Source organism: Notechis scutatus, chromosome 3 (genome assembly GCF_049901735.1).
Source record: "Notechis scutatus isolate UNSWTSFEM ecotype Mainland chromosome 3, rNotScu1.2, whole genome shotgun sequence".
Lineage (NCBI taxonomy): Eukaryota > Metazoa > Chordata > Lepidosauria > Squamata > Elapidae > Notechis > Notechis scutatus.
Window position 1 is genome coordinate 26,667,015 of NC_142011.1, and position 144,179 is coordinate 26,811,193.

The following is a 144,179-nucleotide window of genomic DNA, read 5'->3' on the forward strand; positions in this document are numbered from 1 at the left end:
AAAGAATTGTTCCATCTTTTACCAAATACGCCCATGCAACCCCAGAACATACAACATGAAGACACGAATGCTAACAAAATGCTCTACTTTTTTTTAACCACAGTTTATACACGAGGAAATGGAACAAAGATTTTATGAAGTTAATTTTGGGGCCAGATCATCCGGCTCCCACTTTTTCAGACTGTAGGTAGGAGTTGCTAGAAATAACTGACTTCCCAATCAATCCTAAATGTAGAGGACTACAGTAGACACCAGAGAAGGTTTTAACCAAACCGCCTCGTAATACATAACTAGTGTTTTAGATCGAACAATTTTGTTTTAACAAAGGAAAATGGTAATTAGTATGTATGTCAGCACATTGCAATTTTGAAAAAAAATGGCTAAAGTCAGAAAGTCATTCTGGTCCCAACGATGGAAGGAGATGTGGAAAGCAAGATGTGTTCTGTTTGGAAGGAGGAAAGAAATTGGAAAAGTTTAGAGATGTGGAAAGGCACAGTCTCCATTCCTGATTAAACTGCTTTCTCATTTGATGAGAGATTGTACAAGAACGCCCCATCAATCAATCAGAGATTTCAAAAAGGAGCAGGGAAAAAAATTAAATTGAATTTTGCAAGTACAAGTAGAGAAAAACAGGCAAGGCATATTTACAAACAAAGGCAAGAAAAAGTTTTGATAGTTTGACACAGCATCATACCCTGGTTATATTAATGAAAGGAAATTGTACCCTGTTCTCAACACAATGCAAATAGTTTCGTTCTGCAGGAGAGAGGCATTTTGGCATGTAACTAAGAGAACAGTCATGGGCCCCTCCCATTGTTCTACCGATGAGAAGCCATTGCTAAAGTTTATACCTATTGCTGCAGTCGTTGACTATTTTGAGGTCCTGAGGTACGCACACACCTTGGCATAAGAAACAGATTTGGCTCAATTGTCTAGAAAGGATATTGACATCCTCAGTGTCAGAAAAAACAAACAAACTTGAATTTGAACTATCTGGGGAAAGAGCTTGTGCAAACTATAGGAACTATACCTTGTCTCAGATCCCTTTTTCTAAAAAGAGCAGTTTGAAACTGAGTTAACCTGGTCACCAATTCAAATCATTTTTGGTGCTTTCTCAGCTATGCTCTCTAGTTCTCTGATGAAAACAATCTCTTGGAAAACGAAAGAAGCTTTGGAATATTAACAGAAGCACTGATAGAGGTTCTATGTTCTAAATACATAATTGTGAGAATGACACACTTTTCTGCATAAGGCAGAGGTGTGAGATCTCAACTTTGGACCTTTCTAAGCAAACACTATCAACAACAACCCCCACCCTCCCCCGGCAACACACCATATCATTCTAACATACAAGATGACATCAACAAGAATGGAAGAAGAAACAAGCCAGGTATCTACTAGACTAGAGCAAACAACATATAAACTTTTGGAAGTAATTTCTTCGTTCTGACATAAATTGGTCATGAAGGATAGTTGAAATGGAATAAAAAAGTTTTTGCTGTTGGAGGGTTGTTGTTGTTTGTTTTTGGCACATTAGAGAACATCAAAAACTTAGACATGGAAAAATAAGATCAACTGATGGCAGGCTGACAATATTTTCCAGCTAAATACAATTGCAACAAACATTCTTATTTTGGAAAAAACAACAACCCATGCACTTAAGCTGACATCCAAAGTCACCAAGCAACACTAGCTTGGCTGACTCAAGGATTATATACAAAACAGGGCTATCTTACAGCTAGTAAGAAATTCTCCCAGTAAGACAAAGCTGGTGCACTGCAAGAGTTTTTTTATACCACACTGGCAACAAAATTGTTGCAACGAAAGGCAGATATGTTTACATATGGCTTGGATTGCTATTAGTCCTTGGATTTAATTCTTTGCAGAGATCTTCACTGGACTTAGCTAGACATATCAGTAAAGATTGCTGGACTGGCTTTCTTTGCATTTTTTCTCACTTAAAGTTGTATGCATTGCCAGTTAGGTTTCCAAAGACTGCCCCAAAGCCACCTCCAATTTCTGTTCTCCATAGGGAAGGAGCTGTTTCTTGGACTGTAGGATTGGGATCTCAGCTGTCAAAATGCTTATTCTAGAGAATGAGATCAGCAGTATAAAATATGACTCACACGTTTCATGAAGGACAAAACTGTCCAGTCTAGTCTAGTGATAATCAATATAAATATTGTTTACACAAAGTTGATACTCATCTGGTACTGCCAGTGTGGACAGCTAAGTGTGAGTCTTGCTATGTCTGCTTCAAAAGAAACTAGAGGGACTTTAAGTCTCTTCCATCAATATTTTTTTTCTATAAATCTAGGTTTGCTGTTACAGCATAAGATCATTTTTGAGGAAAAAGATGGAGGTCCACATTTCACTGATGAAATTTTTCCTGTTTAAGATAGAACTGGTTTATTTTAAAACATTTCTTTGGCCTATGCTTGAGGCCTAACCTACAGAAAAGTCATGTGATATGAATCTAGAATGCACAGTTCTGTTTGCCCGAGTGTTACTGGGTCTGAACATACCTGCCAGGTCCCAGACAGTGTCTCAGGCTAGTCCTACCAGCTGCTGTTCTTACATCTGTTCCAAGATGCAGATTTCTTAGCAAATACGATGTAACAGGCATGGTGTAGCAAGCTAAGTGGAGCTCCGTTCATTTTTCTCTTCTTGGTAAATGCCATTGAGCAAAATCACTATGACACTTGGTTTAGAAATATTGACCATGTTCAGTTTGCTACCTATGCTTTTTTTTTTTTAATAGGATGGAATAGTCCTATAACAAAGATGTAAGTCAATTTCTACTGTGTATGTACAAATCTAAATGCAAGCTACATCTTGTTACTCAGATGCAAACTGCTGTGAAAATATGTTTGAACATGAAAGTCTTTTAGGGATCATGGAAAGTAAGCAAAAAAAAGAGGCGAGTAAAGTGTGAGTATCCACAAATAAAAAGTCTTATGGCCACACTGTACATGCAGTTATGTGTATGTGTACTGTAATGTTTCTAACAAGCAGAGGAACATCCCAGTGTGTGTGTGTGTGTGTGTGTGTGTGTGTGTGTGTGTGTGTAAGAGTGTATAGAGATGTAGGTGTTTAAAACCTTCCTGGCTATTTTCACAGTAAATATAAGATTATTTTTCTTCATTTTTTTTCTTTAAAAAATTGCTTGGGAAGGCGTACTGGTCCAGACAATTAACTTGGGCCAGTATGCCAGTATTCCTGTATATATACAGGGCCTTCTTGGTACATTTCCTACATTATCAAATTGTGGAGCTACCTACCAAATGACTTTTACCAAACACCATCATTACATCTTTATACAGAGGCCAAAGATTTGTTAAAGCATTTGGCATTTAATGGCATATTCTAATTGGAATAGGATTTGCATTACTGTATTGCCCTATTTTTATGCTTTAAATTTTATTTAAATTGTTGTAGGTTTTCCCTAAAAGAATGTTTAAAAATTAAAGAATTACTTTACTCTCCAAAAGTAAAAGATTAAGTAATCATTTCTTCACAATCCCTTTGCCAAACTTTACATAGTACATTAGTTTTTAATGTTATTAATTTTCATTGAAAATAACATAAGAGAACAGGGTTTTAAATTTCTTATAGCAGCCTCCCTCAAAGACAATACTCTTCAAATGTTTTGACCAGTTATCACCATCCACCTCCTGGCAGATGGGTTTTTTAATCCAAAGTAGATGAAATGCATTGGGTTGGAGAAGGAAGACTAAGAATCATTCTGAAAGGGACCCACATGGATCTTGCAGTGTGTTTTTTGGATCAGGAGACTGGATTTAAATTCCTGAAATTATATTCCTTAAACTGGGAAGACAGTTAAAATGACTGAACAGGGAAAGTTGGGTAGGGATACCAGATTTTGCAGAATTATATGGGCTTTCCTAAATTTTATTTGAGTATTTTTATTTCCGTTCTTCCAGTGTATGTTGTTCAATCATATATCATGGCAAAGAAAATGGGTGGCCATTGAAGCAGTGATTAGACCATGATTATAATACTAGATAGTAAACACAACAGGCCACTTCCTGCTGCAGTATTATGCTTCCAAGGCACCGAGGAATCCCAGACTGGGTTAAAATTAAAAGGCAGTGATGTGAGCTGAGTGTGTGCTTAAAGAATTTATAGAATGCTATGTGGAAGACTAATATTTCCTAGGCAGGAGACTGGTATTAACAGCTTAGCACTTCAGTACAGGTAGAGAAAAGAATGAGTTATGATTCTGCTACCTTACCCCTTTTTACAGGCTGAAGAAACCGATAATCTTCAGCTGTCTATTGAATTAAAGCGCTAGATGGGAAGACAAGCCTCCAGTCCAAGATCTAGCTCACTGTCCTGAACAATTTGGGGATTGTTGTTTGCTTTATGACATTATATGTTCTATCTTACGCTAATGCCAGGTACGGTTTCCCCAAGAATGTCCTTTACTTCATTTACAGGCAGAAGGCAAAGAACACCACCTTTTCTAAACAAGCCCAATACATCCAGTTCAACCTATTATATGGCTAAGATTGGCAAGGGCACCTCCACGAACAGGACAAGACTGGATAGACAGTGGCACAGAAGAAAATGGTATCAAAAATAAAAAAGGAGAGGATTACAAACACACGAAATGTGCAGTGTCCACAATAGAAGTGAGCTACTTTTTTTCTTCTTCTCTTGGATTCAGTCAGCCTGGATCCAGATATTGGAATACAAGTAGGGAAATTGTGCTGGTTTTGTCCATAAAGAAGAACAAAAGCCATGAGAATCTGAAAGGCATTCTTGCTTAGCATCCACATTCAATCAGAAATGACTCAAGTGCTTTGATGCAGGATGGTCCTGCATCAAATGCAGGATTGTCCTGATTGCGATTCCTTCTAATCATAGTCAAGAATGGTTTTGATGGAGGACACGGTCCTGAAAATAAAGTGACCTTCAGGAGTAGGATCCTTGCTCTTGATTTTTTATTTATTTATTTATTTATTTTTGCAGAAAGTTTTGGTGTTCCTGAAACGCCTCTGCTGTACTACAACCAACTTCATATTGAAATGAGACTTTGTTCACTCACAATCCATCAAGGCTTTTGTTAACCATAAACAAAGTAGATTGGTGCAATCCTTAAAAAGAAGGGCAAATTGCCAGAATGATAAAAACACCCTGGCTAATACTCCAGCAGGGATCCTAATATGACTCAAAAGTTCCTCTCTAGAGGACATTTGCCATTGGAGCAGCATAAAATCTTCTGGCAACTGGTCCGGTCCTCAGACCTATAGATTTTCTCCTGGTTGATACTGGGGCTCTGTTGATGTGAAGTAATCCTCCAGGAAAGCTTGGAGGTATTCAAAGGTTGGCCTTTCCTCAGGATCCTTTCTCCAGCACTGGCACATCAGATCGTGTAGAGATTCTGGGCACTCTGGTGGACAGGGCATCCGATAGCCTCGTTCCACTTGATCTAGGACTTCCCGATTCACCATGCCTATGACACACAAGAAAAGGGGAAAGAAAGAGACAAAAGAAGAAGAAAGAGAGAGAAATATGTTTAATGTAATTGGTACGACAGTGAAAATACTTGCAAATTGTTCCTGGTTTCACATTTTTGTTCTCCTTTATTTTGTTGGGATCAAATAGTATACTCTCCAATCAAAACATACAGAGGCATTCCCAATTAGTCATATTGGCACTCTATGTCTGTTGCATGCTATCTGATAAGTATTTTAGCCTGATCATAACCCATCCAAAGTTGAGAGGGTGAAGAGCTGGAGATATGAGGTTTAGTTGCCACTGCCTGTATTTACATAGTGTTCTGACCAAGGCTTATTAAGACATGAACAAACACGTTAGTCCCAAAACTCTTTTTTTATTTCAACAGCTGTGAATTTTATTCATTCACAGCCCGTAATGAGTCTCAAACAATTTGGAAGTCTGCCAAAGTCCTTCAGGATAAGTCTGATAAGCATGCACCTTTATCATCCTTGAAATGCTCCCAACAACTAAATTTCCAATTAGTTATACAAGGCCAAATGGAGCACAAATTCAACACAGAGCTTCAGGTTTAAACTGACCAGTACAAACAAAGATGCTTCCTACAAAGGTTCCTGTCCCTTTGCTCCTCCTTTATGTTTTATGGGAGGGCCAATCACCTCCAAGCCTTACTCCTTTTGTCTTAACTAAACTTGTCTTCTGGCAGCTCTGCGCATGCGTGCATGGGGAACAGGCTCCCCTTGTTCCTCTGCCTCACTGCTGTCATATTCTGGAGGCTCCGGAGTTAGCACATAACTCCCAGATGGCCCTGGCTCCATCTCCGTATCAAATGCAGGACCCTCGTATGAGTCCTTCCCAGACTCCTGGACTGGCCCATGTTCCTTCCCACTGTCAGACTCTGCTGCCATCTCCGCAGGCTGCCGGTGGACCACAACACATGGATTGGTCTTCATCACTTATGGCTTGTAGGGCCCCCACTTTCAAGGGGAAAGAAATGTAGTCTGAGCCAATAGCTAAGTATGGCCAGCCATAGTCTAGCCTCCTCTTTCATGAATTATCTGGTTTTATTCAGATTGTATTCCTTCATTAGATTTTTATCCCATAGGAACTCATGGCAGATGGAAATAGTTCCCTACAGATGTTTTTGAAGCTCTTGGCACCTATACCAAAAGTGAACACACACTTACCGGGATATGGTACTCGACCTTTGGTAGCAAGTTCTGTCAAGAGTATTCCAAAGGACCAAACATCTGACTTGATAGTGAACCGACCATACAGAGCAGCTTCTGGGGCAGTCCATTTGATGGGAAATTTAGCACCTAAGCACGGAAACAGAAATGTAAATTAAAAGGTTGAAAACTCTCATTCAGGTTTTCTTGTCTAGGGACCACAAAAAGAAGGGACAAATGGAGGTGAATTACATTCATATGTGCTGCCATGTCTACCAACTACTTTTTATCATTCATCCACTGTAAGCAATGCCATAGTAATTTGAAACATACCTAATTATGCATTTTGTTGGCAAATGAGCCTCTTACTAGTATCTGCTGAGCGAGAGGATGCCTACATTCTACTGATACTACCTTCTTCCCCCCTGAAGCAGATGGCATTTTTTTACCTGAACAGGTTAAAGAGTCATCATACCTTGTCTTGCTGTGTATTCATTGTCCTCAATCAGTCGTGCCAGTCCAAAGTCAGCTACTTTGCATACCAGGTTCTCCCCCACAAGGATGTTGGCAGCTCGGAGATCTCTGTGAACGTAGTTCATCCTTTCCACGTAGGCCATGCCAGAGGCAATCTAACATTATTCCAAAGGCAAATTAAAGTCTGAGGTAACTTAAAAAAAATTTTTTTTTTTGTTCCGCAGATTTTACTCCTTAAAGCATTCGTCAAATCAACTAAGGCTTATTTACTTCATATCAAGGGAAAGTCTGGGTTATAGTCATTTGTATAGTAAAGTCTTGTATGATGGTGATCTTAAAATATCAGACTACATAATAGTTAATGATGAGGCTGACTGCTGCAGACTAAACAGCTTACTTGGAAGCACTCAGAATTTCATGAGTGTTTGCAGAAGATACTTATCTAAGTCAATTACGATTATGTAACTATATCTGCACAACATATAAAGCTTAATTAATGTTAATGCTTCTTTGTGATTTGGCCTGATGCACAAGCTATTTGGTTAATTTATAATTTAATATATCTTGCATTTTTTTTTAAAAAATGGATTACTTCAATAAGCAGGTTATGTTATGCAGCCAACATATATTTTCCCCTGGCCTGACTCACTTCAAATTACAAGAAGAAGAATCTTCTGATGTGAATGTATTTATTAAAATGGCTATATTTCATTTTATATAAATAAATCTTAAGATAAGATGCAATCAAGTAAAACTAGACAAAACAACAACATAGCTCCAACAAATCCAGTGTATTAAAACTCCTATCACTGAGACCCAAAAGTTTGAGGAAACAATAATTTTTCCTTGATACACTTTTTGGTGCCATTCTAACTGGGCGTAGTGGTGGTGATCTTTGAACATAAAAATTTCAGTCTCTCTCTCCCTCTCTCTCCCCATAATCCATTGCAATGAGATGGCAGCAAACCAATTTAATAAATAAATAAAACTAATGTATTACTTCTCATGGTGGGAGACAAATAAAAACTCTTCCTAATGGTAGAGCTTAATGTTTGCGCAGCTGTCACAAGAGGTGCCCCAAATATGGTGATTCCAAACAGAGTGCTCTATATTTTTATTCACATATTTATGGATAAGCTCCTCATGTCCATATTCAAATAGAAAGAGCACAGGAAACAGTGGATTGCTTTCTATATCAGTTCAGAACCTACCTTCCAAATGCTGAGTCATGATATAGGCGTGGAAAAGATGCACTAAGTTATCTGCAGCCTATGCAAAGCTTTTTACACTCACCTGTGCAGCCATGTCCACCAGCTGGGGCAGTCTCAGATACTTGCCCATCTCTCCCTTCAAAAAATCCAGGAGACTTCCTACAAGAGAACATACAGTTGTCAAGAAATTCACATAGTGGGAAATCACAAAGTCATTAAGCTTTCTAAAACCCTTCACTATTTTCACTTGTAAATTGGGGTGTCATTTTCTACTCCTTGAGTTTTGTTATGACACCTTAAGCAAGAACTGAGTTGTGCACTGCCTATGTGCCAAGCAATCACACTTCAGTGCTTGCTAAACAGCATATGAATTCATTCAACTCCAACTTACAACATTACATCTTTAGTTGTGTAAATGCATTTTTAGCAGTCAGCTTCATGTTTCACATGCTATTGTATTCAGTAACACAGAAATTATAAATATAGCTAGGAGAAGTTATGTTTTCCTTCCAGTTTCACATTTCTCCTCTCTCTCTTTGTCTCTCTCTGTCTGTCTCTGTCTCTGTCTCTCTCTCTCTCCTTCCCTCCCTCTGTTTTGCCTATTTCAGTTTGAAGGAGAAGAAAGCATATAGAGCAGGGGTGTCAAACTGGTGGCTCACAGGCCAAATGAGTCACACACAGGCCACGCCCATCCCACCTCCACGAATGGGAAAAACATTGTGAAACATCACGTAACAGCAACGTGACACCACAAGTTTGACACCTGTGATATAGAGAAATAGAAAGAACAAATAATAGCAGATGCAAGCACCTTTGCACATATACTCTGTTACAATGTAAATTGGCTCTTCTGAAACCACAGCATACAACTGCACCAACTTTTCATGGCGCAATTTCTTCATGACCTGAGCCTCCTGTAGAAATGCTTCCGGAGACATTGTCCCGGGCTTTAGAGTCTTGATTGCCACCCTGGTGGTACCATTCCAGGTCCCTGGAGAAGAAACAGAATTAGTTTTCTCAACAAGAAGCATGACTTGTACAAGCCTAGTTTGTCAGGTACCAATCTCTTCAGATATTAAAACATGTAAACTACCATATTTGGGGTATGCTCATACTACAGTCACCGTTATATACAGTTATATAGAAAAGAGCCATAAACCATGGTTTCTAAGTGCCAGAGTTTAGACTCAAACTATATTAAGCCACAATCATGAGGAGCCATGGTGGCGCAGTGGTTAGAATGCAGTACTGCAGGCTAACTCACTGCTCACTCCAGGAGTTCGATTCTGAGTGGCTCAGGGTTGACTCACTCTTCCATCCTTCTGAGGATGGTAAAATGAGGACCCAGATTGTTGGGAGCAATATGCTGACTCTGTAAATCACTTAGAGAGAGCTATAAAGCACTATGAAGCAGTATATAAGTCTAAGTGCTATTGCACATCCAAGTACAGATAAAGAATTGATGCAGAATACAATTACTGTCAAAAGCAATAATCTTGTGAATTTGATGATAAATGTTTCACTTCCAAAACTTCCACGCTGTTCTCTTATAAATCCACAATTTCAGAAAGAAGTAGAGTCAAAATGTAACAGAAATGAATGTCAGGGTAATTTTAAATTTTGTATCCCTCTCCTAGCAAGTTGGAACTGCAGGCAGAGTTCTGATTCCACATGCAGTTCTGTGATATAAATGGAAAAGCAAAAACAGTCCTCCAGTCTGGTATCAAACAGGATCAACCCTCTTAATTAAAATGATTAAGAGATCCTCTTGGATCTGTTTCCTCAGAAATCTTACACTACGGCTCTCAAGATAGCAGAATGCTCAGCTCATCCATACTGAACCAACTTGTAACTAGACTTTCTGTATCTTGCCTGAGAATATTCATAATATTAATACTCTATGCAAATTGAAAGGTAATAGTATTTAGTAGATGGACAATATCTGTTTGAGATGTGGAGTTTGGTCCCACTATCCTTGTCATTATCTTCATTTCCACGGATTTCAATGAGTCTGCTCAAAGGATTACATTTGGAAACAATCTTTCATATTTGATAATTGTGTGTTCGAATACTCTTGTTTTTGTTCGTTTTTTATTGATTTGCATGTCACCTCAGTCACTGAAGTAACTCTAAGCACCTTACATGTTTGGATTAATATAGCCATTGAGTAATGAAATAGTAAGCAGCAGTTAATGCATGGTTAGTACAAGAGCCCACATTCGTTTGTTGCAAATCCACCAGCTGATATCATACTACAGTACTAAAACAGCTGTTATAACTGACCTTACACCTTTTGCTATAGCAAGTCATAAAACAATGCAGCTGATTCCTTAGAAACTCAACGAACACCTCCAAAGTCATAGGACAGTCAAAAGTGAAAAGTTTGCTCTAAGTGCTTTTCCATGCCTGAAAATACGTTTTCAGAAATGCACCGTTCATCAGATAAAATGATTATGTTTCTTCTTGGAAATTCTTACCCATCCAGACTTCTCCAAAGCAGCCTTGTCCAAGTTTGACCTCTAGCCGCAAAGATTCCCGGGGGATTTCCCAAGCATCTTTTGCCAAGCCCTGTGTCTGAGGCTTGCTGGTTGGACAAACATTAGTAAGACGGTGGCACAGACCATCAGCATGTTCTATGAAAGAATAAAATCAGAATGTAAGAACACCTATAAGGACCCATGGGGAGCAATATACTAACATTGTAAACTGCTTAGAGAGAGCTGTAAAGGGATATATAAGTCTATGAAGAGGTATATAAGTCTAAGTGCTATTGCTATTTATTTATTTTAAACCAGCCTTATCTCTATTTTAAGTTTCCATTACTTGACTGGAATTATTATATTTACTCTAATTCATGTTTCAATATAGGATCCTTGGCAAACAAATGAGCCCCAATTCAGAGCAGCTTAGGCACCTCTGATTGAATATCTCCTACAGGTTGTCCTCTTTTAGTAACCACAGTTGGAACCAACAGCTTGGCCATTAAATGAAGCAGTTGTGAAACATCAAAATTTTATGATCTTTCTTCAATTTTCCTTTGCTTTACTAACTGCAGATTGGTTACTTTTTCATCACTGTTGTAACTGTAAATAGTCTCTAAATAAGTCACTAAATGAGAACTATTAATACGTTGGTTTAGACATTACTCTACTTGCAAACGTTTGAGTTATGAACTCATGCAAATAAATCCCTCTGTAACTCTTGGAAGTTGGGCAAAGGTACACTATAACTAAAGGGACGCGGTGGCTCAGTGGCTAAGATGCTGAGCTTGTCGATCAGAAAGGTCAGCAGTTTGGCAGTTTGAATCCCTAGCGCCACGTAATGGAGTAAGCTCCCGTTACTTGTCCCAGCTTCTGCCAACCTAGCAATTTGAAAGCATGTAAAAATGCAAGTAGAAAAATAGGGACCACTTTGGTGGGAAGGTAACAGCATTCCGTGCACCTTCAGCATTTAGTCATGCCAACCACATGACCATGGAGACATCTTCGGACAGTGCTGGCTCTTCGGATTTGTAACGGAGATGAACACTGCCCCCTAGAGCCAGAAACAACTAGCACATATGTGCAAGGGGAACCTTTACCTTTACCTTTACACTATAACTAACTCTTCCCATCTTCTCCTGATTTCTGCTCACATATTGGTTGCTGATCTTCATGCATGCTGTTTGTTGTTTAGTTGTGTAGTGACTGTGTGTGGGATCTATTGTAGTGATTGTGAATGTTTGGAATTAAGTGCAAGAGTGATTTTTATGCTTGTTTGGATTTATGAATAAAGCAGGCTTATGAATAGCATTTTGGAACATAGCCTGTTTGCCAGTAGAGGAATGTCTATACATTGAATATATATTATTCAGTGTATCACTATATCAATCACAAAATGCATACTTTATTTTCTTTTCAAGAGCAATGAACAGAAATCTTATATTGCTTGCAGTGACAGTTCAAAGTAGAAAAGCCATGCACTGTCAAGCATTAGAACAATTAAATTTGGATCCAACGATGCAATCTTTTATTGTTCATTTCATATTTAATACTTGGTTACTTGATGGAATGTCTTTCAAATATAGCCACTCTTTTCCTTATTCTGAGGTATTTTGGACAGAGATCCTTGCAGAAAATAGAGCCCTCATTAGAAGCTGAAATGACACTTACTGGAATAATAAGCCACTAATTGCTGAAGGCTGCTGAACTGTGTACGGGATGTGATATAAAAGCCACCATTGTCCAGTTTGCGAATTTTGTAGTGCTTCACATTGAGGCCCTTGGCATTGTCAAAATCTGAGACAGAGAGGCAGTAGGCACCTGTTAAAAAAAGTGAGATCTATTTCAGTCTATAATCTTAAAGATAATTTGCAATCAATATTTATTAAGACTGATTAACCCAAGATGACAAGGCTATATTTTGTATCTAAGTATGTGTGCATTTTCCTTCCTTCCTTCCTTCCTTCCTTCCTTCCTTCCTTCCTTCCTTCCTTCCTTCCTTCCTTCCTTCCTTCCTTCCTTCCTTCCTTCCTAAAAAAATTATCAATCCTGGAGAAAAAAACACTAATCTCCAAATAACTCAAGGCTTCACATCAAAGCATACATGCAATTAGGTCATATGTTTTATATATATTACATGTCTGTATACAATGCAAGCTGCTGATTCCATGTCACAATGCCATTTTAGAATAGGGAAAATACTGAATGCATACATAAGCAAATCTGTCAAAGCAGAATGTCTTGATCCCAGTTATATAAAAGCAGATATTAATACTACAGTCACCAGGATAGCAGCTTCACAGCAGGATTAAGATCTGGGGAAGGGGAATGCAGAAGAGACATTGTTGAAGAAAGCAACCTAGAAACCCCATCCGATCTAATTATGGCCTGCAGTCTTCATTCAGATCCTATCAAACTTCACCAGCTAATTTGTATGGGGTTGACAGTGAAGGCCTTGATGGCAGGTCTTTGCTACAACTCTTAAGCGGAAGATATCTATAGGGAAAACCACTTTCTCCTTTGCTGTTAGTTCAGTGCTCCAATTAAATGGAAAAAGTGCTGCTCTATTAATATGACTGTGGTATCAGTTTTAGCGTATTACACAAAATTCAGAATTCTAAAAGGTTTGTAAAACCTATACAATTCTGAATTAGATCCTTGTTGCCTCAATGATTTGTATTGTCATCTCAAAATCTAGCCATGAGCAACACCTTGACCACAATTAATAATATGATCTAAATTATTAACATCGAAATGCATAGAAACACTTGTAAAGGTCTCAGAAATAATTAGGAAAACAGATTTCTAATACTGCTGTTTAGCATTTATAAATAATTTTTTAATGGGCAAAATCTTTTTATTCATATCATACCAACACTCGTATTCTGTGACCTCTTTTGTAAAAGGATATTTAATATCCATTTTGAATAATTTTCATTGGGAATTTGGATTAAATACAGAGTTAGGCATATTTTATTTTTTTATCTATAAGACAAAACACTCATGGATAACTTTGAGTCCTATAACTAGCTTGTCTGGATCCAACTCACTGTAAATGAATAATTTCAGGCAAATGAATGGTTTGAAGATTCTATGTTGAATGTCGTATGATCTCTTGTGCCAAATCAACATCAGCTACAAACAATACTTGATTTTAAAAAACACTCAGACCAAAAGCTGAGATTCCCAGCAGTCTGAAATTTGTGCCACTGTTATTATTTTTCTCTAAAAATGCATATGTGAGACCATGATATACATGCACACTTTACAATTCTAGGTGTGTTTCACTATTAGAAAAATGCAATATATGGATAATGCTGTCAACTCTGTGCTTGTGCAGATTTTGTGGCTAGTACATGCACATTTTTGTTGCTGTTTTTTTTTACTCACAAACACAATCTCTATAACCTGTTTCATAAATGTAACAAACACTCCTTGACAGGGTAGAAAGAGAAACCAGAGTTTCCTGTTGCTATTAGTTACCCAGCTATTTCCCCATACAATGACCTAGTTTCTACAGTATTTTTTTTTACAAAAAAGAGAAGTACAGGATTGAAGTCTCTGTTTACTTTTAAATCCCATCCAGTTCTCCACCCTTCACACCAGTATACAAGAGGGAGATAGAGAGGATGTAGTCCCCTTGACAGAACCAACTGCATGTATCTAGATAGAATGGACAAGTAGGGACAATAAGTATGCTATTAACATAAGAAATGGCACACCTCTGGTGATTACTGCCTGCCATTATATTGTATATCAGGCACGAAAAAAGACCCTTGGAGAGACAATACATGCTCCAAGACCCCAAGTCTGAAATCTTCCTCTACTCTACTTCTGTCTACATTTAAAAACAAGTTTAACTATTATTTACATAGCTGCAATAGTTTATCATTCTTAAACTAAGATAACCCATATTAGCTGCTGCAGATAATTGCTTTTCATTGTCTCAGGCACATGACATAATTAGAAAGAGAGAAGAGAGATCCATGGGGTTCCTTTGCCTCATACTTCAGAGCTAACAATTCTAGTTACTGCAGTCTGAAAATATTACATTTTCTGCTTTAAAATGACAGGAAGCTCTGGGAGCTGCAAAATGTGTAATGTAAACACAGGCATTAATACAAGTTTTAAAAGACAAAGAATCCAAATGCTTCCTCATCTTTAGAAAACAACAGGAAACTGCGAGCTCCCCCAGTGTGTATGATGTGGACACATCCATGCTTAGTTCCTGCATAATTAAATATTTTTAAAATGTTAATTACAACCCATGACCTCTAAGAAATCGCCAATTTTTATGAGAAATAATGAGAGATAATCCCCAGTTTGAATATAGTGGAGGGTAGGTGAAGAGTGTGGTTTAGCCCTTAGAAGTTTGGGAAACATCCTTCTACAGGCAGAGAGAGAATCCTATTTGTCTCCATTGAAGTGGAAGACTGAGTTTCTAATACATTCTCCTGTAAGTATCCTTTTCTTTCCCAATGATTATTACCTTTTGTGGTCTCACTCTCTCTTGCCAGAAAAGTCCCTCGGGGATTCTCTGGATTGAGCAGTAATCGTTCAGATTCTCGACGGGTTATCTTGCCAAAATACCACCTGCAGTAGTAGAATACAGATAAATGTAGTGAGATCCCATTTAAATCACTGCAAACATTTCTGCAGATATGTCTGCAATATTTTCTCCTATAAATATGTAGCCTCCAAAGATAATTTTAGTCAACAGGAAAGAATGCTAGTATTTTCCAGCTACATTCTAAGTAGCAAAAGTCTAGATTGGCAATGATTAAAAAATCTCATTAGATTTAAGCCCCTTCAAAATATTGCATCATCTGAAAGCAAGATTAATAACAATGTCAGGTTTTGAGAATTTACACATTTTAAATTATTTTAATTTAATGTGGAAGAATATTAAATGCTATTTTGGGATGGGTTTTGGGATGGATTAACATCACAGCATTTCTATGAGCTCATATTGCCAAAGTTTATAAGATTCTAAGATCTCTGAATTCTGATGCATTAGAGTTCCTTTTTTATATGTATATTAGGAATCCTTTTCTTTGATAGGTTCATGTTCCAGCTTCAGTTTTTCCAATATATTTTAATCTGATCTAATCACTTTATACTGTGCACTTCAATGTTTACATTAAGCTCTAAACCTTCCAGTTGGTGTCAGAAGCATTAAATGAGAAAGCAGTAAACACCAAAGTGCTATAAAATATAATAACCTAGTAGAAGAAGCCATTCTGCTGCTCTGAAATTAACCATTCATAAATACAGCCAGATGAAAGGCAATAATAATGCAAAATCAAGACCGTCTATCTCACTGGTACAAGATGCTATGATGATGGCCATTGATTTAGATGACTACAAAAAGAAACTAAATCAATTTATTATGTGTATCAGCAGGTAGTCTCTCTTCAGGCAGCATGTCATTAAATGCGGAGGCAACACCATTCCTTTGAAAAAAGGAAGCACATATGAAGATCTCAAAGAAGCATATATGAAGATCTCTCTTCCAATCATTAAAGCAACTACATCTTCTTTCAGACTCATATATCTGCATTGGAAGCTACCCCCAGTTGCCAAGTGTCTAGGATTCCTCCAGTTCAGCATTCAAGATTCTCCCTATACAAAACGTTAGTAATGAAATAAAAAACAAAGCACAATTTTCCAGAATCTCTTCAATCTTAGACCTGAAGGGAGAGACCAATAATATATATCAGTTTCCTATAGCTTGTAAAAGTTCCCTAGATTAATATGCCTGCTAATTTGCTATTGAGGACCCAGATTTTTGGAGGCAATATGCTGACTCTGTAAAATGCTTAGAGGGGGCTGTAAAGCACTGTGAAGTGGTATATAAGTCTAAGTGCTATTGCTATTTATTTGCAAAGCTGACCTAACAAAATCAGCTTGGAACTCTCCTTCTATGGAGTGCCTTCCCATCACAAATAAGATTAACAATCTCATTTCTGATATTGAGAAGGTTATATGGTTTTTTATAGTTTTTAACAAATGAGTAGAGAATATACCTGAGATGAAGGATGGCTTAAGCTGTCTGATAAATTTGCACCTTAGTAAATGCCAGAAAAATGCTAAAGTTCTTGATTATTGCTATTTTCTTTTATATCTGAAGTAAATCTAAATGTGGGAACTCATCCACTTGAAACACAATGTGTTTTCTGCAACTAAATATTCTTTCTACCATCCGTAAACATACCATTTGACACTGAACGTTATCTAGAGAATATACATATTTGTGAACTAGCCGAAAGTCACATACTCGGGAACTCTGTTTAAGAGAATTACGAGATGATTTGACGGTTGCCCCCAAAAGGTTATAACTAGAACAATTTTGCCAATAATATCTGGCAAAAGACTTAGCATAATTCTTTTCAATCTATTTATAATATTTTAATTACTCTTCTGCTTGGATGGAATCTGAAGGTGCGACGTAGTTACTGGGGATGTAGCCTTTCAGGCCAGTTGTGAGGGAGTGAGCCAGCCACCAATCACCTTCCCTGGAAAACACAAAGCAAAATAAAACATCAATGAGATTACATTTGATCAAATTACCTTCTCTATCCATCATTATTACTAGTTTTCCAAAAATATTTTGCTTCCGTTCCTTCTACCCATTGGCTTAGGCCAAATCTCTATTTGGGGGCACGTTCTGTGTTAGATGTTGGCCAGAAAACTTCATGAAAGCTCAGACCTCCAGCAGTATTTCCAATCCTGGTGTCCTCTAGTGAGGAGCCTAATTCTAGCATTTTCAACCCAGCATGACCTTTGGCTAGGGTTCTGGGAATTGCAATCCCAAGATATCTCAAAAGTAGCACATTGTTAAGAGAAGAAAGAAAAGTTCCCTAACAGTCTTGGTTCTTTTCTCCCAATAGTTACACTGTGCTCCTTTGAATTTCTAGAAAATACAAGAAAAGATGATACAACAAAATTTGGCAGAATTATTTATGGAGATTGCCAAAGCAAAATGATTTTTTTACATTCACTGTGATTCAGATTTGCTGGGAGGCAATTCAGATTTCCAACATGGATCCTTGAGGCCAAACACATTCCTATAAATGAAACAGGACTTTATTTTTCAAAATTATTTTTGGAACAAGGCACAAAGCTATCCATTCAGTTTCGTACATCTTCAAACAATACCACACAGTTTTCCATGCCATAAATGGATTATTATAACCTTTTTCATTTATGCTTTGGGACATATTCATATTTAAATATGCATTGCATACATATGAAAATTAATTTGGATGGAATGAGGGGTAAGAATATGCAGAACTGACACAGAATAGAAACAGAAACACCCACAGCCTATTTTGCAGGATACCTATTGTCCATCAAACACTATTTTTCAGAAAGCGTCAATGAATGCCTGCTCTAAGTAACAAAGCTCATGGAAGAAATGCACCACCACTTTATTATTATTATTATTATTATTATGGTTGGTCACACAGTCAGCCAGATGTTTAGACTGGAATTGGTAATTGATTAGTCTGGTTAAGTGACAAACCAACACAATGTCCTTTTAAATAAGGTGTTTCCTTACTTAAAAGGGAAGGGTCGATCCCCTGTTGAAAATACCTTTGCAGCCCTTTGAATTTGAACCAGATCTGGTTGCTGAAGGAAGCATTGGAAGTCCGTGAAAGCAGAGGTAGGATCAGGAAGGAAATAGGCATACAAACATAAGAAGAAACATTGTGATAATAAAAAGGGCAGGCACAGCCAAAGCAAAGTTTAAATGTGCAACATCTTAAAGCAGCTGCCAATGATTTAGGCCGCTTGCACAGCTTGGGAATTACGGTAATCCCAGTGGAGAGAGAGGCTGCCATGGAATAGCATTAAGAACCTAATATTATCACTCATTCCAGAGGTGGTATTCAGCAGGTTCTGACCAGTTCCTGGAGATCTGCTAGCAGAAATTTTGAGTAGTTCAGAGAACCGGCAAATACCACCACTGACTGGCCCTGCCCCCATCTATTCTCTGCCTCTTGAGTCCCAGCTGATTGGCTGGGTCTTCTTTTGTTGTCCTGTACAGGAGAACGGAGCTAGAAAGCAGGTTAGTGGGGGGGGGGAGAGAATGGGGATTTTGCAGTATCCTTCCCCTGCCATGCCCACCAAGCCACGCCCTACCAAGCCATGCCCACAGAACCAGTAGTAAAAAAATTTTTGAATCCCACCACTGACTCATTCGTGCCGTTCAAAAAAGAGGAGAGAGAAGCTGGGGAGAAACTTAGAGATAGTCTTTGACCACAATTGAGCCCAAAATTTATGTTGCTGAGCGAGACAGTTGTTCAGTGGGTTCTGCCCCGTCTTACGACTTTTTTGCCACAGTATCACCGCAATTGTTAAGTTGGTAACATGGTTGTTTAGGAAATCTGGCTCTCCCATTGACTTTGCTTGTCAGAAAGCCGCAAAAGGTGACCCCTCCCTCCTCCCCCAGAGCACTGCAACCACCCTAAACATGAACCGGTTGCCAAGCGTCCCAATTTTGATCATGTGACCACGAGGAAGCTGCAATGGTTGTAAGTGTGAAAAATGGTCATAAGCGGCACTTTTTTTCAGTGCCACTGTAACTTCAGATGGTCTCTGAACGAACTGTTGTAAGTTGAGGACTACCATTATGCTGGAGAAGAGGAAACAAGCTTGCTTACTCAGAAACCATACAAACAAACGCCTCTAAATGGATACACTTTAAAAAAATCAGCCTTCCTCAGTCTGGGCCCCTCCTAATGTGCTGACTAAAGAATTCAAGGAGTTTAAAGTTCACACATCCGAAGAGCCACAAAGGCTGGGAAGAAGAAAATAGGGAAGGCAATCTGCTTCACAGAACCAACTTGTGTTTGTAGCTGAGTTAACACAATGATGCCGTCATCCACAATGCTATTCGTTAGGCAGGGTACAAAAGAAAAGAAATACGAAATCAATTCATTTTACGTATTTCAAGGGTGATATCATAAGGCATTCACTTAAGACCATTTAGAGATGGGGAGCTAGTTGTGAGGTGGTGTACAGGGAGTCCTCGACTTATGACCATGATTGAGCCCAAAATTTCTGTTGCTAAACAAGATAGTTGTTAAGTGAGTTGTGCTCCATTTTACGACATTTCTGGCCATAGTTGTTAAGTGATTCACTGCTGTTGTTAAGTGAATCTGATTTCCCCCATTTACTTTGCTTGTCGGAAGCCAGCTGGGACGGTTACAAATGGTGACCACCACCCCCATGACCCCGGAACTTTCCAACTGTTGTAAATAAGCCCAAATTTTAATCACATGATCATGGGGATCAGAGGTGGTATTCAGCAGGTTCTGACCAGTTCTGGAGAACCGGTAGCGGAAATTTTGAGTAGTTTGGAGAACTGGTAAATACCACCTCTAGTTGGCCCCATCCCATCTATTCGCTGCCTCCTGAGTCTCAGCCGATTGGAGTCCCAGCTGACTGGCTGGGTCTTCTTTTGTTGCCCTGCACAGGAGAACGGAGCTGGAAAGCAGGTTTGTGGGATGGGGAGGGAAGGGGGATTTCACAGTATCCTTCCCCTGCCATGCCTACCAAGCCACGCCACACCCACAGAACCCGTAGTAAAAAAAATTGAAGCCCACCACTGATGGGGATGCTGCAATAGTTGTGAGTGTGAAAAACAGTCATAATTCATTTTTTTCAGTGCCGTTGTAACTTCAAAGTAATTCAAGAACTACCTGTATTCCTTTCCTCTAGGGAGGAATTTTCTTCCTACAAAGATATTTTACAAGTATTGGTATGGATTATTATTATTTACGGTTTATATTTTTCAACTTTGTCTGCTGATTACTGTGTTTTGTTGGGCTTTATTTTGATTTCTCCTGGGTTATCTAACCTCTGAAAAATAGTGATTTCTTAGTAGACTAAATGCAGAAGTTATCAATATCTGTATTATTAACAGCTCATACCATCCCTTAAGGCGTAACATTGTTTTCACACATGGAAATCCAGTAGCTGTAATATCCAGTCCTTACAGAAACAGGTTAACAAATTTAGAATGGGAAAGACCTTAAAGGCCACTTCTTCTCTCTGCTAGTGGAAAGTATCGCATTAAATAAAATTTGCAATGCATCTTAGAAAGCATTAGTGTAAAAAAAAAAAAGACTGCAAATTTCTTGGCCTTGAGATGAGCACAACAAAATCCCAATAAAAGAATTCAGTATCTGATTTGCACTTCAGACCCAGTAAAAGCGAAGCAAAATGAGAAAACTTTAAATATCTAGAAGAGCTTCAGCAATGACTTGCTATGCTTCCAAAAGTGAACTAGGTCAAAGGCGAGGAACCAGGCCAGGATCCCCTCCAGGGCTTCATTCTGCTCCTAGCTCTTCCTCACCCAGCCAACAAGCCTTCACAGAAGGTCCAGGTGTCTGTGAATAGCCTTATCATGCAGAATTGCTCCAAGACAGCCACTAGCATAAAGGCACTGGTGCAAATATTCAGTCTAATCCTCCACAGATCTCTGGGAACCACAATATTGGCTTCTAAATTCAAATTTCGCTGAGGTTTCCAAAGTCTTGGGAGGTTTACTGACTGTATCGGTGTCAATCCACCCAGTTTTGCTCTTAAAATGTGTTCTAGGAAGAATTGCAGAACGTTTTAGAGACTTTCCCCCCCATGTTTTCCCCTAGTGTTCTTCTGGTGCAAACCAAATAGCAGCTGGAAAGTATGTACTATGTTACTTAACACTGATTGCAGAATTATATGCAGCTGCTGTATAGTTATTGTGATATTTTAAACCAGGCCTGTCAAACTCGCAGCCCGTGGGCCAGATGCATCACATGCAGGCCACGCCCACCCTGGCTCCACAAAGGCAAAAAACATTGCAATACCTCACGATACGTCACATGGTGCAACTGAGTTTGACACCCGTGTTTTAAATCAAACTTAACAAACTTAATCCTGGTCGATACCAGGGTCAACATAACAATTAAAAGAAATGTATGGGTCCTTTTCTTCTACAGATGGCGTATTAGCCTTTATTACTTTGGCAGTGAGCTATCATTGTTTTGCTTTATTTTTGTTTGTTTCATGTTTTATTAATTCTTCCAGGAAGGGGAGGAGGTAACTGACTGGGGAAAGCCTATTAATAAGACAGCAAAAAATTGCTATTATGCATTACATACTAACATGCTGTGACTGAAGTAGGGAGATTTTAAAAAGGAAGAGGCAAATTTGAAGGGGAATGTCAGCTACCTTGCAGAGATGTTCTGCTATTTGAGATGTCAGCATTTAGAAGGATCCCCATGCAAAGAATCTAAAAGAGGGTTCTGGATGCCAATTAGGATGGGTCCTTGCTTGATGTAGGAAGCGCAACGTTAAAGCATTCCTGAGAACTACCGTATTTGCCGGCGTATAAGACGACTGGGCGTATAAGACGAGCCCCCAACATTTCCACTCAAAATATAGAGTTTGTTATATACTGCGCCGTATAAGACGACCCCCCACTTGGAGGCATGTTTTTCAGGGCAAAAAAGTCATACGCCGGCAAATACGGTAAGTTGTAACACTTGGGGTATTCTGGATATAATTCTTGATTGACACCCCGCCCCTTTCCCCCAAACTTACAAAGCCACCAAAATGCTTTAGAGAGGCAGCTTCGCCTTTCTCAGGCTGGCACTCAATTCCTCTCCCTTTCTTTGTGACACCGTTGAGCGATCTGCTTTTTTCAGGGGAAAATAAATAAATAAAAATAAAACTGGACGAAAAACAGTCGAGTTGTTTAATATCTTTCCACCTCCCCAACCAATTTGTCTCCAAGGGTGCACCACACTGATTGCGACATTAATTATTTCAGAGAGAGAGGGTGGGGGGGGGAGAAATCTTTACTTCCTACTGTGGCTTTTTCCTGCGCATCGTTTTTTCCCTTGGCTTTGTGGTTGTTACTTCTTACAGGGAGGGATAATGAAATACCCACGCTGGGAGAAAGCGGAAAGGATGTCTATTTTCCTGCTCACTAACTTTCCAGAAAGCGTCGAGTTCCTACCCCAAGACTTGCCAAAAGTCCAGTTCATTCATTTGCTACCTTTCTCCAATGAGATCCAGATCTGTTTCCACAACGCGCTTAGGATCTTATCTTATTATCTTATTAGCCTTGCTCGGTCCGTCCAAGAGAGAAGAAGGCAGACGGTTTTGCACTCAGGGAGAAAGGAAAGGAGCCTCTCGCTCATGCTGCACACTGCCCCCCCCTCCACCCCAGCAATGCTTAGGAAAAGAGTTACATAAGCATCCTTTCCAGAAGTGAATCGGGGGAATTCGGAGCAAAGGCTGAAACCGGGAAGAGAAAAATTCCCAAAGAAAATTGCACGAGCAGCATCCCATTCCTGGGAGAAAAACAAAAAAAACAAAAAACACGAACTCTTCCCGAAGCACAAAAGCAAGGATGGTGCTTTCTCAGCTTTGAGCGGCGTCGCTGCTCTCCCACCCCCTCCACTCGTCCCCACGTGCGGCGAAGTTTCTGCCACTGGGGGGGGGGGTGGAGGGGGATGGAAGGAGGTGAGGGATGGGGGCAAAGCCTGGAGCCTGCCTGTCCGCTCGCACGAGCGGAGTGGGTGGGTGGGTGGGTGGGGGAGGAGGAGGAAGAGAGACTCCGGCTGGGCTTGAAGGGGCTTCGCAAGTTGCGGAGCTCCGCCCCCGTCGCTCTTGCACCGAGTGACAACAACGTATTTGCCGGCGTATAAGACGACCTTTGTTATATACTCGCCGTATAAGACGACCCCCCCACTTGGAGGCATGTTTTTCAGGGCAAAAAAGTCGTCTTATACGCCGGCAAATACGGTACTCCATTCTGCTCAGTCCTGTCCTCTCTGTGTTGATCCTTTATTTAAGAAGTCTTTTATCTGGAAATGTCAGGAAGAGGAAAACAACAGGTAGGAAAGCTACAGTTCTGTTAGTGGCCATTCAAAGTTACTACATCACTGAAAAAAATGAGTTATGACAGTTTTGCTATTCTGACCCAAACCTTGTTCCAAGAAAACAAACACGAAACAGAGGTAACAGCAAAACCTTTTAATGATTCTTTATGAATTCCGTTCCTTCACGGTTAAAAGGCTGTTTCAAACTGATTGTCTCTGATAAGAATGAGTCTTGCCAAGATTGTGCAAGGCTGCCAAGAATACTAGATAAAGTTACTAAGAAATATTTCAAACACAAAGAGTCTTCAAACACCAACCAAGATATTCCGAACATCCACAAGGCTTGAATGCAAAAACTTTTTTGCTTCCTGCAAAGAACTCTGGTTTCTCAGCTGGCTTTTATCTCTTAAGGGAGGGTCCATTACCTTGCAGTCTTACTCCCGAGTCGCCCATGCTACTGCAGCTGCTCTTTCCTTCGAGCAGCCCTGCGCGCACTGGGCACAGGCTCCTCGGGGGTCTCTTCATCACTGCTGCCAGCCCCCACAATCTCCCAAGGCAGCATTCCACTCCCTGATGGTTCTGGCCCCATCCCTGTATCACACGCAGGCTCTCAGCCGTTCACATCTGCTGCTGGCGAACCACAATATTTTCACACTTATAACCATTGCAGCATCCCCACGATCAGAACCCAGATGCTTGGCAACTGGTTCATATTTATGACCGTTACAGTGTCCTGGGGTCATGTGATCCCTTATATGACCGCCTCATAAGCAAAGTCAATGGGGAAGCCAGATTCACTTAACAACTGTGTTACTAATTTAAGAACTGCAGTGATTCACTTAACAAGAAACATCATAAAATGCGGCTAAATTCACTTAGCAAATGTCTCACTTAGCAATAGAAATTTGAGGCTCAATTGTGGTCATAATTTGAGGACTACCTATATCATGCACAATGGAGTTCTGTTCCTCTCCTTTACTCCTCTCTCCCTACTTTTGATATATTTTGGAATACTGATTAGCTGAACACACACACAAGAACACAATAGTCATTCAAATATGATAACATTGAAAAATATCCCAAGAGGAGACAGAAGAAGCTTAGGGTTTTTTTTTAAAGAAGTAATTCTGGATGAAACAACAGATTTCTCTGAATTATTATAACTATTGCGAGGTGATGGCCACAATGGGAACAAAGGCTTTTCATCATAATCAGTAGCGTAACATTGCTTTAAAAACTTTTATTTTCATATTGGGAGAAATACATGAACTTATCTTTTTTTCCTACAAACTAAATTAAAAAAAAAACATAGCATTGCCCCAATTATCAGAGGACTAACCATCATGATGCTGAAATGACAAAGTTTGGGCTGTGATGCCAAATGCAAGTGCTGCCCTTTTGTACTTGTATTATGATGATTGATGGAAAGATTTAAGGGGTAGAGTTTGTGTCACAATGTCACAACAGATTTGGTCACTTGATCTCTCACTCTGACATCTATGCTTATTATAGAAAATTAACCCTAAGAACTATTTCTCCCTGAAAGGCCGGAGGAAAAAAGGATGATCTTAATGTGCAATTAAAAAGCAACAGCAGCAAAAAAAAAAAAAAAAAAAAACCCACTTGTTATGACATACTATATAACACCATTTTGAATTTTCCAATTAAGGCAGGAAAATATTTTAAACTACTTTTGGCAAAATACTGAAAACACAGTGCTAAAAGCAGATGTTCAGGCTCCAAGAACCCTGGACATCAATGCAACAGCTGCTAACAAAGACTATTTTAAGTTATTTCCGTAGAATAACTAGAACGTCCAGTTGATGGCAGCATCTAACGGATCTTGATGTTACATTGGCCACCAGGATGCATTACATTTCTACTTTTATTCTTATTGGGAATCGTCAGACATAGCCAGATATTATACTGTGGGTTCAAACTTTCTACTGGAAATTGAACTTACAGACTATCACACTTTTAGATAACTATATCTAGTGCTTTAGATTTAGGACATATCCAGATTCTGGTGCTCAATAGTTGTAGAAGGAATATCTACAAGTCTTCAGAACAGCTTTTGTTAAACTGTCAGAACAGCATAGGATTTTGAAAAAAACCAAGTTTGGACTGGTTGGTTTTGGATTCAGAACCTACCAGAATTCAGACCACTAAGTCTATAATCTAGATTGGGAAATTGGGCAGCCATCCTAAAAGAAGACAAAGGCAAGTACCTTTGTACTGTTGCCAAGAAAATACCACATAGGTGTTCACACAGTCTCTTTTGAGACGTTTTGATTCATGGTCATCATTTTTTACACAGAGGCTTGGTAAAAATTCAGCTAGCCATTGAAAGGTGCGGTTTCAGATTACAGAATGGATGGGAGGTGGGAGTTGCATATTTGCAATATCCTTCAAGTGCAAAGTCATAGGGCCATGATGACAAAGTGGATGTGCTCATGTGATAAAACAGAGAGCTCTCAAGTCTGCAAAATCGTACATAAGCTGCATGCTCAGAGTACCAATAGTCAAGAGAATGTACCAATTGAACTTTCATCCTCAAATGACATGGTGCTTAGACAATAAATGTTAGCTACATCCTCACAACCATGTGCTGATCAGTTTCCTCTAATCTAGTGTCCTCCAGATATGCTGGTTGAACATCTATGGCAGGCCTTTCAAACTGGCAGCCTACAGGCCGGATGCATCACTTGCAGGTCATGCCAACAAAGGCAAAAAAAAACCACGTCATGATACATCATATGTCACATGACACAATCGAGTGACAACCATGATATATGGGAATTAAAGTCCAACATTGCAATGCCAACAAAAGAAGAAGAATCTTTGTTTTTAATAATCACATATTGCTATTTCCTACATTTTCTTATAATAGAAATTTAACTTAAGGAAAGACCTACTCAGCTATTATGAATATTTCAAATATAATTGACTTTCGCCACCTTATTGAAAGCAGCATCTGTGGAGACCTTTAAGCTGATGTCGTTTACATCTCCACTTAAACATTTAATTTACTGTTAAGCAGATTGCCTTATTAATCATGCCAAAATTCAATTTATGCCTTTAGCTCCATTGTATAGCTCAATACCTGCTCCTATGGGAAAAAAGACTTGTTGGGAAGGTATAGCAAAACAGTCCAGTATGCCCAGAGAAACTCATCTATTAAAGGAAGTTGTCAATTTTTTTTTCTCTTTCCATACACAGGCTTTCAAAGCTGAAGCCCACGAAAATTCTTAAAATTGGGGCAGAAGTAGAAGGAACTGAATCAGAGATTCAGAATAGTATTCACTTGAGAAGAAAAGCTGAAGATGATTCCCCGCATATTAGAAACGGAGATGTCCTCCCTCTGGTTGTGGCATATCAGTGTCTGTCTGATTTTCCCACAGGGAGAAACTAATTTTTATACTTTTTATAAAAAGAAGGGTTTTCTTCTAACATAACATTTAGGGAATATATCAAAAGATCGGAAACTTCTAAGAACAAGTGTGCAAGATAACATCACTTAGGAGAAGGAGATATGGAAAAGATAAATTTACCTAAATGAACCGGCAAGGCCTAGATTCAAAGCTCTTTTCAGATGTAATAGAGGTTAGATGCCTGTGAGTCAGTTACATCCTTTCTGAGCATAACCCACTTTGCGGGGTTTCCCTGGGGATAAAATTGGTAGAATGAAAAGAAAAACATTCAACTTGTCTTGAGCTCTCAAAGGAAGGATGGAGACACAAATGGGATAAATAAAATAAGTTTTGCAGAAGGTATCATCAAACCCATCTCAGGAAACAGTATAGGAACAAAGATTCAATAAAATATTGGGGATATAATCAGATAATGCCTTCAAACACAGGAAACGTTACAGCAAAGATTATAGTCTTTGCAAATACAGTAGTCCCTTGGTACTCAACCGCTTTGAAACTCATTGTATTTTGTACTCAACATATTTTGATGTGAACATTTTATCCTAGTGTAGGAAGTTAGCATTCACCTAGAAAAATGAAATATCCTAAAAAATATTAAAAAGGCAGAATATTTCCCCTAAAAGAGAAGTAGAAACTCAGAAGCAGAAACTCCTCTCAGAAGCAGAAGCTCACCCCGCACCTTTGTTAATGGGTGGGCCATTAAGGCCTGGCACAGAGTATTCTACATAACAAAGGCCTCTACCAACCTCACCACCTGGCCTGGGAAGATTGCATCAGCCAGCACTCAGTGTTGTCAGTGTTGGCTACCTTGTGACTCACTACATTATTCCTTGTGGGAAAATATTGTTTGATATTCATTTTTGGTACTCATCACACCTCACGGAACCAATTAATGATGAGTACCAAGGTAACACTGTACTTCAAGCATTCTCACATAAAATACAGTAAACTTTTACTTTCTGGTTCTTCACATAGCCCCATTAGAGTTATTGAGTTTCAAATATAGAAATATGGTTTCAGAAGAATAGAAGCCTCTTGCTATTTAAAGCAATTTGATCCTGAAAACAGCTTATCTTTTTGAGATGATATCCTTTTGGACTTCTTCAATTCAGCAGAGGATGGACTTTGTCTTTCCCAAATTTTACTAGACAATCTGAACTACACTTTCCAGAATTTTCTACCAGCACTGGAATCTTACGGAATCACAGAACTTAATAAAATGCAGGGCTGAACTCAGGCACATATGCAGCTCTCACTACACTTACATGTCAGCTCAGAAAGATATTTGTAGCAGGCAAAGTAGAATCACTGAGGCATGAAATAATATATGTTATATACTGTAGATATGGTATGATCGCAGAAAAACTGCCTAGCTACCAAACATTTGCCATAATATGGCAATATTTTCAGATAAAAGTCTCAATGTATAGATAGCAGCACTGACAAAAACATTTGAGATGATGTTTTGTCATAATACTGTATATCAGCTACCACTTATAGATGGTGCTTTTCTAAGATCTCCCCCTAGTTCCCTTAATTTAAGCTAAATAACATGGAAGTAGAAAAAAGAGCTGAAAAACAAATGAGGCAATGGTAAGCAAAGGAAAATTCTAAGCATCAGGAAACTCCGCAAATTTCAGCCGCTCTAACATGATAGGAAAATATTTCTCGGAAGACATTGTGACATGGAATAAAGGTAAGGTAAATGAGGAAGAGGAGAGGATGATAGAACTATCTTCAGCTTGTTTTGAACTCATAATCTGTTTCCAATCTGGTAACTACCATATGTAGAATATGGAAAATTTGCTGCCAATAACTACTTTTCCTTCCATTTCAGTGGAATGACTTAATAAGACGACATATGAATCTCTATTTTGAAACTTAATTGGATAATTTACATGGACAGCTGGCTGTGGTTCGGCTTAACCTTTATTCTACTTTCTTAAGAATGAGGGAGCTAATGGGATGCCATTTCTTTTGAAATATGGATGTTCCTATAGAAGACAATATATCTAGTTTAGGGTGGAACTGTGATGTTGTTGGTGCTCTTCGAGCTTGGTTGCTTGCTTCAGGCGCTTTATTACCCCCCCCCCCCAAAAAAAACCATAATCAGTTTGAGTAAGTGGCTCTTTGCTTCCCTCTTTACACAGAGTACCTTGCCCTGAGCATGTTAGTGGAGCTGTGGTTTGCTCCTTGGTGGACTTTGATTGGGGAATTATTTTCTGCTTGATTGTTTATCGGGTATTAATCCCTGCTTATCTGGATGTTGGCTGCTAGAGAGGATGTGATGTGATCTTTTTGTTTCCTTCTTAGCTTTTTTATTGTATTTTTAATTGTGTGCAAATATGGTTTATCTGTCTGTTGGTGGCTGATTTGTCTAAATGCCAAACTTCCATGAATTCCCTACTGTTTTTGCATTTAGCTTAGTCTAGGATGTTCACAGTTTTTCAGCTGAAACTGTGTTGAGTGTATAAGTCTAAATCGAAATGTCTCAAACTGAAAAGTTTTCTAAGTATATTCATTACACTAATAAGAACACAAATCAACTCTCAAAATTGAGAAATATCAGCCTTGCCAAATTTCCAGAGGTTTTGAATGTCAACTTCTTTAAAAGCTAGGTACTGATTATAATGGAGGTATAATAGAGAATTGTTTTCGTTGTTGAAATAATCCTATGACAACAGTTATTGTTTTTAAAAGAAGCAAATATTATTATCTCTTATCAAATCATGTAATCATACCAATATTCCAGAGACTTTAAAATGCTTTCCACTCCTTTACCTACATCTGCTTAAGTCCTGGGGTTAACTATAACATAGTGATGAAATCTTGCTGCTCCTTCAACACAATGTGCCAATGGAATGTGCTTTTTCTTATGGAAATTTCTTCCCTCTGCAATACGTTCTTAGGCAGAAGGCCAAGCACCATAGCCATCCAAGAAATTGCAGTTCATTACTGCCACAATATCACTGTGAGAACCCAGCATTTATCTGCAGTTCCAACAGTGAAGTGATATTGGATAGTGTCAACTATATGGCTTAAAATTAATTTCCCTCCTACAGGCTTCACAACAATGCCGTTTAAAGGAAAACTCATTTTCTTGTGATGGCTGTTTTCTTCTCGGCATTATTTATATTAGCAGTAGTGTATCAACTGTATTTCATTACATTTAATCCAAGTGGGGGGGAACCACACAATTAAAAAAATCTGTAAAACTTTCCAGTCTGCTGCTGTTTTTTAAATAAAAGAAAACGAAGGCTTAGCAATTAACAGTGATGTTTACATTTGAAGATTGAGAGGACTGCAAAATGCAATATTTGCCCAGTAGCTTGAGAAGATTGGCTGGAAAAAGCCAAATGGCTCCCATAGTTCACTTTTGAGGGACTCATCAATAGGAAGACAGCTAAATGACCAGACTAGTCAGCCATTTATTGTAAGAGATCTCGTGTAACTTCCTGAGAGATCAATAGAATCTATATCTCCTTTATGCCTATCTCAATGGTGCTTAAACTTAGTTACAAATTTGATTTAGATTGCATGAATGGCATTTATAGGGAAGACTGTTGACCCACATATCAAACATTTAATACAGCTGCCCTCCAAAACTCAGAAACTTTAATTCCCTACAGATATTTTCCATTTGGAAGCTACAAATATTCATATGTTATGCAGAAGCATCCAAAATATCTCTGAAAACTGGAGAAAACAATAGTTGCTCACTGGTGTTAAAAAACAGATCTTGTTTTTTTTAAAAAAAAACAAAACAAAACACCACCTCTGCATGTTTTAACCATCTAACTGGGATCAACTAGTTTCTTCCACACTATGATATTGTGCACACACTCATTGGAACTTTCTATTTGTTCTGACTTCATATGTTCCTGACCTGAGTTCTTAATGGAGTGGAACATTCCTCTTACGTTCAGATGAACCTTCAGAAATGAAGAAGCTTCTTGGATGAGAAGTGGAACATTTTCAAAGAAAAAAAAAACTAAGGAAGTCCAGTTGCGTTTTGGAAAAAGCATCTTTGGGACAACCATGACCTGGATGTTTGAGAATCTCCATAGATATTCAGATGAACTTTTTCCAACCAATGTAAGCAAGAAATATTCAGAAATTTATTTTATTTGTACCATCCATATATGTATTGCAAAAGTCATAGTTGTATTTTTTAAAAAAATACAATTCCTGATTTATTACTATTTCAGAATGGTAATGCTGCAAGAGAAACTATATCTGGGAACTTGTTATGGCCTTGACATTGTTGGCTATTAAAATGTTTTTCTTCAATCTTAAGAAATGTCATAATAAAAAAACAAAAAAAGAAGGCCAAGGCCATGTAAAAGTCAAGATTTATATTTCTGGTTGGGACAATCAGCATATTTTCTTAATAATAATTTAAAAAAACCTCTTCAGCCTCCACACTTAAAAGCTGCAATAGACACCTTATCAGGTGTGTGTGTGTGTGTGTGTGTGTGTGTGTGTGTGTGTGTGTGTAGGCAGTATTTTTCCCTTCTGTGGTGTACTACATGGCTGTACACTAAATTTATACATAGAAAGCATGCAGCTGGGTCAGTGGGAAGAACCTCAATAGATGAAAAAGCAGGTGTTTGTCAGGAAAAAGATAAGCACTAATACTTTCTTTCCCTGGGGAAAAATGCAAAAATAGCACTTTTTATTTGGCTTCTTTTTAACCAATTATTTGGTTACAGAGCATGCAGATGTTGATAGCACCAAATAAGGAAGTAAAAATAGGAAAGGGGCAAATGAAATTGTATAGTATGTAACATGGACTTGGAAGTGTTTTCATCTTGGTGGTCTTTGCTAGCTAGCTTGAATAACAACACAAGAAGTATGCTCCCTCCCTCCTTTCACTGACATACAGGTAGACCTCAAGTTACAACAGTAATGCTCGTTACGGTCATAAGTTGTGATGGATGTAAATCAGGTCACCCACATGATCAACCTGATTATATCACTTTTGTGGTGGTCTTTAAGCAACCACCGTGGTCATTAAACAATATTGTGGTCATTAAATGAACTCATGGTTTACTATGGTCTGGTTTTGCCAAAAAACAAAAGTAAATGCTGGTTTTCGAGAAACCATTGTAAAACACAGTCCTATCTCTGTGGGATGCTAACAGTGGCCATAAATGCATGCCAGTCACGTGAAAATGAGGGGGCCAGTCATTGGAATTTCAAATCTGGGTCATAAGTAACTCCAGAGAGGTCCATTATAACTTTGGATGGTGACTAAAGAGACTGGCTATAAGTCAAGGACTACCTGTACATCAAAACCCAACCGGTAGGTTCTACTCCATCCTGTTAACATTGCTTAATAATGCACACATTCAGAGAGAGCCTAACAATGCAGTCAGGAAAGTAGATGCAGCCTGATGCTTCTTGAACCAAGCCATGCCATTCAGACTACAGAGGCAGGAGCAAGCACTGCATTTTTCAACTGCAACCTATACAGGTCACCTGCAAAGAAAAAACAACTGTAGTTCGGCTCCCTAGGGAATTTCTATGCAGTCATTCCTTATGCCAGAAAAATAAAATGTTTCACTTTGAAAAAAATAATACAGTAGAGTAATGCAGAATTTGTTTTATCTGTAAAGGAACCAAGGAAATAAAATCACAGAAATGCCAACTCTCCTTTAAAAAAAAGCAATATTCAACTTCTTCTGGTGTTTATTGTGCACAATAGGAGGGAGGTACAAAAAAACCCAGATCCCACCTCTATTTTTTACACACACACACACACACGCAAGAAATGTCATTACCACATCTATATCCATATCAGTTTTCATCTTTGATGTAAATTATTAGAACCGATTCAGCCTTTGTTGGACTGCTTCCATTCATGGCTGAAACAAATGTCTGCTTGCTTCGTTAGACATGTACAAACATACAAACATTCTAGAATATATTAATCCATTCACTTAGAAATTGAGAGATCCAATTTGGTGTATTTCTTTTCTTTAATCTACATGAAATAATATTCACAACTATAGTTAACCCCTTGGCTGGCAAAGGAATATTCAACACTGTATGTTTATGTGGTGTGAAACCCATTTTTCCCCCACTCTTAAAATATTTAAGTTGATGCTCATGATTTCTTTCAATTACCACATATTTGCCACACTCTTGTTTGAAACCATAAGAATACCCGAAGGCCAAAAAACTCATTGGGAACAGTGCTTCAAAAATTCATAATTTGCTGGAATGCAAGAAGAAAGAACTCATAAAACCAATATTGTATAAAAATAAAAGGCTAGGATCAAGTTTATAAAATCAAGCATCTTAAACAGTCCTTAACATTCAATCCTTTTTTCATACAGCAGACATGATGAAAACATTGATTAGCACTTCTCCTCCCCCCCAATATCAAAGAAAAGATACACACCTGACATCCACTTTTCGCCTAAATGAAAGCATGAGGAACAGGATAAAAGAGAATGAAAGACAAATAGACAGAGCTTAGATTAGAAGTGCAGTTTTGGAACAGTATTGAAAGTGAGAAGAGTATATTGGACTGAACATTTCCCTTTTCTTTCATAGAAACAAGGCATTTCATAGTGGGCATCTCCCTCCCTCCCATTTTCAATGCAGCTCTTGAAAGTTTTAAAATTGCTTCCCTCAGAAAAGCCAGCTTCATCCCAATTTCACAGTGACAATCCAGGAAAAAAACACTTCAGAAAAGTAGGAGAACATGACAGATGTGTGAAACAATGTTTATGTGCAACTGGCTGCCAATATTGATGGGCTGTCTATACATTTTTCATTTCCCTTTCTTATTTTGCAGGTGTGGATGGATGATCTATCTCCATGGTACAAAGTGGAACTTTGTGTTAAGTCCAATATGTTGGGAGGGGGGTTAACAGTAGAGTGAGGTCATCTCAAAATAGGAGAGGACTGCTCCCTGATGCTTCAACTGGTATAAGAATTCAATATATTTGTTTAATAAAGGACAACATGGAGGTTCTATTGGCAACTCTACAGAAGGGAAGGGTGATGCATTATGCCCAAGAATTTGAAGTGGTTGTACTTCTTGTGAAATGGGCTACAATTCTCCATGGAATAGGCTTATTCTATATTGCTTAACCTAGCCCGATTCAGGTCTTGATTCCGCTGGAGACTATAGTTGTTGGAAGCTTTCAAGCCTAAAACTGGGATGTTTTACAGATATTATAAGACTGTCTGAGACACTTCTCAGGCAGATCTTGATGGTGTATCTAACGTTTAATTTGTGTCATTCTTTCTCTAGCTGGATATTGCAGTTGTAGCCAAAGGAAGGCACAATTGTTTCCTGGCCCTGCTGAAAAACATAAAGTTTGGGTCCAGGTTCAGACTGATGGGTAGAAGGCCATGTCCCTCACCTTGAAGCACCTTCTGATAACCACTGCTTGAGAGTATTTCTCACCTTTGCAGATGACATATAAAGCTCCCTTTTAGTCCTTAGTCTCAGGATATCATTCAGGCCCTCTCCAAATACTTTGCCAATACTGAATAGACCTGATAGAAGGACTGACTTTGATTCTGAGTCCATGTTGCGGTGTCTCAATGAAAGTTTTCCCCTAATGGCCACATTGGCTACTATGCCTCTGGCTGAAAAATGGATTTTACCCAAGTTAGTCTCCACAATGAAAGAGACAGACCCAACTATGGGCCCCTATCTATGACCTGTAAGTGGTAAGCAAATTTAAGTGCTTGGTCCATAATATAGAGGCCATAAACTAGATTAATACTATAGCTCATCTGGCCTTGCAAAATTTCCATTTTGATGTCTCCTTGATGAGCTGTTCTTCCCATCTTTATTTACAAGTATTGCTTGATTGATTTATCATATTTCCTAACCACCCATCTCCTTCAAAGTTGGCCCTGAGGTCAGAGTTTCCATAGGAGCATCCACTATGAGAATGTTAGGAAAGTCTATGACCACCTATGGGAAGAGTTTGTAATATTAAGCCTTAAAGAAAACATGTAAATAAAAATGGCACAGAAAGGAAGTAAAAAGAGAACATGAAGACATTCCTTGGTAGAGCTGAAGCAATGGTGGTTTCAAAACTGGGATGGAGCTAATCCCTTTCACAGGAAACAATATCAGAACTTTCAAGACCTGCCTCCAGAAAAAAGTGGGTAATATTAACAATGCAATGCTCCAGCTTGACATCACAGGTACTCCTTGACTTACAGCCATAACTGGAATCAGAACGACCATTGGTAAGCAAAGTGGTCATTAACTGAAGTCTGATGTTACAACTTTTTTTTGCCATGGAAGTTAAATGAATCACCGCAGTCATTAAGTCAAACACAGGGTCATTAAGCAAATTCTTCATCTCACATTGACTTTGCTTGTTGGAAACTGATTGGAAAGATTGCAAATGGTGATCAGGCAACCCCAGGAGGCTGAAACTGTCACAAATACATGCCAGTTGCTAAGTGCCCGGATTTTTATATAATGGCAGGAATGCTGTGTTGGTAATAAGTTTGAAGACCAGTCATAGGTCACGTTTTCCAGCACCATTGTAACTTTGTACAGTTGCTAAATAAATGATTGTATGCTGAGGACTATTAAAAAAAAATTAATCCTAAAACTGCTTTTAAATTATACTCCTAGGAACTGCAGAGTGCCTTCAAAAACCTAATACTGGACAAGTCTTTATCTTTAATAAGATGAAAATCAATCAAAGCTATGTATAAATTAAATAGTAGTATAATAAAAGCACAATTTCCATTGGAGGGGAAGGAGTGGTATTAACATAATTCATCTTAATTGTTTGTACTGCTTTGAAGACAGTGAGGATTGTATTTTAGCTTAGGATGAAATCCAAACTAAAAGTTTGTTTCTTGCATCTAAAGATCAGCCTGGTGAGTCCATAGAGTTGCTTATCTTATGTACAATCCTCCCTTAATGGATCTGAAAAGGGCTCCCAAAGGTTGCGTCTTTAGGAATCATTGATAACGTAATATTACACAGTTTCAAAATAATAGTGAATCTAAAGGTTAGAAGAATTTCGTGAAACTGATTTGGTGGTTATGAAATGGAGAATACAGACATTCAAATCTGCTTAGCATAGGATGACAAAATCTGTTCCAGAATTGTAGAATTGTAAAGTTGGAGGGAGGGTATGGGCTATCTCATCCAATATTCTTCCATTCAGCATACTAATTGAAATTAAAGCATTCCCACTAAATATCTGGCCAATTTCTGCTTAAAGCTGTTCACTAAATGAGAACTCACCTCAGTTCTCCTATTCTTTAGCTTCATTCCTTCTTAATTCAGTGCTATTAATCATCTTCATACAATAATAACAAATCAAACATCCAATCTGGATAATTTTTTGGCTATTAACTAAAATCCTAGCACTTCTCAATGTGGGCATTGTGGAAAGAACTGCAACATACCGTGTTTCTCACAAAATAAGGCCAGGCCTTATTTTTTTTTGACCCCCCCAAAAATGGCTAGGCTGTCTTTTCGGGGTGACTTAATTTCCTCCCCCACCAAGAGCGGCCCATACGTGAGGCCGCTTCTATCGGCCAATGAAAGCTCCCCGAAGGCAGAGTCCCCAGCTGCTTCGGGGTGTGGCGTGGCTGCCCATGTCCCCTCGCCATTAGGCAGTCTCTTTCGGGTGATGGAAGCTCCCCAAGTGCAGTCACCAGCCACTTCGATCAGTCGGGAGAAGCGGCCTCAGGGCGAGCGCGCACACACACACTCCCCTCGCCCCGAGGCTGCTTCTACCGGCCGATCGAAGTGGCTGGTGACTGCACTTGGGGAGCTTCCATCGCCCGAAAGAGACTGCCTAAAGGCGAGGGGACACGGGCAGCCACGCCATACCCTGAAGCGGCTGGGGACTCTGCCTTCGGGGAGCTTCTATCGGCTATTGGGGTATTCTAGCCTAGGCTACCTGCAGGGCACTCCTAAAGGCAAGTTTTCTCCCCACCCCCCGCCCTTCCCCCCATTTCTCTTCACCTCGTGTAGTTCTAACGAACGATGTGAGAAATGGCGGGGAAACGCATGGTTTAAATAGGCCTAAATTTTGGGGGTGGGGCTTAATTTCACGTCATGCTTAGAAATCATGCTGGGCCTTCCTATTGGTGGAGGCCGTATTGTTAGAGAAACATGGTAGCACTTAAAATAGAGAAGTATAACATTTGCTAAAGTGCTCTCTTTACAAGAGAGAAGGAAAAAGGGGAATTAATTAATCCACTGTCTTTCATAAATATCTCTTGTTGTTCAAAGTAACTTTAAGAAAGAAAAGAGGAAGGCTTCAAGCAGAAGTTCAGATAGGTTACAGGGCAGATGAAATGTTTAGATAGAGGAGTAATGAATGAGAAATATTTCCCACGGAAGCAGAACGAGGAACCAACATCTGCCCTGAAAAGTCTGTATCTATCTGTTCTATTAAATGGCAAATAATACCACTAATTGGTCTTAAAATGTTTTAAATAAACTCTATCCTCTTCAGTCTTTATCCTGCCTATCTTCATGGTGTTTTTAGGACAGCCTTCACCAAGTGGGCACTTTCCAAATACCATCAGACTACAAGTCCCAGGAATCTGTTTAATTGGAAAGTGTTGAGCCTGACAGCTTTATAGTACACCAGCTGCATGTGACAATGCACCATTCTTTTAATTTGACTATATTTGCTATTCTTTTTTTAAAAAAATCTAGACAGAGTATTCCTTAGAATGTTTTTTCTCCCTATGTTAAAATGTCTATTAGCATAAATCAGGGTAGACAACCTGTCTCTTTCCAAATCATCCAGAGTTATACTTCTCAGCATTTCTCACCCTGGACGGGGAAGACTAAAGCTGTAATTTAGCAGCATCAGAAGATATATAGATAGTCCACCATTAAAAAAATAATAATCTGCAGTTGCTGAATGCCTCCTGAATTTAAGCTGGATAACAAAAAGTTAACTCAGCAAGTTCTATTTCAAAGATGACCAATTCCAATGGATTTGAAAATTGCTGCACCCATGCTGCAGATTAGAATAATAAGCACTTCCTACATAATATATCAGAGAGCGAGAAGCTTTACATTTGAACCACTGTGGCATTTCAGGAGAGAAAACTGTCTCAACACCTATACCATCCAACCTTAGCAACTTTAAGACTAGCGGACTTCAACTCCCAGCCAGCAAAGCTGGCTGAGGAACTCTGGGAGTTGAAGTCCGCTAGTCTTAAAGTTGCCAAGGTTGGAGACCTCTGCATATACAATAGTTCTTAAAGTGACAAAAAGTACTTACGTGTTATTGAGGATTTGGAGACGTTCTCCTTTTTTGAAAGAAAGATCTGATTCTGTCCGTGATTCATAATCATAGAGGGCCACAAATGTTGTGACTCCACCTGGAACAATATACACTCACACAATTAAACACCAGTCCACAAGAAATTAATCAACATTGTTACTGCCTTATGAAAGGATAAGTAGTGAATATACTGGATCATTTTTGAAAGCATTGAGCTCTATCTGTAGAGGAACCATTTCTGTGTATTTGATTATTCTCCTTTTCTAGATAATAAAATGAATGAATTCATGAGCAAATGGAGTATTCTCTTTCTCCTTCTAATGTGGTCATTATTCAATAAGAATTTTTGGAAATGGTTTAAATATTATCTTCACAATTTTATATTATAGAATCATAAAACTGGGAAGTACCTTGAAGGTCTTCTAGACCAACTCCCGGCCCAGAGCAAGACCATCCCAGACAAATGGCTATCTAACGTTTGCTTGAAAAACTGTAGTAATGGAGCATCTTCAACTCCAGGAGATGAACTTTACAGCTCTCCTGGTCAGGAAAATCCTCCTTATTTTGAGTTTGGAAGTTTGTTTCATTGGAGATACAAAAGAATAGATTCCGCAAGTAAAAAAGTTAAAAATGTGGTTGACTATATTCGCACAACACACACTTGGCCTCATAAAGATATTAAATTAGTATCTTGGCTACCTAATATCTCAGTGAACTGTGCTAATGCAGTCATTATGTAATATGTATCCAGGCTGTGTCGTAATTTATAATTTACTATTCCATGAAAGCCTAGAAACTGGGTTAATTGAAGAAACCATGGGGAAGCCTTGAAAGTGCACTTCACTTTAATTCAGCCATCAACAAAGAAACCCTTAGATGCAGTTCTACAGAATGAACATCTTTCTTCTTCTGGACACTACAGTAGATCCAGTGCACTATATCAAAACAGCTGCTTCAGTGGTTTCAATTGTCATCTGCTAATAATGGCATCTGCACAGAAGACATTTCCACCAAAAAAAAAAGCAAGCTGGGCAAAGAGAAGGGGTTTGCCACATTTCAATTGGAGACACTGAGGAAGCACAACTTGCTTTCCCCCCATAATATAGTCTTGCTTTACATGATATAACCCAACCACAAACTGTGTTTATGCCCAGCCCTAATGAGTAAATCGTGTGGACTTTTGATCACTGCATCCTCTTAACCCTAACCCTTAGTTTTAAACATAAAAGAAGTATATATTTCAGATGTTCTAGATTAAAAGTCCCTCCTGTGACATACTGACCAGCTAAAGCACCACAGCGCTGAGGAGAAGTGACCATATCTGATGTATTTGACCCCCCAAAGAGCTTTGGTTCAGTAGCTGTATTTCCAAATAACCGACTAGGAGTACGATGAGTTTCTGGGACGGTGGTCTTGCTGGGGGTTTGAGAGGTAGAGCAGCTGCCATGTATATTTTCTGTGGAGTCCAAACTGCGTCTCCGTTGGCTAGGGTCTTTGGGTTTACTTTTACTGCTCCCCATGGTCCAAGCTGCAAGAGAAGAAGACAGCAAAGGCAATATTATATTTTTTGCTATGGGTGATAGGTTCTTCGATTCTGGAAGATGCAACAGGTTTTCTGGCTTATTGGATGGCCAGGTCAAAAATTAAGCAATTAGGATGAAGTGGCTGCTTTAAAAGAAGCACACTCTGTTCTGGCAATTATTTGGTCAGAGAAACCTGAATAGACGTGGGAAAGCTTTTATTCTGGTTACTGTCTATAGCACGAGTGTCAAACTTGATTGTGTCACGTGATGTATCATGATGTAGCACAATGTTTTTTGCCTTTGTGGAACTGGGATGGGTGTGGCCTGTGCGTGAGGCATCTAGCCCACGGGCCACCAGTTTGATAGGCTTGGACTGTAGCTTTGGTCTTATTGCTGGGCCTTGAAACACAAAAGCAGAAGCTACCTCTGTTATTCCATGAACAGATCCTTACAAATGCTTACCGAAATAACCAGGTTCTCCTTGATTTTCTAGGCTTTAATTTCAGCTCCAATAGTAAAGAAAAGGGTTTCAAGGACAAGAAGAAGGAACTTAAAACAGGGATGGGATTCTACAGGTTCGCACCTATTCGCTAGAACCGGTTGTTAACATTCTAAGCAGTTCGGAGAACCGATTGTTAGGAGAAATTATAGGCCTAATCCTGTAAGGAAGGCAGGAAGGAAACATTCTGGTGTTGCTTACAGAAACTGCCTCTTCGTTAACCCTTATTACATTCTTGGCAGGACTAGACTTCCTATCTCAGGAACTTCTCTGGAGTTTTTTCCCCCTCCTTTGCTGGTACTTTGCTTGTGTGGAGTGACCATTCAAAGTTACAATGGCACTGAAATGTGACTTATGACCGTTTTTCACACTTACGACTGTTGCAGCATCCCCACAGTCATGGGAGGCCAGGCAAGTAGATGCGTGCCTCGATGTAAGTGATATTGAGTTGGCCACACCCAACCAGTCACATGACCACCAAGCCACGCCCACCAACTAAGCCACGCCCACAGAACTGGTTGTTAAAAAATTTGAATCCCACCCCTGAACTTAAATCTTCCTTTGGATTTTCAAAACATGCCAGCATAATCATACGGTCCATTTAGCTTCATAATCTATATATGCCCTAAAGCTCAGCTGCTCTGGATAAAAGCTTGAAGTATGTTCAGGCTTAGGCCTGACTGAGCATATTATTCAAAGCACCTCTCCCAGAGGGTTGCTGCTGAAGCACATTTGCCTATATAGTACTGTAACAAGGGATGAATTTGACCTCTTCCTGACGTGTTTTCAAGGACTTTGGTTCAAATATACACAGTAACAAAAAGAACAGTGGTGTAGGAGTCACATCAGTTCCTCCAAAGAATAAAAGACAAGAATTATGCTCCCATCCCAAGGCAGCAGCAAATTAAATCAAACATATTGTCCCAAACCACATCATAATATCTAAGGCTACAAATTGAATAAGAACTATACCTTTTCTAATGATGCAAGGATGAACATCACCAAGAAATCATGTCCATTTTTCATTGCTTTGAAGAGATCCCTAAGCCTTTTGAATAGTGATCTAATTCATAGGCTGAGTTCAAACATCAACCAAGCCGTACCGAAGATTGTTTGTTTCTACTTGGCTTAGCATGATGATTGAACCTATACATAATCTTTTGCGAATTGCATGGTTGGAATGTAATGTGAGAAGCAAACCAATTGGTTTATTGAACAAACCATGGTTAAATAAACAATGATGTAAAACAAAATATGAATTCAGTCATGTACTTTTGAGATGAATGATTGACAAAGATGATTTAAAAAACATGCAATCTATACCCCATTATTTCAACAGATGGTTTAGGTGGAGGAACCTTCATGTGGAGGAGACATTGTACACAAAGATACTTTAATTCTTTTATTAGAGATTGCTCTCCAATCACACAAGAATTTCCATGCTAACAACTGCACTAAACATATGTTGTGCATTTCTGGTCCTGTTTCTCTATCTTTTTGTGTTGGCTAAGTATGCACAATGCACTTGACTAGGGTATTGAAATTTCTAGATTTACATAATACATTGAATCATTGCCTAATCAAAGTCATAGGTTTGTATATCAGGCTAAGCCACACACATAATAAGATTCCAGTTAAACAAGCTTAGGGGACACTGAAGAATTAAACCACTAGTTGTTGTTTTTTTTGCTGATCTGATTAAGCATGGTTCTGTGGATGCAGCCATTCTAGGTTCCTTATTCCAAGCATATTCCAAGGTATATGCTTTAAAAGCAGTTTTAAATATTTATCTTCACTTTGTTTAATGACCTTGCCCATTGATTTTACACCTGGTTTGCTGATGATAGGAATCAAACATGAATGTTTGACTGGAGAGAAGGATTTCTCTTCTACGTGTGCTTGTCTGTTTTAATCAAAATGAGATGAAGTGCTTTTGGAATAGCTGCTATCCCAAAGTCTGGTTTTTCACTAGTCTGACATGGCATAATAATGGAGCCTTTCTTGCAGCTGATTTACTAATGAGGACAAGTCCAAACTGGTATTCTTCAGAGAGAAGGACTGCAAAAGGACAAGATGTGTTAGATGTTCTCTGTCCTGATAGTAAGGCCCCCAGTATGAACCCTTTATTAATAAAAACATGGCTATTATATTACTTTAACTGCATTTACAAGCAAAAAATAATGGGATTTGTTTCGTAAACTTAGCCATTGTTGAAGGAATCAGTAACACGGCATCACATTTTACCTCCAGCTAAATTTTAAGAGAAACCAAATGGCTCCACCCTGAACTTTCTGTGGAGAATCCCTAGTTTTGTGTCCCCCAAAGCACTTGATGAATGCCTGAAAGGATGGAACGTTCTGTAAAATAGGCTCTACTGTGTAATTTCAGTCAAATAAAGGCTGAGCGGGCATAAACCAAGCTTCACCTTTATAATGGAATATTATAGAATAATGAGGAACATTGGTTTAACTCCTAAAAAAGAAACAAGAATAATGAGGAACATTGGTTTAACTTCTAGAAAATTTCCAATTTGCTGGCTAGATTTAGGACATCAGTGAGCATTATCAGTAATTAGATCAAGAACTCTCTTTCCCCAAAAGCTGGCTTCCATTCAACTCCCACATTCTATAAAAATGAGAATTGCCCAGACAAGGAGCAAACAAATAAATATTAAGTTCTGTATTTCAGAAGCCTGCAAAGAAATATAATCCTTTCATCTCCACCCCACCATCCCAGTTGCCATTCTGTCAGAACTAATTCTTTCATTCTCCCCACCATCTAGTAAGAACTGATGAAGCTTCTTGGATGAAAAGCTAAATGTCTTTGAGGGGAAAAAAGTCCAGTTGCCTTTTGAAAAAACACCTTTTAGACAATCATGACCTGGATGACTGAGAATCTCCCTTGGTATAAATGAAGGACTGCAATCCAAGTCCGATTATATGACATAGTTACGTCTTACCCATGCAAGTAGGGTAAGATAGATTTTTCAGTGGGCTTCAGAATCAAGCAAATTTGTATCTATGACTGCATTTATTTCTTCCTGTTGCTCTTAGTCCCAAACCTCTAATCATTTACTTCTTGGGGTTGTTGTAAAGCTTACTTCCAACCCTCCTCAAGGTATTTTTAGCACTTTATCTTTTCGTTAGTTAGACACTTTGCCATTCAAATGATACTTGGGAATGTGTTCTAGAGTTGTGAAGATATTTTAAACATAATGAAAATGAGCAAAACTTTGTTGAAAGCAGTATACAAATTATGCTAGTGAAAAGGAACAATTCATGCAGGACCCAATCTGGGTCGGTCTTTCCGAGCTTTCAGACTTATGCTGAAGCGCATCCTTCTCTTCTCTCTCACCAGAATGCCTTGGGCTATTCTATGCATAGGATTTATGCACTGCCTGGTTGTGTATGGCTTTTTAGTTTTTGATTGGGGTGTTGATTGCCAGTTAGTAAGTTGTTTTTTTCCTTGTTCTACCAAATCTTTGGCTCCTAAGTACCTGATAAGCTGGTGGTAAACCAGCACACCTGTTGACTGACAAGGAGCCTGCTTCCCAGACTTCAATCATTTCCCTGACTATTTTTGTACCTTCTTGGCCAATAATCTTAGTAGCTGCTAAACTGAATGTATGTCCTTGTTTATTACAATGTGAGGCTACCAATGAGTTCTCGTCTGACCACTCACTTGCATACTTGCAACCTCGTGGTTAGCTTCCTCCCCATCTGTCCTACATAGTCACAGGGGCAATCCACGTAGGTGAGCTGGTAGATTTCAAAAGTTCAGAATTCTAAACCTCTGGTCTTGGACCAACCCCAGATTGGATCCTCAACATTATCCTGGGACACATATATTTGCCTTCATTTGGAACAATTCATCCTAATGCTGCTATAAGCAATATCTAATATTTCCTAACAGATTATCCTGATGGACTCTTCCTTCTATTTTCCATCAATGACAGCATCCCCCCCGTGTGTGTGTGAGAGAGAGAGAGGGGGGGGGGAATAGAAGAGTTCCCAATGTTTGACTATGAAAATAGGATTATAGAAGTATCATATTTTGAGATCTCTTCTTTGGAAAAATAATGCAAAATGTCTGCCCTTAGAGGAAGAAATGCACAACAAAATAAACCTAGGAAAGTCATAACAATGCCAACTTTCTTCAATGCTTCTTTCATCAGTTTTTAAAACAGTTGCCAATTCCCTCTTAAAAGACCATGTTAACACTAGAGCTAGAATTAAAAGATAGAGCATAAGCTCCTTACACATACATGCCACATTTGTAAATCACTGACAGAAGGAGGAGGAGGCTGACTGCTTTTGTGACCTTTCATGCATGAAGAAGGGACAATTCTCCGCTCCACTTCTCTAAGTCAGTAGGACAAGAAAAGGAGGTGAAGGTTGTTAGTAGCCCATGGCTATCAACCCAGCTTATGCAGCAAAGTCTTTGATAAAGAAATAATGCCATTTTATCTAGAACCCACGAAGTCATCCTGACAGGGAGAAATCAAAACAAAAGGAAATCTAGTGAAGCCAGCATTTTTTAATGTTGTGGGTAAAATTCATGCACAAAATTGTGTTGTATAAAGAACCAGAGTTAAAAAGATTCTATAAGCGCATTCATTCTTGATATGCCTACAAGATGAAGAATAAGGTAGATCTTCTGCCTTAATTTTTTTTATATGCTCTTCCAAAGCTTTGACTGGCTGCTGTTGGAAAAAAATAGTCAAAATTGTCTTACCTTGCCACAGAATTCCTCCACACTGTGTGTTTTACTAGTTATATTCCTCACAGTTGTGTCTCTTATAACAATTAGAAAAAACACTAGCTCTTCAAGTAGCTATATATTAGAAGAAAAGGAACTCTAGTATTTAAGCCTTATTTAATTGTTTATTTCGGTGGGTGTATAGGTTGTAGGTCATGCTGTGTTTGAAGGAATCATTTTATTTAATATGGATTTGTCACTAGGAACTTAGCCCTGACAATCATTATGAGCTATTTCTAATTAAAATAACATCTTCCATGTAAGAAATTGTCCTCCTTGCGTTCCTCCCTCCTTCCAAACACACAAACATACATCCACTTCATAGGAAGCCAGAGGACAGAGTCAATAAAATCAACACTCTCTCTAAAACTGCAATCAACAACAGGGTTATAAATTAGAAAGTTTTGATTTGAATCTTTCCTCTGGCTATGTTATTTTAAACATAAAACTATGTGATTATTTGTTTCAGTTCCTCTGCAGTTAAGCACTGCAATTATGACTCCTTTTAGTCATCCTTAGTTTGTTTTCACCAGCACCCAGGAGAAATGAGAAAAGAATTAAAATGGCCAGAATACCCATGGTTTCTCTTTCTCAAACCATATTGGATAAAATAAACAATTTATTGCCAACAACAATGCTTTCAAATCATAAAATAAATTGGATCCAATTAAGTTCTTCTTTCTTTCTTGGGAATAGACTACATTATTAAGAGAAGCTAAAAACAACATATTGTAACACATTATATTTGATATAAGCTTGCCTAAACTATATGTATCTCCACTGATCTACCTTGCAGGATTTCTAGAAAAGGACACAAACTCAGAACTGGTTAAAGCAGAAGGCTATACCCAGACTTCATCTGAAAATAAATACCCAAATGGATCAGCATTACATTTTCTCTTACCTGAGAAAGAAACCTTACCTGAGAAAGATTCAGAGACAGGTCTCCATCTTCCTTTTATAGATCGTCATTAGCTTATCTAATAATATTTGTTCCTAAAGCTCTAAGTTGAGTAAGCATAATTTAGTTGTATGGGAACAAATCTAAAATCTGGAATGTCATAGAGCAACCTATCCCAAATAGGTACCCTAGTGAGTTTTCAACTCTAAAATGTTTTGCAGTTAGGCTAGTTGGGAATAAAAGATTTATAGTTCAAATCTTTTGAACTATAAGGGCACTAGGGTACAATATATTTTGCATAGAGAGTATGCCAAGCAATAACCCCAAACAATTGCAGTATTCTTAAAGACGAATCTTGTAAAGTTTCCTAATAGGCTGGGAGCTATCATAAACCTTCTCTGATGCACCATGAAGAAAATGAGCAATGATTAAGCCTGACCATAGGGATCTTCTAGTCAACAAGGAAAGAAAGGACACTTTATCTGAGCCTAAATTTGAGACTTTCATACACAATTTCTTTTATTTTGACACAGAATGTGTCCAGTACTGTGTTTTCTGTTATATTGGTCAATATATAGCAATAACAATAGCACTTAGACCTTTATACTGCTCCATAGTGCTTTACAACACTCTCTGAGCAGTTTACAACATTAGCATATTGCCCTAACAATCTGGGTCCTTGTTTTACAACCTCAGAAAGATGGAAGGCTGAGTCAACCTCGAGCCCCATCAGGATCGAACTCCTGGCAAGAGTTAGCCTGCAAAATACTGCATTCTAAGCACTGTGCCACCATGGTTCAATCATTACGATCAATATATCAATATGTTGATCAAAATAACTGAAAACATCACACAAGATATATACTGTGAAAAAAAGATGGTTGTTTAAGAAACTTAGGACATTGCATTGTATTTTCTTTATATAAAATGCTGTTTCGGGAACATCCCAACCCCCAAAAGAATGTTTTTTTATAGCCAAACTCTGTGTTTGGAGTCAACTTTTGCCTTGGATCTGCAACTAATATAAAGGAATAGGGAATGAATGTGTTGGACTGCAGCATCCATTTTTTAAGAAATCATTAACTGTTCTTGCTTGGTTTAATAAATGTTGGGACCCAACTAATTTGGAAAGAAGCAAAATGGATGAGGCTAATTTATACCTTTATCCTGCTAATTTTCCAGAGAGGTTTTATTCAATCTGGCATAGTTTGGTTTAGCCATTGTTTCCATAAAAATGTTCCCTTAGACCAGCAGGAAGGAACCCTTTTTTCAAGAACAACATTGCCTTAGTGGCAGGGTGGTCCAGGCCCTGCACAAAATAAGTGGGGGAACAGCCTCTTTTTCTCTGCCATCCAACTTCTCATCTACCCCATTTTGTCCTAGTCCAGTGGAAGGGGAAGTTGTTGCCAGAGGAGAGCCTTTTTAATTGCACCAAATACAGGACACTCTGGTTTCGTTTTAATCCTTAATGCGGTTGTTTTCTTTTGTGTGTTGGTGCTTTGTTTGCATATCCACTGATGCAATTCACTTAAAAACACTAAGGGGTGCTTTCTTGAGGGGGGAAAATGCATGTGTCAGCTTATCCAAAATTCCCCACTATATAATCACTTACCCTAGGGATGAGAAATATATGATTATTGGCTTTCAAAACACATACTGAAAGGACGGAAGACAATCACTCTAGTTCTTAAAAACTAAAAAAAAGGGATATAACTTGGGTCTTTTAAAAGACCTCCTTTGCCAATCAACATCTTGTGAAAGGGGAAAATAGAAACTGTTGTTTTTCATCTCCAAAACACAGCATCGAGCTATCAATGAGGAACAGGAGTTGTATTCTTAACTCGCATGAATTGAGCTATATTTGTATGAATATATAAGTCTTTCTCTAGCTGATGTGCTCAGGTGCATTAAATGCTGACTCTAACGTGCTGACTAGGAATAAATGCATGGTAGAGAAATAGGAAGGAAATTTTTTTACCAAGAAGCCCTGAGAGATAAATTCTATTCATTCTGAACATTCTGCAATAATTTAAAAATGATTTCCTTAAAGCTGATGAAAATGAATAATGTTGCAATGTTATAATTTACCTGAGCTACCTATAATTAAAAATTACTGAAACGATAGTGAACGCTTTAGTGAAGGTGTTGATTTAATATGTGGCAGCAGTGAAAGAGGCAAATTCTATGCTGGTGATTCATGTTGCAATCTCTTATACATATCTGTAGTGTATCTCATGTGGAATATGGGATATAGTTTTGGTTCCCAATTCTAAAAAGAAAGGATATAATATAGTTACGAAAAATGCTGAAAAAGATCATCACAATCAATCAAGTAAGGTACTAATACCACTCTATAAAGCCTTAGTAAGACCACACCTAGAGTACTGCATCCAGTTTTGGTCACCACACTATAAAAAAGATGTTGAGCCTCTAGAAAGAATGCAGAGAAGAGCAACAAAGATGACTAGGGAACTGGAGGCTAAAACATATGATGAACAGTTGCAGGAACTGGGCATGGCTAGTCTAGTGAAGAGAAGGATCAGGGGAGACATGATAAGAGTGTTCCGATATTTGAGAGGCTGGCACAGAGAAGAAGGGATCAAGCTATTTTCCAAGGTACCTGAAGGCCAGACAAGGAATGGATGGAAAATGAATAAAGAGAGAAGAAATAAGGATACATTTTCTGACAGTGAGAACAATCAACCAATGTTAACAGCTTGCCTTCAGAAGTTGTAAGTGCTTCATCATTGGAAGCTTTCAAGAAGACACTGGAAAAAATGGTGTAGCGTCTGCTTGGGTGGTGTGTTGGACTAGACGACCTACAAGGACCCTTCCAACTCTGTTAATCAGTATCTATAATCATTAGGTGGCTGAAAGGTAAGGGATTTAGAGGAGGCCAAAGAAAGAACTTCAGCAAGGTGTGGATGGCTTTAAAAGAGGATTGGATCAATTCATGGATGGCAGAGACATCTGTCTTGAAGTCTGAATGTTATCTTTTAATTGGTCAACTGGCTTCCAGATATCAACTGCTGGGAAAAGCGTTACCAATAGCTCAGGGTTGAAATGAGGGAACCTTGGTACTCTCTGAGCTTGGTTGTTTTCTTGCAGACATTTCATTACCCAAACTAGGTAACATCATCAGCGCCTAATTTTGTTAATGAAATGGCTGCAAGAAAACAACCAAGCTCAGAGGACACCAAAGATTCCTCAAAAGGATATGTCCCCATCTCTCCTCCCTGAGAGAAGCATTTGGTTTGGTAGAAAAAATATAATGACTAATTTGGGGCTCAGCCTGATCCCCTCAGGGCTATTTTTCTGTTCACTCCATAAATTAGCATATCAACCCAAAATATAAGACCTTGGGGAAATCCAAACTAAATCAAAATCTGCCTATTCATCCCTGTAAAAAATCCTTTAAAAAAAAAAGGAAAAAAAGTGAGAAGCAAGCTATAAAAGGCTTTTTCATTCACCCCCAAAATTAGAGCTCCTGGGTATTATTATTGTTGTTATTGTTGTTGTTGTTGTTGTTGTTTTATTTAAGCAAGAACATTGATTAATGATCTGGTATTGACAGAAGTTTGATGTCTAAATCAAGGCTGAATTGTATGAACAATAGCTGAAGATACAAATGTAATCTATGGGTCCAAGTGGCTTTATCAGGCACTTAGAAGCCACATTTATTAAGGAAATAGCATTGGGTCGCAAAGGAGAATCCTTGCCTGATTAAGAAATAACTGAAATAAATAATATAAAAGCCAAGGGAAAAAAGGAGATCTATTTTAGAAGTGAAGGCCAAAAACATTAGGCTTCAGAGGATATCCAGGATTTAGCTTTGGATGCAAAGTTATATCTCAGGGGTACACCATCACACCTCTATCACTTGAACTGATTGTGCATCTTGAATTGCATGGAGTAAGTCAAATGATGTCAAGGTGTGCTTTCTTTCTGCCAATATTTGCAATTTATTGTAGTTCCATGTAAGCAAAAAGAAGTCAAGAATTGTTGGATTAAAGTAGAGTGGAAAGTCACATTTCAATTTCTATCCAAGCAAAATACAGGGAGTCCTTGACTACACAACTATAATGAGTCCAAAATTTCTGTTGTTAAGTGAGATATTCTTAAAGCGAGTTTTGCCACATTTTACGACCTTTCTTGCCTCAGTTAAGTGAATTACTGCAGTTGATAACTTAGTAACACGGTTGTTAAGTGAATCTGGCTTCCCCATTGAATTTGCTTGTCAGAAGGTCGCAAAAGGGGATCTTGAGACACAGCAACAGTCCTAAATATGGACCAGTTGCCAAGCATCTGAATTTCGATCACATGACCATGGGGATGCTGCAAAGGTCATAACGGTGAAAAATGGTCATAAGTCACTTTTTTCAGTGGCGCTGTAATTTTGAATGGTCACTACATGAACTGTTGTAAATTGAGGACTACCTGTGTAGTATCTTTTTGCCAGTTTATGATAGAATATAAGCTTCTTCTAGCACAAACATCAAAGCACTATTACCTTACTAACCGAGGTACGTCATAATAAGAAAATTATTCAATTAATAAGAATGGGTGGAGGGAAGGAAAACAAACCTAATCAGATATATAATTTCCCATCTTTCTGCATCCAGTTAGCATCATAACAACTCCTGGTAGGGAATTAAATTGAGTTTCCTAACTAAACAACTGTCCCTAAACCTAGCTTAATATTGTGGCCTTTGCATGATGGATCCTCCAATGACAATGACTGCCTGTAAATCCAGGAATGGTCAGAAGAAAACATTCCATTGAAAAGTATGCACCACTCCCGTGTTTTAATTAGCTTCTCAATTTTGTCTCATCTTTTGCTTTTCCCAAGTTGGTGGATGAGTCTTTAAAAAAAATCCACAGTCAACTGTAATGATAGTAGCAGAATGTTTTACAGTGTGCTTATTATTTGTTACTTGGAGAACTAGCTTGATGCAATGGTTAACATACCAGGCTAGTTACCTGGAGACTGTGAGTTCTACTTCCAGTTTAGGCAAAAAGCCAGCTGAGTGACTTTGGGCCAGTCAGCCCTAGGAAGCAAGCAATGGCAAACCACTTCTGAAAAACCTTGCCAAGAAAATAGAGACTAGTCCAGGTAGTCTCCAGGATTCAAAACCTACCTTCCCCCCCCCCGACGCACACACACACACACACACACCAGAGTTACACATTTCTCCAAATTATACCTTATATTTTTGTTCAGAATTTATGGATATATCCAGGCTTCTTGTATTTCTCCACAACCCTGTAAAATAGGCCGGGCTGTGAGAGAAATAACTTGTCCAAATTCCCTGAGTGAGCTTTTGTGTCTGAGGGCAAACTAGAATCTGGGCCTTTCTGGTGTTGATCCAAACCTGTGTGTGTGTGTGTGTGTGTGTGTAAGAGAGAGAGAGAGAGAGAGAGAGAGAGAGAGAGAGAGAGAGAGAGAGAGAGAGAGAAGTGGGCATTGACAAAAGCAGAACCATACTGACACCACATAAGCTGCACACTGCATGCAAATATGAAAGGGAGTTTGCAGCACAATGGCCCGATGCTAGTTTCGTAAAGGCTTTAGATCTTGCAGTTGCCTCAAAGCACTTTTACAAAGAGAGCTGATTAAGGGGGGGGGGACCGTAAACTGTCATTTTTATATCTAGAAACTATTTTTCATGAAAAGAGAATATGAATGAGGATCCAGTTTTGGAAGGCATCCTGCCTTCAATCTGTCATTGTTCAATAGGTTTCCTGATATGATTCCCATATCTGACCATGTTCAGTGTCCGGTGATGATTTCCAATTCCACCTGATGAACCCAGATTAGAAAAAAAAAGGTTCTAGGAGGTACCATAGCTTCCCAACCTGGTGATCTCCAGATGGACATTTTGAGATTTCAACACCTACAATCCTCACACAGCCAATCAGTTCAACCTATCTGAAAACTACTAGGCTGAAGTGGAGAATGAACTCTTGCCTACTTATTCCTGCAGTAATACTGCCTAAAACCCCCAAAAATATTGCTCTTGATCTTCCCTCCCTGTGGTTTTAATCAGTGTGTCTACCTCCCCCACCTTTCCCCTCTTACAACTGCAGACAAAAACAGCTGCCAAAGAGAACAACAAAAGAAAGTTAGCCAAAGTGGTGATTTCCTTATTTCCTTTTGGCAGCCTCGGTAGCAGAATAGATGGGAGCAATTGCAACAGCTTCTCTGGAAAGTAGAGCAAAGACAATCAAAATTGTAAAGGGGCTGCCCAGATGCAACAACCTTGTAGCTGCCTTTACAACAGCCAAAAGGAGATTGTCTTCAAAAAGAATCTTTTAATTGCTTTTTTAACATTAGAGCTTTTGACAAAATATCCAGTCCTATTCTGTTTGGCAAAGCAGCTAAATAAGGGCTAGATGGTATAGCACAATAGCTAAGTGGGTAAGCAGCTCATTCAAAAATTATATTCCACAAGTACTCATCAATAGTTCCTAATTAAACTGGAAGGAGATGCTAAATGGGATATCACAAAATCAGTATTTTTCAATGTTTTATTATAGCTTGAAAGAAACAGAAATGAAATTGAAAATAATTCTAATAAGTTAAAAAAATAAGTTGAAGATGACAACCAACAGGGCCCAAACACAAAATATTCTGCTTGGGGAATAGCAATAAAAGGATAGAGGATACTTGACTTTTCAATAGCCCTTGTGAAAAAGATCTTGGAATAGGACTTGGGTATAAATTGGGTATGAATCAGCAATATGATAAACTAACGGAAGAAGTAAATACAAATTTAACTGTTATGAACAGAAGTATATAGCCTCTAAAAGCATGGGAGAAATTGCTCCATTTTGTTCCGTAGTGCTCAAACTTGGAATTGGAAGAGATTCAGAAAAGAGCATGTAGGATAATTAAGAGAATGTAAAAGTTTGTTACATGAAGAAAGATGGAAGAAGTTGAGTACATTTACTGTTGGTTTTATAGGATGTACCTAAGTAGGAACAAGATGTGGCAATCTTGGGCTTGTATTTTCTCCATTTCAGTCCCTTAATCTCTCCCTGAATAACCAAGAAGAAAAATGTTTTGCTTACAGTATGTACCTGAAGTGACATAGATACCAACTATGGCCAACATTAACTATAGCTGAAACAAGACAATTTCAGATTGGTTGTTTAAACTTGTTTAAATTAAGCACAACTAATGAGAACCCTGATTTTGGGTTCAGAGGAGAAAACAATTTGTTTGTTCTTACCGATCACCTCTTTTAAATCATGGCATGTGGTACAAATGTGGTAACTGAGTGTTACAACTGCCAGTCCAATATCTGGCACCTGTAACGCCTTGCATTTTATCGGTAAATAACAAGGATGCAATCTTTGTCATACTAAAAGCAAGCCAGACGAACAGCACATCCCCCACTCCAAACAAACTTCATATATCCATTCATGAATGTAAATCTATACAGATGTCTCCAAGGGATAGAAGACATAGAAACATGCAGACAAGATTCTCTGCTCATACACCACTTTAAAAACCCACTTAATTCAAAATGAGCTCTTGCAGATCAAGTGGTATTCAGAGGAGACAAAGATAATTTAATGAAATATTGGTATGTTCACTCCCCTCTTCACAAAGAAGAGAGGCCAAACACCAGGATGCATAGCTTCACTTGAACCAACTAAAAAAAATGAAATAGTTATAGAGAAGGACCATCAACTTAATCTAGCCAAGAATGCCTTGAATAAACATAATTCTTGAAGCTCAGCTCTGTGATTAGATGGCAAGCTGGAACTGTGACTTTACTGGACAAGCTACAAGTAGTCTTCTGATGGGATTACAGACAATTGGCTGTCACCATCAGTTGTATTTGTGCTTGGCAAACAAGACAGGAACAACTTGCTAAGACAAGCAACATTCCACATACTTGATCTGTATACACCTAGCAACAGATTACTATCAGCTACTCAACAGGGTAAAAGGGAAAAAGAAGCAGGGTATGTAAGGAATAAAATGCCTTTTTCCAACCTAGTGCTGTTGAGATATGTTAGGATACCCAGCCTCCAGAATTTCCAGTCGAGATTTCTGGAATTTGCAATTTCAACAGGTCTCAATGGCATCAAGTTGGAGAAAGCTGCTGTAAGAGTATGAATGCATGCGCCAAGCCAGAATTGTGAGAAGGAGAAAGAACTGCAACAATTTACTCACCTCCACTAGGATAATGATACCAAAAATTCAGGGTTTTTTGGAGGGGTGGTCTATTTCAGTCATGGTCCTTTGAATCATAGAATTGGAACAGTTCTCAAACAGATCATCTAGGCTAACTTCTTGCTCGGGGCATTAGGAGGAAAGTTATATTAGTTCATGATAGCCCAACATCAGAAGGAAACTGGTGCTTCAAATGCCTGCTTAGTGCTGGATCTACTAAACTCTTTATTGGAAGGGAAAATGCACTTGATGAAGCAATTTGTTTCATTATTAGTTGGAACTTGGCAGTCTTTTTAATCTTTTATTTAATCATGTCTGATTCTCTGAGATTGCTTGAACAAGTTCCTGTAGTTTCCTCGGCAAGGTTATTTAGAAGTAGTTTGCCTTTGTCTCCTTCCTAGAGCTGAAATAAAGTGACTGGCCCAAGATTATCCAGCTGGCTTTGTGCCAAAGGCAGGACTAGAACTCATGCTTTCCTGGTTTCTAGCCAGGTGCCTTACCCACGACACCATAATTCCTCCTATTATTTAACCTGAATTTATTTCTCTCTGTTTTTTGTCCTGCTTTCTCTGGGATAACAGAAGAAACCCATTCCCACTTCTAAATGACAGCTATGATATTCCACCTCACTATTTTCTTCTGCAGTTGTTCTCCATAGTTCTTTCAACTGTTTCCACATTGGTAGCTTTCCTCTAAATTCACTTTAGTTTGTCAATGTGCTTTTTAGATCTTGGTGCCCAGATTTTTAATGCCTAGACCAGGGGTGTCCAACCTTGGCAACTTTAAGACTTGTGGACTTCAACTCCCAGAGTTCCTCAGCCAGCTTTGCTGGCTGAGGAACTCTGGGAGTTGAAGTCCACAAGTCTTAAAGTTGCCAAGGTTGGACACCCCTGGCCTAGACTGTGAAATGTCAGTAAATAGAATGCCAATTCAGAAGTTATCAAGGCAATGTACAGTGGGACAATGATTTCTGTGAGATGTATTGAGTACTCCAGTCAATACATCTGAAAATAACATTTGCTTTTATAGCAGTAAAATCACAGTAATCACTCATGTTGAACTTCTAATTACTAAAATACTCAGTTCCTTTGCACCTACCCTATGATAAAGCGAGGTCTTCCTTACCTTATATGTGTCCTTTTCTTTTTTCCCCACTCCATATAGCAATGGCACTTACATATATATGCTGCTTCACAGTGCTTGACAGCCCTCTCTAAGTAGAGTCAGCCTATTGCCCCCAACAATCTGGGTCCTCATTTTACCCACCTCGGAAGGATGAAAAGCTAAGTCAACCATGAGCCATTCAGAATCAAACTCTTGGAGTGAGCAATGAGGTAGCCTGAAATGCTGCGTTCTAAGCACTGCGCCATCATGGATCATTATATCCAAGACTTTATACAAACTAGATTTTAACATAGTAACAAGAGTTGGAAGGGATGTTGAGGGTCTTCTAGTCCAACTCCCTGCACAAGCAGGAGACCCTATACCATTTCCAGACAAGTGGCTGTCCAGGTTCTTCTTAAAATCCTCCACTGGTAGAGCAGCCACAACTTCTGGAGGAAAGTTGTTCCATTGGTCAATTGTTCTCACTGTCAGGAATTTTCTCCCTGTTTAGTTTCCATTCGTTGTTGTTGTTTTTTGTCTTGCCTTCCTGTGCTTTGAAAAATAGGTTCACCCCTTCTTTTTTGTGGAAGGCCCTCAAATATTGGAATATTGCTATCATGTCACGGGGTGTGTTTATTCCCCCCACCCTGTTCATTTCAACTATCAGTCCTTCAAGGTAGGCAAGGGGTTTTGAGTAAACTGCAGGGATTTTAGGAATGCTCTTTGTTGAAGTGTAAAGTAACAGAATCTTGAAGAGCCCGTCAAAGTTACTCTTCTACAATTTATACCAAACAAAATCAACATGGGATTCTTTTGAGTTTCTTTTTCATGCTTTCCTCTTTTTCAGGACTGAGTAATCCTTTGATCTCCTTAACGGTCATTGTTCCCCTCTCCTTTCCCAAGGCCTTGATTCACACTGGGCCACTTCTCAAGCCTAAATCATTTTGGAATTTCTCTTCGGAAAGTATTAGTCACTTTTCCAAGGTTTGTGCAATCTGCAAATTTGATAACCATCTCCATAATCCCTTCATTAAGGTTATCCAATATCATTTTCCAAACTGATGTGAAACCATTTATGAATATATTTTTTGGTGCAGTCATTCAGTAAGTTATAAATCAGCAGCCCATATTTACTATATTTATCATTTTATTAATGAAGATAGCTTGAACATTTTGCTGAATGATAACTCTGACTAAAAATATTTCTAACTTGGTTTGTTTGTGACAAACTATGCTGACAAACCTCCATCCTCTTTGCCTTTTCTTTTGTTTCAGACACACACACATGCACCCGCACAAAGCTTTTTGTTGTTGTTTTTTGTATTTCCTGCTAGCCTCAATTCAGTTTCTGTTAAAGCCTAATATATTCTTTATAATTTCTGTAGAGCATTGAATCTTTTCCTAATTATACACTTTTCCTTCAATTTCTTATACAGGGAGTCCTCAAATTACAACCTCAGTAGAGACTTGAATTTTCATAGTAATAGCACTTATATACCACTTCGTGGTGCTTTACAGCCCTTTCTAAGTGGTTTACATATTGCCCCCAACAATTTGGTCCTCATTTTACCGACCTCAGAAGGAGGAAAAGCTGAATCAACCTTGAGCTGGTGAGACTCGAACTGCTGAACTGCTGGCAGGCAGCAATCAGCAGAATTAGCCTGCAATATTGCATTCTAACCATGGTGCCACCATGGCTCTATTTCCATCATAAGTTAGTTTGGCTGTACTAGCCATACTACTAGTATGGTCAAGTCTTCACATGATCAGACCCAGTGTTAAAGCTATTTCGACTGCAATGGCTAAGTGAATCCCCACAGTCATTAAGCAAATCTGGCTTTCCAAATTGACTTTGCTTGTGGGAAGCTGGCTGGGAAGCATCACAAATCATGATCACAGGATCAAAACAACCATCATAAATGTGAACCAGTTGCCAAGTGTTGGAATTGTGAGCCCATGTCAGTGAAGATGATGCCACAGATATAATGTTGATGGTTCATAAGTCACTTTTTCCAAAACTGTCATAACTTCGAATTATTGTTAAGCAAATGCTCAAAGTCAAAGATTACCTCTAAGGAGACCTTTTTCTATCTATACCAAGGCAAGTCCAAAAATGCCAGGGAACGTCTAGAAGCCTGACACATCAGGAATCAATAGGCACACAGACATTAACAACATCTATAGACTATGCAAAAGAGACAAAAGGAATAAAAAGACCCAAGAACCTCTTCACCAGCAATCAATGCCTCGATCAGCGTAGATTAATTCCAAGGTTAGATCAGACCAACAATCAAATAAACAATACCCCAATCAAGAAACTGCCAAAGAAGCCAACAGCAAAAAAATCCAATCAAAGAATCTTTAAGAGAACACCTGCCAACACTGACAGACAAGCTATTAGAACAGGTGTCAAACAAATGGCCCATGGGCCATATGTGTCATGCACTGGCCATGCCCACTCCCATTTTAGCGAAGGGGAAAAGTTGCAATACATCATGTGATGACAACGTGACAATGCGAGTTTGACACCCCTGCACTAGAATATAAAACTGACTTAATGTATGCAGCTACTGCCTGCATCTTACAACCTGCCACTAAGTGTTGGACTATTGGGTATGTGTGATGCGTGTATGCACCTGCACACACACACACACACACACACACACACACACACACACACGAAGGGGAGGTAAGTTGATAGAGGAAGAAGCAGAAAGAAAAATTCAAAGTTTGCTAACCTTTTTAGCCTAATGACACATCTGGAATTTTCAGAGCTTGCCTATTGGCATTATGCCCACCAGGGAGAATGGGACCCACAAAATCCCATTTACAAAATGTCTGTCATGGTGAGGAACAGATAGAGACGACAGGGCTAATTAATTAGGAAATCTGCAAGGAATGAAATTAGTTGAGGGAATCTGGGCCAGATAGAGAAAAATGCCTAGGAAGCACTTGAGGGGCTCATAAAAAATGAGAGCCATTTCTAGCCTTTGAACACAGCTCTACTTAACAACTATAAAACATCTTTGAAAAATGCCTGAAAGTTGCAAAATTCAGCAGCTTAGCTCTTAATAATGCCTTTACTGAAAACCTGCATTGGTTGCCAGTTGCTTAAAGGCTTTAAGAGGTTGGTCTTAGTATGCGTTTATTTGCTATACCCATTTCTAAAGTCATCTCAACTTCTTCATCAATCTAGGTGATATATGAATTTAAAACCAAAGCAATGGAACATCACCAGATAATAGCAACAAAGGAAGAAGATGGAAATTCCTGGTGGAAAAGAACTAAATCTTCACATAAGGAGCCCATCTATAAAATCCCAAATGGCCCTGAATGTGAATGTGGTTTTTCCTGGTCTGAACTTCTTACAATTTGCAGGGAAGACTTTGTGATCACGCTGGAGAAGTCCTTTCCCATACAGCTTCTTGACAATGGAATGCACCCCCTCATTCCTTTCTCAGCACTTAGAAAATCTACAGGTGCCTCTATTTTAAACAGGCTTTACTGATTTTAACATGAATTTAATGTTCTTAGCTTTTGCATTTTTTAAAAAAACGTGTTAGCACCTTGAACAGCCATCTGAATAGAAAACTGGGATAAAAATGCTGTTGGAGATTTAACCCACCAGGAATTTGCTTAATGCCTTTAAAAGCCATGCTAAGCTCACAGCATGACTATACCTCCCAGCAATTTGTTCCTAGGATAAAATATATTTCACGACAAGTAAAATATGTTCTTTTGTTTCACAAAGTTGCCATAATCCCCCCCACTTTCATTTTCCAAAAAAATGCAAAACCAGACATTTCTGGAAAGTAACATTATTTTAGGAGTCAGAGAGAAAATTCGAAGCTCAGATTTTACGTCTTCCTACCCCTCCACTTGTATACTTTCATCTCTATTTAATTAAGTGACACATTTTTCATAGAACCCAGCTAATGCCTGATAGCAGAGAAAGCAGAACTGTGCTTCTGAGCATGGAGGATCTATCTATATGCTTTGATTAATAAGAGGAGCTTCCCTCTTCCAGGTGCTTGATGGTCAGAGAAGGAGATATTGCAGTAAAACAGTAAAAACATATGAAGAAGCGTTGCAGGAACTGGGAATGGCTAGTCCAGTGAAGAGAAGGACCAGGGGTGACATGATAGCAGAGGGGGTCAATCTGTTGTTCAAAGCACCTGAAGGCCAGACAAGGAATAATGGAAAGAAACTGATCAAAGAGAGATTCAACCTAGAAATATGTAAGGATAAATTTTCTGACAGTGAGAGCAATAAAGCAGTGGAACAGCTTGCCTTCAGAAGTTGTGGGAGCTTCATCACTGGAGGCTTTCAAGAAGAGACTGGACTGCCATCTGTCAGAAATTGTACAGGGTCTCCTGTTTGAGCAGGAGGTTGGACTAGATGACCTACAAGGTCTCTTCCAACTCTATTATTCTATTCTATTCTATTCTTGGGATTACCAGCTACCTTAAAAGGTCTCTATGTTCATCCATGAGTCACCTCCACCATGGAATAATTTGGAGTGATCAAAGTATCCCATCCTTGTCTCAGATGCCCAACTCCTTGCTTTTAAACAAGCTCTGTCTAGACATGAGTGTTTCCCCCTTTAATTCTATGCTGTCATCAACAGCTGAGGTCAGCTGTAGACAACAAAGTCCTTCCAAAAGTGTTCATTAACGGCTTTCAACAGGGGAAGCTGTTTTTCAGTAATTATCTCAAGTACCCACCAACCCCTTTTTGACTCTCTGCACATAGCACAGTAGCTTGACATTTGGAGAAGAACCGATTACAGGAGACTTAAATCATCTGCTAGTGAGAGCAACTGTCAGTTCTATGTTCATCCCCTGGGTGCTCCACCATCTGGGCAAGAAGAGTCCCCTGACACTTCAAAACAAAAATCATGCACAGCTCACATATGGTTTCTGCCTATAGAGCCCATTATTTGCCAGTTTATGCCCCAGGGTGCTTCCAACCTGTCCAGATGCAGCAGGAGAGCAAAAGAGAAATTGGTCAAACCAAAGAGAATGCAGGGAGAGAATCAAAGTTTCTATCCACTCTGTAGAAATGAGTAAGAATTAGTCAGATGAAGCTTACCCCCCTCCTATAAACATTGTTTTTCCAGTTAATCTAGGAAACTGCCCAAAACCAGCCTATCCCTACATTGGAGCACCCTATATAGGAGCAACCAGATGTGCCTGGAGGCACCAATGTCCTTACAGACACACCTCGCTTTTTGTATACATCAAGTTCTTTTACACATTAGCTTTGTGCATTTCTGCCAAGGCTCAGAAACAGAGTCAGGGATACAAAATGTTTTATTTCTACTTTTGCATTCATTTGCCTCTCAAGCTGTAAAGGAACAGATTCAATAAATGGGGAGCAGCCTTCTGACAAACCCATGCATGGATCCAACCATGCAAATGGCCCATTTCACTCTCTCTAGTCCACCTGACTCTATATGTCTACCACGCTGGCTTAATTTCACGACTGAAATAAATGGCTGACTGATGCATATACTTCCTGGGAGGACTTTGCTGCAGGCATGCTCCTGTTCTCCTCCCTATCCTGATTCTGATTGGCCAGGGCAGCTTTCACTGCTGCTGCTAGGATGCATTCCTAGGGAGCTACTGATGTTTTAACCTGGAGGTATGTGAAAAATTGCCAAGTCCCTTTTGTGAAAATGGGGGTTTTTTTAAGGGTGTTTTTGGACAGGACAATCTACCCAAGCATGGATCTCCCAGCCAATCTGAACATTAGATTGATATGTGGAAATGAGACTTCCCAATGGTCAGGACAGCAATCAATAACACAGATCCAATACATATCCTTTGACATTTAACAGCTGACATAGGGTCATTTATTTATAGCAGCATCCCCATATTTTCAAATCACTCTCTGAAACACTGCTTTATTAATACATTATTAAAGATGGCTTTTTCATTTAGCCACAGCCTGAACTGCGTGCCTTTGCAAACGCAGAGACCAATTTCTGAATTAAAAGATCTTATGTCTTTCCTGCCAGCTCCTGTGTAGAGTAACTACCAATTTGGAAAATGATCAAATACTGTACAAAAGCTAGAATCCAAACAGAAGAAGTTGGGAGGGAAATTATTTAATTATTGTATTTATTAAGCCTGCCTTCTGATCTTTTCTTCTAGAGGTTAAGGCAACTCACATGGAAAAAAAAAGAATATTAAGCATCACAAAGAATACTGTGCAAAAAGAACAAGCAAAAACCATACAGCTGGAAGGGGACATTTAGGTCAGTGGGTCTCATTTCTTAACTCTGGAATCCAGATTAAAGCATTTCTGACAGATGGCTGTCTAGGTTGTCTTAAAGCATCCTGCAAAGAGAGAGGCACTGCCTTTTTAGATAATTGGTTCCACTGTCAGACTGCTCATTTAATTAAGATGTTTTCCTAATCTTTCAACTGGAAACTGCTTTCCTATAATCTAAATTTGCTATTAGTGCATTGCACAAGATTTGTATAAAAAACACAGGCTTTCACTTCTGTGTAATATCCTTTGAAATAATTGAAAAGAGCCATCACATCATTATTCTCTTCTCGGGATTAAATTTACCGAACTCCCTTTCAATTTCTCATTATAAACATTAGAATTTAGTCTAATCATTTTCTTTGTTGTTCTCCTTTATATCTGTCTTGGTGCGGTGTCCAGAATTTTTTATTTATTTTTTATTTACAGGTATTTCTATACTGCCCAATTCAAATAATTTCTGGTGGTTTAGAATAATACTCATCCCCAACAAAAAATGAGTTATCCTAAAAAGGCTGCTGGGTAAGAATCTGCAGAAGCATAGACATTCAAGCACAATCTAGACTCGGCACAGGCTTGTTCATGAGACCGATCATAATAACCTTTTGTCTTTCACCACCATCAACTCTAGCCATCTCTTCACTCACTTCGTTTCCCAGAGCTCCTCAGCAAATCCAGGTGTACCCTGGAATTTATGATTGACAAGAGGCTCCTGAAAAGTAATTATATCCAACATGGCCATCTCCATAGTCTAAAGTGCAGCCAGTCTCATGGCAGAATAAAGTGGAATAATTCTTTCCCATAATTCAAAAATTAAATAACTGATGCAGCCCAAGGTTGTTCTTCCACAATAAGTCATGTTCAGTTTATGTTGTAAGGGCAGCATTCAGTAAAATTAGTGTGTGTGTGTGTGTGTGTGTGTGTATCAGTCATAGCTAAAAGAATGCAAATCATTAGCTAACCCCTTCATTGTATAAATCCCCCATTCCTATGAGAGTAACAATGCATATATAATATGACCTCTCCCATTTGCTAGGAAATTTAACTTCCAGACAAAGGATGTGTGTGTGTGTGTGTGTGTGTGTGTGTGTGTGTGTGTGTGTAAATACTAGCATGCTCTATTGAAAAATAGGTTTTAAAAGTATTCTGAACATTCCCCCAAAGGGAGTGCAGAGACAAAATAGGTAATAGATAATTGGACCTGCCTTTGGTTAAAAAGGACCACTGGAGACAGAATCTGCACTTGCATGCCTGTGCAAATGTAACTTGCCTTGATTGGTAGTACAAAAGGATAGTTCAAGCAGCACATTAAGGGGATGAAAGATCTGTGCCAAGACAGTTTGTTTATGAGCCCTGAAAGACAAGCCAGTCACTTGCCAGTACCCTGGCTTCATTTGCACTATTTGGCAATGTGCAGATTCATTTCCCTGACACTGGGTGCCTCCAATTCAATTATTAAAGCCTCTTTTTGTATCCCCCCCCCCCCCAATGGCTATTTTAGTAGAAAGCAGAATGTGTTCTGAACTAATATTAAGGGGGGGAGGACTCCTTCCATAGCCACACTCGGAGGTCATTACTCAGCCAAGAATTCCTGCTGTGGGCAATCAAAGCTGCTCCTATAGCTGAAGGGATGGAGAATGAAGCTCTTTGGGCCTTGGTTTATTCCTAGAGCTGAAAAGAAGAGGCTGATACAGCCTTCGTATCTTCTTCCTCTTGGGCTTCAATCTGCCCCATCTTCTGAGAACAGAGGTACATTGATCTCCAGCTGAGAAGAGGCTGTGCAAGCTAAATTCATTAACATTATGATTTATTGCAATTGGAGGTTTTTGTTATTTATCCGTTTATTAGGATCTGATTAAAATTGACTCTGAGTGGTTCAGTCATTTTACAGAGTGCCTTAGTTTATAGTAAGTCATCATGTGGTCGTAGTGCTTTGTGTGAACCAACTATTGTGGTTTGTCAGTCATGGCTTCTGGATTAATGTATTGTGTAAACTCCAGCAATTATAAAGCTAGACATTCATTTATTCTATGACTTACAAGAACCTATATGTGATAGGATTCCATCTTTATGATTGGATTCTGACAATCTACTTTGGACTAAATATTTTATCAATTCATAAATTATGTATTAGTCTTACAAGGGGAGGATGCCAATCATTATTTCCTTAGATTATTGATGGAGCCTCGCTGGGGCACTCTTAGAAATAAACATTATGTTAAACAGAGAATAGCATCTGATCAACTTTCTCTGGATCCTGAAGCTAAGTGAAGTTGGGGTTTGATTGGTCCATGGATGGGAAAGCATTAGAGAATCTGAAGGCTACATACTTCAATGGCAAGTAGAAAACATATCCCCAAAGAAGACATGACAGACTATTTCCAAACCTCTGCCAATAAAATGACATGAATGTCTCATAAAAGTGAACTCATATTGAAAGAGGCATTAACTTATTTAAAGGCTGCTATCTGCTGTGCAGTATACTAACTTCCTGTTTAAATGTTGTTTGTTTTAAACTTAAAGCATCAGTTGGCTGACAGATGCCAAGAGTATCTGCAGGCCACTTCATTGCCATCAACATTACTTTCCTTTTGAACCAGTATATACATGGGAAAATTGGGGGAGGGGAAGGACAGGATAGAGTAGAGTAGAGTAGGAGTAGAGTAGGCCAGTTCTTAAAATAAAATTGTAAACATCCATTTCATACCATTCCTAACAGCATTAAGCTCTTTAAAAAAGACTATTAGACACAACACAAAGCTAAGTAAACAACATACCCCTATTGAAGTATGGATTGTTCCTTTTTACAGTACTGTGCCACAAGTTCCTGTTTCTTCCTAATGCTTCCTACCACCCACTGACACTGAGCCTGATGTAAAGAAATCTGCTTTTTAGGACATGAGCACAGACTCCAACCCCTTTGCTGGTTAGTGTCAAAGGAGAAAAGAAACAAAACAAATCCAAAACAAGATTCTTGAGATTAGGATGGAAAGCTGACAAAAAAAGAAAAGTAAGACGATGTAAGAATATATGCTGAAGTCCTGCAGAGAAAATGGCTATGCAGCTACCAAGAGCAAGGAATGGGAATTACAAGCCATATGTGTACACATTTAAAGAAATTTAGTAGTTTATGTATGTAACAATAAGCTCAAGAAATTCCCCATGGCAGCTGCCTGGTTCCTTTCCCTACTTTATTATGTTTTTTTTTTTACTTTTTAACACAATTATGTGAAAAAGTTGGCATGCTTTAAAGCAAGACTTTAAAGCACTAATATTATATTTATTTCCAAGAATGGCGCTGATTGTTTTGTGGCCCCTATAAGTTTCCTTGGAAAATAACAGGGCTCTGGAGTTCTTTCTGCATTCAGAGCTTGTTTGTTTGTTTGCAGATGCTTCATTGTCCAACTAGGTAACATCACCAGTGCTAGTGAGTATGAGGTTTGCTCCCTGTTCACATATAGTAATTTGTCCTGCAAGAATTGGTAGGGGGTGGGGTTTTTTCCCTTGATTATTCCTTGATCAGGGTATTGTTTTCTGCTTTATTGTTTGTCTGGTGTTAATCCCTGCTTCTCTGAGTATTGGCTGCTGGATTGGTGTTCTGTATTGGTGTATTGGTGTTCTGATGTTTTATTTTTTTATTGATCCCTTCTTAGCTTTTTGTCCTCTCTTTTGAATAGTATGTAAATATGGTTTATTTCTATGTCTCTATTGATGACTGATTTATTTGGATGCCAAGCTCCCAAATTCCCTAGCTTTGTGTAGGAGGCTCACAGTCAAAACTGTGATTGAATCTGTCCATGTGAGATTAATGTGTTCTCATTCTATCTTCTGATTGCTAGTTGGCATTCATGGATGTGTTCTGCTACATAGTGGCAGTTGCAATCCTTACACTGTATCTTCCTGTTTCACATTGCATTCGCTGTCTTCAGTCCTTACACGGTGTCCTCCCCCATTGTATTCACTCTCATCAATTGTCTGGAATACTCTACCTGACTCTGTGGTTTCTTCCCAAAAAACTTTAACCTTAGACTGTCTACTATTGACCCCACCCCTTTCCTAAGAGGTCTGTAGGGGGCGTGCATAAGCGCACCAACGTGCCTACCGTCCCTGTCCTATTGTTTCTTTTATTTTTCTTATATGTATCCATGTATTCATAACTATGTTTTTACTTATACCTACCGTGTTTCTCACATAATAAGGCCGGGCCTTATTTTTTTTTGACCCCCGAAAAACCGGCTAGGCCGTCTTTTCGGGTGACTTAATTTTCCCCCTTGCATCCTCGGGTGGGCGGGCGGCGACAGCTTGGATGTTCGGGAGACCTTCCGCCACCGTTAATTTCCCTTCTCCCTTGCTGCCGTAGCTTTACAGCAACGCCGCGGCGTTGGCGCAGCCACGTGCAGCCAGTCAGGGTTCCTCCCTGCAACCAGAGCCCTGAGGAGACACTTGGCTTCAGGCGCTCCTGTGGCCGCCTTCCCTTTGCCTTCGATGGTAAAGTGAATTATTTTAAAACCTCCGCTCATCCTATCAGGGCCGTGCGAGCTGAGCAGAGCCGGGAAAGCAAGCCGCGGGTGTTTCCTGGTTCTGCCCAGCCCGTGCGGCTCTGCCGCAGCCCTGGCGGGATGAGCGGAGGTTTTTAAAAATAATTCACTTTACCTTCTAAGGCAAAGGGAAGGCGGCCACAGGAGCGCCTGAAGCCAAGTATACCAACAACAAAAGGCAAATCCTCAAGGTGGGCTGGAGGGAGGTGGCTACGTGCCCCCGGGCTGCTTCAATGCAAGGTCCTGACTTGCAGCATCCTGCCGTTGCCGCCGCGTCCTTTTCCGCCGCCTCCTCCCTCTCCGACTGCGAAACTCGTGTGCTTCGCCAAACGCTCCCGAGCGAGGCGAGCTCTTTCATACATAGAGAGAGAGGAAAGACGCCGGCGTGCTCCGAGAGGCTGGCTCTTTTCTCTAGCCGAGGCTGACATCTGACTGAATCTCTATCCCGCTCCTTTATCCTCACGACGGGGTCGGCAGTGACGCTCTCTGGTGCGGCCACCTCAGCCTTGCCCCGCTATGAGACGATACTGTGACAGCCGCTGCTGCCGCACTCCCTTCTCTTTCCTCGCCTCTCCTCCCTTCGCCGGCAGGAGTGTGCGCGCCTGCTGCCACTGCCGCCGCTCCTGAGGCCATCTGGGGCGGGCAGGTGGGAAAGCAAGCAAGGTGGCTGCGCTGTCTTCTTTTTCCCTCAGCGAAGCGCCGCCGCTTGCCGCCGCCACCTGCGATGGGCGAGGAGGCGGCGGAGGCACCCGAAATGTCACCAAGGCAACGAGTGCCTCCCCGCCGGGCCCTCCGCTCATCCCGCCAGGGCCGTGGCAGAGTCGTGCACGCTGGGCAGAACCAGGAAACACCCACGGCTTGCCTGCCACGGCCCTGGAGGCACTTCCTGTCAGCCTCGGCTAGAGAAAAGAGCCAGCCTCTCGGAGCACGCCGGCGTCTTTCCCTCTCTCTCTATGTATGAAAGAGCTCACCTCGCTCGGAGCGTTTGGCGAAGCACACGAGTTTCGCAGTCGGAGAGGGAGGAGGCGGCGGCGAAAGGACGCGGCGGCAACGGCAGGATGCTGTAAGTCAGGACTTTGCATTGAAGCAGCCCGGGGGCACGTAGCCACCTCCCTCCAGCCCACCTTGAGGATTTGCCTTTGTTGTTGGTATACTTGAGCTTCAGGCGCTCCTGTGCGCCTTCCTTTGCCTTAGAAGGTAAAGTGAATTATTTAAAACCTCCGCTCATCCCGCCAGGGCAGGGCAGAGCCATACGGGCTGGGCAGAACCAGGAAACACCCGCGGCTTGCTTTCCCGGCTCTGCTCAGCTCGCACGGCCCTGATAGGATGAGCGGAGGTTTTTAAAATAATTCACTTTACCATCAAGGCAAAGGGAAGGCGGCCACAGGAGCGCCTGAAGCCAAGTGTCTCCTCAGGGCTCCGGTTGCAGGAAGGAGCCCTGACTGGCTGCACGTGGCTGCGCCAACGCCACGGCGCTGCTGTAACGCCACGGCAGCAAGGGAGAAGGGAAATTAACGGTGGCGGAAGGTCTCCCGATATGAAGTGCTCCACCAACGCAGGCAGCACCATATCCGGGCATGCAACAAAGTACTTCCTAACGGCAAGCCCCCCCCACCGCCATTCCCCCCCATTTCGCATGTTTAATATGGGCCTTAATTTGGGGGGAGGGGCTTAATTTGATTTTATGCCAATAAATCATACTGGGGCTTCCTATTGGTGGAAGCCATATTGTTGGAGAAACACAGTATTATCTTGTAAGCAATTGACAAAAATAAATAATAAATAAATAAATAAATTGGAAGTAGCTTCATTGGAACTGTGATCATTAAATTCACAGATGATATTGGGTCTCATTACAGGTGGAGACGAAACAGCGTACGGGGGGGAGGTTCAAAAATTATCCTCATGATGCCTAGAAAACAACCTGAACCTAAACATCAGCAAGACAAAGGAGATGGTGCTAGACTTCCGGAAGAAGAGAGAGGAACCTGCCCCACTTTACATCAAGGGGGGCTGTGTGGAGAGAGTTTCCTCCTTTAAATTCCTGGGAATCTACCTCAGCAAAGATCTCACCTGGAAAATCAACACAACCCAGGTGGCCAGAAAGGCCCAACAGAGACTCCATTTCCTCAGGGTCTTGCAAAGCAACAAAGTGGAACAACGACTGATGACCTCCTTTTACCGGTCCACTATAGAAAGCGTCCTCTCATATTGCATTACGGTGTGGTATGTTGGCTTGACCAGGATAGAAAGACATTACAGAAGGTAGTGAGCACAGCACAAAACATTGTGGGCTGTTCCCTGATACCACTAGATGACCTCGCTAGGGCTCGCTGCCTTAGAAGAGTGAGGAAAATTCTCAGGAACAACTCACACCCCGGTCAGCACTTCTTCACTCTCCTATCATTGGGTAGGAGATATAGAAGCATAGCCAGCCGCACCAACAGGCTGAGGAACAGTTTCTACCCGTGGGCTGTCAGACTTCTAAATGGAAAATAACTTCATGTCAACATAGTATGACAGACTTGCAGGGCTGGTGCGTTGTACAACAAGGTCACATAGTGTAATAAGATTGGGACTAGGTTAGGAACTTATGTCCTCCCTGTGAGTTGTGTTGGGGGGAGGGTGCACAAAGGGAGGTTCAACCAATCTCGTACACATGCTATACTCTGACAATAAAGGTAGTAGTAATAATAATCACGGAAGTGAGCTCACCTGCCCAGAAAAATGAGAAAAGGAAGTTGAGATGTCAGAAGGAGCATCCTATGGGGCTACAGGACATGCTAGAGAACATACCACTAGCAACAATTTGACTCTTTTTTCATATATAATGATATGGATGCCAGTGCTTATATATCTGGGTATCAGTTGTATATTTCATGGTCCTGATGACTAGGAGAAGGTAGGTAACACAGATATACATCCCAGTTCAAGCCAGCAGTCCAATGAATGTACTGTTTTCTGCCCTAATAGCCACTCCCTATTTTATTTTATATTCCAATCCATCTTATTAAATTTAGCACTCTTCAAACATTAGCATGAAAAACAGTCTGCCTTCTCTAACATGCTCCTTTGCAGAATTAAAGCCCAAATTTCAATTTCAATTATAGGTGTTTCAAAACCAAGCATTGCTAACTGACAGCAGGTCTAATAAAGGTAAGCCTTAAGGTCGCATTGGATGCCTATATTAAAAAACTACCAAGATCAAAGACAGATACCACAACCCAATATTTGCATTAATATATCCACCTCCCTCATTTGATTCCCACTCTATAAATTCCAGATCCAGTAAACCTTAACAGCGTCTCATAGACGGCAGCAAGGGGAAAGGCACTCAGTGCTAGTGTAATGTGAGACTTAGACAACAGAGTGTTCACTGACCTGATCCATTATTTTCAAATTAAAAAGTGCACAGAGGGCAGATAATGCCATTAACATGCCTGAGTACAGTTACTGAAGGCAGAGATAATGCTGCAAACGTTCAGACAAAGCAGCTATCTTCATTAGGATTCCTATAGGATGGTTTAACCCTCTCTAACTAGGCTCCTAACTGAACTAATACTCAGAAAAGCCCGACAGATTTTTTTTTATCTCTCTCTTTCCTTAAAAGGAAGAGGTTAATCCTTAATAGAGCATCCACTTTAAGTCACTGGAAGCAGCACAGAAAAGAGGCAGCATGTGCAAAATGTCAGCTGAGGCTCTCAGGAGAGAGACACACCCACCTTTGTTACTCGAGCTACAGAGAGATGCATTAAAATGACAACAGTGGAGATGTGCAATGAGTTCTTCCCGTGCAATAGCCAAATATTAAGGCACAGAGCACACGTCCTAAGAGAAAGAAAAGGCCAAGCATCCTTCTCCCTGATTAAAATTACAGGGCATTATTTTCATTCCCCATTCATTCCCTCTGTTTCCTGCAATCCACCAACCCCTCATCCCAACCCATAAGTACAGCCTTCTCTGAGTGAGAAGGGAAACAGGATGAGCATATTTCTCCTCATTCATTAGATCTACACTGTCTATAATGGGGTGTCGAACTCGCAGCGTCACAGCGGCATCACATGACGTATTGAGACTTTTCCCCCCTTTTGCTAAACCGGGTGGAGGCAGAGCCAGCACATGACGCATCTGGCCTCCAGGCTGTGAGTTTGACACCCTTGGTCTATAACTTTTAATCCACATTCCCAAAGCTGAGCACTCTCCATATGAGGTGGGATTGCTTCTTCTAGAGAATATCCAATACATCTGGAAGGTATAAATCAGGGCTCTTCAAACTTGACAGCTTTAAGACTTGTGGACTTCAACTCCCAGAATTCCTCCCCCAGTCATGTTAGCTCAGGAATTTTGGGAGTTGAAGTCCACAAGTCTTAAACTTGCCAAGTTTGAAGATCCTTGGTATAAGTGTTCCCCTGGAGAAGGCAGCATAAATTTGTGCATCCTATTGCTTTTTCTTTTTTGCCCCCCTCGATACCAGTCACACCTGTATGGAGACAGGGGGATTCAGCACTTGAAGCAACAGGATGTCAATCCTGTTTTTCATATACTGTAGAAAAGGCCACTTGATCTGGAATGACAGCCACAAAGGATAGCAAAACGAGATCTTTCTTCAGATTGCTATTACCAGTTAGGAATGTTTTGGAGTCGAAAGAATATACAACTTTATTTTACAGTAAAGTATTATAGTCTTTTCAGAAAGCAAACCAATGCCTGCAGAACATGTCTCTGTGGAGCTGCTGCCAGGACTGAGAATATGCTGGCATCTGCTAAAAGAACACAACTGACAACTAGATCATAACACACCAGGTTGTTGTTGTTTACCTTACCATTTTTGTCTGTTCACTTGTGTGAGAATAATAACAACAGTAAACTTAAGCTGCCATGCATCTTTGTTCTTTTTGACAGGGGTATAAATTGAGTCCAGTGGAAAATGGCCAAGGTAAGCCTACCCAAGGGCTGAAATCTACGAAGTGTGTTCTCCAGGAATTTTCAAGATGGGAGCCGGACATTTAGGTTTTGCAAATTGTCCTTTTGTCTTTTTATTGGATAACAGAGTTAAAAAGCATTCCTCTAAGACGAAGCAAGAATGGAGTATCCCCTCTGGGATCTGCTTTAAACAAAAACTGCCATTAAGTTGAGTTACTAATTTTGCATCCTTCTATAGACAGTGTGCTATGGTAGAATAAATATAGCATCTTTGCCTAACAACATTGTACACTTAATCCCTAACAGAATTACATTCTTACTTTTTCATACTCTTAGCTTAGGAAGGTCTAACTCTCAACTTTCTCAGATATACAATCTGTGGTAATTTACCAGTATCAGTAAAGAAATCCACTCTCATCACAACACCATTCAGAAATCTTTCCCCTTTTTTGATATTTCTATAGTAAATGGAAATCTTGGCAGGAACCCAGCTGATTCCCCGTTATTATACCAGAATCTGCCTTTGATCCATTACAGTCCTCCTTAATGTGTTGGGACTACAATTCCCAGAGATTCTATATAATATCAGTAAAGATTGCCATTCTAGTAGAGCTAGAAGCTACCAAAATGGAGGAGATGTTCTGACAGGAAATTAATGATCTCAATTCTGGGTGAACATAGTATATAAGTAGATGAACATTTTATTTGAATACAGCAACATTTTTATAATCTGCCATGGGAATTGGGGCCCTTCAAACAATCTTACTGAAGTCGTTGGATAAAGGCACTTATAAGTATATAGGAACATTTTTTTCTATGCTTTACTTTCTATATAAAGGTTAGTGTGTTTGACTTTTACATAAATACATATTTATTTAAGCTAAGAATGTTTTACCTTTATGTTCCAAGGCAACAACACATATTTATTTTCAAGCACATCACTCTAGTCTTCCTTTTTGTAAGACTCATGACTTTTAAATGAGGTTGAATTTCACCTCAGCAGTTTGGAGAACAAAAGACTACAGGGCAAAAAAGGGCAGGTGATTTTTCACAGCCCTGGCAGATCATTTCCATTGTTTTGTTCAGCATCGTGTCATTATTTTAAAAAAAGAAAAAAGAGCAGATGATGGCTGCAAAATGTTCAGTTATTCCAACAGATTGAAATGCTTCAGGCCAAAACAACAGTTCTCAAATATAAACAAGGACAAATATGAAAATGCACGCTAGCTATTCTTATGACACTGATAGTTATTGATAGGCTGGTACAGCAATATATTATCTAATTCTTCTCCCTGACCTTGGATTGCTGCCTGACAAGGACTACTGCTGGGTATCCTAAGATTCAAGCACTCAAGAGCGGTCCCACAAGTCTACTCACTAACAGCAGGCAACTAGTGTTCCATCGGTCTGATTCAGAGATAGACAGATGGCTGCTGTACACAAATATCCAGAGCTAGGTGGGATGCAGTTGTCTTACATGACAACTGCCCCACATGTGCTCATTTCTTTCATGTACCACCCACAAACATCTATCAAAATAGAACAGCCTTGGTAATTGCTTGCTCTTGCACATGCTAACTTCCTACGTGCTGTGGGCTTTAAAACTCAATCATCTGTTGTATTACCCACTTCAGAATAATCCTTCAAAACACCTAACTACAAATGTGCATAGGGTACTGTCCTGTTCAAGCTTACTGAACATGGCACGGCTTCCTTTGTATAAAACATGAAGAGGTTTGCTCTGACCATATTTCATAAAAAGCCTCAGCAGCTCCTAATTCTGAGCCAGGGTAGATGATTTATCTAGCTCCTTAGTGTCCAGAATGACAGGCAAAATCTCCCCAGAGTTTAAGACGAGAGTCTTTCTCAGTCCTATCATCAATTGCTCCATCAAGTAGGCAGTCAGTTGAGGCACAGTTCTGGTCTGATGCCTGAACAGGCACTTTGTTGTGTCTAACATGCCTAAGGTGGCTCTTTAAAGCACTGACACCTTGGACACACCCTACCCACAAAGAGAGGTCCTCAAGAGTGATACATTATAAAATGATTGCAGCAGCTAGTCGGGCCATCTAAAATTGTCCTGGCCTAAATAGCCTTTCAGAATGATGTTCTCCAGGAGGCAAGCAGCACTGCTATTGGAGAAACGAATGCAGAGAGAAGCACATATAATAAGGCAGGGAGACTAAGGGAAGATCGTCCTGAGTTACATGTGCCAAAAAATAACCTGGGAGTGTCTGATCTCAACCTTCTTTCTCAAAATCCCAGGCCATTGCACAAAACAAGAGTATTATGGCATTAGACTTGAGGACATTTAATTGTCTTAACTTTAGGATTTCATCTTCATCCAGAATCAGAATTCTGAGATTTAAAAACTGCATGCAAATCAAATTCACTTGCTTGACATTTTGTTTCACAATTTGTGTAAGCAGTAAGAAAAACTAATCTATTCCACTCAATAGAATAGCTGGAAGATTACAAGGTTGCAATATCCACTAGGATTGCATATACTCTTTTTTTGCTGTCATAAAAATGTAATTTTAGTGCGGGGTCCCGGTGCTGGGCTGTGGCCATTGGGAACTGGGCTGTACAAGTGACATGTGCGCGCACAAAGCTGCATTTGCACAAGAGGTGTGTGCATATGCAAAACCATTTCCTTTCCTCCCACTGCCACTGCCGCCGCCAGTCCGCAGAGCCAGAAAGGTTGGGGACCGCTTTCTTACTGGCTTATTATAATTTTTCAAAAAGCTTCAAATTTGAAACTCTTCCTGGATTAAATATCAAGCTGGAGTAGACAGCATAGTTTTGTCTACTACTACTTCTCTGCGGTTAAAATATCTTTACTGGATTGAGGATACATCAAGGTCAACATCCTGTTTTCTAGAAAGTCCAATTATGCCACCAGACTTGAAATTCTAGAACTAGAAAACCTTGAATTACGCCGTCTTCGGTCTGATTTAAGCATGGTATATAAAATCATACATTGCAATGTCCTACCTGTCAATGAATACTTCAGCTTCAACCATAACAACACAAGATACAAACTCAATGTTAACCGCACCAAACTTGATTGCAGGAAATATGACTTCAGCAATAGAGTGGTCAATGTCTGGAATACTCTACCCGACTCTGTAGTTTCTTCCCCAAACCCCAAAAACTTTAACCTTAGACTGTCTACTATTGACCTCACCCCTTTCCTAAGAGGTCTGTAGGGGGCGTGCATAAGCGCACCAACGTGCCTACCGTCCCTGTCCTATTGTTTCTCTTATTCTTCTTTTATTTTTCTTATATGTACCCATTTCATGTATTCACAACTATGTATACACTTATACTTATTATCTTGTAAACAATTGGCAAATCAAATAAATAAATAAATAAATAAATAAATAAATAAATAAATATTAAGTCCAATTAGATTCACATCATATTAAGACAATGGACCCCTTCTGTTCTGACTATCATGAAAATATAAAGGCATGTGATGTTTTCAATAACCAAAGTATCTAAAAACAACTTCTGATGTTTAGACTTCTCTTAAATATATTTATGAGGAAGTGACCTAGGACGTATGCTTTGCAAACAAAAGAAGAAAAATATATTGTTTATACAGTAGTTCACAGTAGGGTTAAGATGTGCTCTTTTATTAAACCTTAGATTCCTATGACACCTCAAGTATAGGTTTACCATTGTATCAGTTTATACAGAACCAGGTGCTTCTGACTCTTAGTACTGATAAAACAAACTTCAATAAAACAAAAACATGACACAATATAAGGCAACTTCCTATGATTCACATATATATTCCACAATTTTCAATTGGGCTTATACCATGGCCCTGAATACCTCATTAACTGAGAATTATGGGAGTTGAACTTGGAGGAAAACAGCTTTAGTGAAGACTGCTATGTGGCAGTAAAACCCTTGAAAAAAATTTATTACACAAAGTATGCTAAAATATAATTTTATACAACACATATTTAGGCTTTTGTGATCATCCTAAACCACAATACTGACTCAATGAATGCCAAACTTTTAACACACAGCCATATGTTGTTGATGGGGCTTGGAGCCTTCTAATTTTAATGCCAGCTTCATCTCTGCAGCAAATTCATACATTTGATTATTAGTGCCAGTTCAGACTTTCCCACCATATGGTTCAACTATGTAAAATTACTGACTGCTAAAAAGCAGTTTCTAAGCAGCCATATTAAGGATTCTTCATAATGTAAATTTCCAATAAATGTTGTATCATTTTACAGAATCAAAAGCATTTTCTATCGGAATGGTTCATTTTCTAAAATGTTGTAAGCAATGACATTTTTGGAAACATAATGAGTCAAAATCACCCTTTTGATGTTCTGTCTAATAAGCTGAAAATCTTTTCTAAGCCTCCGGCTTTTACTTGGAAAGTATATATCCTTATTTTGACCTTTCTCCATATTTGAGACTTTGTGAGCATAATCTTCCTTCCCTCTGACCTCTGCTATTATTTTTTTAATGGAAGGTTTCAAATGTTCCTGACAAGTAAACCTACCATTTCTATTTAAGATGAGTTTGTTTAAATTGGAATATAAGTATGTTTCTTCTTGATGGGACTTATATCTCCTCTCAACCTTTGTCAAGTGCCAAGTATCTTCATTTAGATTGGGAGTGAGTGGAGTGCCTTCATGTTTGGTGTTCTAATACAGAATTTGCCAACCTTTCTGACTTTGTGGACTGGTGGGGGGAGAAGAGGGGATGGCTCCGCGTGAGGGGTGAGCAAGCACACATGTGCAGCTGCATTCCTGCAAGGGGCAGGCACATGCTTACCCGTTGCTGATGCAAATGCAGCGGCATGTGCATTGCTCATTGTTTAATTGGGGATGCACACACACGCATGCTCACCCACCCCTTCCAGGACCCAGTTCCGAACAGCTCAAGGCTTGGTAGTGGCCCATGGCCCAAAAGTTGGGAACCCCTGTTCTATTACACACTTTGAACAATGGAAAAGTCAACCGGCTAAACTACTTATTGCCTGGAATATTGACTTAAGCAGCCCTTTGTCTGGGCTGTGAAAATCTGAATTATCTCTAGATGACAGCAAAAGATTTTTGTACCTGTATGCCACCTTCTAGAGCAAGGCTGTCAAACTCGCAGTCCGTCACGCACTGGCCACGGCCACTCCCGGTTCAGTGAAGGGGGGGAAAGTTGTGATACATCATGTGATGATGCCCTGACGACGTGAGTTTGACACCCCTGTTCTAGAGGTTTTCTGAATTTTTTCAGTCCAGGTTGGGTCTCATAGCAGATAATTTCTGCGTGGGCTGTTCTGAAAGTAGCAATGTTTCTAGTGGGAGAGTAATAAAAACACCAAGATTCTGAATTCTTGGATAACGAAAAAGATACAGCTATGTTAAATCAATAATATCAAACAATCAGTATTATAGATCAGCCATAATAAACATTGGAGAGCACATAATTCACAGTGTTTTAGCTTTTTATTAAAATAGTGGTATCATCTATCTCAGATTATCTTGAAATCATAGAGCTGGAGAACAATTCTTATTTATTTATTTCCATATTCCTATGGAGCCTCACAAAACCTGAAGATGTGGGGTGGGGTGGGCTAAATTGAACAACAAAACAATCTCTTGATAAACCAACATAAAATAATCTTGCATGTATTAAACAAAATATGCTAAAATACAATTGTATACAACACATATTCTAGAAAAGAAAAAGAAAGAAAGAACGTTAATTAATATCCCTTCCCTTGAATCTCGTTTTTCTTCTTCTCTCGGGAGTTGACCATAAGGCAGCTCTGGGATTTAGAGCGAATGTGATGTGCTGCTAACTGCTAACATAAGGAAGCACTTCCATTCCAAAATTCCTTGACATCCTTTTTTTTTCTTTTTACCCTCCCTGCACAGTGTAGGAAATATCAGGAAGAAAAGAGCACCCCTTCAGCGTAGCTCTTGACAATTATGTGAGCGTGCACACACAAGAATAGTATGTGTGTTTGCGGTGAGTGATAGAGGGATTACAAGATTCTTGGCAGGAAAAGGCAGAGAAGCATGCAATTTAAGCAATTAATTTGGGCTGAAGAGGGAAAGTCACAAGTCCTAGTGCCTCTTTTGGGATTTGGGATATACATATGTGGGTGTAGCAAGAAAGCCCTTCAGGGCTGTTCTCCAAATGACATCATAAGTAAGATATGTACGAGGGAAGTATGCGGCAACTATTTATTTTTACATATTTGATTTATGTCCATGACATATATGGGGGTCCTGGTGGTTGTGCAAATTATGGCATAATAACTCAAATTACCATTAAACTTTCACCTCATTGATTTGCTGAGTGGATTTGGTAAATACTATCAATCTAAGGAATACACATACCCTATTTTTTATTGTATTAACTACATTAAGGAATAACAATAAGAAAAATTAGCATTTCTTACTATCTCCACTTTAGTCTAATATACTATGCAAGGTTAGTCATTTGGTGAACTCCAGAGTCAAGTGAGGCATCTGGAGAGCTTCTATAGCTTCTTATGCTCTTGCTAGGGTAAAAGGTGGCTCAGCCAACAAACTTCACTAAGCATAATGGGGCTTCTTAATCTGTGGAAATCCATGGAAATGTCTATGGAGATTCTCAATCATCCAGGTCTTGGCTGTCCCAAAGATGCTTTTTCAAAAGGTAACTAGGCTTTCTTAGTTTGTTCCTTGAAATGTTTTGCTTTTCATCCAAGAAGCTTTTTCAGTTTTTCACATTTTGGGACTCCATGGAAATTACTCCAAATTTCCTCTAAACTCCTTGCATTGCCATATCTATCTATCTATCTATCTATCTATCTATCTATCTATCTATCTATCTATCTATCTATCTATCTATATCTCCTTCACCGGGGACGTGGGAGAGGATAAATATGTTTGATTTGGTGTATCCTGCGCTTAAAATCCAGATTTCAATAAATACAAAGGGATTATAGAAGATAAAGAAGTTAAAGGGAAAAAGAATTAAAGGATGGGATAAAGGAAAAATTGAAAGCAGTTATAATAGGAAAAACGAGGACATCAGAAGAAAACAATGTGGCTACACAAAAAGCTTAGAAAAGAACCAAAACAAAAAGCACACAGAGAAGAAAATTTAAAAAAGACCAGTTCACAAAGGAAGAGCACAACAGTAGTACAGAACTGTGAATCCGGTGTCAGAAAAGGAAAAGTCCAGAATGAGCTGAGGTTGGGAAAGGATGTTAAGAAATTCCCCTTTACAAATGGACAGACAAAAAAAAAATAAAGGAAAAGAAGCAGTCTACCAGTTGTTTTAGTGAAGATAGTCCACATGTTTCCAAATAACAATGAAAAAGCAGAACACACACCTTTGAAGGCAGTCAGAACTTTCACAGTGGTTGTGAAAGATTAGAGAAATGGGATGCAAATAACAGAATGAAATTCAGCAGAAACATATAATACAAAGGTTATCAGTTAGGAAACAAAAATTGAATGTGCAAATATAGGATAGAAAAAGTTTGCCTGAAAGTAATATGGGTGAAAAGGATCTTGGAAGAGCAGTTAACTGAACATTGAATGTAAGCAGAAGTGGGATGTGGCTGCCAAATTTTCCCAGTCTTATGCTGCCTCAACTGAAGTATAATCTCCAGATCATGAAAAGTAATTGTTCCACTTGATGAGTTACGGTTAGAGTCAGTTCTGAGCCTTATTTTAAGCAGATTATTGAGAAATTGGGGAAAGGGTTAGAAAAATGTAATGACAATGATCCGAGGACCTGAAATTAACTTCTATGAAGACTGAATAATGTTAGTATATTTAGCCTTGAAAACACATGATGAAGGGGTAATATATATTCTTCATGAACCTGAAGTATTTGGTATTTCAAACTTGTTGATATGGAGATATGTGGTTGCATGGGTATTAAACCTGTTCTGAATGGTTTCTGGTTTCTGAATGAATTCCCATTTAAGACGATGTCAAATTCAGGTAATAACGAAATGCCATTATGAAATATCCAAAAAAAACCAAGAACTAAACACCAGGCCTTGCCTGTTTGGATGTAAAAATCCCAATTCAATCCCTGACATTTTCTAGTTTTAGGATATGTGGTAGCTGCATGCTAAATACCTCTATGTACAAATATCTTGAAGGCACAACTGTTTCATTTCCAATAATTAGCAGAGGTTAGATTAGATTAACAGAGTTGGAAGGGACCTTATAGGTCATCTAGTCCAACCCCCCACTCAAGCAGGAGACCCTATACCATTTCTGACAAATGGCAGTCCAATCTCCTCTTGAAAGTCTCAAGTGATGTTATTGTTAAAGCAATAACAAGAACAAAATAAATAGGAATATCCAAGTTTTCCTTCTTCAAAGTATCATGCAGAACACTAAAGTTGTTACTATAGCAGCAAGGTCATAGAAGATTAGTTTCAGCAGGTCAAATGTGGAGCAGAATGTGAAAAACATGAAACTGAAAGCCAAAAAGATTTGTTACACAGTGCATATGTGAAGTGTATGGAAATAACTAAGTCTAAAAACCATAAACCAGCATCCAGACAAAATAATCCAAGCAAACTGAAAAATCTAAATCAGTTTCATCAGAACAAAACCTTCTCTATCAGAACAAAACTTTGTTCTATCACCCTGACCAGGTGGTCTACAGACTCAAAATGCAAACAATCTTTTTTTTTAATGTTTTGTCTTTCTATTAGGAATGTTCTGGGCCCTTCTTAAGTAGCTTCTAAACCAGTAAATATTCACTTCAATTTAAAGAGTACTTTGAACACATTCAGATTGTTTCACATATATGATTTCAAGGCAGTGTTTTATTAAGTTAATTGACAGGTCCGTCTTTTGAATTGTCCTGCAAATAAGGAACTGAATACTAACAGATAATTTTGCCATCATGATAAATCTAGAGAGGAGACCTTTAATCAGCTCCAGAAAACATGGTTGTGGGATGGAAGATCATAGACAATCCTTCAAATGAATACACCCGGAGTGGTAAAAAGGAATCATGTCTGCATAGTTATTTAAAATGGTAGACTAAGGGTCATTAATAAAAGACGCCTTCAGGCCAGTCTCTGTGCAAGCAAGCATTATCCAAGATGAGCTACATTCAATGCAGAAGCAACATTTGGACTCAGGATTTATGATTCATAGTTCAGTTTCTTAACTGTTTGGTAAATCAGTGATCACTGATTTACCAGTTACTCCTTCACTACTCAGCAACAGTAGTACACTGAAAATAGCAGATATTCCCTCCCATGTCCACCTCCATGCTACTTCCTCCTCCCTACAATTCAAGCAAATTTGGAAACACAGCAACCTTAGAAACACAGCAAACTTGGCCACCTATCAGCATGTGACCACTTAAGTTCTACAGCAGGGGTAGTCAACCTTTTTATACCTACCGCACACTTTTGTATCTCTGTTAGTAGTAAAATTTTCTAACCGCCCACCGGTTCCACAGTAATGGTGATTTATAAAGTAGGGGAAAAAACACCTACTGCCCACCATGAAAGCTGGAACGCCCACTAGTGGGCGGTAGGGACCAGGTTGACTACCACTGTTCTACAGTAATCTGCTATGCAGTCAGCGCACATTTTAGAGAAATGAAAACAGATCTCCAGGAAGTAGGACATGGCCTTACTTATTCCTCTGTATTCCCTGTTCACCAGCTTTCTTTTTAAAAGCAATCCAGAATACTATGAAAAAAGCCTGGCTGAGAGTTGGAAGTCCGTACGTCTTAAAGGTCACTACGTCTTAAAGTTTGAAAAATACTGCTTTAGATTCTGCAAATCTTAAAAGATGCCCACATTGTGAGAAACAAATAAATAGTTAACATTTCTATAAGGCCTAACTATTTTTGAGCAAATTTCAGATGCCGCAACTTCTGGTGATGGGAGAAATCTAATTGACTGAATAAAAACAGCGGAATTACTAGCCAATAACAACTCCTCTAAGATGTATAAATAACAAGCAACATTGTTTTGAAAACAACCACCATAGAAAGAAACCTCTCTTATTAGCTTATACTCTATCTACAATATATCACCAGATTGCATCGTATCGTACACAGGCAAAGCTTTACTTGGACCATAATACTGCATTCTTGGCAACCGAGGACTTCGTGGCACAGGATGGGCAACACCATCAAACTGGGGCTATCAAAAATATCAAAAAGCCATAAAGGTTTCAGTTTTTATGACATTTTGTATCTAATAGACCTGTGGTAGCACAGTGTTGAATACAGTATTGCAGGCTAATTCACTCCTTACTCCAGGAGTTCAATTCTGAGCTGCTTAAGATTAACTCAGGCTTCCACTCTTCTGAGGTAAAACAAGGACCTAGTTTGTTGAAGGCAATCAGAGGTGGGCTGCTGGGGGTTCGCAGGGGTTCAGGAGATCCTCTAGCTAAGATTCTGCACAGTTCAGAGAACCCCGAAATCCCACTCCTGGCTGGTCCCGCCCACGCCTCCCAGAAGTCCCCACACGGTCCGTTTTTGATGCAGGTAAGTGCAGGGCGTGTGCGGAGGCTCAGGGAGGGCAAAAAAACAGGCCTCCTGGAAGTTCAGGAAGACCAGAAACGGGCCTGTTTTCGGCTTCCAGAGAGCTTCCAGAGCCCAGGGAGGCCATTTTTGCCCCCCTGGAGGCTCAAGGAAAGCCTCTGGAACCCAGCGAGGGCAAAAATGCGCCCCCCCCACCGTGGTGCAGGAGGCCAAGTAGGCCACACCCACCATGGCCACGCCCACCCAGCAACTGGGCAGAGAACCTATTGCTAAAATTTTTGAAGCCCACCCCTGGGGGGCAATATGCTGACTCTGTAAACCGCTTAGAGAGGGCTGTAAGGCCCTGTGAAGCGGTATATAAGTCTGCTATTGCTAATAAAGATGACTTTAGCCTAGGGAATATTCTGTACTGCTCCTTCATCAGTAAGTCCAGAGTTGCATGCTTGGATGCCTTCAAAGCCAAAATTTTCTGTTTGGAAAAAAATTACATTATCGTCGAGAAGGATGTTTTTTTGTTAGAATGAGAGTTCAAGCAATTTTCTAACTCCTTCCCCAAAATTGTGGTCCATTCCCAGAAAATGGGAATGTTTACTACTGTTTCATTCTAGCAAAGTGAATACAGATACACATAAACACACACACACATACACACATTACATTACATACACACTGACTTGGTTTGAAGAACATTCTTGAGTAGTTTTTAACACCAGCTCAAGGAGGGAGCATGAAGAAAGCATTTTTGCCACACTTTGTAAAAGAAGTCCGGAAGAACTGAATTGCGGAAGTAATCTCTACCAGGAATTAATTCTGAGATAAGGCACAAACTTGAAAACTGAGCTGCAATGGAGAGTGCAGAGGAAACAATAGATCTTTAGATAGCTTTTCAAGTTTCCTCAAGTGATGCCGGTAAAAACATTGCAGCCATTAATAGGAACAGTTTTAAAAGAGAGGCTGAGGCAGAAGTTAAGCATATATATATATAAAAAGAAACTCCACTGAAATTCAGGCAGCTTAATTCGAGCACTACTCTCCACCATCCCCATCCCATATACAAATACATGGTAAAAAAAAAAAAAGGTACTTCTTATAGTTTTGTGGTCATTAATTAGAGCAGAAGAAAAACTTATTGGTTATTGGTTAAACTGAAGTTTATGAAGTAGGAAGCTTCAGTGAAGTGAACAGAAACGACACAGCAAGAGTTTCAACAATGATATTTCTGCTAATGTGGAAGCCCAGGAACCATCATAGAAGCTAATAGAGAACATGATTCCATGTCATGTCACATGCCTCAGAAAGCTGTTCTGGCTGAGGTATCTCAAATAACAAGGTAAAATCAGAATAAAGAAGAATGCATGAAAGGCAAAAGAACTGGTCAGCAAATCATCTTTTGGTTAAATATTATCAGACTTCTGCTAGAGCAATGCAAAACAACTTGTATGTTGACTCAGTCGTATGTATTCTATCATCAAGCTAGAGAAGAAGGTAAAAATTCTTTCAAAGAGCAGAAATTACAGATAGTCCTCGACTTACGACCACAATTTATGTTGTTAAGTGAAAAATTTGTTCAGTGAGTTTTGCCCTGTTTTACGACTTTTCTTGACACAATTGTTAAGTGCACCACACTGTAGCTGTTAATTTAGTAACACGGTTGTTACATGAAACTGGTTTCCCCATTGACTTTGCTTGTCAGGAGGTCTCCAATAGGGATCACGAGACACAGCAATGGTCATAAATAGGAACCAGTTGCCAAACATCTGAATTTTGATCACGTGACTACAGAGATGCTGCAATGTTGTAAGTCTGAAAAATGGCCATAAAGTCTTTTTTTTTCAGCACCACTGTAACTTTGAATGGTCATTAAATGAACTGTTGTAAGTTGAGGACTACCTGTAATTAGAAGTTCAGTTTGGAATTACCACTATTACATTATTCTTCTCGATCAACCATATTTCTGGATTGTAATTAATCAATTCAAGAATTGGGGCAATACTGCAAAGACTGTGGATATACTATATTATATAGATAAACTAGATTACAAATAAACCAGATCAACATTTCTGAACTGGGCAACCCTCCAAATCTATTGGATATAATTTCCATAATCCACCAGTAAGCATAACCAATATACATATTCAGGGGTGTCAAGTCAAGGAAAGCTAAACTGGACTGGTAGAAATATTTCAGGACTTGCACATGGATAAGCCAGATATAAAATCTTAAATTATTTAATCCAAAGTTAAGATTGGAGCAGCATTTTAGCTGTACCTACACAACAGGTTAAACTAATTAACCCATTATTTGTATTTGCACAATACATTGTATCTTGAACAAAGAAGAGGAGCCAAATTTTCAGAAAAACCTAAGCAAGCTAAAGACTAACCCAATTTACTATATTATGTGAATGTCACTTTTTCCCCCTTCTGTTCAATCATGTCCATTCTTGGAGAATAATAATTAATAGGCCTTTAACTCTGCTAAATATGCTGTGTAAAAACAGCCTCTTTACTGCAGCTATACTTAAAACAATGCGAACTTCCAATGTTTCTAATTCAGATACAGTAAATGTTTGCATCTTTCTCTGCATCTTTTCCTCTATATCCACAAGATTATGGATTCATGGATGAACTCCACCCAGAGCTGAATGATACATACAGGTGAACAACCTCAATTAAAGCATATAATTGATTATTGTAAATGAACACTTCTAGACCATATAAAACTGTCTCTTGATGAGGGGAATTCCAGAATTCATCTATGAAAAATCAGAATGGACTTTCCAGTGGTCATCTGTTTTTCAGTTGTTTCTGAGTCAGAATAATGCAGCATTTGCTTTTCAACAATGGCACCAAAAGCAAATAGTTTGCAGCATACTGTATTACTGTAGTGTTTTCAAAGAGCATTCATATGAGAAATGTAAAGAACAATAAATGTCTGGAATTCAAGACCAAAAGTTGTAACCTTTTTCTTGGTGCCTCTACTGATCAAACTGTTTTTTTCCCCCCACTTGTCAAGTTAGGCAAATACAGAAAGAATTCCAAACAATAGTCAATGTACTTATCACTGAAGTATTAAAAGCAGAAAAAGCTAATCATTTTACAGCAGATAAATCATATTGCAAATATTCATCTTCCATTACTTTCCCTTACTAGACAGATAGATTTTTAAATTATACAGAAAGAGCCCAGATAATGCTATGGCTTAATCAGATCAATAATTTAGGGCATCAGATGGGCCTGTTCTCTGAAGATGATGCTTAAATTTCTTCAAAAGTATTTGAAACAGAGAACAATGAAAAACAAATAACTCCAGGCAGTTTGGGATCTGTTCTAAATCAAACTTTTCTAATCTGGCATTTTTTAGATATGGCAAGACCCCTGCCCTAGATTTCCCTGCTAATCTGGTTTAAAGGAATGCTGGTTGGAATTTCTGGGAGTTACATATCTAGAAAATGGCAAGGATTTGTGAAAATTGATTTAGATAAACTTTTATACTTATGCAATTCTAGTTTCTTCCCCGGAGATGAAAGTGAGCTTTTCCATGGACTGCTCCAAGAAAGTATCTGGAAAATTAACAGTTGCCTTGTTGATTTGGTAATAGTTTCATCTCTTTTTAGAACCCTACCAATCCTTGAAGCTATAGCAATTAGTGATCTTCTCTCCTCCCCATATCTTAATATGGGAACCTCAAGATACCACTGGCTGAATGACAAATAATGAATAATTGAGGGTAATTCCTTATTACAACTGCTGGAACAAAAAAAAAAAACAGCAGGAAAAACCTATTATTTCACTCAATGTGCCTGCAAATTTCTCATTGACATATTTTAATATATTTCATTTTATTGTTATTTATACTTTAAAAGGTGATAATACAAATGAATCAAATATAATAATGGAATATAGGTGGATAAACAACAATTAAAATGCTTATATTGAAGAAGCTATTTAGATAAGCAGCAAAATATTTTGAACCAAGAAGAAAAGAAATCCAGTTGCCATGACTGTGCTACCTGGATGTCTGAGAATCTTCATTGACATATTACTATGGACTTTTGGGGAAGAGACCCTAAGGCTGGTTCAGGAATTCAATTCAAATGTTCAAATCAAATAGACAAACAAATCAATTTGTTTTAGAGAAAGGCATTTCTTCATGTGTATCTAAATTGAGGCATCCAATTAAAATCAATGCTTAAAATCAATCTTGATGCTCCAAAGCAAATATTAGCAACACTCTATTTTTAACTATTACTATTGTGAATAAATTTCTATTGAGATTCTCAGTCATCCAGGTCATGGTGGTCTCAAATGTGCTTTTTTTAAAGGGTAACTGGACTATGTTATGCTTGAGGACATTTTGCTTCTCATCCAAGAAGCTTTAGTTCTGAAGAACCTTCTTGGATGAGAAGTGAAACATCTTCAAGCAAAACAAAGAAAGTCCGGTTTCCTTTTGAAAAAACACCTTTGGGACTATAGTGAATAGAGAATTTTGGATCTGTATTTCTAACTTAGACATATAGCTGAACATACAATTATTATGAACAAGACAAACTTTTCTTCACTCTTGATTTAAAGCCAAGAAAAAAACTTCAGCTGTTTGGTAACTTTGCAACTAGCTACAATATAACTAGAACAATCATGAATTATTCTCAATCCCTTGTTCTTCTCAAGAATCTTGGAAAACCAGAGCTAACTAGGAATAGCACAGAATTATTTCTAAAGGGAATACTTCATCTATCTATCTATCTATCTATCTATCTATCTGAAAATAATGTAATGACAATCAAGCTATTATTTCATTCATTCATTCAATGTACATACTGCACATCTCAAATAATGACTCTGGGTGGCCAGATTTCAAAGAGGTTTATACAATTATTTATACAAAGGTGGCCAACAATGTTCATGATGTAATGATTTCAACTAATACATATCCAGTGTCAATTCCAGAGTGCTATGTACTCTCAGTGAACTCCTCTAACTTGGAGGAGGTGACATGTAAATGAGGAATTTTCTTAGCTAGCATCGTATCACTCTATTCAAGTGTAGAATTTCAAGTTCTATTGCTGGATTGTCCTATTGTCTGGAGCTAGGTTGGTTCTAGAAACACCTCAAATATAATATCTCACAATAAACCAATTGACTTAATGATTAGGAGAAATAGGCAGCTAAGCAATGCTCTGATCAGACATTAGAATATATGTGTGAATCAGACTCTATTAGCTGATGGCAAAATTGGGTCAGCTTACTGAAACAAACTTTTATTTCAAACAGCCTGGGATGCAATATCGCTAATATTCTTTACAGAGATTTATGACACTTAATCAGTCTGATGGTCCCTCTTATGTAAAAACCTGGTGTTTTCATGTCAATTGCCAATTAATTTTATTAGCAATAATATGAAAATGGTTTGCCTCTGCATACTTTGGGGATATTTTTTCTATTCCTTGTCTAGTTTACAGATCAGGGTTTTTACAATGGTCTTATTCTAAGTGGTTTTATAAAAGCAAATCCAAGTTCACAGATTAAATTAAAAGTCAGTAGTTAAAATACTAGAGCTTTGGTTAACTTCCTCTTTCCAACATGTGCCGCTCTTTAATCAAACACATGACATTTATAGTATGTGAACTCAGAACATCTTCATTATCATTTTTTAAATGTAGGATGGGACAGCTGATTTTGTATCAGAAATAGAAGACCCATAAGTTCAAGACAGGCCAATGCCCAACTTCAGCCAATGTGCAATTTACTATGCAATATCAAATTTGGTGCTTTCTAGATCCTATGGACAATAATTTTCATAAACTCCAGCAGTTAAACAATGGCTAGTGATAGGAGGCTGTTATATAAGACAAGAGGATGCTAAGCCCATTGTGGAGGAACCACCTAGAACGGCTTTAGGTATGAAGACAACTGGAGATTTAAGCCAGTCACTTTCTCTCAGCCCTGGAAAGAAGGCAGTGGCAAACCACTTCTGAAATCTTGCCAAGAAAACTTCAGGGACTAGTCCAGATGATCACCAGGAGTCAATACTGACTCCAAGGCACGTACACAAATTTACATAGATACATGTCAGATATCTAAACAGAATTCTCCAGTTTTATAAGAATAATTTTCTAAGCCACAGCTTGACCAGACCAAAGACGCATCAAAAGGTGCCTTCTTTTGGCATCTAAACATGTACATGTAAGCACACAAGGAAGCCTCTATTACAGAAAATATTTGTTTAGATCCAAGCTTACATGAATGGAGGGCTTCTACTGTATGCCTCTTTTTAACTTTTTGACAGTTCTCCCTCCAATTGCACCTCACTTATCATGTCATCCTAGGGTGTTCCTAACTCTCTCAGGTAACTTTTCTTGAAGGCAGTAAAAGTGAACTTGAGAAAAAAGAATAACCAGCCGCTCATGTAAGTGTACATGTATTTTTAACTAATCTACTTTTTAGATTATCCAATACATTGCAAAGATTTGAGAAAATAGGAGGAGGAAGGAGTGTTAGATACGTTCAGTACTCTGTATTACTTATAAAAGTATTAAATGCAAGATTAAAAAATCTTATAAATAAGTATATATATATATTATGTCAGTCGTATTTACAACAGCCTTGTAAAGTAGTGCAAAGACGCCCCCCCCCCCCAAGTGGTGCGTGTTAGTGTGGCCTTACCAAGGCATTATAAAGTGGTATGAACACTTCATGTATTGTTTCATCTCTATATGGTTAAGGATTTACAGGCAACCTCCTCCATATGCTTAATAAAGAGAAGCAAAGCCACACTTTAGATCAGGAAGCTTTGAAGGTTTGTCTACCAAAGGTGGTGGGGCGAGTATGGGAGGGAGAAGAGGAGCCAATATGAAAGCCTCAAAGAAAGCTCCAGGAAAATCAGATCTCAAGCTCTGACAAGAGACGATTCAGAGGGATCCAACGTCGGCACTCTTCCCAGCAAAGCCGGACCTGCCAGCTTCTCTCTCCTCTCTGGAAGCTGCCAAAGAAACGACAGAGCTCCCACCTTCCATTCTTGCCATTTCTATGCACACTCCGTTCGTCCTCCTCTGCCCCCCCAAGTCTTGGACCAATGCTCCATTGCCCAACCTGCGTGGCTCAAGGCGAGGGAAACCGTCTCGGCATCGCACGGAATTAACGAGAGACCCCGGCGTGCTTCAGACACAAAGCAGCAGAAGTTCAAAAGCTGCGCTCGTCCAGTTCACGGCTGCATTAAAAGCAACCTTCCCTCCTTTCCCACCAGATTTTAATCTGACCTACCGGTTCAAGGCGTGACCAGGTTAAGAGACAAGGAAGTCGGGGGAGAAGGGGTGGGGGTGGCACGGGAGAAAGGCGTGCTCCCAGGTGATCCTAGGACTACATAAATAGAGAGAGAGCAATACGGCTCCCCTTCTCCAAAGTCCCTGCGAAAACGAATGTTTTAATCCGAAGTCCCACGGGAAAAGTCTTTTCAAAAACAAACAAACAAAAAAACCCGAACAAGACGAATTTGATGGTCGTTTCCTATTTCAGACGCCGCTACCAACTCCCCTCACCCCTCTTTCTTTCTCCCTTCCGTAAGACCAAATCGCTCCTTGACCCAAGCGGACCTGATCTATCGCGGGACCGCGCTCCACACCGGAATCGTAACAAAAGAAAGTGGACCGGAATCAAAGTCACCGCCGACTTGAGATCGAGCGGCCGCCGGCAATTCTCTCGGATGGCTGCGACATTCTTTCAGACGGAACCCCTCCAGACAAAAGCCCGGCGCTGAGCAACAACGACAACAACGGTCCCAACGGGTTAAAACGCTAGCTTTCCCCCTCCCTCCTTCCTTCCCCCAGCCTCCTTTTCAAAAAGCCTTTTGAGGTTTCAGCGGTCGATGGCCCCCCCTCCCCCCGGTGAGAGAGATTCGCTCGCTTACCGTAAAAGAAACGAGGCGTTTCAACACGGGAGGACAGTCACCCAAGGAGCACACACACACACACACAGACATACACACAAAACCCCCGCTTGGCGCTTCGAGTTTCGCCTCCGATCTTCTTTCCTTTCGCTCGTCCCTTTTCTCTCCGAACAGGCTATTAACCAAGATCGCTCAGTCAGGCGCAGCCCGGTTTGGGTCCGAGCGCGTTCCGCAACCGAGCGAAAGGCGGCGGCCCCGCTTTCTCCCTCCGGATAAAACGGCGTGTGTCCTCCCCATTCCCCGGCTGTCGCTTACCTTCCCTTCTTCTTCCAGGCTCCTGGAAGCAGGAACACAAGAGCTCAGCTGGAGGGCGGCTTCTCCCTCCCCGCCTTTCGCCTCTCTCTCTCTCTCTCTCTCTGTATCCCTCTCCTTTCTTCCTGCCGAGTCCGGTTCGGCCGCGGAGAAGAATGAATTGGGGGCAGATTCGGCTGAGGCAGGAAAGGCGCAGTCGCCGGCAGGAGAGGCAATGCAGCCGGAGTTCTAGGCGACGGCCCGCGGGTCGTTCCGGGAGCTTCTCTGGCCCATCGCGCGAAAAGAAGCCAAAAAAAAGAAGGAAGGGAAGGCAGGCGGGAGAGGAGGGGAGGCGGTAGGGCGGGGGCAGCCGGGAGAGCGGAACCCAAGCGCTGGCTTTGTGCGGAGCGAGCCCGGGAAGGAAGAAAAGCGAGGGAAACGCCTCCAGAAAACAACGTTGCCGGCGAGGACACCGGGGGCGGGTTGGAGATGTCTTTGAACGCCGCCGCCGCTGCCCCGACCTCTTCCCGACGCACAGCCCAGAAACGGGCAGGCGGCTTGACAACCAGACGGATTGGAACTTGGAAGGGTTGCGAGAAGTGAGCTCAGCCCGCGAGGTCCACGCCCGCCCGCCCGCCCGCGGCCCAGACGCCGTCCCCTTTTGAGTTTGATTCGCGCCCCGCAAGTCCTTCCAGCGCCTCTCCGACGTAAGAAGGATCCGGCGCTCCAGAACGAAAGCGCTCCTTCCTCCTGACGGCCGGCCCCGCGGCACCCAGCGCTGGCGCGTCACCGCGGGCTTCTCCCGTTCCCCTCCTCTTCCTTGCCCCCGCCTCCCTCGGCTGCCCGCCTTTATTTCATTTGTAAGTCCTCAAAAGCCTCCCTCCCGCCTTCAAAAGAGGGAGAGAGAGAGAGAGAGAGAGAGAGAGAGAGAGAAGATGGCAGCAGCAGAACCGGAAGCAGCTTTTAAGAAAAGGGGGGGGGAGAGAAACCTCTCCCTCCTTCCTCCGTTATCCCTCGCCTCCTCCTCTCCACCTCCGGCTGGAGGTGGCTGGGAGAGTTGAGTTGGAGTGAATGTATGACGTAGCTGTGACCCAAGCACAGACGTCCGCAAATACAGGCGTGGGGTGGTTGTGTCTGTGGGCAGGCGGCTGCCGGAAAGGGCGAAGGAAGCTGGCTTGGAAGCCGCCTTTGAAGATGCGGTCGGGGACGCGCGTGGATGTTGCACTTGGGTGACCCCCATTCCCCCTTGAGGCTGGCGGGCGGCCTTCTTGGAATCCTAAAGACCCTCCGCTCTCCAGGCTAAGTCAGCCAGGAAGTCCCAAAGGTGCTTTTTCAGGAGGCAACTGGACTTTCTTGTTTTTTTTTCTGTTGAAGACGTTTCGCTTCTCATCCAAGAAGCTTCCTCAGTTCTGAGAGGATAGTGGAGAATGGACGGATTTACATTCCTTGCAGACAGCTGGTCATTTGCGGTCTTTTTTTTTTTTTTTAGAGGATCATTGAAGCACTTGGAGGTTTATTTGTCCTCAGGGTCACTCCTCCAGGAAGTTGGGCCATTTCACAGCCCATCTGGGCTTGACTTCCAAGTCGGATCTGTCTGACAGGAGGGTCTGCTTGCATTTACGCTCCAGGTAAATATGGGCAGCCCTTTGATGCTCTGAGCTTCTTGTCTCACTTCCTGGAGTGGGTCAAGAAGGATGGCCCTGAAGGATGGAGGGAAGATCTGCTACCAAGGCAACAATCAGATAAAGGAAAATTGAGCCCAGGCTGGGAAAGTGGTTTATGGGAAAGTCAGCCCCACTGCTCTCTTAATTCTAATGAAGATATAAAAAGGGGGAAGGGAAGCACATCCAGGCTTGCAACATTTAGTTACGGTAACTCTTTCTAATAAAAATAACTTTAGGTATGCACTGTGTCTGGTTTTTAGTCTGGTCTACCTTATAAGGCTGACATACCCTCAACTTCCATAGCAGATTGGAAATACCTGTCTTATGGTGATGGAACGTTTTGTGTTGATCATGGTATTGTTGTGGTGTTGATAACATCTTCATTGCTCCTCCAGATGAGCAATAGGAAAGCATAACACTATTCAATCACTCCCCACATTGTTAGTCCTGTCTCTGTCCATGTTACTGGTGATCCCTGCCTCCCCCTAAGGGCAGAACGGCAGATACAAAACCCACAGAGGATAGTTCCTCTTAACTGCATTTACAGATCTGCAAAACACTGTGACTGAACTGCTATGGAAAGATGGGAGAGGCTGAGAATGAAACAGACAAGTGTGTCATCATTAGGGAAATTGCCTGTCAGGAGCCCCATAGACATGCAGTGTTCCTAGTGAGAAATCACCTTGTGTACTTTCTGGATGCACCAGGGCTGGTTCAGAAAGAGATGATGGCAATAGATCGTCCAGAGCTGTGTGCAGAGATGCCTTGCATCCCATACAATTACATATAACCTTCTAGGGATGGGAACCTCAGTCTGCCCAGATGATGAATGACGATTCCCAGAATATCTCAACCACTAACTCTGTTGATTGGGACCTCTGGGAGTGTGGTTCAGCAGCCTCTTGAAGACAACAGATCTAATTATAATTCGTCAATAAACTACAACTTCTGCTGGCTGATTTGTTCCAAGGTTACTAAATCTTCTGCTCCTGAGCTTTTAAAAAAGAATTGTTGAGGGATCAATTACTGAAAAAGTAAAGAAACTACCCTTTACCTGTAATTCAGGCACTTTCAGATTCTTCTTACCAAGTTAAATGGCATAGGAGGAGCAATAAAGCATTTGCTTTACATGCAGAAAGTCTCATGTTTAGCCCCTGGCTTTGCAAGAGAATTTGCATAAAACATTTCCAAGAAAACTTCAAGAGGAATTAAGCCTCAATTTAAAACAAAGGTTATGCCCCAGTACCTATAGTACTCATTTAATGGCTGTCTCATTTACCAGTTGCTTGAAGTTAGATAGTAATGAAAAAGTAATTTTGTGACCGTCCTTCCATTTATGACTTTCACTGCTCTGCAAAGTAAAACTGAAGTAAGGTCATAACATCATGATGTTTCACTTAGCAACTGATTTGCTTAACAACTGCATTGCTGATCCCATCTGAGGTTGCTAAACAAGGATGACAGTACTTGCATTTTGCTGGATCTGCCTAGCAATGTTTGAAAATGTCCTTTCCCCAAACGGGGCTTCAATTTTCTTCCTTTTGGGGAAATTGTTTGATAGTGCATTTAAAAATTCTCTGAATTAAAATTTTGAACTGGCTTGATGTTTGGAGATGCAGAGTCTGCAGCTGTTGGTAATGTTTTTTGGATGCACATTTTTCTATAACGCTCCTGCCTACAGTTCCCAGTCTAAGTAGCCCCAATGGGAATTCTCTCAAAGGGTTTGACTTCCCTTTGGATTTCAACAAGCCTGGGAAACCAGGAAAGCTGCAGAATACTAGGTTATTATAGAGTGAAAGATTTTCCCACACACTCCTTGGCAACCTTATGATTAAATAAGTATAAGACCTCCACACACCATCTGTAAGAACTTTAATGAAATTCTGTTCTAAAAACTTAACTGTATTTAGCAGCCAATGCGACTGAGTTAAGTGGAAAGCTTTTTTGAACTGACCTAATATACTACCGGTAGTTCAGTCAGAGACTGAATTACAAACAGCATATTAACAGGATGAGTAACAGACTTGCTAGATAGCTTTAGGCAATTCATTTTTTTCTTACCACAGCTTCCTATCTGTGACATAGGAATAACAATTCCTATATTATAACCTATAATTCTGAGTTCTGTAATAACATGAGAAATTCTCTGTTATTCATGGATACATAAATAGTATTATTCATAGATGAACAAAAGACACTGTTTTTCTATGCATGTCTACTAAGGTTAGTAGAGTGCAGCTCACTGTTCTTAGAACAGCATCTGCTCTTATGTCTGTAGAAATTCTCAGTCATCCAGGTCATGGTTGTCCCAAAGGTGCTTTTTCAGGAGGCAACTCTACAGACTTTTAGCTATACAATTTGGGATGAATATCCTTTGAATGGTGTGGGAATAGGAATGGATTCCCTGAGAAAAATTGTAGACCACAGGAACTCAGGTGACCCTGGGGACATAGATAAACCTCCAAGTGCTTCAAAGACCCTCTAAAAGATGGTGAATTACCAGCTGTCTGCAAGGAATGTAAATCCTTCCATTCTCCACCATCTTGTCAGAGCCGAAGAAGCTTCTTGGATGAGCAGCAAAATGTCTTCAAAAGAAAAAACAAGAAAGTCCAGTTGCCTCCTGAAAAAGCACCTTTGGGACATCTGCTCTTATGTTCCATCTAAGCATTTGCTTCCATATTCAAAGGGTTAGATCAAATGGTATTGTTATGTTCTTATATACAGTATATATCACTGTATTATTAAATTTATTGAGAAAGGATGGGCAAAATTGCAACTGCATGTCTTAATCCAGGCTCTGACATCCCAATTCCTTCAATGGGAATTTCAAATTGTGGTTAATATTGTGAATGGCAAAGAATGAAAAACAATAAAGGAGAATATTTGTAGCTCAGGGTTGAAATGAGGGGTTCTGGGTGCTTTTTGTTTTCCTGCAGATATTTCAATACCCAAATGAGATAACATTACCAGTACTGATGGTGTTAACCAGTTTGGGTTATGAAATGTCTGCAAGAAAACTACCAAACTCAGAGAGCATCAAGGATATCTCAAAGTATGAAAAATAGGGAAGCATTCTGTATGAGTGAAAACCATACAGGGTTATTGTATTGGTTTATTTTAGACCTCAAATATAAGTTGCCCTAAACCTCCATGCTAAAATAGAATTGAAACATAAATACTAAACTGCTTTTGAGTATTGCAGAACAAAGCTGAAGCCATCATAACAACCAAGTATCAAATTTTATAAAAATGCATATGTCCCGCTCCCATTCCCCTCCCACAGTTTTAGTATTATTTATTAAGCCACAATTGCAGGAATCCCATATGTCTCTCCACCTTCTGACTCCTGCTTTTGAAATACCACAGGAACCCACATGACAGAGCTTAAAAACCAGTGCCTGAAACAGTTATAATTGTCAGAAATGCTGTATGAAATAGCTATCATAATTGGAAATGTGTTATATGTCTCTATCAGTGGTTTTACAGATTTACAGGTTTCTGATTCAGAATGTCACAGACATGCTGTGTACTTTATTGAAGCGCCTGATGATTCTCAAAACTGCCTTAACAAAAATGCCTTTCCTTCTCATGTTAAGGCTAGAATCTTATGCATAATTATGTAGCAGAAGATCTCTTTGAACTCAGTATACATAGAATAAGATTGTATGTGTGCTGTTTGCTGAAAGGAAATACCCTCTCTTCATGCTCCCAATAGATGTTTCTCTAGTATCTATTGTGAGCTGTTAACTCTTCAGTAAGAGATATTCCCAAAGGGGCAGCCATATAAATTTCAGCAACAAGAGGCGTGTGGTGCCTTACTGAAGCATTATGATACGATTTCATGATCTTCATTGACCTGATGAAATGGGTTCTAAAACTGATCCCAGCATGGCCACGTTGGAGAGTGGTGATAGCACATGGAGACATCTAGAGGACAGCACATTGGGAAATTGTTTTTTAAATTGAAACAAGGCTCTTTTGTGTCTCTATATTAAGGTTAGATGGTCAGACCCCCAATTTGGTTCTAAAGACAAGGGAAAATACCAATTGAAAACAATTACAGTATACTACAAAATTCAATATTTATGACAGCTGAGAAAAAAATTACATGTAATCATACATGTCACTTCAGGGAATAAAGAAACACTGTAATCCCCACACCAATTAAGGAAAGGTAGCTTTGGATGTCTATCATATTATCAAAAAAACAGAAGAAGTCTTCCTTGTCTGAGTGTAGAATCTGGGTTTAGAATTTTCCTTGCCTTCTGCCATTCTCCCAACTTGCCGCATTGGATCAGAGATTCAGTTCCCGAGAGGGATTCCTCATATTTCTTATCTCATTGCTTTGTGATAGGTAGGATTGAGATAAAGCTGAAGCTGGTTACTAGTTCCCAATTTTTTTACTCACATGTAACTTTTTGGAAAGAGAACAGAAAATGAATTTGTGACATTCTACACTTAAAACTAAATTTAAAAATGCCACTTATCACACATCTTAGTCATAGGGCTATTCTGTCCTTCAAGACTGTTTCAACATTGTAGGTTTATTCTTAACATCAGAAGTTGTTAAGAAACTGCAGGTGGTGTACAGAAGTGGAGCCAATCCATCTTTTGGGAATCTCTGCAATAATCTACTCCCCAATTTAGCCTCAATCTTATATTTTCCTTTTTTAACTTCCTGTCTATTAAAAAGAACAAACTGGGATAACTAACCTCTAATTAGATCCTTGATCCATAGATTTGTTATTCTATCAGACCAGTAATACAAATCCCAGTATGCTAGGAGGGATTTCTGGAAGAAACAGAGAGCAGGATACATACTGGAAATAAATTTTAAAAAAAATTGCTCTGTTGTTTTGCATGTACACTGAGACCTTCTGCACCAGAAACAATTTTTTGGTATGTCTAATCACACTTGGCATTCTACTCTACTCTACTCTACTCTGCTCTGCTCTGCTCTGCTCTGCTCTGCTCTACCCTACCCTACCCTACCCTACCCTATCCCACTCCACTCCACTCCACCCCTGAAAAATGAAAAAGAAACATTGGTTCCTTGTTTTCACTAACTAGCCCCTTTTATTTATTGCTCCTAACAGTGCCAAAAGCCGACGATGTGTCAGTGAGCCATCAGGAAGGAGGCAATCATAGGGAAAAAAATCAGTTTTATTCCCATTATTAGAGTCCAGCATGCTACTCACTGAAGCTATTCATGCTAGACTCTCTCTTGGTAACTTCCTTATGCGTTGGCTGCTGCAGCAGACTGCCTGTCCTCCAGTGCTATCCTAAAGCTGGAAGAGCTGCATCACAGTGGCAGAGCATGTGCCTATCGATGGATGGTCTAGGTCTAGGATTTAACCCCTGAGTTTACCCCTAATAGGTAAGAGGTGATGGAGGAGGCCTCTGCTTGAAAATCGAAAAAGCAGGCAGATTGTGATAGCTGGAATTGCACTATAAAAATCACCTCTCATTTTCTAATCCCTGTTTTTAAAATAGCATTCCATTCAACCTGCATTTCCATGTTTGGATTGCAAAAGCAACAGTAACTGAACTAATCATAATATTTCCTAGATCAGTTGAAAAGGGCTACACGGAATAGATATGCATTGAGGTTGAGATCATCTGTAGCTGCTTTTTTTCTCTTGTAGTGACATTACAGGCTAGTGTGACATTACAGGTTAAAACGTTTTAGTCGTTTTCATATTGCAACAGGGGCAGCACCTGCCTGACTTGTCTGGGCTTGAAAGCTATTAATGAAACATTTATATTCCTGTGGTGTTCCTGTTGCATTGTTATATTTCATGTGACTCTGGCTTTAAGAAGAAAACCCTTTTCTCCTTTCCTCCTCTTTTATTAGTGACTAGCCAATATTTTAGAAAAAGACGAGTCTGCTTCCCTATTTTCTACCCTCTTATTCTGCTACCTTTGAATTTGCCTCCCTGCATGGTCATTCCTATAAATCTTCATTACTGTAGTTTTCCAATGCCTGTCTATGACCAGAAAAAAAGACTTGCTTTGTTTGATTCGATTTCATCTAGAATTTGCCCCCATCACTAAAGTGAGATTGACTCTTACCTGACCTCAAACATACTTCGTTTAAAAAATTTCCAATGTACACTGTTCAAGACTTGTGAAGAGTCTATATTACCGCAAGAACTATGAGCTTTGCATTATTTTTAATAGCTGTTTGTTTTTAGTTATTTATATTTCATATTCCTTAACGCTCCCATCTCCCTCTGCAAATGATCGTTTTAATACTGGTACATATTCCACAATTGTAAGTATAAAAATCGTTGGTAAGTAGTGCGGTTGTTAAATGAGGCATCACATGACCACACCCAATTTTACATTCCCCCGTGATTGTTAAGCATGACATGACCACAAATTGTGATTTTCCTTGCCAGGTTCCCCACTACATTTCATAAAGATATTCCTCCTACCATAGTTTTTATAATTTCATTTGTATTGCCCTGTTCATTGCAGAAGAATATGTATTAAAAGTTTATATCAAAACTTTGTAGCATTTTGTATCAGCTTTGTAGGAGAGAGATGGGGAGGGAGGGGGGAGAGAGAGGGAGGGAGTGGGAGAGATCTATTCCAGGGGTGGGCTTCAAAAATTGTAGCAAAGGTTTGACTGCCCGGTTGCTGGGTGGGCGTGGCCATGGTGGGCATGGCCTAATCGGCTTCCTGCACCACCGAGGGGGTGCATTTTTGCCCTCACCAGGCTCCGGAGGCTTTCTCCGAGCCTCCGGAAGGGCAAAAATGGCCTCCCCAGGCTCTGGAGGCTCTCTGGAAGCCAGAAACAGGCCCATTTCCGGCCTTCCCGAACTTCCGGGAGGCCCATTTTTCACCTTCCCCGAGCCTCTGCTCTTACCGGCATCCAAAACAGGCCATGTGGAGACTCCTGGGAGGGGCGGGGCCAGCCAGGAGTGGGATTTGGGGCTTCTCCGAACTGCACAGAATCTTAGCTAGAGGTTCTCCTGGACCCCTGCGAACCCTCAGCAGCCCACCCCTGGATCTGTGCCTACATGTCTCCCAATTCTGGAATTTAAAATAAAGCATCATTGCCTTTTGCCCTGATTTCAAGGACTGCTGATTTCCTTGGCATAGCTAAGCAGGTCAGGCCTAATTAGTACATAGATGGTAGACCACCAGGGAATTCAAAGGCCGTGGGCTAGATTGGGAAGTCATAAACACACACCAGAATAAGGCAATGGCAGTACGGTTTTGTTCTGTCAAGAAAACTGTCTGGTTGTGTCCATGAAGTCACCAGGCATTGAATTCAACTTGGTATGAATTGTAAATGTGCCCTTTCGTTAGCATAAGTATAATTTTCAAAGGGAAGCAATTGTATCCCTTTATTCTATCGTGGACAGATACTGTATCTATTTCTGCCCACCGCTCTTTAAGAAAAGTTAGAGTAACTACTGAAGAATAATTTCAGAGAAGGGCATTGTGAATAACAGGGAACCAAATGAAGCCCCGTGAAGAAAGACTGAAGGATTGTTTTTAAATGTCTTTCTTTTTCTTTTTCGTGTAATAATTTAAAAAAAAAAAAAATAGAATTTAGACCCGAAATTTTCTTACTGGGAATTAATGTGGGAGACTATAATAAAGATATTATATATTTAATAGTCCATGTCACCACTGTTTAATAAAACTTTTTTTAAAAATAAGAAAGACTGAAGGAGCTGGGTAGGTTTATAAGTAATCCTTGACTTACAACCACAACTGAACTCAGAATATCGGTTTTCCATATTTGCTAAGCAAAGCACGCACTTTTGACATGCAACGACAAAAAGGTTAGTATAGGGTTTCCTGCTTAAGTAGGAGGTTTGACTAGAAGACCTCCAAGGTCCCTTCCAACTCTGTTATTCTATTATAGTTATTAAATTAGTAAGATGGTTGTAAAGTGAATCTGGCTTCCCCATTCGCTTTGCTGGTCAGAAGTTCACAAAAGGGAATCACATGATCTAGAGACATTGCAACCGTCATAAATACGAACCAGTCGTCAAGCATCCGAATTTTGATCATGTGACCCTGGAGGGATGCCACAACGGTCATAAGTGTGAAAAACAGTCATGTCAACTTTTTCAGTGCCGTTGTAACTTTGAACGTTCACTAAATGAATTGTTGTAAATCAAGAACCACTTGCAGTTGCCTGGTTGGTATTACACCATGAACTATCCTTGACCTGAGTTTTGATTTTCTGTAAGCTAGAATGGCCAGCCGAATGAACAAACCCCCTAGATCTGCTCCTGAGTTTTCTACATTCTGATCTGTGAAAATCAGCAGGTAAAACTTTTATTCTGATTATAATTTCCTTCTCTCCTGCTCGTCCCTTTGGTGTTTCTATTCTACATTCCCTGTGAGACAGGTGACCTGAAGCAGCTTGCAGAAAATAGTAGAAATGGCTTCTCTAAAACATTTTAGGCAGGAAAAAAAAAGCCTAGTAAATTAAAATGCTGGTATAAAGTGAAAACCCCACAACATCAACAAAATTGAAAAGGAATTCAACAGCTTGTTAAACAGTTAGATCACCGTGCTTTGAAACACACCTCATGATGTTTTCAAATGCCTACTGAGAACAATGTTGAGATGACCAGGCTGACTGCAGTGTTCAAATACATTCTGGAAAATGAACGTCTCTTCAAATGCCCTATATAGCAATAGCAATAAGACTAATATAGTGCTTCGCAGTGCTTTATAGCCCTCTCTAAATGGTTTATAGAGTCAGACCCAACAATCTGGGTCCTCATTTTACTGACCTCAGAAGAATAGAAGTGTGAGTCAACCTTGAGCCTGCAGCAGGGGTGTGATTCTACCAGTTCGCACCTATTCACTAGAACCATTTTTTTAACATTCTAAGCAGTTCGGAGAACCAGTTGTTAGAAGAAATTATTGGCCTAATCCTGTAAGGAAGGCAGGAAGGAAACATTCTGGTGTTGCTTACAGAAACTGCCTCTCCATTAACCCTTATTACATTCTTGGCAAGACTAGACTTCCTGTCTCTGGAACTTCTCTGGAGTTTTTTCCCCCTCCTGTCCTGGTACTTTGTTTGTGTGGAGTGACCATTCAAAGTTACAATGGCACTGAAAAAAGTGATGTATGACCATTTTACACACTTACAACTGTTGCAGCATCCCCACAGTCATGAGAGGCCAGGCAAGGAGATGCGTGTCTCGATGTGAGTGATGTTGAGTTGGCCACGCCCAGCCAGTCACATGACCACCAAGCCATGTCCACCCAGTCACATGACCACCACCGCCTAAGCTACACCCACAGAACCGGCTGTTAAAAAAATTGAATCCCATTCCTGGCCTGCATTACTGCACTCTAACCACTGCACCACCATGGCTCATAAGCTATATCTCCCTAGGGCAATGATGGCTAACCTTTTCATTGTCACGCCAAAAGTGCACAGGCCTGCATCCATAATGCAACACAGGTGCAACATCCACATGCACCACATGCCTCTGTGCATGCATGCATGTCTCTCGTGCACTGCCCCCGTGCATGCATGGCAGATACCTGACAATCAGCTGGCTGTCGGGAGGTGCACGCATGTGCAGTGCATCTCTTCCAAGAGATGGCTTGCGTGCTGGCAGAAATGGCTCCACATGCCACTTCTGGCACACGTGCCATAGGTTTTCCATCACAGCCCTATCTAGGATATGAGAGTTTAAGCAGGGCTTCTAATGTTCATACGCTGTCCAGTAAAATACCATGTCAGTTAGGCATTCTGATTGAGAATGATGAGTGTACTAGTCCCATATATCTGGAAAAAATCAGTTTTTGGAGGGCTGCATATTATATGCACTTCCAAACTCTTTGGTGTTTATTAAACTGATCACTAAATATTGAGCTCAGGAGTGAATAATCAACTTATGTGCTTTATAGTAAAAGGTGGGTGCTATCAGCAGTCCATCTTCATTTAAAAACCATCCAGAAGTATTTTACATAAGCTGTACCTCCTGAACCATTTTTAAAGAAGGAGAGGTTGCATTTGCAAGATATGTGTAGTGAACCTAAAGCTACTCACCCATATTTAAACCAGTGAGGAATGCAAATTCTATCTATGCAGTAGATTTACTGGTGAGTGTGTTGTATGAGAGTTGGACAGAGAAACAATAGTTACTTACAGGTTTGTGCCACATGAATGTGGTAGTGACTTATTTCATAATCCATGCAGCAGTCGATACAATAATATCAACGAAGAGGCAAAAATGACAAGAGGCAGTTTTGCATAAAATCTGCATATATCCATTTATATGCATGAGTGCATGTTTGTAAATGAATATTGTAATTTAAATATGGAAAAATACATCTTGCAACAGATAGGGAGGAACACTTAGTCAAATGATTTTTTTACCTTATGATGAGCAAATTCAGGTGCCTTATTTTCCCTTCTTGCCCTTCTTCACAAGACTAAATAGCTCTTCAAAGTGAGGGTAACTTTGATTATGTGTCATCAAGTCAGTTCTTCAGGGAACGCTTCTTCAGACCAACACGTTTTATTAAAAGGAATAAACCTTTGTGTGCTAAACTCACTTCATCAAATGCAGTTCATCAGAAGTCTCAGATGAAGTAAGCTGTGGCTTTCAGGAATGTACAGAGTGCCTTTTAAATGAAATTCATTACTCAGAAAAGATGCTACCAGACCTCTGGTGATGTTTGGCTACCACATGTTTGGCTACCACATTGTTCTCTTCAGGAAGAAGTAGTCAGAGCTTTCCCACAACAGAGTGTAATATAGGGTGCTTCCAATGAACATATTCAGAGGTGATTTTGTTGTATGCTGTAGCATGCCATGTGCCCCTCTGATTTTTTTAACATCCTAAAGGTTTAAGAAGTACAAAAATGTAATTCTGGAATCAAAGAGGTTACCATCAAACAGCAGATGTACCTACATGCCTTGATAACTATGACTCAAGAAACAGCCAAGGTGACTAAAAGAAGGCTCAGGAGGAAAAGGAAGTTTGTTCTCTCATTGGCTCTAACAGTCATGAGTCATGACTCATTAGTTTGGCCTGGACCTGCTCTGGTAAATGCACAATGGACACAATAGAAAAATGTCAGGCAGGTTGGCATTTAATCATAGTTTTCCCTCTGTCAACAGTAGCCTGTAGGTTGTTCTCTTGTGAGTCTGCATTGATTCCTCCAAGACAGTGTTTCTCAATCGTGGCCATTTTAAGCTGAGCGGACTTCAACTCCCAGGATTCTCCAAACAGGGAGTTGAAATCCACACAGCTTAAAGTGGCCAAGGTTGAAACCCTGCTCCAAGATAACTTGGAAATGAGTAGCAAAGACTATTATCTTCATGGAAAGAGGGGTAGGGTATATTGCACTAGGTGGTTTGTTTCATTTTGGCTTATTAATATTGTTTAAATCCAGCTAATCTAGTTTGGGTAGAAGGTTTTATTGCCTCGCTTTCTGTCATATTGTAGGAAGTTAACACCCACCCCTCTCCTAGGAAAATGAAGTATTTTAGGAAATATTAAAACAGCAGAATATTTTCCCTAAAAGGAAGACAGAAACTCAGCCTTCCCACCTTTGTTAATGGCCCATTAAGGCCTGGACCAGTCTATTCTACATAACAAAGATCTACCTCCTTCAGGCAGAGCCATTTAATTGCCTTTCATTGCATCACCCATACATATTATAATGATCAACCTCATCTTCATCATGTTGCAAGGGATTTAGCATCCATATCCCATGACATTTTTAAAATTTATTACAGTATGTATCATTTACCTTAGTCTCAATTTTTGGTGACCTGGAACAAAATCACGAAGAATGCAAGAGGCTGCCCAGTTGCCTTTCCCACAGAGATGCATTGGAGGAGGGGGATCATTTTCCTTCAGAATTCCCAATCTGAGTTGCCCCATTTTCAAACTTGTTCCTTTGTTGGCTTCTGTAACCTCAACAAATTTGACCCTCTTCTGTTTTGGACAGCTATTCTGCTGGCAGACGGACAGATGGACAGAATCCTGAGATCCTTTATATAATTTCTTTCCAAATTATAATTGTGTTGGAATAATTGTGTGACTGAAAACCTGAGTATAGTAGTGCGAAGGGAACTACAAAATGAGTGTTGCTCAGCTTTTCATTAACTTTTAATTTGGTTTGAAATTCATAACTTCTCCTTAGTGTGATACCTGAAACTACCCAAAAGTAGTTTTCCCCCCCCAATAAACCATTATTATTAAGAATCCCTGGCCTAACATACCATGTGAATGAGGTCATTGCGCCCTTAATTATTAGATGCAGAATTATACTAACTCTTATGGTGCTGTACATGTTTTTAGCCCAAAGGATTCCAGGTGGACTGGCTAAATGATTTCAAATACTAAAGCCAGAAAAGATTCAACTGAAGACAAGTAGCAGTAATTCAGTGATTCAGTTCAGGATTTAGTTTACATATCAAACACCAACAAAGTTAAATGAATGTCTTAAGAACCCTGGATATTACAGGTTAGGGAACAGCGTTTAAAACTAGAAGTTATTAAGCAAATTGTGTGTGTTTGCTTTTAGTGCAAAGCACTAGACAGTGGTGTTGAGCACAATAATTGCATATAACAGGAGAACATACAATTTCCCCTGGTAAATGTAGAGCTTCCATAATGAGGGAGTACCTCCTAGCCTGTTTATGTAAGGTAACAGAGATTTTAATTTTATAGATATCCCATTTTCTTGTCTGGACCTTTGGATATGACTGATTTCATGAAGAACAAAGTAATGTATTTAATATAAGATATATGATGGCTTATTTGGAACTTCCCTGTACAACTTAATAGAATTCTTTATTGGCCAAATGTGATTGGACACACAAGGAATTTGTCTTGGTGCAAATGCCGTCAGTATACATAAAAGTTACATTCATCAAGAGACAAGAATCATAAGGCACAACACTTAATGATAGTCATAGGGTACAATAAGCAATCAAATCATACTAGGGTATACTATTTAATATAAATCATTTATTAAAATTGGGTCTTATAAGCACCATTATTCTCAATATCATATAATGACAAGATGAAATGACACTAAAGCATCAGCAACTCAGCAAAACAGGTATTGTGAATAAAGCCATTAGTAAAGGTTGCATATTTTGATTGGTGCTAACATAATGGTTTGCTATATAGTATTGGATTAATCCAGGAAAACTCTTATACTTATTTTGAACTACAGTATGGATCTCATTAGTGAAACTGCTCCCCAATATTATTACATTGATGGCTGAGGTTTGCTAAGAGCTCTTTCACATGGGAAGCCCCTTACTCTTGTCCAGACAATTTTTTTTAATACTTCTGGGAATCAGGTAGGTTATAAATCAAATGAATGAAATCACATTCATTGCCAGCTCCCCAATTTAAAACCACACATCTGTGTCAGGAGAATACTTTTATTTTCATAAATTGTTTACAGCTTCGGGTTCTTGCTTCAGAAGAAGCCAATCAAGCAGCCACGAAACAGCTCTAAACCATCTATTTCTGAGTCCTGAAGAAGCCAGGGCAGGTATCTGCCTGCCTTAAAACAGCCCCAAGCTGCTGCTTTATCTCTCTTCCAGGAACAACTGTCTGCCTGGGTGCACAGCAAGGCAGGGAGTAAGTGCACCAAAACAAAAGTAAAGAAGGTCTGAAAAGGATTAATCAGGATTTAAATGAACTGTGCCCCTAGGGTTATGGGTCATGAGCCTCCTGAGGGACCTTATGGCCAGAACAAGAGCTGCATAAAGACATGCTGTTAACATAATCAATTTCAGCCAACAGAAAGCAATGTAATGAAACATAATAAAAGCAGACTGCAAAGGGAAGAATCCTCAATACACAAATATATTTTCTCTTAATGAAAAATGCCATTATCCTAGTTATTGCTGAGAGGGAGAAAAGTCAAGTCGACCAGAATCCAGTGCAGAAATCTCGGCATTGTCTACTGGGAACTTCCAAAATAGGTCCTCCAAAAGGAGAGGGGGGGGAAAAAGAGATTTAATAGAAGAGAGCACTCCTCCAGGAGCATTTAATTACTGCTCTCATCTCACCTTAGAATACAATTATCCCATGGAGAAAGAAAAATTAATCTGGTCTTGCTATTATTGAGAATATTGGCTGGGGATGATGTCCCTTGAAAGATTTGCAAAAGCCTCTAAAATCTGTGGACCACAAAGTAGAAGATTGGAAGTTGACTTTTGCTATAGAATCTGGATGATTTTATTAGCTGCTGTGACTATTTTACCCAGAGGGTTAAAATGTCCTCAATTAAAATAATTGCTAAAAGACCAGAAGCTGGAAAGTACTAATCAGTACATAAAAACTTCTCAGCCTTTGGAGTTGAAATGATATTCCTGATTTTGTCAATTTCAATTATTTATGAGTAGCAGGATTTCAGGGGCTTTGAGGATTACCTTATAAGCAGACAAAGAGAAGCTAAACAAAAATGTGTTTTCAGTTTGTTCCAGGTTCCACTGTATTTTAAGTAAAATATCCTTCTTGTGGAATCTGAATCCTGATGATTTCGTGGCCTATTTATGTGCTTTCCTTGGAAAGAACATGGAGTTGATTTGCTTTTTCAGAGGATGTTTTTTAACTTTTAAATCTAGCCCACAACTTTGGTGTCTTCTGGAATTTTCCACCATCGCTCATATATCAGGTATAACAATTATTTTTTAAAATACTAATGTACTTCTGCTAATGAAAATACTAAGAAATAATTAAGCCAAAGGAATGTTTAAGAGACTGAACATGCAACAGCTATATTTGCATGCCCAAGAGTCCCAAAATCAGTTTATTAATAAGGACCCTTTCTGCCTAATCAATTTTATAAAAGGCACAAGATTTCATGAATTGCTATTCATTTCACCAAATATCTAGTGGATAAACTGCTATGTGTTTGATGAAGTAAGGTACAATTTCTAGTATGTTAGTTTAATGCCAGGTTTTCTTTTCTGAGCTTTTCTTTATGCAGTTTACAAAATAAATTGAGGTGGTGTTTTTTTTTTTTTTTGCATTTCCACAGGCTCTTTCCCACTTCTCTGGCAATTATTTGTTCCTCAAGCATTTTGTTCTCCTGGCAGTTTGCTTTATGCTGCTACCCTGGCAAAGGACTATTCACTGTACTTTTGCAGTAAGACTGATGAATTCTGTGAACTGACGTATACACATTTGAAAGTTGCTAAGATTGAGAAACACTATTTTAAACTCAGTATCTACATCCTGAACTTTGAATTTAAAGGGGGATACAAGGTGAAGAGTCTTCGTCACCTGCTCTCCTGACACAAATGGTATTGGAAAACCTTTTTGTTAGGTCTGAGATCAGTAGGAATAGTGACCTTGGGAAATGTTTCATAAAGTTGGGATTCCTAAGCAGGGCTGAAAAAAAAACCTTTCTGGCAGTTGAAACATAAATGGCTGTGGAAGCAGACAGCCCCATGGCTGGACCAGAGGGGGTCATCCTGAAGGGGTTGCAGGTCACCCAACTTTCTCTCACTCCTACTTTTTATGACCATGTAGTCCCGTAATTTGGGGTAGAATTGAGGTGACTGTTTACTGGTCAGATGCCCTTCCTGATGCCTATATGTGGAGTTTGCAGCAGATATCTTTTCTTTGCGCCCTACGAGAGAAACATCTGCCTGGGATTGAACTCTCAGGCTCCTCCTACTGATACGCCATAATGTTTGCATAGAAGGGTTTGTTCTCTTATCCCACGGAAGGCACTACTTTTCACTGGATTGGTTTGATCCAGCTTCATGGATCCCATGGCAGAGGTGACACATTTGACCTATTGCATAATAAAGTCTGCCCAAAGCAAGCTTGCCTGTGGAGCATCATAAGATGGTGGGGCAGACACCTAGCATAGCAGCTTGTATATTTTGATATTAACATAAATATATATATATATATATTTGGCAGCATGGATTATTTTTGTTCAGGGTTAGTTTCTATCTAGTTAAATTTCTTCCCATCTGCAGATTTGGGAATTTTCCCAGGAATGTGAACAGATGCTTCTAGTTTCTCAGTAGCTGTTTTGGCTACACAGACACCACAATTCTGTCTTCAATTTGCTAGCAACAGCACAACAGAGGCTATCTCACTTAGAAGTACATTTTGTTTATTAGTAGCAGATCTGCAACTGACTTGCTGATATCCCTACAAAGGTCCGTCCCCCCGCACTTCTGATTGTGTCCACTTGTCCGAGTCTGCTTGAACAAGTTCCTGCAGTTCACTTGGCAAAGTTTTTCAGGAGTGGTTTGCCATTGTCCCCTACTAAGGCTGAGATTGAGTGACTGGCCCAAGGTCACCCTGCTGGCTTTGTGCCTAAAGTGAGACTAGAACTCCCAGTCTCCCAGTTTCTGGCTTGATGCCTTAACCACTATGCCAGACTGCCTCTGAGATGTATTTTATTGGCAGAGAAATGTTCATCTTTTGTTAGTGTCACAGTTTTCATTTATTCAGTCCAACAAGCTTAAAGAGAATTTCAACAACTTGGTTTAATTATACCCAAGAATAGGGAAACAGTAAAATGCCAAACAATTCTCAAATTCAAAGAAAGCTAAAAAATCCAGACAGTTATTAGGACTGTTTTTCAATAAAAGAAATTGAAAGAATAATATAACCAATTATATTAACAACATACAAAAGTAGTAGAGTCTTTGATCCCTCTGTTTAAAAAATGGAAAAGAGTGATGTGATGAGACATGTCTATCATCCAGTTGTCCCTCAAACATTGCCCAAAGAAAAGATTGTTTTCCTGTTACTGAACCAAACTGCAAGATATTTCTCACTAACCTTACAGGTTATTTATTACAGATCAGATGAAACAATAAACCTGAAGCCATTTTAGAAAGTGTTATCTACTTCCTCAAAACCAGAATAAGGACAGCTTTATCAAATATATTTGGATGTTCATTTTTCGCCAGCGTCCTCTTCACTGCAATTTGACTTGTTGCTATAAGGTTGCTATGAAAATTTCATCATGATAACACTTTATCGTTTCTTCTTTGTTTCTTTTTTGAGCTTCTTGTTCACTGAGATAGCAGCAATTTTGGGTTTCTTGACTACTTCAGCAGTTTTCGTTTCAAAGCTTTCAGTATCCTGTTAAGTTCATTAAGGGAAACAGAACATTAATGATTTTGTGGATAGGTCGTAGATCTTTTTTATTATTTGCTGGTACATAAGAATGCTGGAGAAACGTGCTCATGAATCATTTATAAAATCAAATGCACTGTACTTCTAAGTACTGCATGTTTTATATCTTTTACACAGAAAATGTAATTAAAAAGTTTATTCAGGCTGACCCTAGATATTTTTATTTGGAAGAAGCTTTTATGAATGTCATTTTTTAAAAACAACAAAAACTCTACAGTCTTAACATTGGACATCTGTATTTTGAGGTGATGAGTGCCTATCAGCACAGCTTTCTAGCCAAGCTGGGAAAATAATAAGATACATATTACATATAAAATAATAATAGATACATAATAGATACAAACTCAGGGTAAACTGCACCAAACTCGATTGCAGGAAATACGACTTCAGCAACAGAATGGTCGATGCCTGGAATACTCTGACTTTATGGGTTCTTCCCAAAACCCCCAAAACTTTTAACCTTAGACTGTCTATTGTCGACCTCACCCCATTCCTAAGAGGTCTTTAAGGGGCGTGCATAAGCAACATGCCTACTGTCCCTGTCCTAACGCTACTTATATCTGTTATGTAATACATGCTTGATAAATAAAATAAAAAGTAATAATACATAATAACGGAAGAGCAACAGAACAAAGTGAAGGTGGGGAGGATTAATAGGTGATAGCAGTAAATGGCTTTACCCAAACAAGACTGAAAGGCTGTGGGTTCTAAGGCTCCCTAAATCTAGAGACTGTCTATCTTTTTGGATAGGATTAAACTTGCCAGACAAAACTTGTGTGCAATTTGAGAGTCCTCTTGGGTTTTCTATTCCCACTGAAGAGCAGTTCGCACTGGCAGTCATGACCAAGAAAGACCTTTAAACAAATCCACCTTTTGCACCAGTTGCCCCCATTTCTGGATCCGGAAGCCCTACTCGTGGTCAGTCATGCCTGAGTCGCTTACTGACTGGACTGCTGTAATTCATGCTATATGAGGCTCCCCTTAAACACCATCAAGAAGCTGCAACTGGTCCAAAATGCAATGGTGTGTATACTTATGGATCCATCAATATCAGTACTACACAGCTGCATTAGGGATCTACAAGTTCCTGGTGCACTTCATGGTTATCACTCAAAAAGCCCTTCATGACAGAGGCGCTGTTATTTGTGCTGCCATCTATCTCTGTTTCTGGCTGACCCTCAGATTTGAAGAGTGGACATGCTTTGGATCACCTCTATGAAACACTGCCACCTAGTGAGACCAAAGAAGCATGCCTTATCTATCCTAGCACCTGCCCTTTGGAACAGCGTTATCACCTGAGATAATTCAGTAATCCTGATTGTGTTGGCTTTCTGTAAATCCTTTAAAAATGTTTATAGATTATAATCTAGTAATTCATGATGCGTTATTTGTTTTGTGTTATTTGTTTTGTGTTAACAAAGATTAGTATGTGTCCAAAATTAGCAGAACACCAAACTATTCATTTGAAACTGATATTTTTAGGCTCTATCTATGCAAAATTTATGACTTCAGTATCAGCTTCAATTTTAAATATTTAAATATTTGCTCCAACCTTTGTCTAGCCTACTTTGATACATAATGCCTGATAAGTTTACAAAACTGGTGGAAAATTTTTGGAAACATATGGAGAAGTTTTTATTGAAATCAAAGTATCATCTTGAGAAAGAAAGAAAGAAAAAGGAGAGAAAGAAAGAAAGGAAGAAAAGCTCATACACATTCATGACATTTTTAGAGGAAGCTAAATTCACAGGTTGTTTTTCCTCATTAAACACATTTTGATATAAATTTTTTGGGGATTCTAAAGATATCCACAATTAATGTATGCCAACTGGAAACAAAGCATAAAAACTGGCAGAGGGCTCTTTGCTGATTTTAAGCCTGTTAGAAAGCAATGCAAATTTTACTTTGCTGGAAAGGGGATAAGACCTGCCAGTATCTTTATCTTTATGGATTTGACTGAAATCTCTGCTATGTTACAGGGCTAGGGCAATTTGCTTATGTGTCCTTCCAACAAAGGATGGTGGACTTGCATGCCAAGGTAGGTGAATCACCCACAGGAAACACCAATCCTTTGGACAAACAGAAGCAAAAGCATTTATCATTCAGAGACTTAAAAGTGCAAAGTTTAAATGCTTCTGAATACAGAAAAGAAAATACGGAAACAGATAAAATGACTATGCTAAGTAAAGAATATCCATGCTTCCTTTTAATAATCAGAATGAATTTTAAATTGGAAATAGTGCATGGCAAAGGATGATTGTTCATCACCAGGAGATTCCCAGGATAACTTAAGCCCCAATCAGGTGCTATGAAAATTCTATTTGCCTCTTTTCTGCAGCCCACTGATACTTACAATCTCAAGGAATTCAATTTTGGATATTTTAAAATTACAAATTAATATTTACTGTAATGTCAACCCCAACAGAGAATAAATATATCTTTTGAGGTATTAGCTTGATTGTAACTTTCGAATGTCCTTCACTGGATCCAATTGCTCATATCTAATAATATCATTTTATTCTTAAAATTTATACTACAAGAAAACAGCTTTAGGCTCTCCTACTCTCTGGCCATTAAGCTTTTTAATATGCAGTCATTAAATTGGCTAAACCATGAATGTATCCAATAGTTCTGCCAGGCACCTTGCTAACTCAACAATATACAGTTAACCAAGTTTCAAGCACCTCATAATTAAACAATTCGAGTGGGTATACATTTATGTATGCTGTGTGGGTTTTGTTGGGGGGAATAAACAAGGTTTATTTCTTTAAAAGGAAGGAAATATAAACTAGTATGTGAAAGATTAATACATTTATAAAATATAAATCTTTATGGTAACTCCATACTAGTTAATTACACGGTTAATTTCTATGTGAAAATTTGTAACTTATGGAATAAATTCCTGCCATTTAAAAAATGTTATAGCTGCATTATATTCTGGCATTTGCTTTTCAATGGGGAAATTTAATGTTTTATTTTTTGCTGGAAAGTTGACTTAATTTACATTCAAACAATAAAACTGCTTTCTTTGCTACTAAATAATTCATAATTGCAAACTCCTCAGCTAGTTGGCATAATACTCAGCATTTGGGACTAAATTAAAACAATTTATGCTTACTGAAGACAGGTGCAAAGGGAGAAAAAACAGTCCTGCTAAAAACATGGATACTTGGAATAAATTTGAAACAGGAGGGAGGGAGACTATTTTTTAAATCACCGGTTACAATCATAATTGTGTCATCAAGCCATCAAGTCACAAGGTTAATCTTATTCAAAATTTGAATTCTGAAAATCCTCAAGAGGAGGCTCACAGATTGGTTAGGTAGTCATACTTTGAAACCAAATAAAAGTGACAATTACAGAATAGTGATGTTGTCAGTGGTATTTTGGGAAATGAACTATAATCTCAATAACAAATAATTCATGATATGCAACTAATTTTTGTACAAGAAGTATATAAGAAAACATAACAATGACCAGAGTCTTGCCTAGTGGTTAGAACCCTGATTTTTGCCCAGCTAGAGTCTTGTGTTTTCCCCTAATCTGGAATCATTTGCTATATCACTTCCTGGCAAAGAGATGTTTTAAATTAAGAACAGTCCTCTCAGTTTGCCAGGAATCTGTACGTAGCCTGGCCATCTCTTTCCTTATGTTAATTTTCTACTATGATTGTCACTGAATTGGATTAAATCTCTTAATTTTGTTCCCCCCCTTTCTTCCCAGAAAAAAAAAAGAGAGATGTGGAGAAGAACAAAAGAGATCAGAGTGTGGATGAGAGACCTTATAAAAGTATTGGAGGAAATAAAAGTATCTGCCTTCAGAAGTGTAAAAATGGCAATAAGCTTGGTGGAGAAAAAATGGAAATAGATGATTGATGAAATAAGAGAAGAGAGAGAGAATTAGGGGAGGGGAAGGAAGCAAGAAGAAATGGAAATGCTGACTTGAACTACTCTCAGTTTTAGTATAAGCCTGTACTGACTTTGCTCATACCCACTTCTGCCATGTGCTTTCTCTGGAAAATTACATTTAAAAGTGTGGTCACCTTCAGCTAAAAAAGGTTTTCCATATTTCTATTCTAAGGAAACAGCTGCAATTGTTGGGATGCCATGGGCTTCCTATTATGCACAGAAAGACTCTAATAGATGAAATACCTCTCAACGGACGTCTCTGTTCACTAAAGAATAAAAGAAAAAAACAGCATATTTAAGGGAGGGAAAAAAAGGTAAAGATTGGATTGTTGCCAAACTGGTAGTAAGTTACAAGAAATGCTTACCATTTTATATGTCTTTGGAACAGGAAGGATTATCGCCAGAACACAAATGAGCTGGAAAATGGCACCAAAGAAAAGGCCATAGTGTAAGATGTTCTCCATAAATGTGGGCTCTGGGATTTCAGGAGGTGAAAAATCCAACTCAGCAGCCATAGTGAAGTCCTTAAGTACACTTCCAACAAAATTGGATTGCTTTGTTTCTGCAAAGAAAAGAAGTTCCGTTGAAATATGCATTTTTTCCATAAAGCCATAAGTTTCATTCAGGTACTCCTTAAAGTGCAAAATGATGAGACAATGGTCAGAATAGTGTTGATTATTTGAGTGTGATACTGACCCTCCACTAATTGGGTACTTTGCAGATGTGTTGGACTCCAGGTTTTAAAAATCTCAGCTAGCATGCACTTTGAAGTTTATTTCCATGGAAATCCAACAAACATGTGGAACAAGTCAGGTTGGCAAATCCTATTCCTCCTTGGTTACTATCAGTCCATTACTGGGAGTGATAAAAAAACCCAGCTATAAGCTTCAAATTCCTCAGTTATTCAGGATTAGGATACTTACAGTTTTTTGTCTTATAGTACATATGCCCTAAGATATTAATTTTATTCTCTCTTTACCAAGCTAAAAGTTTTGCCATTGCAGTGACTTTTTGATCTGAATTCACTGACTCTAATGATGCTTATTTTAATTGTTGGTTTTTAATTCCAAATTGTATTTAAATTCCTGTTTAAATGGATTGCATTTGGTAAATTGTATAATGGCCTGCCTTTTGTCAATACAACTCCTATTATCAAAATACAAATTCTGAGGCAACCATTTCAATGCATATATTAAAAAATATAGAGGGATGATATCTGTGTCTATTTTTATACAAAGAGCAAGCTTCTCTGGAATATCTGCTTAAAAATAGATATGGGAATTTTAATCCAAACATAGAGGGTGAATAAAGCTGGAATGATGTGATAAGGCAGAATTCTCAAGCACAACACTAATATATCACAGAAGTACAAGAAGTAACTGGACAGCAGCAAATAGGAATTTGAGAACAGTTAAAATAGCACCAAAAGCTTCGTTTAACATTTAAGCCTTCCATGCTGACTCTTCTCATGTTTTCCTGTTCTGAAGGCTGGACAGCATCTTTCTAGGCTCAGCACTCACCACAGGGTCTATACCTTTTAGTTTTGTAGTGTTTTGCCACCCAAGTATTATATACATAAAAAACCCTCAGAATTATTTTTAAAAATAAACTATTAAATCTCCACCAATGGAAGCAATTTAAACAGTTTAACTAAAGTGATCCTTCCTGACAGTTAGAGCAATTAACCAGAGGAACAACTTGCCTCCAGAAATTGTGAATTCTCCAATAGTGGAAGTTTTTAAGAAAAGATTGGACAACCATTTGTCTGAAATGGTATAGGGGGATGGACTAGAAGACCTCTAAAGCCCCTTCCAACTCTGTTATTCTAAATCTTCTAAATCTTAAAACAGGAAGACCAGAGCCAACTGTATACGACCAACAATTAAGTTATCTGCCCAAATGCCAAGTGCATTTTCTTTTCTTTTTTAAAAAAAATCTCTTGGAGACATTTATTTACGAAGGGATAGATTTTCTCCTCTCTTACTTTCAATCCCCCCATTGCTAGAAGTTACTTTAAAAAATATATACCCTACCAGTAAAATTACAGCCGTTAAGAGTTTTTTCCCCTTTGGGAAAGCATTAGACTAATTGCTAGGCGAAATTCAGGATTTATTTCAGGCGGTTAAACGAAAAGAAGAAGAAAAACCCATCAGAAATGCGAAAAGCTCGCACAGATCAATAAAACCTGGCTGGACTAGAGCCAGAATAGATAGAAATTATAGAAAAGCCACCATTTTTCTCCCTCTCAAACGAGGGGCTACAATCTCTCATGCCCGCCGCCCCAAAGACTTCCAGGAATCTTATTAACCTCGCCCAGCGCCCCTCTTACCTCCCACTCAAATCCAACCTCGTTACCCGGAAGCACTTCCGATCCCCCAGGAAGTACTTCCTCCCTTAGCAACGGCCGGTAGCAACGCGTTGCCCAGATAGCCCCGCCCCTCATTCCATCTTCCCGTCGTTCGCTGGCGTTGCGAAGGGTTTTTTTTTTTTTGCCAGACTTACTTCTCAGACCCGATAGAGCATCATCAACCAGGGGAAGCGGTTAAGGGGAAGAACCGACCCAAATATTATGAAACCAGGGTCCTTGGGGCTCCTACACTCACGGATGGGGTGGGGGTAGACAGCTGGAGCCGTGGAACCACCCGCCCTATGAATAGCCTTTCTGTTTGCTTGTTCGACCTTAAGGCAGGAGTCCCCAAACTTGGCAACTTTAAGACTTGTGGACTTCAACTCTGCTGGCTATGCTAGCTGGAGAATTCTGGGAGTTGAAGTCCACAAGTCTTAAAAGTTGCCAAGTTTGGAGACCTCTGTCTTAAGGCGTTATTTTGGGTTGAAGCAGGGAACTCGGATCCTATGCAATGAAACGGCGGCAAAGAAGAGAATACAATTCTAGAATAGATGGAGGGTTACCGATGATTCTCTTTTACTTCTTGACAGGTTTGGGTGGGGGAAATGGAGGAAACATTAGAGAAGCAGGAGCTTGCAAAGAAGGTGGAATGTTATCCTGCTTTCCTTATTCTGCATCCTTTCCCCTTCCAGAATTATGAGAGAGAAAGAGGGCACATTAAAATCCTTTTGATGAGATTTGGAAGTAGAATTATTGCGTTTCTGGAATTCTACATAGTGGAGTTAGACATATTTAGGCAAATTGTGAAATCAGTCAAGAATGATATTTTTCTTTTTATGTTTATTCAAATATTACCTTATATCCAGACACCACAAAAGTCCAGGATTTATCCATAACAGATAAAAAGTTATAAAGAGAAACATAAATACATATACATGACCCAATGTATTTTGTAGCTTTAACTATCAAGTGGCTATAAGTTGCAATAGATATATTTATGGCATGTGAAGGAATTCCGTTTTAAACAAATCTTATTTTATCTGGCCAGTCATGAATTTGACAAATTATATCTTTAAATGTCTTCAAAGCATCTGGTAAAAACAGGATATCAAAATAAGAGTTTGTAAAAGATTGACATCATTATGATTTTGCTGACAGCTGTGGTTGAGATGTTGTGACTAATGCAAAATCCTGGGTAGGTGATACAATCACTTCAATAATAACTAAAATCAACAATACAAAGATCCAGCTAATACAACAGCTTAAACAAAGTGTTACAGCTGGAATGGTTAAATAATTATTAAACAGTGACATCTGCTGTTGAACAGCAATAACCACTCTATTCTCCACAAGTTTAATTCTTAATATTTTTTGCTATTTTTCCCAAATAAACATTTCTTACTTAGGTAATAGAAGCTTCTGTTTTACTTAATTATAGTTATAATGACTTCATGAAGACTTATATCAGACAACAATAATCAAAATAATAACGTAAAGCTTTGCTAAATTATGCTCAAGTATTTAAAAAAAGATGCTGGACATTTATTATGGAGAATATAGAAAACATTTAAGAAAAAAATGGCCATGAAACAAGAATGATTCTTGGAAAAGACAAGCTAATTTGGCAAACAAAACTTACATTACATAGCCTAACTCTGATCTCAATTCTTGAGCAAACCTGTGGAATTCAAGGATTATAGCATGAGGTCCATTAAACGTCCTATATATGTCTTCTAAAAAGGCAAGTCTTTGGAAAGTGACAGAATAATATATTACATAGATATTTCATATTGTATGATATTTATGTTACTAACGGAAGCATACAATACACACATCAATAAAAAAGTTTGACCCAAGACCATTTTATTACAGAAACAAGAAAATTGTGTTATCACAGATTATTTCTTCATCAATATATGACAAACATGAGACATAACTATTAATATATTATAAAGGGTGAACGGGAGAATCTATGTTGAATCTACTGCTTCAGGTATTCAAAATAACAGGTATCTTCCTTTCTTTATGCATGACTTCCAGCATTTCAAGCAATTCTTGTATGACGTGATATGCTACTGATTTTTATGAAAAGTGTCCCATCCTAAATTAACATTTCTTTGCCTCTTTTAACATGCAACAGATTTGTGTTTTATTAAAAAGAGAAAAATCCTTCAGATAATTGTATAAAGATAAACATTGTGTATTCAAGACCTCATAAAGGCATGAGAGTCTAGGAATGTGGTTCAGTAACTGTTAAGCTAATGGTTTATAGCTAAAACAGAGATATACAGAATAACCTTTGACTTTGGTTCAATTATTCACACAAAAAAGCTCCAAGTTTGTTAGAGTTCCACTTTCTCTGTACCTCAAAACTATAGGTACAATGAACCTATTCTTTTTTTCATACCTATATTTATCTTTTAAAAGAGTTGCACAGCCCTGTCTATATCCGTTATTAAAATTTCCCATTCAGATAGCTTGTCTGAGTGCATATTAAATAGAAATCAGAAGACTAGAGGGACAGTTAATTTATTTCTTAAATTTGTATACTATCACAGCCTCAGCAATTCTGGGTGGTTCACAAAGTAAAAACATAGGAAATAACAATAAAACAGTACAACAATAAAGACTAACAAACAACAAGATAGCAAAACCAGACAACTGAGAATCATACATGCACTACTCAGAATGGGCTTTAATTACCCAAAGGCTAAGGCCAATTCTACAAGGCCTTGAAAACACTAGTTGGGTAGAACCAGAGAAGTTACACTTCTGGAGTCCAAACAAATGTCATTGCTTAATCAACAGAACTTGTCAGAGCAAACTGGACAGATCCAGTGGGTGACAGGTGGTCCTTCAAATAACCTTGGTCTATAGAGACAACAAAAATACAGGTAGCACTTGACTTACAACAGTTCATTTAGTGACTTCTCAAAGTTACAATGGCACTGAAAAAAGTGATTTATGACCATTTTCACACTTATGACCATTGCAGCATTCCTGTGGTCAAGGGATCAAAATTAAGATGAATGGCAACTGACTCATATTTGTGATGATTGTAGTGTCTTGGTGTCACCTTTTGAGATTTTCTGACAAGTAAAGAATGTTCTTTCTGCACCAATTCAGAAAGCTCAAACTGCCCAAGGAGCTGCTGATACAGTTCTACAGAGGAATTATTGAGTCTGTCATCTACATCTCTATAATTGTCTGGTTCGGTTTTGCAATCTAACAGGACAGACACAGACTTCAGAGAATAATTTGGACTGCAGAAAAAACAATTACTACCAACCTGCCTTCAGTCGAAGACCTGTATACTGCACGAGTCAAAAAGAGGGCTGTGAAAATATTTACAGACCCCTCACATCCCGGAGCTAAACTGTTTCAACTCCTTCCCTCAAAACGACTCTATAGAACACTGCACTCCAGAATTACTAGATACAAGAAGTTTTCCCCCAAAAGCCATCACTCTGCTAAATAAATAATTCCCTCAACACTATCCAACTATTTACAAAGTCTGCACTACTATTACTATTAATATTCTCATCACTCCTTATCACCCATCCCCTCCCACTTGTGACTGTATGACTGTAACTTTGCTGCTTGTATCCTTATATTGACTGTTTCCTAGTATGATTTGATTGCTTATTGTACCCTATGACTATTATTAAGTGTTGTACCTTAGGATTCTTGACTCTTGATGAATGTATCTTTTCTTTTATGTATACTGAGAGCATTTGCATCAAGACAAATTCCTTGTGTGTCCAACCACACTTGGCCAATAAAGAATTCTATTCTATTCTAAAGTCAATGGGGAAGTTAGATTCACTCAACAAATTGTCTTATTAACAACTACAGTGATTCACTTAACAATTGTGGCAACAAAAGTCGTATAATGAGACAAAATTTGCTTAATAACTGTCTCACTTAACAATATGAATTTTGGGCTCAATTGTGGTTGTAAGTTATATAGTAAGTGTATATATGTATGTGTGTGTGTGTGTGTGTGTGTGTGTATGTTTACATCGGTACAACTTTAAAAGCACAACTATAATGATGTGGGAAAATACCCGAACAAAGCTGAATACCATACATATAAATACCCACGAAAACTTAAGAATATATATATATTAAGAATATATATATATATATGGATGGATGGATAGATAGATAGATAGATAGATAGATAGATAGATATAGATATAGATATAGATAGATGATAGATAGATAGATAGACAGACAGACAGATAGATAGATAGATAGATAGAGAGAGAGAGAGAGGAGGGGGAAGAGGGGGGAGGAGGGAAGGAGGGAGGGAGAGGTTAGATGCTCACTATTCTAGAAAGTTGGACTGGATAATCATATGCTGTTGATATTTGCAAAACACTAATGCATGTTCATATAACCACAGCACCAAGGCAAAGAAGGTAATTCTGATGATTTTGAGCAATACAATATATTATTAGAAACAAATCTTTTTACAAAAAAGGCAGGAGGTGATACTAATGGTTAATTTTCCATCCATAGTTGGCTTTCATGTTAAAAATGGGTGTTTTTCAGAAATGCAGAATTTACCAGTAGCATTATTCTATCTAGTGGTGAGGATGATTATTTGCATGTCAGACACTTCAGCCCCTCTACCAATGCCTGTTTGTAACTCTCTTTGTAAGATAAGAGATTCTAAATATGGCTTATTGGAATGGTTGGAAAGTAATTGATCCTCTGACGTTCAGGAATTTGCAGGTTGAATGAAGACATGAAAGTATAAAAGACCAGGAAATTCCTAGAGTTCAAAAGAGCTGGACTAAGTTCCCTCCATTTCATCAAATATCACGAACAACAGAAAATTTACAAGAAAGGACAACAATTTATAGACCTGAAAGTACATCATTCCCAAAGGAAAATGTAAGTTAATGCAATCAATGTTTTTATTTCATGGGGTAAAAATGAAATTGTAGATTTTGTAGACTGAGTAGTTACAATTCTAGCTTTACTGACCTGAAAATTAACCAAATTTTATCAAAATTGTAAACACTGGGAAGCAAATTGCAGATATCAATATTAATAATTGGATTCTGATAAATCTATTGTACAGTCTAGGATAATATTTCCCAGAACAATTTTATTATCCAATTTAGACTTACTTATAAATAGTTAAAAAGAGATACATTTTTTTTAAAAAATAAAACTTGTCTCCAGATAATAAGTAAATATGTATGCTTTTATATTATGTAGAAGAAAATGCCAATAAGCTAAAAGAAAATGAAGTTATGTGTTATTTAGAAAGTAAAGCATGAAACTGACATTTCAGTGAATATACTATCATCAGGTCCATAAAAGCATAGGCAAAGCATTGTAGACCTCTCGTAGCTCACATTAAAAAACAAACAAAAATGATCTCCATTTATCTCAAACTAGATGGTACACTTGGGACTACATTCCTTATGACATGCATTTATTCATAATGCAATCCAAAAACAGTACACACTTCATGGGTAATTTAATGTATCATGTTTTCTTCCTGTCATTATTATTTTCTCTGCATTTACATTATGCAAGTCAGAAGTGCAATCAATTAACAGGGAGAAATTTATCTTTTGGGATATCTATTTCAAAAGAGGATTTTTTTTGTTTTCCCCTCTTCATACCACAGTATTCTCTGCTGCTTAAGGAATTTGGTAGCATCATTTCCAACTAACATTTTATTAATTTTGTGGGATGATGATTATGCCTTCAATGAAAGGACCTGAAGCTTATGAAAGCTTATGCCTTTTAATACAATTAGTTGGAAAAGGTTCCAAACTCCTTGTGATTTTTGCCACCATGGACAAACATGACTGTTTTACAATTTTTGCCACTTTAAATTCTCAAAATGTAAATAACAATACTGTAGCATCTTTGGTTCTGAAAGCTGATAACATTTTGTTAGACAATCAGTTAATACTGTGTAGGAAGGGAAGTGTATAAAGTCCTCTCTTTATTTTCTGAAATTGCAGAATGATTGGATTAAACCTCCCTCCTAATAGAGGTCATTTAACTGCTTTTTGGAAAACTCAACATTGCTTGCAGGAGTGGGCTGGGCAGGGGGGAGCTTTAGACATAGCTGTGCCTATCTCTTGAACTGCACAAATGAAAAGACATTAAAAAGTGTGAATCCTAGTGATTTTATGAAGATGTCTATGTAGTTTTCTTGGCTAAACTACAAAAGAGATTTCCTATAATTTTCTTCTGGGGTATCTTTTCAACATCCCAGTCTTGCCTATATCCCTGGTGAAAGAATTAAAAAACAGAAAAATGCCCTACCTGGTGATTGCGTCCATGCAGTTTTCCTTTTAGTTACAAAAATGTTTTGCTTTGTAGCAGAACTGTTTGTCTATAACAGCAATCAAATAGCACCTTTTTAGACTAGCTGTTGCCTTTTTCTGAGACAAGGTCTTTCCCTCCAGTCAAACTAATAGCCCTGAACTTCTCAGATAGTGTCACATCCAAGTACTAAACAGGCCCAGCTTAGGTCAGCTGTATGCTGCTACTTAAGATTTTCTCAAACTGATCACAGAATGATTTATATTTCTATAGCCTTAATATAAAATAAGGAGAATTGATGGTGGAAAGAGAGTTCAATAGATTAAGCGGTTAAAACACAGAGCCTGAAAACCCAAGCTTTAAATTGTTAAAATTTTATTAATCTGCATTCATCAAATCCCTGTATTGAAAACATAAAAAAATGTTCATGAACTTAGGGTAGGCTTCCTGGAATTTTGAGCTACAACAAGCAATGAATTGCCTGAGAAATGAACTTTTTCTTCCAGTATCTGAACTAGCAGATATCTGGCTTGAAGTGTATTCGGCTAAAAATATACTTTAAAAAAAGACGTATGGATATTTTTGAGGCTTCACAGCATTGTTCAATTTTTTTCCTTTTCTGGTGTGATAGCAGTTTCCTGTGTTGCCGAAACAGCTAGAACCTCACATGGTGGAAGTTATAAGGGCTGGAAAAACAATGAAAATAATTTAAAAAGGAATTCACAAAGCAACATAATAAAGCTAAGGATACTCAGTAGCTGCAGAACAGAACGTACGTTCTTTGGATTCCATCTCAGCTTATGCTTACAGTTTATAGTGCTTCCATCACAGCAAAAAAAAAATGCAAATTCTGTGAACTAGAACACTGATGGTCCAATTTGCATTTTTTGAGTAGATTACTTTTCAGTAGCCGTGTTTGTTAACAAGAGACCCAATAGGAATCAATATCCTTTCCTCTCTACTCTCATGCTTGACTGAAGTACAGAAAGAATATTAATGCCCTGCAAGATATTGGATTTTACTGGAATTTAAGATATTGAATGTAGATGACCAAGGAGAGAAAGCTCAGTTGACTTATAACAGATTTGAAAAACATGTATTGTTATTCCTGTGATTGTTTTCAAGTGCCACAATTAATCCCAAATTCTTATTTTATGTTGCAGCCTGCCCTAGAAGACATTAAGATGTTGGACAGAGCTATTGCTTTCCTTTTTCTCCACTTTGTCATGTGTTCTCTTTCTCCTCCTCTCTATCCACCACTCAGGTAGTTGATCATCTCTATTGATTTTCTGCTTGTGAAAATGTAGAGTTGAGCCTATTGGTTTCTTTTCTCCATTGGAAAAGTCTGTCTTGGGTAGTAGACTCCTTGTTATTGGAGGAAACTAGTCCAGAAGAGTCATATTTGTAGTTATCATGGCAATGTGCCAAATACTATAAGCTTTTTTGGAACGAAGTTAAAATGCTCATTTGTCCATTTGATTTTTAATAGATTAAAATAGTTTATACTTATCAGTATTAATTTATTGAGCTGTAGATTACCATGCTTTATAATGTGTGAAATATTAGCTAATGATTTATGTATAATCTTTTCGCTCAGATCTCAATATGAAAACGGATGTGTTTCCCTTTACTTTATACAAATATCCACAATCCTATGCAATGGGTTGGGCTGACTGAAAAAGATGATAGACCTCAGATCATTCAATAAGCCCCAAAATGAGGATATGTAGTAATATTTTCCTTTCTCCTTCCAGGAGTGTCTAATTCTTCAACATGCCATGGAATGAGAAATATTTTGCCTTATTCTGATTGTTTTAAAGTTGTTGCTTGTTGCTTTAGATATAATCCACTATCAATTTCTGGCAAAGCAGGGAGCTTTCAACTACAAGAAATTAGTCCTGTGCATAGCTACAATCTTTCGGTAGAAGAGCAAGAAGAGAACTTTCTCATCCCTATTGAAAAAAGGTGGGTATATTAATCTCAAAATAAGTAACATGACTTTAGTTCTGCTCAATCAGAGCTAAGATCCATTTACTTAGGCACCCTTGTTTACTCCAGTGATCTTCAACAGATCATGACTGATTCCATGAAGGAATGCAGTAAATAGTATTTATAGTTGTGAAACTGAGAGACACTAAAATATTACATTATGTCAAATTTCTTTTCAAGAACTTCAGTTAAAAATATTTATAGACATGTTTATACTTTTTTCTGCCTTTAAAATTTAGCGATTAGAAATACATGAATTCACAAAAGATCAAAATAAATGATTCAAAACAAATTAAGATATTGGAAAATGTACTTTCTACTGCCTACCTAAAACTTGGCAAAATCTATTTAGCCTGTCTTGAGAGGAATTTCCAGACACAATACTCCTGTGGAAAAGATGCTGTTTTGCCATTTAACCTCTTTAGGTATTACAGCATATAAAAAGGGCGCACATTGGTGTTCTATATTTTGACTTCATAAGTTCCAAGAACAAATTATACATAATATAAGAAATAATGCAATGAACTCTTTTTTTGTTTAGCACTTTACTTGTTGTCCAAAAGGGATAGAAATTGGAAATGCATAGAATTTTTCCTTTTGGATAGTGTAGCTTTGAAGGTATATAGAACTGCCTTTTCCATCAACAGGAACTGTTTTTATGATGGTCCTTAACAAATGGGCACTGCATGAGAATGACAATGCATTTTTATTTCTTTAGACTCCGGCGTCATGCAAATGCCATATTCACTGACAGTTACCGGAAGGTTCGAGGAAAGGTATCAGCACGGAAGTTATTACAGGGCATAGTTGGGAAAAGACTTAAGTAAGTGTAATGAATATATAGTATATACCATAACTTTGTAGCAATTAATCCTCTATTTGTTTGTCAAATGCAGAGATGGAGGATAATCCTAGTGGTGGTGACAAATTCTTACAGCCGCAACTTTTCTGATTTTTCTGATCAGACATGGCCAAAAATATAGTTGTTAGCAATAATGAAAGATTATAAGGTGCCTATATTGCAAGGAGCCTTAATTATTCACTAAAGGAAATTTGAATTTATGTAGTATCTAACTCAAGCTCTCATTGCACTCAGTATATATCCTTGGAAAAATCTGAGGCTATATCTGATATATAATACAAAAATATTCATCTTTCTAATCCAAATAAATATTTATCTATAACTATTTCTAAAGGATTAGATTTTCCTACCGTGTTTCTCATATAATAAGGCTGGGTCTTAATTTTTTTTGAGCCCTGAAAAAATGGCTAGGCCGTCTTTTTGGGGGTGACTTAATTTCCCCCCCTTGCATCTTCGGGCGGCGACAGCTTGGATGTTGACCTTGGCGTTGGTGAGGCACTTTGTATCGGGGTCAACGCAGGCAGCACCATATCTGGGTGTGCAACAAAAGTACTTCCTAACAGCAAGCCCCCCCACCATTCCCCCCCATTTCGCATGTTTTAATATAGGCCTTAATTTGGGGGGAGGGGCTTAATTTCATTTCATGCCTATAAAACATGGTGGGACTTCCTATTGGGGGAGGCCGTATTGTTGGAGAAACAGGGTATTAAGAGATTAAAAACTCCAAATATTTCAAGATAGCAATTTGTGCTCAGATGTGCTACACTACAATGTCATTTATGAAACTAGAAGGAAAACAGTAATTAGATTGTGGATTTTGCATTAGAAGAATTTTATTTTAGCTTATAAATTGCCTTCAAAAATAGCTATATTAAATAATAACCTTTTCAAGGCCCATTTATGAGGCTGATATTCAAGCAGGAATAGCTCTTTCCTATGGCCCTTACTAATGCCTTCTTCTGTAGTGTGTTTTTCTGTAGCAATCATTTTGGCTGTTTAGTAGGGAAGAAAGCCTGGGAGATGAGCAACATGAAATCTTGACTAGGCGCCAGTCTGATAGCATTGTGATGGATAGTCACTATCACCAACAGATGGTACTCAAGAATTTCTTGGGAGCAATGTTACAGAATCAAGGGTAAATAGTTTTATAAATCCATAACTATCACATTCTGCAACATACAGTACATTTTGAATGTGCAACTGCTACTTTAGTAACTTATATAGCTTATGTAGTAATGACTGCAACAAAAACACATTCTAATCTAATGAATTGTAATTTGTACACATCTCTGTTCAGTGTATTTTAGTGCACCTTCAAACATTTACTCTGTATATTAACCCTGAGTAAACTTGCATATATTAAGGTGATTAGTCAATTAAATTCTGCTTGTGTTTGAATTGCTTCTAAGTAGTTTTTGACATGGAAAAACAATTTGCATAAATTCCTGGCTTCACTAGTAATGGAAAATATCTCTACCTAGACAGACAGCTTAAGTTGAAAACATTTAGAAAGAGAAACTGACTGAATACTCATTATTGTTCAAGAAAGGGACAAATAAACAAAAGCTTTTTATCTTAGTCAGAATAAGTGCTCTGTTGTTGAAGCCTAGTACCTTATCTTGAAAGCAAGTGTGTTCCACTGAAAGCAGCCACACTTTTGTCACACTAAGATCTCTTCTTTTCTTTCCCAGGCCTCAAGATGTTGCTAATGACAATTTAGAGGATTTTACCAGTGTTCTGATCAAAGTGATGGAACTGTAGTCTGACTTCATCCCTTCCATTTCATTTTGGTCACTGCCATTCTCAGGATTGGCATCAACTGCAAGAATTTGAGTGTGTGTGTGTGTTGTGTGTGTGTGGGGGGGGAAGGCTTCTAAAGCTGTGGAAAGAAATGAACAGGACACCTCACTGATAACCAATATTACTGAAATCTCATCTTCTTCTATAAACATGACAAAAATTGAATGCAAATGTTTATATGTGGAATGGCTTCCTGTTTAATTTATATCAGATAAGAATGCTTAATGTAGTCTCATTTCAGTTTGAAAAATAAATGGCCGCTGTCGCAAAATGCTATATTCAAATTATTTTATTCTACTAAGACTCCATAATCAACAATGTCATCGAGTTGTCTGACATAGTTAAAACATGGGGATTGTACTGCGAGTTTAAATTGAGAAGTGCTGAATGGAAAGCATTCATTGACTTCTGATTTCAGCACCATGGACAGCTTTTGATTGCTATGCAGTCTTGATAGTGTGTAAAGAATGTCAGAGGTTTTCTGATTCTTCAAAGTGTATTTTAAGTGCTTTTTATTATCCAAATTTTTCTTGCATTTTCACACAAAATATGGAAATGCTCTTCTATAACTACCTAAAGCATAAGCTTAATGTTTGCTTTAGCGAATCGCAATATAATAAAAGAAATTGCATTTTGCTAGACCTTTTGTCTTATTTTCTTTATTTCATGAAGGAGGCGGTAGAAAAAAGATTTTAAAAAATGACAATTTGGGAGCCCATCTGTTTTTAAAGTTCTTACTGATTGACAAGGTGGTTGTACCACAAATCAAAGTACTTACACATTCAAGAAAGGACAACATATGGGGGTATTTTTCTTCTTTAAAAACACTTTTTAATCTTACAGGCAATTATTTTCCACACTTCCGTTTCTGGCCTTCAAACTGTTCTTTGGCTCCTTTCCTTTTTTTACTTAAGGTTTTTTCCCCTGTTCCTCTGTTCTTCTGACATTAGCGTGTTCTGGAAGGACACAAAGAAATCCCCTTAAAGTTAAAATTCTTAATGTAGAAGAGGTCTTCACTTATGAAGCAGTTATCTTTTTGGACTAGGAGAGTGAAACTTAATGCTTTAAATGCGCAATTTAAAACCCGAAGAATGCAAAGAATACATAGTAAACTAGAATTTAATGCAAAATACAGTTATTTATCATGCAAACTTGAATTTACAAGTCATAACTATATTTGGAGTATCTCTTAATACATGTACATAATGCTACAACTTAAATTTAATAACATATTCACCTATTGATCTATTTTATTAATTTATATCCTGCCTTTATCATTTTTACAAATAACTCAAGGCATTGAACATACTTAACACTCCTTTCTCCTCCCACTTTCCCTACAACACCCCTGTGAGGTGGATTGGACTGACAGAGTAACTGGCCCAAAGTCCTCACCTGGCCCTTGTGCCTAAGTTGAGTTTACAACACAGTCTATCAAGTTCAAATGGTTACATTAATATAAAATTAAGACTAAAAAAAGAGACAAATCTTACAAATCCCATTCTAAAAGAATCATACATCTCCCCTTTCTAAAAGAACATTCTTTTTGTAATACTTTAAATGTATAAAAATAACTAGGAAATGATGAGATGGCTATGACAACAGGATCTAAGCTCTTAAATTATGATATTCATAAACTCAATTCCATTATACAAATGATATATAAAGCAATATAGTCAAATGCTTATTTTCATCTGTAAGACTGCATTGAGACTGTATCTCCAAATAACCACCTACTTTTAATAAAGAGTATTTATTATATAGGAAATAACATCATTCTTAGGTATTTTGCTTTGGAGTAGAATGATAAAAGAACACTTTTAAAAAATACCCATAATCTCCAGTGTGATAAGAGCTTCAACTAAGTCCCACTAATAGATACTGGTTAAAACAAATACTACAAAATCAGTATTTCTCTCATGACATTTCTCACCTAATAGTTTCATGTTTTCTTTGACAAAGCGTGTTGCTTTAAAATATTATCCTATTTTCACAACCAATTAAGAAGCATTTATTTAAAGCTGACCAGGCTTGTGCAGACAAGCAGAGAAGCAAAGATTGGAGAGTTTTTATAACATTTGTATGGGTAAAGTGGGGAACAAAACTCAATGTTTTAAGAGAAGATTAAATCCAATATTTAGCCATCTTTGGATATCAACACCTGATGATTTCTCCTATGGTATGTAACAGTTCATCCATCATCTTTGAAGCATTTGGATATCAGCATAGTTTTAAATTTCTCATGTATTGGAGTGCATAATTATTTTACTTCAATAAAAAATAAAGATGAACAATGAAGGGAGTTACATATCTATGGGGGTATATTAACTTTTCCCCCAACTTTAATCCCCTGTGAAATCTCACTCTCTTTGAGTGTGTTTATTCTGACATCCAGATGGCTTTCTACTTAAGGTAGGACTAGAACTCATGGTTTCCTGATTTCTATCCAGATATCTTAAATTCATCCACCAAACTGGCTCTCAATGAACTCGTAAGTAATTTCCATTCATTTATCATTTTAGGTGGCTATAGTACCGCAAAGTTTGAAACCCCCCCATTTGTTACAATCTAATACTGTCCAACAATATTTCTAATTCTTCATGTAATCTATGAAACTGACAGCTGTCTGTTCCTGAAATTATAGAACTGGAACTGAAATACCTGTCTTTCATTACACAAAGATTAAAAGTGTAAAACTTGGAATTTACAAGACTAAATGCTTGTATCCTTATTGCAGTCAAGAATAAATTTATATCCCTTAATGTTATATCCGTAATCTACATTACCTCAAAATATTTTTGCTGGTACATGCAAAATTTATATTTTGTGTGAATCACATAACTACAAAATCTGGAAATGTGATATTAAAATCAGTAACCTGAAAAAAACTATTTTAAACAAACATTATAATACTTTCTTAATGCAAAAACCAAAAATGAAGACAATGGTTGGTCAAAGTAACATCTTCTTTTACTCAGATTCTTGTATCAACCTACAATTCTCCTCTTTTGATTCCACCCAATATTCCATATTGTTGCAAAAAACAGTAGACTTGGCAATCTAATTAATTTATTTAAGCAGCACAACTTATTCTAATTTAGAATACTTCGCTTTCAAGAGTGTTTCTGGAATAATGAACAGGAGATATAACAGTAATTCATGCATTCCACAGCATGCAATTAGGCTACCAGAACATGCTGTACTTTAACTTGTTTCCTGAAGATAACTCAGAAACTATGCTTGGTTCTAAGTGTCGAAGCCAGATGCGAATAAGTATGAATTATTTTAGTAATGTAACAACAGTGTTCTAGTCACTGCATTAGTTGCCAATTGGTTTCAAAATCCAATTCAAAATACAGGTAGTCCTTGGTTAATGACCACTGGTTCAGCAGCCATTCAAAGTTATGATGGTGATCATCGATCATTTATGACTGGTCTTTAGTTTTGGCTGTCATATCATCCCTGCCATCACATTATGTAATTCAGGTGCTTGGCAACTAGCTCACAGTGTGTCCCACGATTATATGATTGCCATTTTTTACTTTAGCCGCCCGCTTTTGACAAGCAAGTCAATGGGGAACCCAGCAGGAGATTACAAATAGCAATCCTATGATGTAGTGCTTAATGACCACATGGGATTCAGTTAATGATCAAAATTGGAAGCGTGCAATTGCGTAAGTCAGTATAGTCATGTAACATTGCACTTTTTGACTGCATTGCGTAGTGACAGAATTCATAATTCCAATTACTATCATTATGCAAGGAGTACCTACATTTGTTTTAGCCTATAAAGTTGTTAATGGCTCAGCTCCTAGACACCTTTGGGACCAGTTTCTCCAATCTGGTTTCTTCTGTCTAATGAAGTCATTGAGGGAGATGATGTTTTGAAAGGCAGAACAGCCTAGAAACTGATGCTATTTTTTTGTTAGTGCCTTGTTATGGAGCATTTTATCCGCTAATGTGAAACTGGCTTGGAAGAAAGTCATGGTAACTATTTTATTTAAGCATGGTTTTAATTGGTAATAGGATGGCTGGATGCCTGTTTGTTGCTTCAATAGATTTTTAGGCATTGTAAGTTTTAAACGTAATGTTATGTTGTTTATGATGAATTTCTGCTTCTCCAAATGCTGTAATCTGTCCTGACTCCAAGGCGTAAAAATTTAACAAACAAACAAACAAATAAAATATGCAGTATAAAAGCAACTGCAACAGACAAAAATCCACCCAGCTCACCAAGCGCCGTTTTTCCAACAGGAATAAACAGGCAGAAAGAGAAAAATCAAGTATTACATGCAGGGATACAGGTATATAGATTCAGATACTGTGACAGACTACCCAATTTCATGAAACAAACTAAGACAGGCATGCCCAACAATTTGGGTCAATTTGATCCTGACTATCTCAGCCTTCTTACTCCAAAATCCCAAGATGTTCCCAAGAATCTTGTTCCCAAGATTTTCAACTTTTTAAATTATACAAGTATTGATTCTTTGCTTCTGGAAAAAATATTTTTATATTAATTGGACTGGGAACAAAAAGCAAAAGCAGCATATGGGTAGATGGAGCAAGCAAGAGTTGTGGAAGACATAAAAATGAGAAGTCTAGAAGTCTTAAGCATTGCTAGCAATTTCTCTAGCAATTAATTTTTTTGATAATGTGGAACTGTAATGGAGTTAAACAATAAACTCAAAATATAGTTAAATCATGCAGATGTTCCTTTTGCAATGGTCAGAAGCATAATAGGCAGAGTGGCAGTGGCTTCTGCTAAGGCACCCCCCCCCCCACCAAACCCCAAACAGTGATAAGCATAAAATGAAGCAGCCATCATGCTTAGGAAAAGCAACAGCCAAAGACCCTTACTTCTAGGAAGGGCTGGTCACTAGTATACCCCCTTTTTACCGTAGCGTTCTATATTTTGCCAACCTACTGCTCTGTTCTGCAGCGATCCTGCCAAAAGGAGAAAGGAATTAAAGTTCAGAGCAGACAGTGAAGTGGAAAGAAGTATTACTTTAGGAACTGACAACACATTCAAAAGAAGCATGCAAACCAGGCTTCCAGAAATTCTAAAGAGATTGGGTGAGCATCAAAAGAATTGCCATTTTTTCATAGGAGAATTTATGCTGCCACATTGGCTGAATTTTAAGCCAGCCACAATGTAGATAAAAACATGATCGCGCTAATTTCACCAAATAGTCATCAGAGAATAAATCAGGTAAAAGAGACAAAGAGCACAATTATAAAGTTAGCCCCGATGCATAACAGATATTAGCAAGAAGCATTTTTATTACAGGCAGTTCTCAACTTACAACCATTTGTTTAGTGACCGTTCAAAGTTACAACAGCACTGAAAAAAAAATGATTTATGGCCATTTTTTACACTTAAACCATTTCAGTATCCCCATGGTCAGTGATCAAAATTCGGACTCTTGGCAACTTCTTCATATTTAAGATGGTTGTGATTTGACAATCAAAGTCAATAGGGAAGGTAGATTGACTTAACAACCATGTTACTAACTTAACTGTAGCAATTCACTTAACAGCAAGAAAAGTCATAAAATGGAGCAAAACTCACTTAACAACTACCTTGCTTAATAATGGAAATTTTGGCTCATTGTGGTTGTAAGCCGAGGACTACCTGTATTGGTTCATGCTACTAGAAGCCCTGGTACAACTTAGAAACTTTGCTTCCTCATTTAATACTCACTACTACAGAAAATCTACAAGACAATTACTTCTCTATGATGACTTTTCCATGCAGCAAGAAATTTTTGCCTATATAAGATATACGTTAGATATACTAACTTGCTACTAACCTCATGGTTGCCTCAACCCTGAGAATGCCTAATGACCATCAAGATTGTACATATATGGAAGATGGCCTGATGTTTTTATGTTTTGTTTGTTTGTTTGTCTTAAAAACCAATAAAAATTTTAAAAAAAAATTTCTGAAGGCAAACCTATTTTTTTTTTCCAGAGTTAAAAAAAGGCAAGCATTTAGACAGTAAAATGAGGTTGTAGGTCTGCAAATGATTTGAGTTACTACATTGAAGGCTTTGTCAGAAATGACACTGAGCTTCCAATTTTTTAAAAAGAAGAAATCCAGAAAAGATATTCATTATGTTACCGATGGGAAACCTACGGCTTTCTAGATGTTACTCAATTTATAAATGCATGAAGCCCCAGATAGCATAGCTAATAGTGAATGAAGCCAAAAACTAAAATGTAGATATGTACACAAAGGACCATAAAAACTTTCTTTGCTATAAGATGATTACAACACAGGCAGTCCTTGGGTTACAACAGCAACTGGGGATGGAATTTCTGTCATTACACAATGTGGTATTTATACAGGATGTCATGTGACTTTATCGTTTAGTGATGGCAATTCCAGCAGGGTTGGTTATCACTGTAACTCCAGGACAGTGTTGGTTGTTAAATGGGAAGAGGCAGGAATCCCAGGCAAGGAGCACAAGAGAGTTGGAGGTGGTGCAGGGTGACGCAGCAAGCAGGAAGCCCAGGTGGGGTCACAGGCATGCTGTGTGCACACTACAATAAAGGCAGGAACAATTTACAAGGGATGACCTGTGACCCTTCCTGCCAGCTTCCTTAATGACTTTGCTTGTGTAACACAGGTAGAGAAGGTCATAAATGGTACTGATGTGACTGCAGGATATTGTGCCACTGTAACTGCAAGCCAGTTGCCAAGCATACAATTCATGATTTTGTGACCGTGGAGGTACTGCAATAGCTGGATCTTCAAGGAACAGTTATAAGTACCATTAGTTCAGCATTGTTGTAACTTTGAACAGTCGCTGAACGAGTGGTCATAACCCAAGGACTACTTATACTAAAAAAGAAACCATTCCAATCAGAATCTCATCACTTGGACCATTAGAATCCCTCCCTTAAATGACTGAAGTCAGAACATGGAATTAAAACCTAGAATGTCTCAACTATTACGTAAGGTGAGATATACTGATGAATCAGGAAAGGACAGCTAGGAATTTAGCAATGGATTTATTGTTAATAGCACATACTTAAGTTTACTATCCTTTACTATCACTACTAGGGTTTTTTTTGTAAAAGAAAATCCAATTTTTGTCTCTTACCTTTTCACTGCTTTTTGAGCCAACATTCTATTGCCTGCTAGGAAGGTGAGGCTGCCAAGGAGAGCCAGGTACTTCAGCGTTTGAAACATGTTGAGCTGAGTCCAGTAAATGTACATGAGCCCCAACATTGCTAGGAAAAAAAATGGCCAAATGATACTTTGTAAGATTTGCTTTCCTTAAAAAAATTTCACAGTAATTCAACTCTGTCACTTCCCTACACAATCTACTAAGCTGCAATTAAAGTGCCCACATTATATATTAAGTAACTGTTGCAATATTCCACTAAGCTGTAGATAACAACCAAGGCTCCAGAGTTTCTGAAAAGCACTATTTACCATAAGAAAACTGACTGGCAGAGAAGGAAGCTGGCAAAAGGGAATATGAGAACCTCATTTAGCAGGTGCAAATACTAAATCTTTCACTTGAAGGGATGGATTCATGATTCTTCCAATATGAAAAGCAATCCTAGCCACACACACACAGGCATAAACAAGGCGATTGGAACAAAAATAATCCTCAAATGAAATAAAATCAACCTTCTAACACAATATGCTGACATTTATAGACAGAATGCAATTAAATGAGTCACACTGAGAAAATTTCAAAGGGACCAAAGTATAAATAACTTAACTTTTTGGAATGTAAAGCTTACATTTACAACTATCTTCAAAAAGTACTCATTTACTGCAGTGGTATTCAAATTTCTGTGCTTCTTTTATTTTTGGTTCATTATTATATAACATGTAAGAAGAAAGCAGATATTAAAACAAGACCAACAAAAAGAGAAAAAGATTTATGTAATTTTTTATTGGCTAGTCTTTCTGTTAGACCTATAGAAAGACAGTTCATAACAAAAGATGGTCATATGTTATCACCTCATGTCTGATTCTCTGTTAAAAAAGGAAATATATATGGTACATTTACAGGCAGTTCTAAATATTCTCTATATACTGCACATATGTAAAACTCTATGTGTTTATGTTCTTCCCCTAGCCTCCAAAGGCAATTTCTCTTTAAGCGATACAAGCTTTAAAAATGAAAAACCTCCCTGTTCTTCCAAAGAGAGGCAGAAGTGGCCAACCTACATGTTCTCAGTGGAACCCCCCTCCCCCTCCAGATTCTTGGAAAAATATGGTTCTGTGGTAGCCAATATATTTTTGGATGTGAACTCCTTCATTTTTCTGGCCCTTCTCTCCTTTCATTTGCAGCCCTAACCCCATCACTTGACCAATTTCTTCATGATCCTCTGCTTCTCAACAGAAACCTGGGCCCCGATGTGTTCATATTATGTGTGGGCTTGCAAGTTGCAGAGAATCGAATCAACCGCTTTCCTCCGAATGCCATATGAGTCCCGTTTCAGTACCAGATGGAACATGCAGGCATATGCTGTCTAGGTATCACACTGAGAACACTTAAGGCGGTGTCAACACATTCTGCCACTATGTTCATCTAATGTTCCATGCTGTCCAATCTAGAAAACTACAGACTGCAAGTGTGTGCAGTACAGAAGACCAAGAAAACAAGGTCAGGAAAGCAGGTTTGCAGACTGTTTCCAAGCATACACATTCAGGTAGGAGGTGTACCTTTGACCATGAGTACAAGCTCCTTATGATGATAAGCCCAAATAAAATGCAGTCTTAGATCATGTGGACAGTTGTACCCAAGCAAACAGAAACATAGCTACTGTTCAAGCCTCCCGAATGAAGATGTGGAGGTTAGAAGAGATGACAGCATCATTCTCTCTCCTCTTTTTCCTAAATTGGTGAGTTAGGGTAGAAATATATTTTATGGTGGCGGCTGAAAACCAGGAACTCCTGGATTGTTAACAGGGATGCCTGCATTATACCAATGGTACACATATAATAAACTGAGAACCATTAATGAAAAAGCCAAATAAAAAATTTAAATATCCAATTAGCTAATTAAAGTTTTTTAAAAATAATGCTGGTTTCTCAGAGGGAAAATATAAAGTTATGAAGAAGATGAAAGGAAAGAATCTTTGTAAGATTAAAAGACAGTTCAAGATAACAGGGCCTAAAGCTTCTTAAAATTTTAGACAGTTTAAACTTTAGCAAGTTAAAGCCAAGTAGCATATTCCAAGGAATGCAAGAAGTCAATAGCTGTTTCTGATCAAATTAACACACACTCACTGAGGAGAAATCTAGGCACTGATCAAGGTACATTAAGAAGAGTACAAAAAACAAAGCATCACAAGGTCATCCATACCAAAGGACTGATGCCCAAAATACAAACTCAGAACATTTTGTACTAACAAATTATCTACATACAAGAAAAGACATTGAAACTAATGATAGCTTTTAAAGCTGATGGCAAACATGCATTTAGCCATACTGGAATAATTCTGAAAGATGGGTTCGGAGAAAAATGGATAAAAAGGAGGGCTGTAGTGTCATTATGTCCATTATAGTTAATAAGCTGTGAGCTCATCTGTCATCAGGCTCTTACCTATAAAGTCAACAGAAAAAAAGGATAATGGAGAGGAATTTCTCTGGCACTTACCTGCATGACCCAGATGGAAGATAATGGTACTTGGAGCAAAGCTGAAGTTAGAAATATTGGCCCCAATCTTTATCCACTGAAAAATGGCAAAAATATACATTAAGGGAGGATAACATTTACCAATCAACTTCAAGAACATCCCAGATTGCTTTCAGTCCTTTCAAAATACCTGACTCTTTCAGATGTGCAAATGAGCCTTGAAAATTTTTATTGACCATTTTTTAAAACACTCCTTTCAAATCGAGGCAGGAATTTGGGGGAGGGATAGATACCAATTAAGAAAATTTTATACTTTCACCCTAGGAAATTTTTCACAAACCTAGTTTATGAAAAATTAGTTATACTGTGTTTGATATTGGTCTTCAGTTGCCTGAAAAACCCAGCAGCTGAGTAACGGCAAGAAATTTAGTCCTAATTAGAAAGCCTATATGAAACACTTACCAGTATAAAGAGCAAAAGCAGTGGGGAGAGTATCATCGCTGTGAATGTGTTTGATACAACAGTGGGAGGCCTCTTCTCAGGTTCTCTGAACAAATGCTAGTGAAGAGGAATTCCAGAGGAAAAAAAATCAGAAGAGCAGTGTGTCTCAGCAGACAGCAAATTCTGGATCAAGATATGCAATTATCATTGAACATCTATATAACCTAGATTTTACTGAGTCGTTAGTGTTGTTTTCTTAGTATCTGCACTGCCTGATTGCAAACTCTGCTTGTTTTTATATTGTACTCACATAGTTCTTTTAGTAAAACTAACCGCGAATGATATAATGAGGGATTTTATTTATCAGCTGACATAGGCAAGTCAGGGATTGATTTGGCCCAAAGTTACCCAACTGATTTCCATGCCTACCGTGTTTCTCCAACAATACGGCCTCCCCCAATAGGAAGTCCCAGCATGCTTTATAGGCATAAAATCAAATTAAGCCCCTCCCCCAAATTAAGGCCTATATTAAACATGCAAAATGGGGGGAATGGCGGGGGGGGGCTGGCCGTTAGGAAGTACTTTTGTTGCATACCCAGATATGGTACTGCCTGCGTTGACCTTGGCGTTGGTGGGGCACTTCGTATCGGGAGACCTTCTGCCGTTGCTTTCCCTTCTCCCTGTGCTGCCGCGGCGTTTAAAGAAACGCCATGGCGTTTGGCACAGCCACACGCAGCCAGCCAAGGCTCCTCCCTGCAACCGGAGCCCGGAGGAGACACTCGGCTTCAGGCACTCCTGTCGCTGCCTTCCCTTTGCCTTCGAAGGCAAAGCCAATTCTTTTAAAAACGATGCCCTACTACCGGTACAACAAAGACTCCCCTGCCTGAGAGGGCAGCCTAACCCCACATGGGGAGGCGAATCTCCCGGGGCCGCAGCGCAGGATTGGCCCACCCCGGGAGAAGCACCCAGCCGCGATCCCTGCCTGGCACCGGGCAGAGCGCGAAGAGCTTCGCCTGGGGCGCCCAGCGCAGCTGACAGGTGGGCCCTCCTGCCCAGCAGCAGAGCTCTCGCCAAGGCAGCAAGCACCTCCCCACTGGACCCTCCGCTCATCCCGCCAGAGCCGTGCAGGCTGGGCAGAGCTGGGAAAGCGAGCCGCGGGTGCTCACCCGCCTGCCAAGCAAAAGAGCCGGGCCGACCCGAGCTTGGCTTCCTTCCCAAGTCCCTCAAAGCCTGAACCCGAAGGGACCACCGGGAGAGGTAGTAGGGCGTCATTTTTAAAAGAATTGGCTTTGCCTTCGAAGGCAAAGGGAAGGCAGCAACAGGAGCGCCTGAAGCCGAGTGTCTCCGCCGGCCTCCAGTTGCAGGGAGGAGCCCTGGCTGGCTGTGCATGGCTGTGCCAAACGCCGCGGCATTGTTTTAAACACCACGGCAGCACGGGGAGAAGGGAAAGCAATGGTGGCGGAAGGTTTCCTGATACGAAGTGCCCCACCAACGCCGAGGTCAACATCCAAGCCGTCGCCACCCGCTCGCCCGAGGATGCAAGGGGGGGGGAATTAAGTCACCCCCGAAAAGACGGCCTAGCCGTTTTTTGGGGGGTCAAAAAAAAAAAAAAAAAGGCCCGGCCTTATTTTGTGAGAAACACGGTATGTAAGAACTAGAAGATTCCTGAACATATTTTAAATCTCTAGTGACAAAATGACCAATTTCCCCTTTTTTCCTTTGTTGTCACATATTTAAGTAAGGCTCTTTTCCATACATGACCAATGCTAATTTTACTGTTCACAAAAGGATAGGTGTATCGTAAGATGCTTCTAGGTGCAAGGGCATTATTTTTCAACTTTCTTTAAATAAAAAGTGATTCTTGAAGCAACAGTAGAAAATCCAGTATCTTATTCTTGGGTTTTGCAACCATCTCTGGATACATGCACACTCAAGTTAAGAATTACCAAAAAATTATAGCTCTACTGACCAAAGAATTAATTATAGTCTGCAAACATATGTTTTTTTTTTGTAATGGCAGGTAATATTAAATTTAGCATTCTAATCCAAGTACAAAAAAGGCAAAGGAAGCAAAAGCATTCCTGGACAGAAGAGAAGGAAACTGATATCCTTGCTCTACAACTACCCTAAGCTTGATAGTGAAGTTAAGTTAAACAAATAAATCAAAAGCAATGGTCTTCCAAATGGAGAATACAGTGAAACAGAGTGCTCTAATGTGGAGCTCTACCTGTATCTCAGGTTTAGGAGTGAAAAGGCTTTTTGACTGGACTGTAGATGGGGCATCTTCTTCTGGAAATTTGATGACAACATCAGCCTGGAAAGAATTTTGAAAGGTAGATGATAAGCGAAGGTTATTTAAATTTGTTTTACCTTTCCATAAATAATTAAAAAATATCAAGTCACAACCAACCTTAAAATTAGGACCTCAGATAGTTAGATAGTTGCTACTTTTATATGATTTGGGTCCTAGCTGTATTCATGAGACTGTATTTCCTTGATAGAATTTGCCTACTTGATACAGTTGTGCAAAGATTCATTGCTGAAGGTCCCTTGTTATCAGAAGACCCACTCTTCTGGAACTACTTGTTTTACTAGGCAACACAGATCCAATCTCATGGCCTTCCAAAAGCTTGTAAAAATCTGGCTGTTTTGGAAAGCCTTTAATTATTGGTTAGCATGGCTGTTACTATACATAGTACTGGTAATAATTTTGTATCTGTATATGTCCTAGTCTGAAAGGATTTAAATAATTGAAAGGATACATAAATAGGAATAATTTATCTTAATAAGGTTTACTCAAAGTAGTAACCCTCTTTTGCCTTACAACTGGAATCACCACAATATCAGAATTTTCAGAATAGCCTTATATAGAAAATATTGATAGAAGTTTCCCTCCCTCTCTCAGAGTATCAGGACTCAAGATCATCTGTTGAAATTAAATGGAAAAAGATTCAGAAAAGGCAGAGGGAAATATTTTCCCACAAGGCACGTATGTTTTGGAATTTGCTCTAAGCACCTGTGATTTGAATAGCCAAGTTAGATGATTTTAGAAACTTGACAGGTTCATGATGGATCAGGTGACCAAAGCCTTCTAATATTAAGGACTGACTTCTACGTCTTGGTAGTAACACGACTTAAATGCTAGTTGTATCATGAAAGACAGACACTGCCCTCCAGTCTGGGGGTATAAGTGAGATTCAGAAGCTGGCTATTGGGTAAATAGAAATGGGCAAAAAATGAACCAGGGTTCTGTCTGTTTTATTTAGATCTTGATCAAGTTAATTCCTTGAGCTTATACAAGATCTAGCTCCTCAATCTCTCTAACTGACACCAATCTTGCAGGTTAATCATTCTACAATTGGACCAACATACCACATTCCAGAGGATTGGGTTTTCCAGAGTGGCATCACCAATGATCAAATAAAGAGTGTATATTCCAGAGGCTGAATCGAATTCAGTTTTTCTCTCAGAAGTATCCAGTTCAAACTTGTAGATGTTTTTACTGTCTGGTTCTGCAACAAACACCACCTCCTGCCCAGTTTTTTGATTGTGAAGCCGTACAAAAGTCTAATTTGAAAAGACAATGAAACTTATGTTAGCATCCAATATCATAAAAGCACAAAAGCTTTAATAATATCATTATTTCTCCAGGATTGAAGGAGAATATGCTCTTTTTAAGAGCTTGGAGAACATTCCAAGGGCCAGTCATTTTAAACATTATTATGCTCTTACACTCAATAATTACAGAAATAATGCAAGGATAAAGCAATAAAAGTTGAAAATGTCATATTCTGTTTTATATATGATTCACATGCAGACTATTACTATGCTATCCTGTAACATACACTTTGCAGGATAGGAATTATTTTCCAGATTCTGGCAAGAAACTGGAAGATTCAACATGGGTTTATTTCAAGAAAGAAACCAATTCACACATGCTGCTATCATGTAGAATTTTTTATTTTTAAAAAAGGTATAATATTATTTCCTTCTTCCCACCATGCTTCTGAAATTAAGCTGGAATATATCTAGAACCATAAAGGTAAGGTATTAGAGTCTTTCTCTTCACAGCGAATTGCAAAATTTTCATCCAGAATTCAACTATGTTTTTATATACTTTATGAAAAGACAGCAGCTTACTTCCAGTAAGCATGTGATTTGCTTACTGTCTTCATTGCTTCCACATGAAATATGGGTAACATAGCTGGGGGGAAATGGGTTGATACAGCTTCTTTGAATGCTGTACTGATTTTGTTAAACTTGGCAGGATTGGTCATTTTGACAGCATCACACAAAGCTTAGCCAACATTTCATTTATTTATACCCCACCTTTATTTTTTTAAATAAATAACTCAAGTTCTTAAACATACCTAATATTTTTCTCCTCCTATTTTCCACATAACAACCCCCTGAGGTGGATTGGGCTGAAGCAAAGTGACTGGCTCAAAGTCACCAGTTGGCTTTCATGCCTAAATTAGGACTAAAACTCACAATCTTCTATTTGCTAGCCTGGTGCTTTAACCAATCCACCAAACATACTCTAACCTGAGACAATGGAGATGATACAAGCCAAACATTTGCTCTTTCAGTGAAACATGACTGATTCTGACAAGATTTCAACTTTGATGTTTTAAAGAGCTCTGGTGCAGAAGACTAAATAGCAATGAATCAGCTGAATAAACAATTTATCTGGGGTTTGTCGGCTTCGCTAGCGGCAGGGATTTGCGATCCTGCGCGATCCCTGCCGTGCTAGCCGCTTTGGTGCCTCCGATCCACAGATCTGGAGGCTAAGGCTGCCACGAAGAGGCAGCCGAAGATAGGAGGGATCCGGACAGGGGGTTGGGGTTTTCGCAGACCCCTTCCCCACCCGGGTTAACCCTCTTTTCTCAAGGCGGTGGAGCGGCGGTCAGCAATGGCCGCCACAAAGAAGCTGACAGCTGGACAAGATCGTGCTGGAGGAAGAAGGAGAAACTGCTGAAGCGAAAGTTTTTTGGCTGAACTGGGACTATAAGATACAAGTAACATCCTGAAAATTCTGATTTTTTGAAAGATACTTTGTTTCCAGAAGAGATTTACAAGCGGCGAGTGAAAGTGTTTAAAGAGAAAGTTTAGTCTCCTACCACATGGATTTAACAAATGGATATTGAAAATCCTGCTATTTTATAGAAGGTAAAAATTTAAAGCTTTTTGTTATAAGTGGGAAGGGAGAGGACAAAAGGAAAAATTTTATTAAGATTTTGTTGGAGGAGATGCCTGGAAGATTTTGAGATTGGAAGTTAATTGTAATAAGACTTTAAAATACAGATTGGGTTTTTTTTTCCCTTGCCAATTGATATTACCCCAGGAAGAAAAAGTGTGAAGAAATTTGTGTTCTGTTTGGATTGTTTGATGACTTTGGGATTTTGGGGAATTGTTTCAAGCTTTGAATTATCTTGGTTGTTTTAAAAAGAAGAAGAAGAGAAAAAAAGAAGAAGAAAAGGTTTATAATGGCTTTATCTGTTGATGAACTGAGAGAGGAATATGGTAAAATAAAAAAAGGTAAAGACGGTGTGAGAGAAATTTTTTGCTTTTTAGAAATGGCGCTTGCCACTTATCAACAAACACAACAATTAATGGAGGATGCAGAAGAAGAAGAAGAAGAAGAAGAAGCCATCTTTAATGAGTCTACAAAGCTGATCAAGAAAGGAAGGAAAAAGAGAGGAAGGAAAAAGGACATAAGATTTAAAAAAACATCCAAGAAAGAGAAAAATAAGATGCAAAATCAACACAATGTTAGAAAGCAAAAGAAAAGAGAAATACAACAGAGGGGGGGAGCGAAGGGGGGTAAAAAGACCAGATGGGACAAGATAGGAAGGAAGAAGGGGGAAAAAAGCCACAAAGGTATGAAACAAGATGTGGAAAAGAAATCTTTTTTTAGGGATAATGGGTAATGCATAACTTTGTTCCAAAATGTTTCTGCAAGGTACATGATAGTATTGTAGTATTTGTATGAGAAATAGAAAATTAGAATTTTATAAGGCTTAAGTAAAGATTAAAACATTAAAGGTTTAATGATAGATTTTAAGATTTAATAAAATATTAAAAGGAATGTCTAAAATATTTAGTTTAAGTATAGAGTTTATTTGACTATTGTGTGGATGTTTGTATAAACTTATTATTATGGTATTTGTTTTTGAAATAGATAATTGGAATGCTATGAGATTTAATGTTTAATTATATATTTAATTACTTTATGGATTTACTATTTTAGTAAGTAGAATGTACTAAGCAGAATTAGATAGGGAATTAAGTGTTACCTTAAATGTTAATTTAGGGGAGCGATGGAAAGGCATCATACTTCGATTAGTGATTTCAGGAGAAATATTTTTTTTTCAAATATGAATGAAATAAATGGATAATTGGAAAAGAATGGACAAAAGATACAAATATAATGATTTAAATTAAGATGAAATAAATAAAATAGAATTAAGAAGAGTGGAAAGTGGGGAGAAGTTATAATAAAGATATAGAAGGGTAATAAGATAGGTAATGGTATATAAGCTGAACATGAATTTAATTGAAGTCCATACAGAGAGGTAATCCGGGGCCAAGCTACTTTTTAAAAAGAAGTTTTATGTTTTTGTGTTTTGTGTGTGTATGTTTGATTGAGATTTAATAAAACCTTGGGAGAAAGCGAGAGGAATATTTGTAAACAAGGCAGAGGGGAATATGAATATGATGAGTATAAAATGGATAAATATAGAAGAAATGTAATTGAATAAGAGCAAAGAGAAATAATGAGAAATTTGCTAAAAAATATTTAAGTGGAAATGGGATATATTAGAATTGTATTGTATAAAACAATGTTTTATCTGCCTTGTAAAAATTTATAATGGAAAGAGGTTCAATGTCTTTAATGTTTAATGATGCTTTGTTTGTCTGTAAAATTAATAAAATTTGTTTCAAAAAACAAAAAACAATTTATCTGGAATAAGGTACTTTCATAAGTATATATGTATGTCTTGTCTGTTATTTTGTCCGTTAATTTAGACGAGAGCTACCGTGTTTCTCCAACAATACGACCTCCCCCAATAGGAAGACCCAGCATGTTTTCTAGGCATAAAATCAAATTAAGCCCCTCCCCCCAAATTTAGGCCTATTTTAAAAGATGCAAAATGGGGGGAAGGGCGGGGGGACTTGCCGTTAGAAGCACCCCGCGGGCAGCAATTCCTCGCCACCAGCTGCTCCTAATGGGCGATCATGGTAGAGCGCGGAGAGCTCCCTACTCCTGTCAAGCACCTTTGCGGCAGACCCAAGACCTTCAGCGCCCGCCGCTGTTGATTTCCCTTCTGCCCATGCCGCCGCCGCGTTTGGAGCTGCCACTTCCACGTTTAGAGCACCACTGCTGTTTGGAGCACTGCTGCCATTTGGAGCTGCCACTTCTGCATTTGGAGCTGCCACTGCATTTGGAGCTGCTGCTTCTGCATTTGGAGCTGCCACCGCGTTTGGAGCTGCCGCTTCCGTGTTTGGAACCCCACCGCTGTTTGGAGCACTGCTGCTGTTTGGAGTTGCCATGTCCGCGTTTGGAGCTGCCGCTTCCACGTTTGGAGCTGCCGCTTCCGCGTTTGGAGCACTGCCGCTGTTTGGAGCACCAGTGCCATTTGGAGCGCCGCCGCCGCTCCAAACACGGTGGCAGCTCCAAATGTGGAAGTGGAAGCTCCAAACATGACGGCGGTGCTCCAAATGGCAGCGGCACTCCAAACACGGAAGCAGCAGCTCCAAATGTGGTGGCGGAATGGGCAGAAGGGAAAGCAACAGCGGCGGGTGCCAAAGGTCTTGGGTCTGCAGCAAAGGTGTTTGGTGGGAGTAGGGAGCTCTCTGCGCTTCACAATGATCACCCGTTAGGAGCTGCTGGTGGCGAGGCTGCCCGCGGGGCGCTCTAGATGAGGATGCAAGGGGGGGAATTAAGTCACCCCTGAAAAGACGGCCTAGCCGTTTTTTCGGGGCTCAAAAAAATATAAGACCCGGCCTTATTTTATGAGAAACACGATAGCAAATCACAAAGGCAATAACTTGCTCCTTGCCTTTAAGTCTGTTAAATACAACTGTCACATTTGCTTAATGTTTCTAAGTTTTTTATAAACAAAAAACAAAAAGGAACCTGAATCTCTTTTCAAAAGCCTTTTTGCTAAATATGTCACTCTGGATTAGTGTAGGCATGCATTAACCAACCTGGTGAGGGATTAATTCTGCTCCAGTGTTCACGTCAACCAATTGAAAGGACAAGGCAAAATTTTGATGGCTGTCAGCTGTGAATGATCCTTTGGCCTTGGTTGGGTAAGTGACCCTGAAATCAGAAATGAACTGTTGCTA

The 144,179-nt window shown here is 38.9% G+C and overlaps 4 protein-coding genes across 7 annotated transcripts in view; 1 reads left to right on the forward strand and 3 right to left on the reverse strand.

Moving 5' to 3' along the window:
- Positions 1 to 3,551: 3,551 nt before the first annotated feature.
- On the reverse strand, positions 3,552 to 90,794 carry SRC (SRC proto-oncogene, non-receptor tyrosine kinase). Of its 2 annotated transcripts, XM_026665045.2 has the most exons (13): positions 89,792 to 90,746; positions 39,668 to 39,913; positions 38,383 to 38,482; positions 33,537 to 33,554; positions 17,235 to 17,333; positions 15,308 to 15,411; positions 12,490 to 12,639; positions 10,816 to 10,971; positions 9,150 to 9,329; positions 8,421 to 8,497; positions 7,129 to 7,282; positions 6,672 to 6,803; positions 3,552 to 5,479 (listed from the first exon to the last, which is right to left on the reverse strand). In XM_026665045.2, exons 2-13 carry the CDS (start codon positions 39,903 to 39,905, stop codon positions 5,271 to 5,273), a joined length of 1,617 nt encoding a protein of 538 aa, XP_026520830.1. In that variant the 5' UTR covers positions 39,906 to 39,913; positions 89,792 to 90,746; the 3' UTR covers positions 3,552 to 5,270. The 2 variants fall into 2 exon arrangements, with proteins under 2 accessions (XP_026520830.1, XP_026520831.1); XM_026665046.2 differs by lacking the exon at positions 33,537 to 33,554 and having other exon boundaries at positions 89,792 to 90,794.
- A 17,016-nt stretch (positions 90,795 to 107,810) lies between these two features.
- Positions 107,811 to 114,906, reverse strand: MANBAL (mannosidase beta like). Of its 2 annotated transcripts, none has more exons than XM_026665047.2 (3): positions 114,810 to 114,906; positions 112,846 to 113,042; positions 107,811 to 108,518 (listed from the first exon to the last, which is right to left on the reverse strand). In XM_026665047.2, the coding sequence occupies exons 2-3, from the start codon at positions 112,993 to 112,995 to the stop codon at positions 108,411 to 108,413; spliced, it is 258 nt and encodes an 85-aa protein (XP_026520832.1). In that variant the 5' UTR covers positions 112,996 to 113,042; positions 114,810 to 114,906; the 3' UTR covers positions 107,811 to 108,410. The 2 variants fall into 2 exon arrangements, with proteins under 2 accessions (XP_026520832.1, XP_087815486.1); XM_087959360.1 differs by lacking the exon at positions 114,810 to 114,906 and adding an exon at positions 114,509 to 114,596.
- Positions 114,907 to 122,168: 7,262 nt separating this feature from the next.
- On the forward strand, positions 122,169 to 125,739 carry GHRH (growth hormone releasing hormone). The gene is made up of 5 exons (XM_026665052.2): positions 122,169 to 122,391; positions 122,967 to 123,092; positions 123,835 to 123,939; positions 124,982 to 125,113; positions 125,670 to 125,739. Exons 1-5 carry the CDS (start codon positions 122,222 to 122,224, stop codon positions 125,737 to 125,739), a joined length of 603 nt encoding a protein of 200 aa, XP_026520837.1. The 5' UTR covers positions 122,169 to 122,221.
- A 682-nt stretch (positions 125,740 to 126,421) lies between these two features.
- Positions 126,422 to 144,179, reverse strand: part of RPN2 (ribophorin II) — a 38,067-nt gene continuing 20,309 nt past the window's right edge. Inside the window, exons 11-18 of one of the 2 annotated variants that reach the window (XM_087959358.1) lie at positions 144,039 to 144,153; positions 139,200 to 139,394; positions 138,055 to 138,141; positions 135,849 to 135,944; positions 135,408 to 135,483; positions 132,888 to 133,017; positions 130,639 to 130,725; positions 126,422 to 126,734 (exon numbers count right to left, since the gene is read on the reverse strand). In XM_087959358.1, coding sequence (XP_087815484.1) covers positions 130,674 to 130,725; positions 132,888 to 133,017; positions 135,408 to 135,483; positions 135,849 to 135,944; positions 138,055 to 138,141; positions 139,200 to 139,394; positions 144,039 to 144,153 — 751 coding nt within the window. In that variant the 3' untranslated portion in view covers positions 126,422 to 126,734; positions 130,639 to 130,673. The remainder of the gene's footprint in view (positions 126,735 to 130,638; positions 130,726 to 132,887; positions 133,018 to 135,407; positions 135,484 to 135,848; positions 135,945 to 138,054; positions 138,142 to 139,199; positions 139,395 to 144,038; positions 144,154 to 144,179) is intronic. The other variant, XM_026665051.2, reaches the window with a different exon arrangement.

Coding starts and splice junctions, on each gene's coding strand:
- GHRH (XM_026665052.2), top strand. CDS start 122,222: ATGTATTGTTATTCCTGTGATTGTTTTCAAGTGCCACAATTAATCCCA. Junction 122,392..122,966: donor CCTCTCTATCCACCACTCAG/GTAGTTGATCAT, acceptor TTGTTGCTTTAG/ATATAATCCACTATCAATTT. Junction 123,940..124,981: donor ATAGTTGGGAAAAGACTTAA/GTAAGTGTAATG, acceptor GCTGTTTAGTAG/GGAAGAAAGCCTGGGAGATG.
- MANBAL (XM_026665047.2), bottom strand. CDS start 112,995: ATGGCTGCTGAGTTGGATTTTTCACCTCCTGAAATCCCAGAGCCCACA. Junction 108,519..112,845: donor TTCCAAAGACATATAAAATG/GTAAGCATTTCT, acceptor TGAACTTAACAG/GATACTGAAAGCTTTGAAAC.
- SRC (XM_026665045.2), bottom strand. CDS start 39,905: ATGGGGAGCAGTAAAAGTAAACCCAAAGACCCTAGCCAACGGAGACGC. Junction 8,498..9,149: donor AACAGAGTATATGTGCAAAG/GTGCTTGCATCT, acceptor GTTCTCTTGTAG/GAAGTCTCCTGGATTTTTTG. Junction 6,804..7,128: donor TGAATACACAGCAAGACAAG/GTATGATGACTC, acceptor TTCCGTGCTTAG/GTGCTAAATTTCCCATCAAA.